At 37.4% G+C, this 114,049-nt stretch overlaps 3 protein-coding genes and 3 long non-coding RNA genes across 24 annotated transcripts; 2 read left to right on the forward strand and 4 right to left on the reverse strand.

Moving 5' to 3' along the window:
• The first annotated feature begins 15,280 nt into the window (after nucleotides 1-15,280).
• Nucleotides 15,281-24,044, forward strand: LOC113330406 (5'-3' exoribonuclease 3-like). Its single transcript, XM_026577221.1, has 23 exons — nucleotides 15,281-15,798; nucleotides 15,907-16,009; nucleotides 16,102-16,178; nucleotides 16,486-16,677; nucleotides 16,833-16,952; nucleotides 17,215-17,277; nucleotides 17,467-17,613; nucleotides 17,722-17,886; nucleotides 18,052-18,129; nucleotides 18,320-18,406; nucleotides 18,544-18,786; nucleotides 18,921-19,016; nucleotides 19,256-19,351; nucleotides 19,535-19,605; nucleotides 20,050-20,178; nucleotides 20,255-20,331; nucleotides 20,421-20,461; nucleotides 20,603-20,677; nucleotides 20,989-21,146; nucleotides 21,495-21,599; nucleotides 21,690-21,765; nucleotides 21,855-21,934; nucleotides 23,099-24,044. The coding sequence occupies exons 1-23, from the start codon at nucleotides 15,595-15,597 to the stop codon at nucleotides 23,751-23,753; spliced, it is 3,138 nt and encodes a 1,045-aa protein (XP_026433006.1). The 5' UTR covers nucleotides 15,281-15,594; the 3' UTR covers nucleotides 23,754-24,044.
• A 25,132-nt stretch (nucleotides 24,045-49,176) lies between these two features.
• Nucleotides 49,177-56,528, reverse strand: LOC113330531 (pentatricopeptide repeat-containing protein MRL1, chloroplastic-like). The gene is made up of 19 exons (XM_026577332.1): nucleotides 56,120-56,528; nucleotides 55,070-55,871; nucleotides 54,706-54,940; nucleotides 54,359-54,422; nucleotides 54,142-54,286; nucleotides 53,914-54,029; nucleotides 53,194-53,322; nucleotides 52,832-53,005; nucleotides 52,542-52,706; nucleotides 52,177-52,317; nucleotides 51,878-51,977; nucleotides 51,598-51,706; nucleotides 51,417-51,508; nucleotides 51,146-51,236; nucleotides 50,540-50,771; nucleotides 50,343-50,435; nucleotides 50,081-50,129; nucleotides 49,887-49,980; nucleotides 49,177-49,743 (listed from the first exon to the last, which is right to left on the reverse strand). Exons 1-19 carry the CDS (start codon nucleotides 56,450-56,452, stop codon nucleotides 49,464-49,466), a joined length of 3,444 nt encoding a protein of 1,147 aa, XP_026433117.1. The 5' UTR covers nucleotides 56,453-56,528; the 3' UTR covers nucleotides 49,177-49,463.
• Nucleotides 56,529-57,069: 541 nt separating this feature from the next.
• Nucleotides 57,070-60,354, reverse strand: LOC113330532. 3 transcript variants are annotated; one of them, XM_026577334.1, is made up of 3 exons: nucleotides 60,183-60,354; nucleotides 58,549-59,437; nucleotides 57,070-57,606 (listed from the first exon to the last, which is right to left on the reverse strand). In XM_026577334.1, exons 2-3 carry the CDS (start codon nucleotides 59,412-59,414, stop codon nucleotides 57,432-57,434), a joined length of 1,041 nt encoding a protein of 346 aa, XP_026433119.1. In that variant the 5' UTR covers nucleotides 59,415-59,437; nucleotides 60,183-60,354; the 3' UTR covers nucleotides 57,070-57,431. The 3 variants fall into 3 exon arrangements, with proteins under 3 accessions (XP_026433119.1, XP_026433121.1, XP_026433120.1); XM_026577336.1 differs by lacking the exon at nucleotides 60,183-60,354 and adding an exon at nucleotides 59,959-60,098; XM_026577335.1 differs by lacking the exon at nucleotides 60,183-60,354 and adding an exon at nucleotides 59,938-60,085.
• A 29,282-nt stretch (nucleotides 60,355-89,636) lies between these two features.
• On the reverse strand, nucleotides 89,637-92,533 carry LOC113330373. 15 transcript variants are annotated; one of them, XR_003350208.1, is made up of 9 exons: nucleotides 92,279-92,452; nucleotides 92,043-92,103; nucleotides 91,786-91,863; nucleotides 91,600-91,612; nucleotides 91,371-91,485; nucleotides 90,907-90,963; nucleotides 90,656-90,811; nucleotides 89,962-90,247; nucleotides 89,637-89,879 (listed from the first exon to the last, which is right to left on the reverse strand). It is a non-coding gene; the product is annotated as an uncharacterized LOC113330373 (long non-coding RNA). The 15 variants fall into 15 exon arrangements; XR_003350213.1 differs by lacking the exon at nucleotides 89,637-89,879 and adding an exon at nucleotides 92,459-92,533 and having other exon boundaries at nucleotides 89,886-90,247; nucleotides 92,279-92,328; XR_003350212.1 differs by lacking the exon at nucleotides 89,637-89,879 and having other exon boundaries at nucleotides 89,886-90,247; nucleotides 92,279-92,328; nucleotides 92,404-92,531.
• A 2,760-nt stretch (nucleotides 92,534-95,293) lies between these two features.
• On the forward strand, nucleotides 95,294-98,764 carry LOC113330368. Of its 3 annotated transcripts, XR_003350204.1 has the most exons (4): nucleotides 95,294-95,519; nucleotides 96,023-96,108; nucleotides 97,149-98,246; nucleotides 98,452-98,764. It is a non-coding gene; the product is annotated as an uncharacterized LOC113330368 (long non-coding RNA). The 3 variants fall into 3 exon arrangements; XR_003350203.1 differs by lacking the exon at nucleotides 98,452-98,764 and having other exon boundaries at nucleotides 97,149-98,360; XR_003350205.1 differs by lacking the exon at nucleotides 98,452-98,764 and having other exon boundaries at nucleotides 96,023-96,062; nucleotides 97,149-98,360.
• A 9,657-nt stretch (nucleotides 98,765-108,421) lies between these two features.
• Nucleotides 108,422-109,039, reverse strand: LOC113330606. Its single transcript, XR_003350354.1, has 3 exons — nucleotides 108,939-109,039; nucleotides 108,601-108,853; nucleotides 108,422-108,504 (listed from the first exon to the last, which is right to left on the reverse strand). It is a non-coding gene; the product is annotated as an uncharacterized LOC113330606 (long non-coding RNA).
• Between the last annotated feature and the right edge of the window lie 5,010 nt (nucleotides 109,040-114,049).

The following is a 114,049-nucleotide window of genomic DNA, read 5'->3' on the forward strand; positions in this document are numbered from 1 at the left end:
CCCCCCCCCCACCCGCACCACCACACACACACACCTAGGAGTGCAATTTAAACATGGGAGATCGTCCAACCATATCTCCACCCCAATCCTTCAGCGCTTAAACCGCAAGGCAAAAAGTTGGATGACTAAATGCCTAAACCAAGATGGCAGATTTGCACTCATAAAATCGTCCCATACCCCTACAACCAATCACCTCATGCAAACACAAACCCTTCCTATACACATCCACAAAAAAATAGATCGTATTACAACAAATTTCTTCTGGGGCCATGACTCTTCCATCAAGAAGATCCACCCACTAGGACGGGACAAGATATAAAAACCCAAATCTCAGAGAGGACTAGGCATCAGAAGCAGCAAGGAGCACACCAAAGTACTTCTCATGAAACAAATCTGGAACATTGACGAAAAACCTACCTCCGTACTAGCCACATTATATAATGCAAATACCTCAAACAGACACCCACTTTCTAAAACATCCCTCCCCTCCCTTTGGATAAGGTTCCACAATTCAATAACAACATTAACCGAGCCCTATGATATCCCATATGTTCGGTTGCTGACATCATCGACCCGTCAACAAGGAACTAGAATCATGATAAGCTGAATCTAATTCCCCAGTCCATAGTTCAACGAATCTTCAGCATTCCCATCCCACGGAAAAACCAACCAGACAAGATCATTTGGCCTCATACCAAAAGCGGAAAATATACGATGGCATCAGGATATAACTGCCTCATCAACTACTCTGTGCAAACCCATCAAAACCCCCTCCCACCAACTATCTTTTTTTGGACACTCCTGTGTCCCCCAAAACTACAGATTTTCTTGTGGAAAGCAATTAATAAGGGTCTACCAACCCTCAACATTCTCAACCGCATCCAACCCACCAACTCCAACCTATGTCCTCAATACAATTCTAGTCCTGAAACGTCTAGTCACATTATGCTTCATTGTAAAATAACCATTGATTCCTGGAACCTCCTAGTACCTCATCTCACAAACAACCAAAACCCTACTCATAACATACACTTCACTTCCTCATCAGACGACAGTTTCCCTACTCCTTAAAACAAAAGCTCCTTCCCCATTCACCACATCTTTTTGCTTCATTTTTTTGGTCCTTATGGATAACTAGGAATGACGCAGTATATCGCCAACAACTCCCAAATCTGACGAATATAATGCAGATGTCCATCAAACTCCAACATGAATATAGATGGGCTCAAAAGCACCTACCGCCAGTACTACCGGGGATGCAACCTTATCCAAACCCATCGCAAACAGCACTAGCAACAACAACTATCTTCGTGGGATGGATCAAACCCCACTTAGATTGGATCAAAATTAACATGGACGGAGCATCAAGGGGGTATCCCGGAATAGGAGGAGTAGGTATTATATGCCGAAACGAGGGGGCGACACAATTTTAGCGATAACACAACCACTGGGTATCACCACTGCACTTGTAGCAAAAAATTTGGGCCATGCTCATCGCTTTTAGAACGGCGACGGAACGAGGATGGCCAAAAGTTCAATTTGAAACAGACTAAGAGAACTTAATGAGATTTCTAACCTCGGACACCGGTGCTCCATGGTATATTTCTAATCAAATTGCATAAATCAAGTATAGGTTTACCCAAATTCATCAATATACTATTAGGCACGTCTTCAGAGAAGGAAATCAAGCAGTGGACAGTCTGGAAAATCGAGCGGCAGATGATTGCTCTATGGGGAAACTCGCAACAACAATGTGGGACAATGTAATTCCCCACCTATCAGTTCTATTGTAATAGCAGATTTTATGGGCATAACATTCCCACGTGTAATCTCAGTTTAACTTAATAAATTGCATGCTTCAAAAAAAATAAAAAAGAAGAAGAAGATAGCCCAAGCATACCAAATGAGTCTAGACTAATTGGACTATGTAATGTAGTTTATAAGGTCATCTCAAAACTAATGGTAGACATACTAAGGCCCTTATTACAATTCATGATTAGTCCATACTATAATGCTTTTTATCCCCAATAGAGCAATACATGACAACATTGCCATTGGAACTGAAATCTTTCATCACATTAGAACATCAACACCTACAAAGAATCCCAAAATTGTGCTGAAGTTAGACATTAAAAAGGCTTATGATAGTATAGATTGGGGCTTTGTGAGACGAAACCTTATATCTTTGGGATTCATGGGAAAAATCATTGAATATGTGATGTTGTGTATAACTACTGTTTCATACTTAGTGAATATAAATGGCACACCAAAGGGACATATCCAACCAAAATGGGGCTAAGGCAGGGAGAACCCCTATCACTATATATTTTCATTTTCCGTGCAGAGATCCTGTCAACAAATCTGGAAAGACTGGAGAACCAAGGGAAATTGAAAGGCTTGAACATATCAACATAGACTCAGCCAATCCTTCATTTAATGTATACAAATGATTTGCTAATTACTTGATGAGCTAATCAACAAACTTTTGATAACCTCAACAACATCCGACACTCCTATTCTATATCAGCTGGCCAGACTATCAACATAATAAATCAATTCTCATACACCATCTAAATACAACTCAAACCAAAAAATACTGGCTAGCAAACACCTTCAACATCCCAACATCCCACAACCCACCTAAAGTTTTGGGAGTGCAGTTTCAATAGGTGAGGAACTCATCACCAATTTTTGCTCAACTTCTACAAAGATTGAAAAGAAAGGCTAAAGGATGGATCACCAAGTGTCTCAATCAAACAGGCATATGGTTACTCATCACTCATCCCTTATACCAACGACAAACCATGTTATGCAAACTTAACTTCTTCCAGCACACGTGGTGGGCCCGGGAAAGCGTATAAAATTGAAGCGAAATGAAAACGGGCCTACAGTAATACCGCAAGTGCACGGTCGTCGGTTGTAGCTCGTGCAAGTACGGGTCGATCCATAGAGACTGGGTGTGTTTGGAGTTTCTAGCTATTTGGGCTCTAAATTGCTATTGGGCTTCTAATTGTGCTTTGGGCTTAGTGGGTTTTTGGATTGACTGTGAATTTATGGGCTTTTGGTCTTTTGAATTGCACTGTGCCTTGGGATCAAACCTGGGCTTTTAGCCTTTGGTTTCAATGAACTGAACTTGGGCTCAGTGTTGAAGTGAGCTTTGGGCTCAGTTGGCTTGTATGAGGATCTGGGCTTGACAGTGACAGGCCTTAGCTTGGAAAGTGAACTGTGAGCTGGGCTTGATAGAGCTATCAGTTTGGTTTTTGAATGAGTCCACAGTGAACTGGACTGGGCTCTTAATGATCAATGCACTTAGGCCACAGTGAGCTTCAATGGACAAATGGGGAGCAAAACAGAGAAACTAGAAGAGCAAAAGATAGCAAAAGAAAGAGAATAAAAGAGAACACAGACAGAGATGAGGAACAGGGAAGAATAGGGAACAATAACTAAGAGATTAACAATGGCAGTGCAACAAACTAACAATGATCATGGGAAAGAAGCAAACATCAGTGGCAAAAGGATGCAAATTTACAATGGCAAAAGCAAACAGCACAAAGTATTATGAGAAGGTGACAGAACAATGAAACTAAACAAAGAACAATGGAACCAAGGCCTAAGCCAAGGGCAGGGGTGTGAAGAAGTAACAAAACAGTTAAGTTGCAAGTGACTGTGAAAACAGAATGTGGGTTAAGCTAAGGCTTTGAATCCACCCTTGTGTCCTAGCCAAACAATGTGATCCTAGGTTGAGTTGAAAATCCTATGCATACATCTAGAATGGGAGGAAAATCAGCTTGCTCACTGATATGCCTCTAGTATTGATAGACGCATTTATGTGTCTATTTTGTTCTCAATATTCTGTATTGTTAGACTCGATTAAGTACTTATTGTGTTATTTTGTGTTTTTGTAGATGTTTTTAGAGAAATAAGCCTTTGCGGCGAAATGAGCTCAAAAAAGTGATGATTTACACCCCGGAGAAAAGTACTAAAGGCACCCCAGAAATGCACCGGAAGCGTCCCAGAAATGTACCGGAGGAACCCAGAAAAATTACTATTTCCACCCCAAAATTACTATTTCCACCCCAATTGCTAAAGGGACACCCGTACAGGATTAGGGGGAGGACACTTTTCTTCTCATAATTCAAATTTCATTTTTGGCGGGAAAATATATTCTCTCTCTGGCAGATTTTCAATCAACAAAATGAAGGTGTTGTGGTGCGATTCAATGGCTAAAAATTGGTAGGAAGATGTGATATAGCTTAAGGAATACAGTATGTGTGTCAGAATCGATCTAATTTGGCTAGAATCGGCTAAACAAGTCATCATCAGAGAACATGGCAGTCACGGGTTTGAGAGGATTTTTTGAGGGATTCGGACGTGTTATGATGATGCATGGAGGACTCTAGCACACTTTTGGACCGTGTAGAAGCTAAATAAGGGAGTATCAGAGGCTGTTTACGCGTGGAGAATCATTTCAGGGAAGAAAATATTCGGAAAATATTTTCTTTAAACACCGAGTAATGAAGATTATATGGAGTAATTGAGGGAGATTAAACGAGATGTAGGTGTATAAATATGTTCCCTGGGAGTACTAGAGAGGCTGTCGAGAGTTTGGGGAGGTTTGGAGGCGAGCAGAGAGGCGCAGGAGGAGTTGCAGAGAAGTTACCTGCTGCTGCTGCTGCCATTAACACGCCTGAAGAACACGAAGAACGGACTCTCAGAAGCAGTCGTTCTTCAACAGCAACATCGACTGTCCAGTGTGGGTCGTAGTTCTTCAACGACAACAGCACCTCATCTCTGTCGTTGATTTTGGACGCCTTCTGTGGGTCGCAGAGTTCTGTTTTTCATCAATTTCTTGTATTTCTCTTCATTGTAAAACACTTTTGAGCATCAATGAAATATTTTGAGAGCATTTTTACTATGATGAGATAAACCCCAACACTGGGACGACGGAGGAGGCCAAACTTCATACTTGGGGTAATTTTATTTAATTCTATATTTACTTTTTGCACCAATTTTAATTGAATTAAGATTTTAATTAATTATTTGTGATTTCATTTGATGGTTTATGCTTAGTCCTAGGGATTTTTGATATGCCATGCTTAAGAAATACAAGTAATATTTTATAAATCTATCTTGGCAATAAACTAGAGTTAATATTTGTTTTGTTTTGAACTATAATCGCCTAGAATTAAATTCTGAACCACTTGAAAATGAAAAATGGCCGAATCTTTAGTCCCAGTATCTCTCGCCCATTGTGACAATTATTGTGTATATATTTATTATTTTAGAAAACTTTAATCTTTACAAGTCCGAGCAACGAACTTTTACTACCACTTTCAAAACAACAACAAAATGGCGCCGCTGCCGGAGAATAGAACGAGACTGATAGGGTAACGAGCTTAATAGGAAACTCGTTCGAAAAATATTGGTTGCTCTTTAAGCACACTCCAAAGTTCATGATGGTTTCTGTGAGTTGAATGCGTGACTGCGCCGCCTTGTGATAGCGGTGAGGCCTTGGGTATCAAAGCTCCACTGAGCTTCCCTCGCCTCGATTCAACTTACATTAGCTCGGATTGATTCCAGAGGGGTGTGCTCAAATTGTAACGAATTCCTTTTCGAAGGAATAAAAGCTGGTCTAGAAAACAATCTAAGTGGAGCCATCATGCTTTTTGTTTGCTAGATTCTATAGGTTTGATTTGGTCGAGTCAGTCTTGTTTGTGATTGTGTAGATTTCCCTTGCAATTAAGAATGTCGAACTGGTATGATAGAAGCCAATACAATGAGTATCGACCTGAATTTGAATATGGACATCATCATTTTTATGACCATGGTGGGAATAGTAGTTGGGAACGCCAACCTTTTCAAGGTTATGGTTCATACCATGGTGAGCCCAATTACTATCCACACATGCATCAGTCTTACGAGCAAGAAGATTATAGTACTAGTTCTTCGTCTCTAGAGGATACAATCAAACTATTGAAAAGTAGTCCTTTTTATGATCCTTCTGATAATTCCTCTTTACTAGAGTCAACACGTAAATTAGCTGAGTCAACACGTAAGTTAGCAGAAATGAATAACTTAGTTTTTGACGAAAGAGAACTTTCTATAGAGGAATCCCTCAAGTTGATGGCTGAGACGAATGAAAGACTTGCTCGAAATAATCTAAATTTCCAAAATAGTGTTTCTAATTTTACCCTTGATATCAATAGTGAATATTTGCCTAATTTAGAGGACGAGGTTAGAATAAAAGACACTACTTATTTAGATAAGGTTCAATCATTTTCGTACTATGATGATGAGGATAGCAGTAATGAAGAATCTGAAATATGTAGGCATAGTGATCAGGAGTCTAGTAATCCAATTGAGTTGTATAATGATTATATTATTTCTAGTTCAAATCCAAATAATTTTTATGATTATTCACCTATTCAAATGGACGAGGATTTGATTAGGGATACCACCGTTTTAGACGACGTAGTATTTCCTGTTTACGAAGCCGATAGTGGTTTAGAGGAACGGGTTCATTTCGAAAATACTGTTTTAGAGTCTAGCGACTTAGAAACAATAGTCTTGGAAGAAGAAGATAGACCCGTAGAGATGAGTAAAGATGCACTACCTGATAATAACTTAGAAGAATATCTTGAATATTTTAAGGACTCTGAAGATACGGAAATTCAAGAAATAATTAGAGATCAATCTAGAGACACTGAAAACTCTAAGTTTGGGGGTGATTATCACTTCCCTAGTGCCTTACCTTTAACTCTCAGAAAGTCCCTACACTTAGGACTTGATATCTGTGCCTCGACCATTTTACAAGATTACCTTCATACTCGTTTTCCCGAGCCTAATGATGTCCATGAAGGAGTTCAGTCGTTAGAAACCCATCCTCTGGTTGATGTGCTTTGTGGTGGGCCCGAAGGTGTGTGAAAATTAAGCGATAAAAACGGGCCTACAGTAATACCGCAAGTGCACGGTCGTCGGTTGTAGCTCGTGCAAGTACGGGTCGATCCACAGAGACTGGGGGTGTTTGGAGTTTCTAGCTATTTGGGCTCTAAATTGCTATTGGGCTTCTAATTGTGCTTTGGGCTTAGTGGGTTTGTTTGTAATGGTGAAGTGCTTTAGGCCTTGGGCCTTTGAATGATGTTGGAATGAACTGTGAACTTGGGCTTAACAGTTCAATTGTGAACTGGGCTTGGTAACAGTAAACTGGGCCTTAGACCTTAACCTGAACTGTGGCTGGGCCTTGAACCTGGGCTTTTATTAAGTCCACAGTGGGCTTTTGTTATGAATCTGGGCTTCAGCAGTAGCAGAAGCAGTGCACAGCAGCAGCAGAAGCAGTGCACAGCAGCAGATGCTCAGCAGGGAAAGGGAGAGCAGCAGCAGTGCAAAGGGCAAGTGCACAGCAGCAGCAACAGCAACAACAAGTAGTAGCAGCAGGGGGAGAACAAGGCAGCAGAGCACTAGGCAGTGAATGCAGTAACAAGAACAGGAGAAACAAAAGAGAAGAAAGAGCAAATAGTGGCAGTGAAACTGTGATATTTACAAAGCAATGAAGATGGTAGTGAAACAAACTAACAATGATCATGGGAAAGAAGCAAAAATCAGTGGCAATGAGGCACAAAGGCAGTTAGCCTAAGGCAAGGGAGCAGCAATGAAACAAATGGTAACAGTGAAGTAAAGTAAACAATCCCACTCCCTGTGAAGTAAATGTGACAGAACAATGAAACTACAAGCAGAGAACAATGGAACCAAGGCTGTTAGCCAAGGGCAGAGAGGAGGTTGCAGTTGTGGCTAAGCTAAGGCTTAGAATCCACCTTGTGTCCTAGCTAAACAATGCAAAAACTTAAGCATCCAACTAGAATGGGAAGAGAATCAGCTTGCTCACTGATTTGCCCCTAGCATTGACTGTCTTTTGAAAGCACAGTCAATCACAGGCATATCAGAGCACCAACTTCTTCCCATTACTCAAGCAAAACAGGCCTTCCTAGCAATTCATCATTCATTAGTGCACTAAGGTTTCATCTGAGCCTCAACAGTGAACTCAGAACATAATTAACACTACAATGGAACTAAACATGATTAACAGGAACAACACACATTTAACAGGAACAACACAACATTTAAACTACTAAACAGTGAATGAAAATTGCAAAACAAGAACCCTAAAAATTAACAGTGAAATTAAATTAACCCAATTAGGGGGTATCTCGGCTAACCAAGAACACCCTTTAACATCCTACATCACTTCCCTTTTATAGCTTACAACAAATTACAAAATTTCACCAAACCCTAAATTGCAAACCCTAACTTTTGGGGAAAATCAAATTCGACATACCCATGTGTGAATTCTGCTCGACCCATGCCCTGTTGATGTTCTACTGCTCCTCCTCTAGCTCTTGTTGCGCTGTTGGCCTAGCCCTAGACGTCTGTGAACCCTAGCTTCTCTCACTGTCGAGTTTGCAGCATCAGGACTCGATGCTACAGACGAGAAAGGGAGAGACAAGGGTGGTGATTGACTCCTGAGTTTGTCGGGGGAAGGTGGTAGTGGTGGTGTTCGAGGTGGAGATGGAAGAGATGGTGGTGATGGATTTGCAGAGCTCTGCAAATTTTTGGGAAGAAGGGGAAGAACTCGATGGAAATGGGATTAGGGTCTGTTTGTTTGGGGTGTAGGTGTTCGGTTGCTAGGGTGTGAAGCAGGTTCAGCGGAGTTTGATGATCTGCGACAAGGAGCGATGGATGGGAAGATGGTAGGTGGATCCAACGGCGATACGGAGGTAAGCGTGGAGCGACCGTCGGATGAAGGGATGTAGCAAAACGGACGACCCAAGATGGAGATGGGCGTTGCGATGTAAAGCGGGGGCTTCGGAGTTTGATGTGCGATGATGGAGCGACCGTAGGATGCTGAAATGCTTCGATCTGACGGCTGAAATACGAGACGGGCTTGGATAGTGGAAATGTGTTTGAGTAAGGGTTTTGGGCCTTGGGTATGCCAAGCCCATATCTTCTTTAAGGACAATTCTTCTTCTTCAAGCCCACTTCTAGCCTTTTGGTCTTGTGCACAACATTCTTCGCGGCTTCCTTGTGTAATTCCTCCCGGCTTTTCACTACTTTTCTGCTCTTTTCCGCTATGCTATTCATCCAAACTTTATTTATTACCTAAAAATGCAAAATTAAGTAAGAAAAATATTTATTCTTGAAAACAATGAAAATACAGAATATGGGATAAAATGTAGAATTAATGCACAAAAGATGAGTTAAATGCCAATAAAAAGGGATAAATATATACATTATTAGGCACTCATCAAATACCCCCAAACCTGAATTTTACTTGTCCTCAAGTAAAACAAAACTAAGGAAATCCTAACTATACCACTGTCGCTGGTCTCTCGAATGCATTTAGCGTATGCACTAAGCCTTTTAAACCACTAAGTGTCCCTAGTGGACGAGTTGAAGTCTCGTGAAGGTTTGCTTAGAACGTACCTACAAAGTTCTAGGTCAAAATATAAGCTCAGATTCCATCAAATGTGACATGTGCAAAACAGTTTAAGCTCACAACAAAATGGAGATGTCAATCTAGCTATCGAAGGCACAATCCTAGCACTGATAACAAAAAAAAGACATGTGATAAGAGTGTAAAGTGTATCTACACATGTGTAAGTTATGACTACTAATCACCAAGAGATAGTTTCTCAGGCTAAGAACTGAGGTCGAAATCTAGCTAGCTGTCCGGACTTTACGAGAATTGTGAATGAGTTGGAGGTATTTCACAATTACTCGCGTTGTACATCAATGGCATACACCCTCCTTGCTTATTACAATGAAACAACAAAATGACTCTTTACATGACTCTTATTTACATTGACTATTCTCTTTTTATTTTTGGAACAAGAGATGATGGAATTGATAAATACTTGATTTTTTTGGAAACACTTTTGATACATGTACAAAAGGAAACAAAAGATTACATGACACTTTGCAAGAGGTAGCCCTTTTTGATGCACCCAGTTAAATTCGATGGTTGTCTTTCTTAATGTAACCTCCACCTTCTATCCCAACCAACCAAAGAACAAGCTAGTCAAGTTTCGTTCAGTATTCTAAAGTGATTGGCAATCGTAACTTCCTATCAAACACCTTGAAGATCGAGGCCATACATGTATTGGTAGATCGTGCGCGTGCAAATTTCTTATCACTATGTGAATTGTGCTAGAATCAGGGTGCCTAAATATCTAGACTAAGACTCCTAATAATTACATATTTGCACAAGAGTCAACATTTCAAGGTAAATGAGCTCCATTTTTATGTTTTTATCATTTTTCTAATTTTTTTGGAATTTTTCAATTTTTTTCAAAAAGATGGAGTTTTGTTTTCAATTATGGCATATTATCGTGGTATCTACTCTATACCCCCAAACCTAAACTAAACATTGTCCTCAATGTTTCAAAATATGGAAAGAATTAAAATGCAACATATGGAAAGGGACATGCTAAGTAGAGTAAAAGGAGAGAGAATACCCGATTTCGGCGAAAGCAGAATTAAAACTCCGTTATTCAAGGCAAAAATCCAACATATTTCAGCCGAGATCATATTGGATTAGCAAAATATATACAAAAGGAACAAAAGTTTTTAAAATTTATCTACTTGATTATATACAAAAAATTCACCATACACTAACAATCTAAAGAGTTGAGGATCAACCCAAAAGACAAAGTGTAGACATTTCAACAGCTTCACACATATATAACAGGAAAGAAACGCAAGTGAAACTGTGAAACAAAATGAGCTACCCCCAAACCTGGATTTTACAGAAGATATAGTTTTGAAAACAAAATCGCGCAGTTTCGGGGGTTCATCATGCAAAAGGTCTAGCTCGAAATGAACTGTGCTAGGGACGGGCAAACATGCTAATTCCAACTGTGGTTCCTCAGATGTATTATACTTAGAAGCAAAATAGTCCAAGAGGACTTGGGAAGCACACAGTTCCAAACCTAGGTTGGGGACTCTCAGAAAAGTCGGTTTGACAATATCGGTACAAACCAAATCTAGGTTGGATGGAAGGCCTTCAGATTGTGACTCATGTAGGAAGATAGGCACATCATTATTAATCACAGTAAAAAATGATCATGGGAAAGAAGCAAACATCAGTGGCAAAAGGATGCAAATTTACAATGGCAAAAGCAAACAGTACAAAGTATTATGAGAAGGTGACAGAACAATGAAACTAAACAAAGAACAATGGAACCAAGGCCTAAGCCAAGGGCAGGGGTGTGAAGAAGTAACAAAACAGTTAAGTTGCAAGTGACTGTGAAAACAGAATGTGGGTTAAGCTAAGGCTTTGAATCCACCCTTGTGTCCTAGCCAAACAATGTGATCCTAGGTTGAGTTGAAAATCCTATGCATACATCTAGAATGGGAGGAAAACTAATTTGCTCACTAGTTTGCCCTAGCATTGACTGTCTTTTGACAGAACAATCAATCACAGGCACTATGAGCATCAATCTCTTCCCATTGCTCAATCAACACACTGCACTAAGGCTCTAACCTAGCATTCCACTATCTAACAGTCCACTAAAGCTTCATCTGAGCCTCAGCAGTGAACTCAGAACATGAGAAAACAGATGGAACAACACATGATTAACAGGAACAACACAACATTTAAACTACTAAACAGTGAATGAAAATTGCAACAGAAGAACCCTAAAAATTAACAGTGAAATTAACAAAGAACAAACATGAACAGAAATTGAAGAACCCTAAATATTAAATTGAAAATTAAAACTAAAATTAAACAGTGATTAACCCAAATTTGGGGGTATCTCGGCTAACCAAGAACACCCTTTAACATCCTACATCACTTCCCTTTTATAGCTTACAACAAATTACAAAATTTCACCAAACCCTAAATTGCAAACCTTAACTTTTGGGGAAAATCAAATTCGACATACCCATGTGTGAATTCTGCTCGACCCATGCCCTGTTGATGTTCTACTTCTCCTCCTCTAGCTCTTGTTGCGTTGTTGGCCTAGCCCTAGACGTCTGTGAACCCTAGCTTCTCTCACTGTCGAGTTTGCAGCATCAGGACTCGATGCTACATACGAGAAAGGGAGAGACAAGGGTGGTGATTGACTCCTGAGTTTGTCGGGGGAAGGTGGTAGTGGTGGTGTTCGAGGTGGAGATGGAAGAGATGGTGGTGATGGAGTTGCAGAGCTCTGCAAATTTTTGGGAAGAAGGGGAAGAACTCGATGGAAATGGGATTAGGGTCTGTTTGTTTGGGGTGTAGGTGTTCGGTTGCTAGGGTGTGAAGCAGGTTCAGCGGAGTTTGATGATCTGCGACAAGGAGCGATGGATGATCCCATATAGATTGAATCGAACGGCTACGATGGAGAGGTATGTGGCGACCGTTGGATTATGAGATACAACAAAATTAACGACACCAGATGGAGTTAGGTGTTGTAGTGTTAAGCGGAAGTATCGAGGTTTGATGCGCAGGCAAAGAAGCGACCGTAGGATCTAAATGTGATCTAATCTGAAGGCTTGGAATTTAGGTACTATGGTGTTTTGCAGGGACTTCAGATTTTGATGAACGATGAAGAAGCGACCATTGGATGATGAGATGGATCCGATCTAACGGCTGAGAATGGAGGCGGGTATGGATATAGAAAATGGGTTTGAGTAAGGGTTTTGGGCCTTGGGTATGCCAAGCCCATATCTTCTTTAAGGACAATTCTTCTTCTTCAAGCCCACTTCTAGCCTTTTGGTCTTGTGCACAACATTCTTCGCGGCTTCCTTGTGTAATTCCTCCCGGCTTTTCACTACTTTTCTGCTCTTTTCCGCTCTGCTATTCATCCAAACTTTATTTATTACCTAAAAATGCAAAATTAAGTAAGAAAAATATTTATTCTTGAAAACCAAGAAAATACAGAATATGGGATAAAATGTAGAATTAATGCACAAAAGATGAGTTAAATGCAAACAAAAAGATATAAAAATATGCACTTTTTAGCACTCATCAACACGTCCACCGCAAAATGGACAAGATTGGCTGAAACATTTTTTTGGGACATGACCAAAATACAAGGAAAATGCATGTGATAGGGAGAGAAAAACTCAATCTACCAATCAGTCAAGGAGGACTAGGGATCCGAGACACAAGGAAACACAACTTTGCTCTTCTTGGTAAGAGGATATGGTAGATACATGCTGATCCTGACACATTTTGTAATAACATGTATCGAGCAAAGTACATGCAACTGAGATCAATTTTACAGGATATACAAAAACTACAGAACTCGGCAAGTAGAAGAATATACATAAGGTGGCTTCTTTTGTGCAGGAAAACTCCGAAATCCATATTGGGGACGGGAATTCAACAAGAATTAAAGAAAACTGGATTCCCATGCATGCAAACACATTGACACCGGGAGACACCGACAATAATTTGGTCAGTACATTATTCGAACCCCACTCTTTTAATTGGATTGTGAATCTACTAAACCAAATATTTGCACCCACAATCACCAACTCGGTTAGATGCATGCACATACCAAACCCAACAATCCCAGACAACCAATTTGGCCCTACTCAAAAAGTGGGCATTCCACGGTTAAAATTGGCTATGAGGTGTTAACAAAAGTCCTAACACCAAATACTGCAAATACCCAAACTTCAAACACATCTACATACAATGTCGAGAGCTACAAAAAAATTTTGCAAGCTAATTGCCCCCAAAAAATCAGAATTTTCATATGGAAGTCAGCCACGGAGGATTACCAACTCTTGAAATCCCACATATCAGGAACATCAGCAACACTAACATCTTCCCAATTTGTAATCAACACCCAGAATCATTCCAACATTGCCCATTTAAACGTGACACGGCGAGAAAAAATTGGACCCTATTGTGTTCACATTTGAGTGGAAGCAAGATATACATAACCCATACTATACAACCAGCTAAATCTATCACCACATCCAATACCAAATGTTATTTGTCAACAACATACACATGATACACATACATCAAATAACCAACAACAACATTGGGGAAGAAGAAGGTACACAACAACAACAAGCCCGTACTTCAATGAATTTATGCATATTTCTGCAAGGAAGGAAGCATTCATAATATGTTGTTTCACGATTTGGAATATATGGCTGGAAAGAAATGCGAGACCCTACAAAAATACAATTCAGACTCCACAACAAACCTTCCAGATAGCCATGCTGCTAAGCTAAGAATACAAATGGGCCACCGATCACAACATCAACATACAGTCGGAAACTCGGCGGCAACAAACTGGCAATATGATTGGAATGAATACAAATAATATATGGTTCAAATGGAATCCACCACAACAAGAATTGCTGAAAATCAACACGGATGGAGCAAGTAAAGGCCAGCCGGGAGGACCACCGGAGATAGCAAGAGCGGGATGGATGCAAGAACTCACTAGGAGGAGTGATGATGGCTATGACAACACCAATTGAGATAAGTACAACGCTGGTAGCAGAAACATGAGCAATCCTATTGGCAACCCGAATGGCGATCCCACAAAGATGGAGCTAAATTTACTTTGAAACGGACTAAAGCATGCTGTTGACACTTCTGAAGAAAGACATCCCACAAGCACCATGGATCATTCATAACATGATAAAGGAGATATAAGACCATCTACAAATCGAACAATTCGTAATCTTACATGCGTATAGAGAGGTGAACCAGTCGGCAGATGGGTTGGCAAACTTTGCGACTCAACAACTACTACAGAGGAGAGAATATACAAACATGTTTCTGAAACAACACCTGCCCAGACTTCCTTAATGTAATTGTAACGAATGGTTTGATTGTGCATTCTACCCCAGATAAGTTTTTATCTAATAATAAGGAACTGATATTTCCAATTCTTTTTTTTTTACACAACACGGCACAAACACTTTCATAAAAAGCACAATATACTTACTGCTGGGCTGAGCTACCTGCACCCGGGTGACCCGGGTTCGATCCCCAGCAAGGGCGATATTTTCTTTTACCCGGGTGTCACAGAAAAAGTATAAACCTACACTTCCACGAGTGCGTATCTGTTTGCGTTGTTTCCCTAAATATAGCAAGCAAGTACCACGAATCGTTTTTAGGTTCTTTTAGCGTGCGGTCTTTTGGCTTAGCGCTAAATTAGTCTGATCCCCGTACAATTTTGCTTTTTTATTCTATTTTGTTGACCGAGTAAAAAAAAAGTACCACGAATCGTTAGATATCCTAGTCATCTCAAGTCACTCAACTCAACACAACCAAATCTATGCCCTAATTTTCCCTGCAGTTACTTTCGAGCACGATATTCTTTAGAATAAAATAGATCCTCGAAGAGGTTCTATTGTTCCGATTTCTTGTCTCTACAATAAAAATCAGGGTTTTGCTTCTGTAACATTAGGGTTTTAGTATTAGGAAATCATCATTCTTTATGTTTCTCGTCTCTTAAATAAAGAAAGATTTAAGTTTTATTTTTTCTCTATCTCTCTCTGTAATATTAGGGTTTTAGTTTATCTGTTCTTGTTCGCCTCTGAAGAACAACTAAAACAAAGAAATCCAAGTTTGGTTGAGTAATCATGGGAGTTCCAGCATTCTACAGATGGTTAGCAGAGAAATATCCAATGATAATACAGGATGTAATCGAAGAAGAACCTGTTGAAATCGAAGGAATTTCAATACCAGTTGATACAAGTAAACCTAATCCTAATAAACTTGAATACGATAATCTTTACCTTGATATGAATGGTATTATTCATCCCTGTTTCCATCCTGAAGACCGGGTATGTAAATTTTAGTGTTTTCTGCTTATAAAGTTCCTACATATTGAGTATAGTTTAGGCTGAGTTTTTACTCGTTTTCTCGCTTTTTTTTTTTTTTTTAAATTACAGCCGGCTCCTACCACATTCGACGAGGTGTTTCAATGCATGTTTGATTATATCGATAGGCTTTTTGTGATGGTTCGCCCACGGAAGCTTATATACATGGCCATTGGTGAGTATTTTGAGATTTAATTTATGTAATCAACATTGATATTTATTATGTATAGAGTAATGATTTTTCTGCTTCATGGAATAATTTTGTAGATGGTGTGGCTCCAAGGGCAAAGATGAATCAGCAACGGTCTAGACGTTTCAGAGCTGCTAGAGATGCACAGGAAGCAGTAAGTGTTTTTATGCTTAGAGAACTTAAAAGGATAAGCACAATGAACCCAGAGTTCTTATATAAAAGCTTGATTTTGAGTTTCCGCATATCCTTCCTGGTTATAATCATAATGAAGAAAACGAATAAGTTTGTGCAGTCTGTTCACATTGTGGAAGTGTCATCACTATGTTTTGTTATGGTCGCACCGTAGCCTACTGAAATCACAAAACTGAAAACATGCTACTATATTATTATGTAAAATGTGTTTATGATTATTGCTTTATGTATGTCATTTGTGAACTGTCTTTATTGCTGTAACCGAGTAGGCAGAAGAAGAAGAGCGGCTGCGAATAGAGTTTGCGGAGGAGGGAAGAAAGCTTCCTCCTAAGGAAAGTTCACAAGTCTGTGATTCAAATGTTATCACCCCTGGAACTGAATTTATGCATGTTTTGTCAGTTGCACTGCAGTACTACATTCATCTCAGACTAAACAATGATCCTGGGTGGAGATCAGTTAAGGTATGTCTTATGTCTATTGTCTACTTTGCTGTTCATCTATCTTACCTGTCAACTCTCTTGTCTTTCTTTCTTTTATTTAAATTTTTGGCACTCTCCTACCTGACGTAGATTATTCAAAATCAAATTATTTTCTCATAATGTATTTCTTTTTGTAGGTTATCCTTTCCGATGCTAATGTTCCTGGTGAAGGGGAACACAAAATTATGTCTTATGTTCGTCTGCAAAGAAACCTTCCTGGTTTCGATCCAAATACCCGTCACTGCCTCTATGGTTTGGTAAGTATTTTTTTTTTCATAGTTGTAAAGATTGCTTCAGTTTTATGGAAACATTTTTATATTTATTTTAAAACTAAAGCATTTTTTGCGAGGCATCTGCTGCTTATAAACAAACACTGGTAAGTATTTTTTTTTTTTTTCATAGTTGTAAAGATTGCTTCAGTTTTATGGAAACATTTTTATATTTATTTTAAAACTAAAGCATTTTTTGTGAGGCATCTGCTGCTTATAAACAAACACTTGCTATGGTGCTATGTTACAGGATGCAGATTTAATTATGCTGGCATTGGCTACACATGAAGTGCATTTCTCTATTCTTAGAGAGGTTAGTATTTCGTCATTGGAATAAAAGGAAAAACATGTTACTGTATTTTTATTAGATAGCATGGATAAAATTCAAGATGGGTAGAGTTTCACTGCTTAAAGCTGATAACATGCATTAGTTCTCAGTTTCTTTGCATGCATTTTTCTCATGCAACTACTAATAGCTGCACTCATACATTACACTGTTTAGATTGTCGTCAATGCACAACAAGACAAATGCTTCATATGCGGTCAGGTGGGTCATTTAGCTGCAAACTGTGAGGGAAAGGCGAAGAGAAAATTTGGGGAGTTAGATGAAAAGCAGGACACTGCCGTAACAGCGAAGAAGCCATACCAGGTCAGTTTTGAATTCAATCTGGTCTAGAAGTCCTTATTGGATGTTATCTTTGCATATTTAATGCCTGCTTTCTACTTGGTATCCTTAATTTGATTTGCCATGTTGCAGTTCGTAAACATCTGGACACTTCGAGAGTACTTGGATTACGAGATGAGAATTCCTAATCCTCCATTTGAGATTGATCTTGAACGTCTTGTGGACGACTTCATCTTTATATGTTTCTTTGTTGGAAATGATTTTCTGCCTCATATGCCCACACTGGAAATTCGAGAGGTATGTTTCGTCACCCTCTTTAAGTTAGGTCGATGATTCCTGGTTTTATTTCAAATGTATGTTGTATTTACTCTAGAGGAACTTGTAAGAAAGCTTTATGAGGCAGGTTTTTGCTGAGACATTATTTTTTTAATGTTCCATGTCATCTGGTTGGTTGATATTCAGGGTGCAATCAACTTGCTGATTGCTGTCTATAAGAAAGAGTTTGGGGCAATGAAGGGGTATTTAACCAACGCTAGCAAGGTATTTTAGCTTTGACAACATTTCTTTCCTCATTATTTACATACGCTCGAATGCCCCCTTCTCATAATGAGAATGTACATAACCCTATTCCGGTGTTATTAGATTTGCCTCATTAAGTATACATACTATATTTAATGTTCTGGAATTAAGTAGTGGACTGATATTATCTTTTGGTTTCGCTGCTCTCTAGCCTGATTTGAGCAAGGTTGAACACTTCATTCAGGCAGTGGGGTCGTATGAGGATGTAATTTTCACCAAAAGAGCTAGACTTCATCAGGTTTTTACTTTTTTTTCTGAACTCTTGAGATAATTCGAATGCTGGACTCTAAAGTCAGGCATTGGCATTTTGATGTGCCAGATAGATAGAAAATAACTTACAATCAACTGAAGAACGACATGCACTTTAATTTTCAGCGGCAGGCGGAAAGAATCAAGCGTGACAAGGCCCAGAAACAAAGGGGTGATAATGTGGAACCTACGGTGAAGCCTGAGTCGCTTGTCCCAGTTGCTCGGTTTCAGGGCTCTCGTCTTGCTTCTGCTCCATTGCCTTCGCCATATGAACGAACAGGATCTGCTCAAAAGGTGGCACGACACACTTCTTCAGGGGCATCTGTTGGTGCAGCCATTGTTGAGGCTGAAAATAGTTTAGAGCTGGAGGTTGGCTTTCCTTTTCCCTTCTACTTCATTCATGTTTTCGTGGAGATTTCTCGATGTATGTGTAATTTCATCGTCCATCTGTATGCATACACTTCTTAAATCTGTTTTTAATAAATTTCACTTTTTTTTGATAGACACGTGACAACAAAGAGGAGCTGAAGGCGAAGCTTAAAGGCTTAATTCGGGAGAAGTCAGACCTTTTCAATGGAGATGACCAAGAAGAAGACAAGGTTCGGATTTTCACTAGTATGACAAGTATTGACATTAATTGTTTTATAATGTTTGTCATATATGGTCCATAAGTATTGCACTCATTCTTAGGAGCTCTTTATTTATTTATTTATTTTATCTAAATAATAGGTAGCCTCTAGGTCATGGTCAATCATTAATATTTTGTCTAAGTTCTCATGCATTGCATTACAGAATGTTACTCCTAGGTCATGGTCAATCATCAATATTTTTGTTTCAGGTGAGATTGGGAGAGCATGGGTGGAAGGAAAGGTACTACAGGGAAAAGTTCTCAGTTGATACCTTGGATGAGATTGAAGCAGTACGAAAAGATGTTGTAAGCTCCTCCGTAAACTTAAACATAGGATGTAATTCAAATGTTCTATTGTTACACGTTGCGATTAATTGTTCTTAAAGTAGTTTGTCTCTATAGATTTATGCTGGTAATTATTTGGGTATAAGCTATGGCATTGTTGATCCTTCAAGGTTAAAGGAAGTTCAAACTTATTTATCCTGCTAGGTTCTAAAATACGTAGAAGGCTTGTGCTGGGTGATGGAATATTATTATGAAGGTGTTCGCTCTTGGCAGTGGTGAGTGTGCTTCTAGCATAGCATTTATCATGCTTTTGCATGTCTTATGTCTACTTACCGTTGATAAATTTGTCATGGTAAACTGTGCCAAATAAACATTTCATTGATTTTTGGAGTCACCATAAACGTGTGTAGCTTTACTATCCTAAGCTTCTCATTGAACTGCTTATGTCTCGACGATATAACTCAACGGAGCTAATTATTAGTACATTTAAAGTTTCTCACATTAGTTTTTGGCATATCTTGTTTGTTCATGATATTGATCATCAGAGACGTCACTTCTAACTCTCCATAAAATTTTATTTTCTTTCGGAAGTATCTTTGTGAGAGAGACTTAGCTAGTATGCATTTTCTTGTGAGATATGAGACGTGTCTATCTTATCATACATCATGATATATCAAGAAAAAGCAACACGTAAATAACGAAACTCTTTTCTTTTACAGGTTTTATCCTTATCATTATGCACCATTTGCCTCCGATCTCAAGGATCTTGGTCAGCTGCAGATAAGCTTTGAATTAGGTTCACCATTCAAACCATTCAATCAGCTGATGGGTGTCTTTCCAGCTGCAAGGTTGTATCAGTGTATTCTTCTTTTGTTCGAGATATTCTTAGATTATAGTTTTTCTGAAAGCCCAGTGTTTGTGCAGTTCCCATGCGCTACCTGAGCATTATAGGAAATTGATGAGCGACCCAACTTCACCGATTATTGATTTTTATCCGACTGGTATGTTCTGTGGTTTTGAAAATACGTAGTGTTAAAGTACATAAGGCTCCATATGTAATCATTCACCTTCCATCGGTTTTCTTGATCAGATTTTGAAGTTGACATGAATGGCAAGCGGTTTGCATGGCAGGTTAGAATTTCTTGTCTAGAGCTGGATATTTGGGTTCTTGATGTCTAGTTTTATGGGAGAGTTGAAAATCTCATTTGTACCAATTACTCGAGATTCTCTTTTGGTAGGGTATCGCTAAATTACCAGATTCTCTTTTTGTAGGGTATCGCTAAATTACCATTCATCGATGAAAGTCGTCTTCTTACCGAGATAAAGAAAGTGGAACATACTTTGACGGTACGAATGATCTACTTGTTTTATGTCTTTGTGATAATACATATATTGTTCATTATATTATGGGGTGTACCATACCGATCGTAGTATATATTGCTCTGTATCTATTACAGGGTTGGGGTAGTTGCTGTTGCCAGGTTCAATAAATTTGAGGAAATGCAGTGATATGTATTTATCTGAAATGAAAGTGATAGTGAGATTAGTATATATACATGCAACGTAAAATAATTGCAGCAATGTTACTGCAAAAGCAGTAATATGCGCATTTAATTGTACATATGTTGGATCTTATTTTCTATCAAATTTTGCTACAGGAGGAGGAAGCAAGAAGAAACAGCTTCATGCAAAATATGCTGTTCATCTCGACATCTAACCCGCTCTCTCCATATATATTTTCCCTTGCTGATCGTTGTAAACAGTTGTCTAACAAAGAGGGGGCTGAAGCCAAAGAAAAAATTGACCCAAAGGCCAGGTTGGTGATGCAAATACTTATATTCACACCTTAAACTAAATTTTTTACTAGGGTTCCTGTTCTTAACAAAAGAAAGCTACATTCTATTCCTTTATTCTAGAAAAAAAACTTCTCCAAGATTTTACAATGCTTGTCTCTGTTCAGGGGTTGTTACTGCTCCACTGAGGCTCAGTAGGTCTTGATTTTAAAAATTGAGTTTATCAGTTAATTTGACTAAGCATTTGGTTCTTACCTCAGTCCTCAAATCCCGTGTCAAATTATCTGAAGCCTATTATTCCAATGATTGTGTTATATATATCTGTTGAAGAATTTCGGATACTGATTTTTTTTCTATGTTTTTAAATGCAGTGGCGGGATGAATGGGTATCTATCTCTTTGTAATGGAGATCCTTGCCCACCGGTCTTTCGATCACCTGTATCCGAAATGGAGGATATTATGAATAATCAAGTCATGTAAGATTTCCTTCGCTGACGTAAATCTTCATTATAACTGGAACCATCTATATGTGTTCTAACTTTTCTCTTTTCGTCTGTGCTTTACAGATGTGCCATTTACAGACTTCCTGATGCACATACTCATGTTGCTCGACCTCCAGCAGGTGTTATATTCCCAAAGAAGGTAATTTGATTTTCTTTTTGTTCTTGATCTTACACATCTTGACTAAATTTGGAATCACTCTTGAACTCATCACGATTTTTTTTTAATAGATGGTCGAAGTAGAAGATTTGAAGCCACCACCTACTCTATGGCATGAAGATAATGGAAGGAAACCATGGGAAAATGGCAGGTACTACCCGTATCTGTTAGATAAATAAACGTAACTTATATTGAGTTAAGACATGATGGCCTGTGAGCTGATATGGGGGATAAATTTAGACGATGTTTTTCCTTTTTGGTGATGTTCCATGTTGATCATCCTTGGATAAACTGAGTCTGTTTTGGAACTCTTTAACCATATTAACCATATAGCGGTTAACTCATGAAATTGTTCTTGGTAACAAAGTTGGCCTTAAGATGATGGTACAGAGTATTCTGTGTTTGATACAATGACCTGTCCAACCCTAACTGGTCATGGACATTACTGATTCATACAAGTTACACATCGCTAGTTTATTGATGGTCTTGGGTTTCAGTTACCAATTATAGGCAGTTCATACCATCTTTCTGGAGACGATTGCTACCTGATCGGGGTAGTTCATATTGTTTGATTAGATTTGGTTGCTGGCTTGCTGCCTTTTATTGGCAGTTCATATCATCTAATTAGAAATGATGGCTACCTCTTGAAGGTTTTTGTATCTTCAAATAAGAGACGGTTGCTGCCAATTATAGGCAGTTCATACCGTTTTTATGGACTGTTGGTGAGTAGTATTTCTTAGCCTATTTGGTGGTATCATAAAAGTCAGTGTTAAACTAGAAATATCTAGTTAGACTTGGGGATGATTGTTGCCTCTCCGAGGCAATTCATATCACCGTAGAATGGATGTTTGCTACCTATAATTGGCAGTTCACACCAGCTATCTAGAGGTGATTGCTATCTTTCCGAGGTAGTTCATATCATCTAATAATAGAGGATGCTGCCCACTGTACACGTTTTGAACCATCTAGTTTGAGATGATTACTGCTGAGTCGAGGTAGTTCATATCATCTAAAAGGAAATGCTGTCACCAACTACAGTAGTTCGAGGTAGTCAATATCATCTAATAAGAGATAGTTGCTGAATGGTAAATGATTCACTTGCTTCATAGTCATTTAAAGATGACGCGGTAACAAAATTTCAAAGTAGCTGATTTTTTGTTGGAACATCCCCACTGAAAAACAAACCCTGGATCATCTCCATGTGACCCATTAGCGCCAGTATGTGATATCTTTGTAAGTATAAGTAGATCTGTTGTCTAAAGAATATTTGCATCTCTGGTCGCTTGCTTCTTATTCACACATTTTGTCATCTCAGGCAAAACAACCACCATGGAAATGGAAGGGGTTCTGGTCGACATCTTGGGGAGGCAGCACATCGATTTGTCAATAACAGTTTACAGTTTAAGACAGACCGTAATGGGGAGCAGATGCATGGACAAACATCTTTCTCAAATGGCAGGCAGCACAATAATAACCATGGAAATTATCCTCCCAGGGGCAACAACTATCAAGCCGGGGGTCGATATAATCATGGTCCACCATATGCTTCTGCTCACAATAGTAATTATCCTAACCGTCCTCGGAATGAAGAAAACTGGCAAGCGGCTCATACCAGAGACCATCATCCCGTGCATGATTACCCCCCACCTCCTGGTGCAATCCCAATAGTTGGTGTCCCACCATTGTATCATCCTGGTAACGTGGCACAAACATATGTGGCAGGTGGACACCACGTAAACCAAAGAGGAGGCGCATACAGCGGCTATGGGAGCCAGCACTCAAGTGCAGGTGCTAATAACCACCATCACAATAACAGAGGGGGCAGGTGGGGGGATTCTGCGGCAAATCAAAGAGGTGGAGGTAGAGGTTATGGGGGTTCTCAGCATTCAGGGAATCGCTATGCAGGTTTAAACAGAGGAGGATCAAGTAGAAGGCCCAATCCACCAAACCCTGGGTATGGGCAGTCTTAAATTGATTCATATGCCAATTTGATCAATTGATCTGCTGTTTGTATATTAGGGTTCTTTATTCAAAGAATCCAGTCTTCCTTATTTAACCTTGTTAGTTTATTTCTAAATTTTCCTTCAGTAGCAGTGCAGCATGCCGTATTTGATTATTTATATTTTCTATTCATAGATAAAGGTGGTTCTGTTGTATTCAACGTTTGTAATTGTATCCTAACATATTAATCGAGACAATAATGTAGCAAGCTCAGTGGGTAGCTTTCTTCATAAGTTCTCTGTTCTGTTTTAACAACTTCAGAAGTTCTCTGTTTTGTTCAATAATTATGCTTTTGTTTAATGGTAGTGTGCATTTTGTTTTATTTTAAATCATTCATGTGGTATATATTCATTTTGTTATCCCCGATACATCAGTGGGTTTACAAGGTAGATCGTAAATCCCCAATGACAGCCTCTCCCCAACTTCCTCGGATATTGCTAATCCTTGTGTTGCGTTGTTGAATAAATTTTAATTTTCCAAACAGTCTATTTTGATTTAGAAGATTTTGGATCACATGAGGTTTTATGTTTAGGCATAAAGAATGTGTCACACATGCAAATGCACCAAGCAATTTTTAGCGCAACTATGACCCGGCAATACAGTGGTTCAAAGAACTCTTATCACCCACTTGTATTTTTGTCTTATAAATTTGCACCCACGCAAACAGCCAACTTCACTAAGTTATGAAACAAAAGATTTCACTTAGATTTTCTCTACCAGCAATGTAGTCCATACTACAAAGGGGTTTCTGCCATGTTTATGCTTCACAAAATTGGGGGAGTAGTTTCGGATCAACAGAATACTAAGGCAAACATATAAGCCAACAAACTCTCTTTTATTAGCTTAAGGGGGAGATTACAAAATCCGTCCAACCAATGGACTTAAAAACTTATTATCTATGACTAACACGAAAACTCTCTCTACTGCAATGTGGTTCCTCAACACTTGAAGACTTGCATTTGCAAAGGTTCTCTGGCTATTTATAATGCCAAGAACCAGGGCCAATCCGTATGCAACTCTGTTGCATGCCCTATGAACATCCATCTGTCCATGGGAAATTCCCTGACCGCCACAACTCCTTTTTAAGTGCTGACTTGCAGAATGGCGCCACACTTGTCCCGAACGGGTAGGCTATGCCAAACTCGGTTATAAAACCACTTTATAACCGTCTCTAACTTGCTCTTTCACTTTGGCATGCGTGTGATGCACACACCCGTAACTGACAACTTGAACACAAATCAGACAATCATTGCGCTGCACTACTTGGCCCATGCCATTGTTCGGCAATGATTGTGCAACACTCAACGTTGGCCTCTGCCAAGTATTCGGCAATGGTCGCGCTTCATTCAACTTGCACTTCTGTCAAATACTCGGTAATGGTTGCGCTACATTCATCCCGGTCATGCACTTATCTCATTTGGATGCCAACACCCAAATATCACACCAATTGAGTCTTGACTTGTTTAGTTCAACCTCATACTTCATATGCATCGCTTGCATTCTTTTTGCTGAGCAATAATCACCAATGACGCATTTGGCAACACCATTGTTGCATATGCATTGTCCAAGCCTTGGCCAATGCTTGGGACGATGCTAAAGTCATTCCATGACTGACATTTCATCCTTTATTCCTTCCTTGAGCTGCGCTAACTCTGAATAAGGATATGCAACACTATCACATAGTATTGCATGTGCTAAGTGGCCTTTCTTATTTCAGCCATGTTGGCGCTACATCGTCAGACTGTGCAGATCCATCATCGAGGCCACAACTTCAGTAATGCGCAATGATTGTGCGCCACTGTCAAGGCATGTTATAGACCTCCCATACCCAATCCATCCAACGTCCTCGTTGAATGCAACATCATTTCAGGATCCTCTAAACTTTCTTGGCCTTGTACGCATCAGAGTCACTCTCAGAAATCAGCAACTTTGTTTGGCCCTTAACCTTTCCAAAACTTTTCTTCCTAGTACTTTACGCCACCACTTAGTTTGTTTGCCTTGCCATTAATCCTATGAATTCGAGTTTCACTGTCGCATGGTCGACTATGCTTCAGTTCTGCTTCATTCACATCTCAACACCCAAAAGCTATTGCGATCTGTTGGTATGCCTCTTGCATCAGCACACAAATCTTTTCTTCAAGCCATCCCGTGCCTAAGTGTACACGCCAAACAACCAACATATCATCCTGTTATGCATAACTTAGCTTACTTCCTTCAATTCCGACTGACATTGCACTCTTGCAATTCAACATGCCTTACTGTAGACTAAGTTTCTTCAATCACTTTGCAACTCTCTTATGCAAATTCGACTGGACTGCATGACATTAGCCATGACTTAGGAAACCCGGTATATCCCACCGTCACTTTGGACAAGGCTCCTCTTCACGCGCCTTTGAAACTAACAAGGCCTCACTTGTTCTTTCAAACTGCTACGCTTTAATGTAGTGGAAAAAAAACATCATGTTCTTCCTAAGTATGAGTTACTTTTAACTCATTTGCTTGATGGACTTATGTCTTCATTCTTTCCGCATTGCTCCATGTTATAGCTTCCAAATACTGTCGCACTTCTACATAACTCTCCCAACAACAAACTCTCATATGCCACCAACTTCAATTATTGCTTGGCCTTGCTTTCAACGTTTCTTATTGTATACCTTGGTTAAGTATACTTGTAGTGCTTCCCCAATGAACTAGATTTACATTAAGCAAAAAGCGACAAGATTTTTGCTTAAACACCACCTTCATTCATTACACTAGCCTTACATAAAAAACATAGGGACTCCTTCCTATTTACACCATTGGCCAACACACGGACTTACTCTGAAAGCAAACTAACAACCAAAGAAAATACATCAACAAAAGTGTGCTATCTTTTAAGACCATAATATCAGCAACACCCAAAACAGAAACAACAAACAGATATGTGCCAAAGCCTCCACATTTCAGCAACCTTGTAGGTTCAGGCACTTGCAATCAATAATTCAAGGCCACTGCTTCATACTTCTATCATTCACGGCGAGCAAGGGATACTAAGATCCATAGGATATCTGAATTCCTCATGAATCTCAGCTAAGCTTTCTTCAAATGACTTTACAGGCGCAAACTCACTTGCCCTGCCTTTATCGCGCCTCATGTCATTCAGACTGACAATCCGTACACCTTTCAAGAAACAAGGTGCACTTGGACTTTGTATGAAAATATCTCCAAGGTGAGGCATTAATGTTGCCTCTGCTGTCTTGAAAAAGTTGTTACCAAGGATCATCTCAAAATCATTAAGATGCATCACCATTATACTGACTTGGATACGCCACTCTCCAACTTTATCATTGGACACAACCATCCTCTTCATTGGTTTGGTTACATCATTCACTGTCTTCATGCAGTGGTCAAACTGATATACTTCCAAACCCAAGTACTCTGCCATCGACAAGCTCATAACAGTGTGCGACGCACCTGTATCGGCCATGCCCCAGAGTCGATGATTGAGAATGCCAACTTTCACATAAACCAGGCGAGCGCCCCTCAACCCATGCTGTGTTGCTGCCTTTTGTGCTACTATGTTACATAGTTGAATAAGATTAATATGCTCCACTTCATCAGTTTCTTCTTTCTCGCCACTACCCTCAGAGACTATCGCGGACAATTTCTCTCTCTTAGGACAATCACGCGCAAGGTGAGAACCCTTGCATAGTAAACAACCACCAGCTTTATTCTTCACGGACTAACTATCATCCCTTTGATAGTTCTTTTTCTTAGCATCAAAACTTTTCCTACTTCCGTCATCCTTCTTCTTCTGGCCTTTCTTATCCTTGCCCCTCCTATTAGCATCAGTTGAGGTATTGACTGAAAATCAACAAGGCTGTCCACGATTGCAATGGCCGAAGGTATGTCTTTGGTACCCCGCCTTCTCACTTCGGCCTGAGCCCATGCTTGCAAACCAGATGTAAAATTAAATAACTTATCTTCCTCATACATGTTGCGAATATCTAGCATCAGAAACGAAAACTCTTTGACGTATTCCCGTGGTGTACTGGTATGCCGCAGCTTGCGAAAGTTCTCTCCGGCTAGCCAAGCAACATTTCTTGGTAAGAATTGACCCTTCAACTCTTCTTTCATGACATCCAATGTCACGATGCCTGGTTGAGCAGCAGTAAGGTCATCAACATTTCTAGTCCTGCACCACAATTTCCCATCACCTTCCAGGTAAATGCTAACGAGAGTGAGATTTTTCTCTTCTGGAGTTTTGGCGGCCTTGAAGTATTGGTCCATGTCCGACATGAAATTCTCCAATGCCTTCACATCTCTTGCGCCAGAAAACGCCTTAGGTTCTGGGACTTTAATCTTCGTGAAGTCACTGCCACTACCACCCGCAATAGCTTGATTCGAACCAATCATACTCACCATTCTCCTTAAGACGCCTAAATCATCAGTTAGCTATTTCAAGGAATCTATAAACATGGTCTTAGCAACAACGATTTGGCCTTCCAAATCAGCATGCTTCTTAGTTGCATTCTGGCTTGCCACAAACATATCAGCAGCATAAGTGTATAATGCTTGAATGCGAGCCATCACCGTAACATCATAATTGGCATCATTAATATGGCGCACCTCATCACCAATCCTGTCTTTCAAGTACACTACCATATCAGTTAAGGTATCTATCGCACTCTCCATACCAGCCATTACGATCTAACAATTTCAGCAACTATACTCAAGTAAAACAGAGAAAATCTTCCAAAAAGAAAGCCAAAGCAGAGCAATCTGTGCTCTGATACCCGAATTGTCACACGTGCAAATGCTCCAAGCAATTTTTCGCGCAACTATGACCCGAAAATACAGTGGTTCAGTGATCTCTTATCACCCACTCGTATTTCAGCCTTATAAGTTTGCACTTATACAAACATCCAACTTCACTGAGTTATGCAACATAATAATTAACTTAGATTTTCTCTACCAGCAATGTAGCCCATACTACAAAAGGGTTTCTGCCATGTTTATGCTTCACAGAATTTGGGGAGTAGTTTCAAATCAACATAATACTAAGGCAAACATATAAGCCAACAAATTCTCTTTTATTAGCTTAAGGGGAAGATTACAAAATCCGTCCAACCAATGTATTTACAAGCTTATTCTCTAAGCCTAACACAAAAACCCTCTCTATTGCAATGTGGTTCCTTAACACTTGAAGAATTGCATTTGCAAAGGTTCTCTGGCTATTTATAATGCGAAGAACCAGGGCCAATCTGTATGCAACTGTGTTGCACGCCCTACGAACAACCATCTGTCCATAGGAAGTTCCCTAACCGTCATAACTCCTTTTTAACTGCTAACTTTAGTGTTGGCTTGCAGATGGCGCCACACTTGTCCCGAACGGTTAGGCTATGCCAAACTCGGTTATAAATCCACTTTATAACCGTCTCTAACTTTCTGTTTCACTTTGGCATGCGTGTGATGCACACACAGTCGTAACTGACAGCTTAAACACAATTCTGAAAGTCATTGCGCTGCACTACTTGACTCATGCCAATGTTCGACAATGATTGTGCAACACTCAAATTTGGCCTCTGCCAAGTATTAGGCAATGATTGCGCTTCATTCAACTTGCACTTCTGTCAAGTATTCTGCAATGGTTGCGTTACATTCATCCCGGTCATATACTTAACTCATTTGGATGCCAACACCCAAATATCACGCCAATTGAGTCTTGACTTGTTTAGTTCAACTTCATACTTCATATGCATCACTTGCATTTTTTTCCGAGCAATAATCACCAATGGCGCATTTGGCAACACCATTGTTGCATATTCATTGTCCAAGCCTTGGCCAATGCTTGAGACGATGCCAAAGTCATTCCATGACTTGCATTTCATCCTTTATTCCTTCCTTGAGATAGGATAACTCTGAATAAGGATATGCAACTCTATCATATAATATTACATGTGCTAAGTATCCTTTCTTGTCTTATCCATGTTGGCGATACATCGTCGGACTTTGCAGCTCCATCAATCAGACCACAACTTCAGTAATGCGCAATGATTGTGCGTTACTGTCGAGGAATGTTATACTAGGATACATCCGTGAGAGAGTCATCTAAAAATAACTTGTTATAAAAAAATAAGTCAAAGTGTATTCCCAGGTAGATAATGTGTACGTTTCTTGCTGGCTGCCGTCGGTATGATTTGTGATTTGCAAGTCTATCTACTGCTTGCTTGATTGCCTTCTTTGTTTGTATAGTTGACGGAGTTGATTGTAGCAAACTAACTATTGATAATTCATGTTAACATTTATGGCAAGTACCAAGGAGGGTGGATATATCTTTTTAATAAAATGTATCAGCGTGATTGGATCAGTTTGAATACAGACTCTCGTCAGTTGGTGATTGTTGATTGTTGCACGTCGATAGTACATATATCCCAAGTTTTTGCTGCAAGGTTGTGACTCCTAATCCTAAAGGATGAGATATTAATGGAAGTATGACGTTTGTAGGTTCCCTTCCTGCTCCGACTGTGATGATATTTTTCTATTCCGAATTTGGGGCCACGAACCCAATAAATATGGTTGTTTTTCTCCGCTGTGTGTGATTGGTATTTATTATTGGTGGCAAGCGTGGTGGTAAGGTAGAACCGATCAAAACTAACCATTGTGACGTGGTATGACCGATCACATAGTATTCTTGGAATTTTGGTAGAACCAATTCTAAACTTGTTTGGAAGTGTGTTAGAACCGATTCCAAGATGCAAATCCGTTTTTCCATGAATTACATATTTCTTCATGAATTTGTGTAGATTCGGAATTATGATTTGCTATGTAAAGATGTCAACATACTTTGAACATGAGTAGTAACTCTTATCATTTATTGTTCAAAGATATTCCTTGGTACTCAAGGTGATCTTGTACCGAAATAAATTAAGAATCTTTTAATTAAGGTTTTTGGTTTTATATGCTTTAATTACCAGCAATTAGTGCATAACTCTAGAGAATAAAAATTAGTAATGTGCATTTACTAATTGGAGATTTTCTATGAGATATTTCGAAAATATTGGACTGCATTTATTGGAATTAGGAAAACTGAATTTGGGCATTTATTGCATATCTTAAGAATATTCGGTTTTGGAAATTCCTTGGTGTCCAAACAACCTTGGTAGATAAATACCTAAGTTTTCATTTCTAGCAAACTATCCTAAGAGCCAAGCAAATTTCATTTGTTGTTGTTTCTAGTGGAGCCGTCTATTCATAGAGGAAAGTATCCTAATTATATGAAATCTCTTACGACCGCTCGTTTAAATACTTCTGTCAGATCAAGAAGCTCTACGAGTACCGTTGGTGGGAAAGAAGTCAGATCAAGAAGATCTACGAGTACTGTTGATGAGAAACTAGATAATTGTAGTGTTATTAGTTTTCAATTATTGATTTGATTGATTAACAGTTGTTAAAACTTTGATTGTACCTAGTTTGTTTATTCTTGAGAATCTTCTCTTATGATATAAGATTTACTCAGATTAGATCAAAGGATCGACGGGATTTGTTGTTAGGTCTAAAGACATCTTGTGAAAATCCATTGTTAACAGACTCCGTTATGTGTGTGATTGATCACAAGAGGATTCAAGTGTTGTTGTGCATGTATTTGAAGGAAATAGAAGATTTGAAGACGACTAAGAAGTCTTATTAGTTTTCGTATCTTGTGGATTTAGTGCACAAACCTTGATCGGCTGGGATCCAAATAGAATCAGTTTATCTTTGATAGATCTGATTGATTATTTGCGTGATATCGACATCACTTTATAGTTTCTATTTGAGATCTATATTGATTGAGTGCGAATCTAAACTTGACTATTGCAGTAGTTATTGGATAGATTGATCTAACCAGGCAAAAGAGTTTATTAGATTAAACATAAAAGCCTTTGTCAACAACTCATCTTATATTTAGAAAGGTTGATTAGAATGGTTACCAGACAAATTCTTCCTTTGCTTTTTGGAACACGATCTAAAGGACTTGATATTCACGTGCGTGACTCTGGAAGTCGAAGGGCAGGGATACTGAGGGAACTAAGTAGTTAGGGGTAGTCTGCTTGGTCTTAACTATACGAAGTTGGCATTTGATTTTGTATAGCGTCTTAATTATGAGAGTATTCAAAACTGGACTAGGTCCCGGGGTTTTTCTGTGTTGAAGGGTGAGTATCATTTTGGTTCTACCCGTCCTAGTCACACCGAATGACAACACTTTTCTAGGAATGGTAAGAGAGAGAGACTTCCTTTCCATTGTACTATGTACCTCCTTTTATAGACTTTCCTAAAAGTCTTTCTTTTTATGATATCATGTCACATGTCCTAAACCTCCTTAATTACCACTAATACCATTCCTTCTCTAATACAACCTTCTCCTTTCCCATTAATCCTCCATTGTCCTTTCTATGTCATGAACACCTTTTAGTGTACTTGGGCCTTAGTCCTCAAGTACCCATATTGCGTGTTAGGATTGCCTCTCCTTTAGGGGCTCCCTAGCCCCGCTAAGGAGTAATAATTTTCAAATATAAACATTAGTCCCCTGACTATTGGGTCAATTGTCAAATGACCCAATAGTCAATTGGTTTCTTCGTGCGTATCTCTCCCTATAGATAGAGAGGAGGAATTAATTTTATTAGCCCCACGTCTCTAAGTGACGGTTGGTCTTCCGCCACGTGTAAGAAACTTTGTAGTTTCTTTTTTCCCTTATAACCGCCACGTTCGAGTCTCGAGATTACCTATATATAAACTTACTGGATTATCCCTTCCCTTTATTTTACCTTGTCATTTTATTTTCACCTCATTCTAAACACATCATACACGCGCCATGTCCAACGACTCTACCAGTAATAGTTCATCAGAGGGGTAAGAGGAGGAGGAGTTCGAGGAAGTGATGAGCGCTGACTCCGAAGAAACTGAATACGCGGCTCAGGAAGAATTGCATATACCATTACCGGCATATGGAGAGTCATATACGATTCGCGAAATCACAAGCAACCCTGATATGAAGTGTGCATTAAAGTTGAGAAGCCTCGGTGGTGGTCAGCGCGTCCTTCCTATGGATGACGTTCTTGTTCCGCCTCTTCTCAATCCTTCTCCATTACCCCATCCTCCTTCTCCCGGATGGCTTATGTATCCTGAAGTGAACACTTTTGACACTTTTTCGTTTAAGAAATTTCCATGTATGGCTGTTCACCATGGAGATTATGATTTCCTTGCTATTGAGATTCGTTCCTCATGCGCGACACCTGTCGTATAGCTGCATTGGATGTCTTACATCTTCTCCAATAAAGATCATGTAGCCTCTCTTCGCTCAGAACGTATTGAGGAGGCCATAAACTTGTCTCTTAAGCGAAAAGTAGTTAGATGTAAGCGTGACATGACGCGTCATTTTCTTTTGTTGGGCGTCTTCCGTCCATTCCCTATTTTTTGCGTGGGGGAATCCACCATAGTCTTAAAGGACGTAGTCGCTCTCACGAGATTTCCTATTCATGGTAGTCACTCATATGATGAGGAAACCTTTTTTGAAGCTCTAAATGACGAGGACACGGAGTTATGGGCTTATCTGCTAAACTGTAAAAACGATTCTCGCAACGAGCAGGTGAGGAAAGATCATTTTCCAGCACAGCGGGAAAGCAAAGGAGAGGCTGCAAGCATTAGTAAGAAGGGGAAGCCGTTGCCTGCCGCCAAAGGCAAGGCTAAAACAGCCGAGGATAAAAGGTCTTCTTCACCGCGCCCCACGGGGGAGTGTTTTCTCGCCAGATATACTCGCATCTATGAAGAAATTCATGGATCACTGATTCCCTCAGCGCGGAAAAGTCCTGAATTGGTTGTCAAATGCAATCGACGCGCCTCATTCCCTATTTAAGTCAAGTATTGGGATTTAAATTGGTTGATAAAAAGGTTATGCCTCCTCGCAGGAAAGAGAAGAATCCTCGCGCCGAGTTGGAAGCTTATACTTTGTTATGGCTTTGTCATGATGTGTTCGAGTACAGTCATCATGATACTATCAGGAGCAAGCTGTACCGATGGTCGTGATGTTGTCTCGGGGTGTTTCTTTTCCTCTCGCGCCAATGTTTTTGGGCGACCTATATCGTCATTTGGACTTGTTTTGCCACGACGTTCGTATAGTTAATGCGGTTCATAAAATCGAGGCTCATATTCGTGCTTCTTTCATGCAAGCGTGGTATTGGGAAAACCTCTCTAAGTATGCTCCTGATCCTCACGTCTTAGCAGTTCATCTTAAGGAGGATGTTGAACATGACGATGGCACCTTTAGTAAGACCGTTATCACCTATGGTTATCCGCGATGGCTCTTTGGAACGGTAAAGGGAAAGTTCCCAAGGGTGATATAGCTAAATTCATGGACGTAGCTAAGAACTTCAATCCTTTTCCTTACCATGATGATCGTTCAGGTCCTGGGCATTACGATTTTACTTCGCTGCTGGAGGGCACGGAATTGGATTCGGTGCAATTCCTGTCAGAGTCAGATTTTGATTCGGTAACGGCGATGTTACCTGGTTATCTTCCTGGTTTTTACGCTGGTAAGTTCATTGCTATGTCCTATAACCCTGACCGTGCATCTCGACAATATAGGATCCTTCTAGTTTCCCGCCTTGGAGTGGCTTCGATATTGCAGATATCATTGCTAGTTTTGATCTTTTCATCTTCAAAGAACCAACACTCCTAAGAGACCGAGGAATTAACTTTTCTTTCCAACAACTTATGCCTGAGCGCCCTATGGTGGTTACCAAGCTGGCTCATGAGTATCAGCTTCTCATTCGTCACTTAACCTTGAATTTTCTCTTGCGTGACCCAGCTCCTCCTCCTGACTTTTCTTTTGCAGATCTTAAGATATTACATGCGTCTGGTCGAGTTAAGCTTGATGAGGTGATAGCCAAGGAAAATGGTTTTAAATCGGGTACTGAACGTCGCCCTCTTGACCCACTGGTGACTTCTTGGGATCCTCTGAGGATCATGAGCCCATAAGGAAGAAGAAAGAGACAAAGCCTTTTTCCAACCGGAAGCCTCCTAGGATCCATATCCCTAGGCCTGCTGCTAGTCTACCGGCGCCACATGTATTTCCTTTGTTTGTCTTTGTTATATTTCCTTTTCTCTCTTTTTTTTTTTTTTATGTAAAATGGTGGATCTTGCACTCTCAGGAAGCTCCTCTATCTAATTCCGTCGGGTGAAAGACGCTCTCTTACTTGATGTAGGAGTATCTCAACATTCCTGAGAATGATTGGTTTGAGAAGAGCCTTGCTAAGAAGTCTATACGGTAAGCAGCTGAGCGGTCCATTCCCCGTCCTTGTTCTTCTACCGATGTTCTGCCTCTGCGTCCCGTACATGCTCGGCAGAGTAGTGCATCACGGTCCCAGCGAGGCGCTGGTGGTTGCCCGACCCTCTCATTCGAGGATCTTGTGCAAAATCTTGGAGTTAAGTTGTCTAAAGGGGTTGGTTGGGTGTCTCCGCGCCTTCACATATCCTATGTTAATCCTTTACGGGCAGAGACCCTTCGTATTAAGGGCAAAGCTTTGGAGTCCCCTAGTGACGGGCTACATTCGGTAAGTCCTTCTGGGTCGAACCAGTCGGTTTTAGGTGGGCCCTCAACCCACGTGGCACCCCGGCCAGATTATCCTGAAGGTGGTTACTCATTCTTTGATGGGCACGTGTACCTCTATTTAATGACATCTTTTTTTTTTTTTTACTTATATATCTGAGTTTCTCTTCGCAATGCTACTTATTCTTTGTTTTGCAGGTTTTCCGAGTGATTCCGGATCTTCTTCTGGCTCCTCAGCGTCTCGTCTGAAGCCTTGTAATCCCCCGCTTGATCTTCTTATTTCCGAGGTTGGTCTCTTCCTTTCCTGGTCTTCTTTTTACTTATTATTATTATTTCTTTTATTCCCTTATAAGTTGCGCCCTCACATGTTTATTAGCGCTTACCCATCATTTTTTTTCCCGTTCATGCATATGTATCCCTTTCCAGGATATGGGTAATAAACGTAAAGAAACTGGAAAATATGAGGTCTCTAATATCGAAGGTGGGAGGCGCGTGAATCCTGGTGGTGATGGTTCTGTAAAATGCGTGCGGTTAGACGGTAGAAATTCTGCATTAGTTGATTATTCGGAGAAGCGCCCCAACACTTCTGACGCGATTTCGATCCCCGAGGATACGAAGTTCTGCTTTTCAAAGGTGGTAGATGCCGCCGAGGCTGGTGTTGATCCTACCGCTTATAAGCTGGTTCATGGTATTTGGGTGCCATCTGACCTGGATGCCACTTATAGGGATATTGTGGAGTGCGGCGGTGGTTATATGGTAAAGGAGGGTCTCCTCGACATGCAGACCTTGTACTATATGAATAAAAATATCCTCGAGGTAGCTGACCAACTCAAGCGGGTGAATGATGTTCCTATTGATGCAAGCGTGTTGCGTGGTTGGGAGACTACCATTAGTTCAGCAATCAACCTCGACTTTCAAGTAGGACGGTTGGACTAGTTACTGACGAAGGTGAAGGATTGTAATGACCCACGCGTGCACCTCCCGGGCAGATTGCTAAGTTGGAGAAGGAGTTGGTTCAGCTTTCTAAGGTAAATTCTGACAAGAAGGTAGCGGTAAACTAGCTTATAGCCAGTGTGGGGTCAACGACTAGTGCGGCCTAACATGCGGAGATTGCAGAGGAGAAGGCTCGTGTAGAGCTTGAGAAGAAAAGACAGGAGTGGTCTATGTTCCAGTCTACTTGATACACTCTATTTTCATTTTCTTTTTCTACCTTTTACTGTTATTTATTTCGTGCATCTTCTTTCCTTTGGACAATTTGTTTTACACTCTATTTTCATTTTCTTTTTCCTCCTTTTACCGGGGTTCATGTATTTCCTGCTGTGTAACCGCGCCTTGTGCTAGTATTTCCTCTTCGATATCTTCATTTTCTTCTTCTATTATTACTTATCGAGATTAGCGGGTCGATTGTCCGATTGATTCTTTAGCACGTCTGAGCTAGTGCTTCCTTGGTATGTCATGGTGGGCTAGGCACGAGCCTCCGGGTGTGCTCGCCAAATGTTGAAGGGTGAATATGATTTTGGTTCTACCCTTCCTAGTCACAACTAATGACAACACTTTTCTAGGAATGGTAAGAGAGAGATCCCCACTTCCCATTGTACTATGTACCTTCTTTTATAGACTTTCCTAAAAGCCCTTCCTTTTATGACATCATGCCACATGTCCTAAACCTCGTTAATTACCACTAATGTCATTCCTTCTCTAATACAGCCTTCTCATTTCCCATTAATTCCTCCCTTGTCCTTTCTATCTCATGAACACTTTCTAGTGGACTTGAGACTTAGTCCCCATGTTTCGTGTTGGGTTTTACTCCCCTTCAGGGGCTCCCTAGCCCCGCTAATGGGTAATAATTTCATGTATCAACATTCTGCATTTGCGGTTTCCTCATTAACAAAATCTTGTTGTGTCTTTTACTTTGTTTTCCGCATTATAATTGTTATTATAATTATGTAAAATACACAAGTATGTTAACCCCGTAACACTTCATATTGATCTTATAGAGTTTCGGTTATTTCCGAACCTATTATCAAGTACACACTTTGTTGTCGTACCGTCTCGATCTTGTATTCATAGTCAATCACACAAGTGATCTTCTTGTTGTATTGTCTCGATCTCGTATCCATAGACGATCACACGAAGTGTGAACCAAATTGTCATATTGTCTTGACTCTGTCCAAACGATCACATTCGGTAGAGGACTTATAAGTTGATAAATAAAATTTTTGGTGTATTTGGGTACCCTCGTCTTTTCACCCAAGCTGCCACATTAATCTCATCAGATTATATATTGAAGATCTGGTAGGGTGAAACAAAGGGCCATAGTAATAGACAACGTCTTGCGTTCTGCCAACTCTATCGTGCTTATACGGATCAAAGATTACATCTTGCATCGTCATGTTGTCCAAATTTTGCCGCATGGATAACAAAACGTCCTTTTGATCCTTATCCTTACACCCAGTGAACTTGTATCGGGTTCCTCTTGGTTCAAGATTGCTCCATGCCGGGTTCACTTTGATGTCTTCATTGTCTTTGAACAATGAAGGAATATGATCATAAATCAACACATATGTTAACATCAAAATAATAAAACAGGCTGATAAATATCAAAAAATTAAAGAGAAAAAAAAATACATACAACAAACAAAATTTTCACCCTAATTACCTGGAGTAGAGCCAAATTCCCGTTAATTTTAGGAGTTTGTTCCTGAGATGCCTTTGATAGCTTCCCATTCAAGTGTGCTACAATGTCAGTCCCCCACGTGTACCTACTCACCTTTTCCAAGGGATTCAGGAGTTGGAAGTAGTTGGGGCCGACCCTATTTCCTTTGTTGTCGGGAAATACAACCGAAGCAAGGACGTACAAAAAATATGCGGCCATCGTTGCACGAACTTCCAAATCAGAGAGGGGATCATTGTCTGCTTTTTTATTCTTGGACCCGGCATATATTTTTCTAAATTTTACAAGTTTGAACTCTTTCTTCGATTATTTCTTTTTAGGGACGAAAAGGCCATTAGTCTTCTCTGCATCCTAACCAAACAACTTATTGGTCAATTCATGAATTTGAGTCCAAGTAAGCTTTTTCTTGAATTTGTCTCCGATGGATTTTCCTTCGACCTAGAACCCTAAAATCTGTTCTGCGTTGTCAGAAGTCAATGCCATCTCACCAAACGAGAATTAGAAGGTATCGACTTCATCATAAAACCTCTCATAAAAACATGATATCGACGAGTTCTCAACGGAAATATACAAACTAGAGTTTTATATGATCTCTTTAAATCTTTGACATTCATTTTCTAGTTTCCATTGGTCCAATTTTACATAAGAAGACTGACGTCTAAAAAGACGAACGAAATTCTTATGATCTTACAAGAGAGATAGAAATAAACATACAATATTAGAAAATCAACAACTAGTACTCAAATAAAAAGTATAGTTTTTAGATACTTACGATGGTTTCAAAGATGGTATGAGCCCACGAGCCGGGATATCCAAATAGAACTTTTCCACCATCTTTAGGTTCTTCTATGGCTTTCCCATTACGAAGACATTTCAGCCACAAATTTCTGGGGGAGTGTGCCTCGCGCTAGGTTGATTTGGGACTTTATCTTACGCATGTACTACATGAGGACGCAAGGAATCCTTCTCTGCATCATCATCCTCCTACTCCACCTCCTCCTCCTCCTCCTCCTCATCATCATCATCATCATCATCACCACCACCACCACCAGAACCACCAGCACCATTACTTTCATCATCACCATCACTATCACCTTCTACCAGAAGTTCTTATTCTTCCGTACCTTCATCTTCATCGCTAGGAGAAGCAGATACAACAGGAGATGATGAAGTCAAGGATTTGGACGAGTCATTACTTTTTTCTCTAGGTTCACGGATAGAACAAGGTACCCCATTCGGCCATTTTCCGCGAAATGGACCGGCCGCCAAATTTTTTGGTTGCGGGGATTGATGCGTGTCGTAACCACAACAAATTAATTAAGATATTTTCCACTAATTAACTGGTAATATAGTGGTAATAAGAGATCGTTCCTACAGAGAGCTATGTAATTGATAGGTTATTTGAATTATCAAAACAAACTAAAAGACAATGGGGGTATTGGTTGTAAGATAAATAAAAAGAAACAAATAAGAAAAGAAAGGGATGATCAAGGAATCCTTCACCGTTACCAAGCGACAACTGGATTAGAATACTTATCTATCTTTCGTTAGAACCATTCATCACCAACCCTAGGAAAACAGCTAGATCAGTGTTATCCCCAAAACTCCTTCTATCACTGGATACAGAAGTTCTCGACTACCAGATTCTATTCAACGAACCACCAAGTAGTAGATCACTCAAGGTGTAATCCAATCGAACTCTTTAAGCTTTGTGAATTTAGGTTGATCCCAGTAGTTGAACTCTTAGATCAAGGTCCACTTTCTGATGTTATCTTCACTTGCAATTGCTCCACAGAATCCCTCTGCAAGGTCTCGCGATGTCTACTTGTGTAGAGAGTCAATCGACGATTACTTATCTCATAACTTCTACTAGCAATAGAACAATCAATAGACTAATCTAGTATGCATTCCAAATCAATCTAAGAATCATTCATAAACCCTAAATATAGAAAATACAAACGATGATGATAAAAACTCCTAACAAACTTGTATAATAATAAAACTTCACGTCTAGAACATTGAATTCATCCTTAATCAATAAAGTTTTAGCAACTCATGATTACACAATTACCCGGTTTCCCCCTAAAGGGGTAAACCCTAAGTTTTTAATGAAGAACGAAAATATAATATGAGATGTGTTATTAATTGTTGTGGAAGTACCCTTATATAGTTTTCATGAGATCTAGGTATTAGAATCCATCCGGGACCGTGTTTCCTTGATTTGGAAGTCAAAATACGTCATAAGGGACCCCATAGGTTTGTCTCAGTTGGTGTTGTCGAGTTCCTCAAAGAAATCCCGAAAGTCGTGCTCAAAAATACACCTTCTCTGCCTGAAATACGACTACTTTCGGTATTGCTAAAGCAATTCCGAAAGTGGTACTGTAGATTGCAGTTTTACGTCCCGACTGTTTTGACCGTAACTTCTTCGTCCGAACTCGGAATGACCTCATTCTTTCACCGTTCTCTTCATAATTGAATTCTCTTCAAGATGGTGATAATAAATCCTTAATTTGGATGATTTAAACTTGGTATTCTTCTCCTTCTTATGATCTTGAGCATTCTTTGCTCATTTTCGTCGCACTTCTTCCTTTTCTTTCAGCTTTAGACACTTGGATCTTTCGAGAACTTCATTTTATAGCTCTTTTGAAGCCCTTTTCACTCTTCTTAGGATGATTCACCTGATATGACACATAAACTAGAAAATAATCATAATAACAAGTAATATGCAAGAATTATAGTTAAAACAAGTATGGAATTGACATTCTAAACATGTAAATTAAGCACTTATCGAATTCCCCCAGACTTAGATTTTGCTAGTCCTCGAGCAAACTACCTAAAGTACAACAACTCCATATCTCTGAGGAGACGGTTGAACTTAGCATGTGCAACAAGCCTTTGAACCCCTAGGTGTCCCTAGTGGACGAGTTATAGTCTCGTGAGGGATTACAAGAGATATACCCACAAAACCTACTCCAAATTCAAAGCATTCCAGCGTCCCAAACATCCAAAGAGCTATCAGGACATAGAGTTTTTGTATGCTAGTAATAAGAAGTTAGAAATACCAAAGAACATATTCTCATTCTTAAATGTTGGGTGAGAAATAACCACACCATAATGAGAGAACGCATGTCTGAGAGCGATCAATAAGCATTTCGCCTCGACTTCTATCTCACTTAAAAGGATTTTATGATAATTGCACTCAAAAAGACGTCTTTTTTATGGGTCTCACATGTGTGCAGGTAGGAATGAAGAGAGAATCCTACACACGTTAAATGGTGGGAAGGAAACCTTCTGAATAATTTCTGGAGACTCCACAAAATTGTGGAAAATAAAGATATTTTTCTGATGATCTCTAAGAAAGGAAATCAACCATTATTATTAAAAATAGAGGATGAGAGTACTTACCACCTTCACATCTGATTGCAATGATGATAAAAACCACTCTCACAACATCCAATAGAAATGTAGTCTTCAGCTCGTCTACTTCATCTTCTTGGTCTTCGTCTTCGGTCTTCAACTATTGATGATAAACTCTTGAACTTCGTAGAACTTTGACAATTGTAACTCTTTTCCTCTATTCCTTGTTGCTTGAAACTTCCTTATAGATTTTTCTTCCTTCCCCACGGACTTATTGAACAAATAACAACCTAAATGCAAATCTTTTTGTATATTTTTTTTTCTTTTTTTCTTTTTTTTTTCTGTTTTTTTTGTATTTTTTTTGTTTTTTTTTTATTTTAACAAAAAGATTGCAACTATAAAAATAATAACGAAATTAAAATAACATGACCATGAAAGAAGTACTTTACCACTTTGATCTTCACAACTTGTATCGTCTTCGTATCATAAACTTCAATAACTCTCATCGTTTGAGTTTCTTCGCTCTTGTAAATAAGTCTTATACTTAGATATAAAATTCCGCTCTTTATGTGTAAGTCTTCAACATATATGTAAAAATCTGCTCGTTGTATGTTGCTTTACTTGGATATAAAATTTGCTCTTACTTGTATTGTTGCTTGTAAACCTCAAACGTCTTCAACTTTCCTTGTAGATTTTGATGTCGCTCCACTTGTTGATGATGATGGTGTTTCTATGGACCTATTGTTGGTGAGAGAGAGAATGGTGCTAACTACAAATCAAACTACAAGAAGGTGATTTTCATCTATAGACGTCACCCTCATGATTGACAAAATTAGCACTCAAGAGATCAAAAATAGTGCTTCTATTGGTGGGAGGTTGGGTAGCTCACCATTCTACCCGGAATTAATGTACGGTGACACACACTCAAAAGAAAGCTCTTTAGTCATATACAAAGAAATCTGGTCTGGTGCCTCAGTTGATATGAAAATAGGTAGTCTCCACTAATGATTGATCAGCAACTCTAATAATGCATTTCTCCTTGCTCCTAATTTGCATCACCGACATGATTAAATCCATTATTTAACACTCTAACAAGCAAGAAATCCAATGTAGTTCCCTAATACTTCTAAGTTCAGTTATTGTCGGTCAGAATTCTCTATGTAAACATACTTAGAAGTATGTTAGTGACTCTAAAATCTCTACAAGTTGGAAGTTTTTTTTATGCAAAATTTTTGAAAAAAATTATATGCAAAATATCCAAATACTCCCCCACACTTAAACTCTACATTGTCCTCAATGTAATTGACTCGTCCTAAGTAAAATCAAGGTGGGAAATTCTAATATGATATGCAAAAGAAGAAAACTAAAAACAAAAAGGATAGAAAATACAAAACCTATGGGTTACCTCCCATTCAACGTTTAGTTTAACGTCCTCATCCTGACCTCCTAGTTAGCGTCCAAACACCAACAATCTGAAAATATGGTAGTCCATCCAAACACTCCTTCACACTTAAACTCTAATATCCAAACACTCCCCCACACTTAAACTCTACATTGTCCTCAATGTAATTGACTCGTCCTAAGTAAAATCAAGATGGGAGATTCTAATATGATATGGAAAAGAAGAAAACTAAAAACAAAAATGATAGAAAATACAAAACCTATGGGTCGCCTCCCATTCAACGCTTAGTTTAAAGTCCTCAGCCTGACCTCCTAGTTAGCGTCCATACACCAACAATTTGAAAATCTGGTAGTCCATCCAGAAAATAATCTGCAATTCTAATAACAGCTTCATGAAAACATTAGTGCAAAATATAAATATTGAAGCTATCACTTTATTGAAGTTTCCCCCGCACTTAGTCCTTTCTACACTCGCATGTGGATAGAGAACATAGAATTCGGGAAATTCAAAAGGTTCCTCTTGGGTAACCTGCACAACGCTAGAATCAAACACATCAATTGGTGGATACTTAGAAGCAAAATAATCCATTAAAACTTTAGAAGCACATAACTCCAATCCTAAGTGAGGTATTTTCCTAAAAGATGGGTTAACAACTCTTTGAGAAGCTAGTTCAATTGGATGGAAATGATCAATAGATATAGAAGTACGCAAAGGATTAGACAAATCTTGTTCGCGATCCTCATCTTTAATTAACTTTATTGAATTATTTACCTCAAGTATATCATGGTCCTCTATCGAACTCTTAATTTCTGCTTCAATTAAAATCTCAACATCATTATATTCCTTGATAAGCTGAACTGGGTCTTCCACAACTTCAATCAATTTGGTTTCATTATCAATCCCAATCTCTTCAACAATCTCATCATCACAATCAGAATCCTCTTCAAAATCGTCAATAGCGAAACGACGTTCGAATTCCATATCTATGGCCTGGTTAATTTTATCAAGAATCTTTTGTGATGCACCGGCTTCCTCCAGTTGGTTGTATCGCACATATAGTTTTCTGACGTTAACACGCTTTCCACCGTTATGTACAATCTCCTCTTTTGGAAAGGGTGAAGGAAAAACACGATGAAGAGAAGTAGGTTTTGATTCATTATCGTAACTTTTTAGTTTCAAACTCTCTGTCATCTGCACATTACTAGAAAACAATTGATCAGAAGCATAACTATCCTCTCGTCCTTTTGATTGCTCACTTACATACCCGTCATAAGGTTGTTGATATGTATGAGAGTATCCATAAGGCTCCGTAGGGTATGGTTGGTAGTTGTTATATGAATGAGATTGAAAACCATATTGCTTACCACTATAATATGATGATTGTTCTTGTGCTCCGTACATGTTATTTCCATAAGGAAACATGACGACTCACAAGAAATAGAAAATCAAAACAAAAAATAAAAACAAGCTAAAACAAATAACAAATCAATTAGCAACTGCTCTCCAGCAGGGGCGCCAAAATTTGATGCGTGTTGTAACCACAACAAATTAATTAAGATATTTCCCACTAATTAACTGGTAATATAGCGGTAATAAGAGATCGTTCCTACATAGAGCTGTGTAATTGATAGGTTATTTGAATTAGCAAAACAAAGTAAAATACAATGGGGGATTGGTTGTAAGATAAATAAAAAGAAACAAATAAGAAAAGAAAGGGATGATCAAGGAATCCTTCGCCGTTACCAAGAGACAACTGGATTAGAATACTTATCTATCTTTCGTTAGAACCATTCATCACCAACCGTAGGAAAACAGCTAGATCAGTGTTATCCCCAAAACTCCTTCTATCGCTGGATACAGAAGTTCTCGACTACCAGATTTTATTCAACGAACCACCAAGTAGTAGATCACTCAAGGTGTAATCCAATCGAACGCTTTAAGCTTTGTGATTTTAGGTTGATCCCAGTAGTTGAACTCTTATATCAAGGTCCACTTTCTGATGTTATCTTCACTCGCAATTGCTCCACAGAATCCCTCTGCAAGGTCTCGCGATGTCTACTTGTGTAGAGAGTCAATCGAAAATTACTTATCTCATAACTTCTACTAGCAATAGAACAATCAATAGACTAATCTAGTATGCATCCAAAACCAATCTAAGAATCATTCATAAACCCTAAATATAGAAAAGACAAACGATGATGATAAAAACTCCTAACAAACTTGTATAATAATAAAGCTTCGCGTCTAGAACATTGAATTCATCCTTAATCAACAAAGGCTTAGCAACTCATGATTACACAATTACCCGGTTTCCCCCTAAAGGGGTACACCCTAGGTTTTTAGTGAAGAACGAAAATATAATAAGAGATGTATTATTAATTGTTGTGGAAGTACCCTTATATAGTTTTCATGAGATCTAGGTATTAGAATCCATCCGAGACCGTGTTTCCTTGATTTGGAAGTCAAAATACGTCATAAGGGACCCCATAGGTTTGTCTCAGTTGGTGTTGTCGAGTTCCTCAAAGCAATACCGAAAGTTGTGCTCAAAAATACACCTTCTCTGCCTGAAATACGACAACTTTCGGTATTGCTAAAGCAATGCCGAAAGTGGTGTTGTAGATTGCAGTTTTACGTCCCGACTGTTTTGGCCGTAACTTCTTCGTCCGAACTCGGAATGACCTCATTCTTTCACCGTTCTCTTCATAATTGAATTTTATTCAAGATAGTGATAAGAAATCCTTAATTTGGATGATTTGAACTTGGTATTCTTCTCCTTATTATGATCTTGAGCATTCTTTGCTCCTTTTCGTCGCACTTCTTCCTTTTCTTTCGGCTTTAGACATTTGGATCTTTCGAGAACTTCACTTTATAGCTCTTTGCAGCCATTTTCACTCTTCTTAGGATGATTCACCTGATATGACACATAAACTAAAAAATAATCATAATAACAAGTAATATGCAAGAATTATAGCTAAAACAAGTATGGAATTGACATTCTAAACATGTAAATTAAGCACTTATCAGGGAGGTTTGGAAAGAGGAGTGGGCAAGTATTTATTTCCTTACTTGATTTCTTTCATCTTAGACATACACAAAAAGGAATAAATAATACCTCAATTTCATATTCTCAGAAGAAGGGTCGTCATCGGGAAATGTTATACAATGACGATCCTAAATAGAAAATGACGACTCAATAGTAATGGGGTGACGACTCTCAAATTTTCCATGATGATCCAATAGAAATAAGGTGACGGCCATATCATTTTCTGGGACATAGAGCTAGTTTTTAATCATAAAGAGTCGTCAGTGTTTACAAAAGGTTCGTCACCCTGCAAGTTAAAAGTCGTCATCATTTTCGAAATTACACTAACAACTCTAACTTAGGTCAAAAAATTCAAAAAAAAAAAGTTACAGTGTCGTTTATCTTCTACAACATATGGGATGACAACTTTTCATAGTTTCAACATGCACATGAAAAGTCAACATATTACGATAAGGTGACCACCCTCTTTCTGTAACATCAATTTTACGTTTACGAATCTAATTTTCCATTCATCACACCACAGAAAACGCAAATAGTAAATACAGAAGTGGGTTTAAGTTCACTTACTTTCTAATTGGGGCCATAGCTTCTTTCAATTATTCCGGATTTGATTGTTGTTTGCTTCTCGCACAAACCTTTCCTTTGAGTTTCTCTATGATATTTGTGTTCTCAACCTTTCGCTGGTGTTCTTTCGTACGGGCCATGTTTGTAGAAGAAGTTAATCGTCGATTAAAGTTTTTGAATCGATGATTACGACGATCAATTAAGATGAATAAATTATTATTTTTTCAAAGTGTCCTTAGGTTAGGTTAGAGAGAAGAGGAGAGACTGTATGTTTTGTCGAAGAATGAATTAGGGGATAACGTCTAAGTGTTACTAGGATTTTAATTTTAATGATTGGTGAAGGGAAAAGTAGTATTTTCACCTCCTTTTGGCACCCCCTTATAATTTTTGGAGTGTGAATAAATTTATTGTATACCCTAATTAAACAAATTGGGTCTTTAAAGGCCCTAGAAGTAATCATCATAAACAAGGATTTTCTACAATACGAACAAAATGTTCCAGAAGTTATACATGATTATTAAGGATGGGATGCATTTTAGTTTAGGCAGAAGGAAAAACCAATCAGCTTTAGATGCATTTTTTGAAAAGAAAATGATTTCTCGTAAAAATATTGTTGATTGGATAAGTATTTTGGATCGTGACTATATATTTTTTTAATGAAATTTAGTGATTATTCGTTTATACTTATATAGGGCCTTTAAAGACTCAATTTGTTTTTTTATTCATTGATGCATTTAGCGACGTTATTCATTTATCCCTTTTATCCAAGCAAGGACCGAAGAAGTTTATCCATTTGGCCAGGTTATTGACTACATTTTCCGAACACGCATGATGCGATTGAGATTCCCACATGTGTTGTGTACACCAGTGCCTACACACTTTGTAACGAGTATAAAAGATGATGCCTATTTTTATTGGGATTTTTCCAGGTGGAGACTAAAATGATGTTACTACTCTCATTTTTCTGACTAATATAAGAAACCTGTTTTGAGGCATACTCAGTTTTTTTGAGGCATACTCATTCATTATACCATCTAGGTTGGGTTTATAAGGGGTGTCTAAATGTAGTGCAATTACCTATATATCCTTAAAGAATTTAAATTATTAGAGTGCCCTCATCCTCAAAAACCTAAAATCAAAATAAACTTTAAACTTAAACATCTTGGACTCCAATTCAATCACGAAATTGATCAAGCAACGCAAACACGAATCAAAATCAGCGATGTTGGAGTGCGAAATCCAAATCTCAATTGCTCTTAGATGTATTTTAGAATGCATGTGTAACAAACTCATCTTGTTTTTGATTGATTTTATTTTGTTTGATCCATAGAATATGATTTCAAAGATGAAATTAGGGTTTTCATAAGATCAGTTCGGCTGATCTTGGAGTATCAATTTTGAGCCGAACCTAATGTATGATTTAGAGAAACACTATCTTCGGCTAATGCGACTTTGCTAGATTTTGTTCGAATCAACAGAACTTAAATAAAATAAAAATAAGAAGAAATAACCTTCTCCTGGATACTTTGTTCAAAACTCATTTGTGGGTTCGGCTTAGGTCATTGGATCATCTTATAGCCGAACGTTTCTCCTTAAAATCTTCCGAAAACTTGATTTTTATGTTACAGGTTCTGTAACTTCAAGTATCAACCTTGTTTTGCCCATAACTTCTTCGTCCGATGTCAGAATGACCTCATTCTTTTTGCGTTCTTTTCAAAATTGAATTCTCTTCAATATGGTGATAAGAAATCCTTAATTTGGATAAGTTGAACCTGACCTTCCAGTCCTTCTTATGTTTAGACGTTCTTCGCTCCTTTTCGTCGCACTTCTTCCACTTCTTTTGGCTCTAGACACTTGGATCTTTGGAGAACTTCACTTTATAGCTATTTTTCATCCACTTCCATCGATTTTAAATGATTCACCCAAGTAAACAAGTAAAATAGAAAGCAAGAGTAATACAATTTTTTTTTACAGAGTGAAGTTCGGCTGCTAACTTTTAAGCCGAACCTCAGTTTTTTGAAAATATACGTAGCTTCGGCTGATAACTTGTCAGCCGAACTGTTCATTGGGTCAGTAGATCTGGGTTTTAAAAATTCAATTTTTTGACAGATTCAACTTATAAAAAGAAATTAAACCTCGTATAGAAGTCTATCTCTGATTTGAATCACACATTTTGGTCATTTCTAATCACTAAAATCTCAAAATTGAAAACGCAAGTTTTTTTTCACTTCTTCTTCTTCTTCTTCCTCTCAAAAATCTCAACTCTCTCACATAAATTTGATTTATCTACTAATTCACCACTAATAATTTAAATTTTAATCAATCCTTAAAATTCCTAGCTAATCAAATTTATACATAATCATTAACACTAATTATAATAGGGTAGTTATGCCATTATCAAAAAGGATGGATAAAGGATGATCTTGTTTTTTATTTAGTGACCCTATTTTGGCATTATTTAGTATGCCTCAAAAAAATTCAGTATGCCTCAAAATAAGTTTCTAATATAATCCACATAAAAATCTCTTCAGCATTGGGCCTGTTGGTTGTTTATATATCATTTGAATTTTTTGAAGTGTAATATCTGAGTATCATTTGTATCATGGAATGGAATACAGAATGAGTACCACATTGTTATTGTGTTTGTGGAACCTAACCTTCGCAAGTATGGAGACACTAGCATCTACTGTTATGTTTGATGAGATGTAACTTTTAGCATCCATTGTTGGTGGTGAATAATAAGTGATGCACCTAACACATTTAGTCAAATGCAAAGTGAAAGCTTAGTGTAACTATTAAGCATCGAGTGTTTGGAAAAAATATAAAGCTACAAAATTAACATGTGTTTATGAACATGAATGTTCTTTTAAAGTTAGACGGGTGGCAGGTTGACAGCGCTAGGTTCCGGCGGCAGGCGCATAGCGCGTGCCATTTTACTAGTAGTTCTTAAAAATACAGCGCATTCATTATTTATTCTTGTGAGTTATCTCAGTACATCAGTGGTGTAACAAAGCCGTGTTGTTAAAGGGTAGACAGGATTATAAATTATATCCCAAAAATGTACCTCTTTTCCAACTTATTCTGAAGATAAATTGCAATTCCTTATGTTGCGTTGTTGATCTACGATTCCTTTACCCAACCTCGTCTGCGAGGATGACAAGCTAAACTCTGTTTGTTTTCCACTAAAACCTGAGAAGCTAAACTCTGCTGGTTTTCCACTAAAAGCTGGTGAATCAAGCTTAGGCTGAAACCATCGTTTTATGAATAACCCATTAATTCTAATTTTTCCAAATGATTCATTCCCTTGATACCGTAAACCCAGTCTCCTCAACATGGCTCCAAGTGCCTGACCAACCCTGGTAATTCCACACACGCAAAAGTACACACAGCGGTTTACATTCCGGAGTGGTACTATCAATGACCAGAAGTGAAACCCGGCAAAGGTACATCATGGTCATGGAACTATGTACATACAAGATAAATTTAAAACTGTTTTTACCTGCCTACGAGGACTATTGTTTTCTCTCCCTTGAGTGTCACAGCTTGTGTCTTTTCCACGGGAAGTAAGATGGTCACGTTTGGTAACTTTGCACCTGCACAGAGAATTTGAAGGAGAACAAGAACAATTAGAAGATAATGCGAAAGACATGACATATAAACCATAAATAATGCCACTTCTAAAGGTAGGCTTACCAGCAGCATGCCGATGTTTGAGACCCTTCAAAATTGTTAGAAGGTATACCTGGTCATTCAAAAATGAAAAATCAGTGTAACCAGAATATCGATTGTATTACATCAGAATTTATCTAATTTGATAGATACACAAAGAGGGACGACTCAAAAGTGATAAATGAGCACAGTAGTCAGGAGGAAGATTTTTAGCAGACATGAATATAAGCCAGATATAATAGCAGCAGTTATTACGTTATTAGTTCCAGAGTTGAACAAAGCTAACCTCAGCAGTATGAAGTTGCAAATTTCTTGCATCAAATACAATAGGATTTCGATTGAAGGACATAATTGGTAGCACACCAAGGGAAGCAGCCTCCTAGTAAATCATAGAACGTGGGTTGATCACTTAGCTTCCCATGAATGAATAACAATGATAACTCAAAATTCATAAAATTGGTGTATATTAAGTTGCAAACTGACCTCGAGTAAAGAAAAGGAACGAGGATCATATTCTCCAAATCCATCTATCAAGGAATACAAGTTTGGGCATTTTGAAGCATCAGCGCTGACTCCTAGATTTTCAACAAGTCTTGCTCTTAGAGAAGTTTCATGAGGAAACTGCAGGCATCCCAAGACTTCTGAAAGAACTTCAATATGAGGAACACTGCCAGATGTAATACTATCCCGATATACGCTTACGGCCATTGAAGACCTGCAGATCGATTTAGAGGCTCTAGTTACAAATTGCAAAACAAGTTTATCCAGGTACTCGAAAGATGAGATTTATGACTCTGTAGTGTTTTACCACAACATACAAAATGCAATTTCCAAAAACCTCCCAACAGTTCTAGGAAAGGGAAGCCCGGATGCTTTTATTTCATTCTTTCAATATCCTTTCTATTATGCAGTGTACAGAATATGGCTAAGCATGAAAAGTTGGGTATCCAAAAAGGACTGAATACATGAACCAGAGAGTATTTATGCTCAAGTGGTAACAAGAATGTACAGAACAAAGCCAAGTACTGAAAATCAGAGAAGCAAGGAAAAGAACACCCCATTAGAAATATCTGATAAACAACTAAATACCATTTGTTTTCTATTTGTGGGTTTCCTGAGTTGAAGGATAGAATTTGCTCGCCAAGTGAGTAAGCCTTCTCAAACCTCCGTAAGCACAAACCTTCAAAGATATATTGTTTAATCAGTAACCAAAATAAGTAGAAACTACAAAAGCGAAGATAAATAAAAAGGTGGTTAACAATACAGAGGAACTTCGGAGGCATAAAAGTAGCCAAAACTTAATAGTTAGTTGTTTTTTTTGCGAGAAACTTAATAGTTAGTTAAAACCCATGAAGCTTACCAATGATGCATCTGAACATAACAGGGTTAGGAACAACGCCATCCCTTTTGGCTTGAGCATAGAGCATTGAAGCTAGTTCCAGATTATCTTTCCTAATTGTTCATAAGGTGAGAATGAGCCAAAGGAAAATACCACGTTTTAATGATCACTAAGGTGCAAAAGAGAAGTATATGGCAATTACTTTTCACTGGCTACTAGAAGAACGGAGTATGTGATAATATTTGGGCTCACACAAACTTTCTTCAGTTCATCGAGAACTTCCACAGCCATGTCAAGCTGATCACCGTCACCTGTTACCATATCCCACATTATCATTCTGGAACATAATGTTGACTAAAGCTCTTAAGAAACCTCTGATAGTACTATGGCATCAAGACCACATGATAAGTTTGATATTTGATTGGAGAGTACAATTTTAGAAATCTAAGTCAAGAAAGGTCAATCCTAAGACAAAAACGTACATAGTGCAGTAATCAGAGCATTTAGTGCTGAAACTGTTGGGCGCACTTTAGTGGCTTTCATATCCTCGTACAGCTCCAGTGCCTTCTTCCAATCTTTTGCCTGACACCGAAAAGAGCAGTTTTGTAAGCATCCATTTGTTAGAGTATAAATTGATCCTAGTCTTTCCAGCCAAAATCTTTTGGCAAATGGGTGTGATTACAGCCATCTAGTCGCAGTCTACGAGGAGGGAACCCGATTCCCATGCAAGTTCAATTTTGTTTTATTTATTTCTTTAACGATACCACTACCTCTGACTTACATTCCTACAAGCCCCCATCAGCGAACTGTAAGACATATTTCCAAGCTTTGCTCCTTGAATTCTAGCTTCATGTAAAATTTGAAACGCAATGTCTATCTTCCCAGCACGCCCTGCAACAGTTACTAGTGCACTGAGGAACATCTGCATAGCATAAAAGGCTAATGAATCTGGTGATTCGGTGAAGTTGCTGATACTTAACACAGACACGAAGAAGGAGAAAAAAAATGTAGACAAAATGAATAGATATATTGCCATGGCATATCCTATTGGAGTGTCGGAAGAAATTGTCATGGAACGAAACTTTAACGAAATACACGAAGCTCTACTTCAAAAAGATATTTAAGAATCTAGAAGTGAACAAGTACCTCATCAGGGTTCACTCCGTTTTTCTTCATGTCATCATACACAGTAAGAGCAAAGTGTATATCACCTATCTGGCTGCAACTATTAACAGCAATTGTATACACCTCTGGCGTGCCCTTGATTTTATACTTATGGATCATCTTGTATACTTCGTGGGCTCGCTCAAACTAAAAGAAATCCGTTTCTTAAGTGTCAAAACAGGTTAACTGGTAAAGAGATAGACCTGAAGAATGTCAAAACTGACATTCCCGTATAATCCAGAAAAAAAAAGGATTACAATAAATGGTGTTACCTGACCGGCTTGTGCACATGTCTTTATCAGAGCACCAACCGTGACATGATCAGGATCAATAGGTGTTGCTTCAGCTTTCATATCTGCTAAGACATCAAAAGCACGATCAACAGCTCCTGATTGACCACATGCGGTGATAAGCGCATTGAATACAACTCGGTCTGGCTTTACATTCTACTGCATGTAAAACCTTGTTTAGTTTGAAAAGGTTACGATGCAATGATGCATATACAGACTCAGTAAAAGAGAACAACAAAAGAAAATAAGTGAGATAATTTTATTGAAATCTAACTAACAAAATAAACTTAGAAACATAATAGGATCAAGAAGTATAACTTCTGCTAAATCACCCCTAATAATACCTTAGATCTTAAAATTCCGTAAGCACCAAAAGCCTTTGCCACTTGACCAGCTCTTGCAGAACCATCAATTAGTGCACCATATGTATTAACATTTGGTTCTATTCCAGCATTAACCATCTCGTGGAATACCTGGGAAGCAAAACCCAACCTTGTTCAATCAGTATGAATTGCGCATACGAAAAATGCTATGCAGTTATATGAGAACTGCATAAGTTCGACTATAGTAAAGAGGCACTGAATATATATGTTTTTTTTTTTTGGATCGGGGTCAATAGGTATATGGTGCTGACGAGCTTCGAACTCATGATATCATCACCCAACAACCTTACCACTACTGCTTCAAAAAGAAAAAAAGAAAAAGCTTACCACTACTGAACCTAGAATTGTACATCAGTGAAGAAAGGGATTTTCCAACAGAGTTATATGAAAAACCTATAAGCTTAAGTTCAGGAATGAGGCAATGGAATTTAAAGTATACATCACTAACTTTAGGGGGGGGGGGGAATCCCAAGAAGTTGTATGATACTCCTATGAGTTCAGTTTAGCAAATAAGGGATTGAATTTTAATAATAGATCAATGATAGGAAGATGCACATGGGTTTGATACATGCAAGCTAGAAGTGAACAAAAGTTGCCGAGATTAAACTAGCTTGCAAGTTAAGACAAGTTATGACGAAGTTCATATTTAGCTAAAACCCCAAGGCAGAAAAGGCAGCTTACTTCAAACATGGCATCGACTTTTCCGCTTTTACCACAAGTGGATATTAAAGTAGTGTAAAGTTTGCAATCAGCTTTCATTCCAGCTTCTTTAACAAGTTTTAAAACTTGAAAAGCTCCTAAAAATGCAAACAACAAGAGGCATTAATAAAATAAGATAAAACCAGCAGAATAGTAATCACTACAAGAGTGTAATCCACGAGAATTATAATAATTTTGAAAAGAATTTACCTTCTGAATTTTGTGCACTTGCACAAACAGACATGAGCATATTGAAAGTACTCAGGGTGGGGTTCTGTATCAAATTAGTAAAGCGAAATGCCTGTTTGACAGCCTTTTGAGTTTTACAGCAGCTGAAAAACCTGGCATGATAAACCTAACAGCAGTGCAAAATTAATTTTGTGAACATTTAAAAGAGTTAGGGTAAGCTAAAGAAGAAGAGACTAACCTTGTTCATATCAAGTAAACCCCTTTGTTCCATGGATTCTAGCAATTCTATACAGCTACTTAACCTGAAAACCCAAGAAAGACATATTAGGATAAGCTGCTACAATAATCAGAAGAAAAAAAATGCTACAATAATCAGAACAGTCTGAACAAGTGCAGAGGTTACTCAAAATCACTGTCCCAGGAAACCTAAAGCAGTAAGGCAGGTCATTGGATACAAGTTAGGATTGGTGTTAAGCCAATTCTTCCTATCAGAGCCTCGGGAATAATTAGATATCAATCCAAATATAAAGCATCCTACATCATTTATGAAAATGACTTTGCAGCTTAATAAAGGAAGAGTGGTACCTTCCCCCTCTCAACAAGCGGTTGTAGGCGCTTGAGTAGTCCGATAAATCACAGGTACCCGTACCGTTGATTTGTACTCCATTAAGTGGAGAACTTGCCTCCTTTTGACCATTAAGAGCTGCAAGTCCGTTTCCAATATCTCCCAAATTTCCACCGTCCTTGCCAGAATTCTTTCTTTTACGTGAAGGACCTCTTCCTTTAGTACTCGAAATAGGCACCTCCCCTCGTAGGAATCCTGAAATTTAAGCTTAGGTTTAAAGAAAGCTACCATAGCCACAATATTTGGGAGTCTCCACCGAGACAAAAAAGAAAATGACAAATGCAAATTGAGATCAAAGCAGAGTACATTCATGTAGAGTATAACCTGTTTTCGCATGAGAATCATTTAATGACAATTCTTCTCTGCTTAATGTAGTAGTAGGCTCGAGCAGGGATGAAGCATTATTGATATGTGCTTTGGAGATACGCGGAAATATTGCCTTAAATTCCTTCAAGCTCGGCATTGACTTCATCTCAGACTGGCTTTCCTCATAAAATGTGTGGAGTCCTTCTCGAACGGATTCTCTAAGGAATGCAGTATAGCTGGGAACTTGAAATTCACTGGCTTCTTCCACTTCATTCTCTAACTTCTCTTCTTTATGTATGTGTCCGTTTACATCCGTTCCAGATATTGTAGTCTCTGCACTAGAAATTGATTCAACCATTACTTGAGAAACTGATTCAACCATTACTTGAGAAACTGATTCAACCATTACTTGAGACAACTCCTCCGGTTCCATCACAAATTCCCCTTCATGTACTTGAGATGGAAATTCTTGCCTCTCCACTACAAAATTTAATGGCTCCAAGCTTAATTCCTTGAGGAGTGGGGGTTCTGCAGTAGAATTTGACTCAATTTCTTTCGTGGATACAACACTATCGACTCTAGTAGCAACAACAACAGAACCATTCGACTCAAATTCTTTCTGATATTCCACCAATCCTTCCTTGTAAATGCTTCCATTCTCATTCCCACTCTTATTTTTACTTTCCTCCTCCACGTGTATCTCTACTTTAGCTTCCTTGATTTCAAGAATCTCACTCCTGATACTCTGATTCACAACTTCTTCCCCTTTTTCGGATAACTTATGGTTGCGTACGGCATTACCACCTTTGGGACCTGAAAGCTACACCATGAATTCACAAAAATCATTAGAAAGGGGATTCAATTTGAGATTCTTACGGGACATGCAGCACTTCTTTTCAACAGTAAATAATCGTGTAGAAACAGTTTTTCATGAACTTTTTGCTCAATCAACAGAAACATTTTGCCAGGGGCTTCCTCACTGAGGTTAGCCTTCCAAAATATCTGAATGGAAAAAGAAAAAAGTTTCATTACGAGAATTTGAAATTTATAAGAATTGCGGCAGCTTACCTTTCTCAAAATTTTCTTTTTTCTAAGATAATTAGTATAATTCAAGTAGACAACGGTAAGAGCTGAGATAGTAGCAACAGCAACAATGACAATAACAGGTGGTGAATATAACGAAGCTCTTAAGGTAAAGCCAGTTGATTGAATTTGATACTCTAATTTCTTCCATTTTCTTTTTCTATGTTCAAGTCTTAATCCCCGAAGATTACTACAACCAAGAAATTCTTTACGAAGAAGGTTATAAAAACGAGGTGAAGAAGGTGATGATGATGTTGATAAAGAGAAAGATGTTAATGAAGTTAAGGTTTGAGATTTTGACGAGAAGCTTACTTCCATTGAAGCTAACAAAGAGAGAGAGAGAGAGTGTCTGTGTGTGTGGACAGTGGAGGGAAGTAAGAGGGTGAGGAGGAGGAGGTTATTATTGTCTGACGATTGACGGAAGAAACATTGGTTGTTAGTTATTACTTCACTCATCCATTTCCTTGCTTACGTGGCAAAACTGTTTTTCATCTTTTCATGCACACTATGCTTTTCTGTGTTACCCACGTCAAACCAATCGTTTCCTAACTGTTAGGCCTTGTATCGTGTAAGAAGAACGTCTCAAAAATATAAGAGATAAGATGCATACGGGGAACTGAGACAGGACCTTGACATGGGTTTTCTTTACTTACTCTTTAATTACTCCCTAGCCACTGCTACTAACCACAGCTGAGAGGATGATTGTTTTGGGTGCCAGATTTTGAGTTCTGTGCCGCATTTAGTTTCCTAGGTTACCAGTTATCTCCGTCGGAAGAAATTGAGACACTCCAAAAGTTAAGTTCAGATTCCAGAACATGTCTGTTTGCTCATTCTTTCCAGCAAAGGTATGCATATTCAGAGATTCTATCAGTAACTACTAATATTCATTGGAAAATACTATCATTAGTTAAACTTATTTCGAAACCAAAACAGTCTTGAGGAGCACATAACATTTTTTTTTTATGTCATCAACTAAAAGCTTTTACAAGTCAGACAACTATGAGAATGTCACAAGGAGCCCATACAATTTTTTGTTATTTAACAAAAACTCTAATGACACAGCTAACGCTCTACAGCAGTACCAAGTTTCGGATCCCTGGCTGATCGATCAATTAAGCATTAATACAACAGAAGATCAACACCAGGACCTCCCAAATGTATCAATTAAGAACACCCCACAATGTGCTCGAAAACCTGCTCAATCCTGTTCTTGTCTAGAAAGTCGGACGGCAGAGTAGGTTGATTGATGATGAACCCCAAAGAACAGGGAATGTATTCTGATCACATAGACGAGAGACTACATACCCGATGCATTCAGAGCCCTGAACTTGCACTGTTCGTTCATGGCCATCAATTGGGCATCTTTCTTGTCTAACATAGATGTCAGCTTGATATTCTCTTCCATGAGCTTCTGTACTTCAGCCTCTTTTTGCATCTTCTCAGTTTCCAATTGACTGGTCTTGGCAACTAGCCTGTTATATCAGAAAAGAAAATACAATACATAAACTTCCACAGTTATTGAGTATATTTTCGAAGTACGGTTGTTCATTTACAGTTATACATACACTAGAAAGGGGTTACAACTAAATGCTTCTTTCACACCCCAAATAATTCATCACTCACAGAAGGAAACACATAGACTTCCATGGTTATTTGGTATATTTTCATAGTACTCTTGTTCGTTTGTACATACACTATAAACGAGCTTCAATTAAATGCTTCTTTCAAGCCCCAAATCATCACGTATTAGGAAAGCCAAGCTAAGAGCACAGTTGACCACTAGTTCAAAGGCACAGTGAAGCTGCTCTGATGAAAAAAATAATAGACTAGGCAATGCAAACCAAAGAATTGTGCCACCAGATTTGGATCAAAGTAGATATCACAATGTTGTGAACTCTTACATATAACGGTAAAAAATATTTGAGAGTTTAAATGTATCAATTGCTGTAACGTAAACTACTGAGAGTTCTCCACAAGTTCAGTAACATAAACTGACAAGCAAACTGAACTTGCTGGAATTGTCTGCTCAATTACTAACTAGTTCTGAACGAAATGGATCATGATTCATGTGACTATGAACACTTTAATCATGTGACTATGAACAGCATGGGAGTACATTTTACTGCGAATGATAGGGGTAGAAAGAAGATCCATGTGTTAAAGCACTATTTACACATAGAAGCATGAAGAAGAGATGAGTCAGTGTCACTTACTTTCGCAAAGCGCAAGCACCACAATGAAAAGAAGACAACAGAAAATTGCAAGATGTGTGGGTATATATATATGCATAAAGAATGTGTTAAAATGATGTATCGATGATGAATGTGCATAGAAGAAGCATAAGATCCTGTGAAGCAACAACAACTGCAGTTAGGAAGTCCTATGAAACAAGCAAGGGAGAAGAATAAGCACACCTATCGAAGAGCCTCTCAATTGTCTGAAATTGCTTCTCTGATGAAAGAAGTGTTTCTCTAACACTAATTAGACTACTAACGTAGGATCTCAATGACTCAAAATCCTGCTTCACACGACAAAGCTCTTGCTCATTTTCTGCAGCTCGTTGTCTTTGCCTAGATGTTTCTTCTACCATATCTTCTACTTTCTGCCGCATTTCATTCAGGATGCAATTTGTACCTAGAGCAAACCTTTCCATTTCCTCTACCTTTGTCGACATGTTCTCAATCTGTAGAGCCTTCTTTTTAATTTCTTTCTGACCCAAATCTACCTTTTCTTTCTCAATAGTGGTTTCAGTTTCTGCCATAATTACCCTCTTAACAAGAACCTCCATGACATCTGTTACCATCTGCACAGACTTAAGGATTTCACCAATATAGGCTCCATCATGCTCATCAAATGAACAACTCCCATTAATATTAATTTTCATGCATTCATCTTCATCCACATGGTCCAATGAAGAAAGACTTACATCCTTCGACCAACCAGACAACGGTGTACCATCTTTATCAACAAACCCCGACCCTTCCTGCTGTTTGATCCCACACGATACATGTGCTAGATGCGGAACTGCCATAATTCTTGCCTTTGATTTCAAGTAGGACAACATTGTCGAGGTAGCTTTGACCCTTCGCCAGAGTACCTTTAGTTCTTTTTTTGAATCTGCATCAGAGCCTTGAATACACGCTTCAACTTCTATAAGCTTTTCTTGCAACTTATCCACTTGGCAAGGACCATGATCCATCAACTTCCATGAAGTGTTGGTCTGACTTAGATGAGATTCAAGTAATGAGAGGGATGAATCTCCCTCAACTTCCTTTGCCATTGCCTTTGAATTTATAAAACTAACTGTCAAGTTTAAAAGTTACGAACTTTAGTGGTCGATTAGAGAAGCTGCCTACTAACCAAGCAACAATAGGATAATTCAAAACAGGAAATTACACATGATCATTTCAAGAGTATCCTTTCTAATTAGAAACTGTAAAGAAGTAAACAAACAAAATGTGACATTTTTCTAGAATAACTCCAAATTAGTTAGTCAAAAAAAAAAAAAAACTTTGCTTTAAGAATAGACTATATTTCCAACAAATGTTCGATGCAATTCAAATCAACCAAGGGAAACCAAGAATAAGTTAAAATGTTTGTACATTTATGGATTGCGAAGTAGACATATCATTCAAGGCTAAGATAACTGAGCAATTTCTTTAAATCTTAAGCAATTACTCTAAGGTTAATAGCTAATTCAGTACTAAAAATCAATTGACAAAAAAACACACTTCAAAAACTCCGAAATTATCATTTCCTTCATGATCAATATTGAGTATCAACTGATATCAGAATTCACATACCATTCAAAGAAACAAACTTACTAAAATATTCAAGTAACAAATGAGAGTATAATTACTCAAAGCTCTCATTTCTATGAAAACAGAAAGAAGAAGTAAGAACTCGTCCCAATAAGGATTAAACCCTAACCCTAATATAAAAAGAAAAATCGTCAATTTTACGATGGAAGGAAAAAACCCAGAATAATCTGGTCGGCGAAGAGAAGGATGATACATACAGGAATTAAATCAACGAGTTTTATTATTACCTTATTCAAGAGATCTTTAGAGGAAAAAACTCATACGGAAAAAAACGAAAAAGGGATGGATTTTTATTTCTGCTTTGTTTATTAACACGCGTTGGGATAATACAGGATGAAGAAAGAAATAAAATGGAAGAAGGAGAGAGAGTGAAAGATGAATGGTCCTTTTTTTTTCTCTTCTTTCTATTCACTTTAGCAGGTGATGTTTCTTTCTACTTTAACAAGGGACCACTAATTATCCGAACCGTTGCTTAATCTTAAAGTCTGATCCAGATTCCAGTTGTAGAAATTAGTTCAGAAATTAATGTTTAATCCATTTTAGTGGGCTTCTACCCCTCCAAAGCCCAGAATCTCATGGTCCAAATAATCCGAGGTTTTATAGTTGGGAAACTTAGGGGAGACCCAAAAAAAAAAAATATTCTCATTGTCAAGCCCATAATTAATTTTAGGTATTGTGACACCCATAATTATTTCCGTGACACCCATAATTATAAGAAATTGTTAAAAATGTACGCATCAGGGATTATGCATCCGCATGACAGGTTATGCATCAGGGGTATAATTGGCAACACAACTTGGATATAACATATCTAAAAATCCGCACCTTGGAATTTTACAAATTTTATATCGTTTGAAATCTTTTTAAGAGATTTACCCAACGAGTACAAATAAGAATATCAAAAAAAAAAATCACGAAAAAATCAGAGGTGATCATCATTTTAGGCAAAATTTTCGAAAACTTGATACATAACCATTATGCAGCCACCAAAAAAGATGCATAACACATTCTGCAGATGCATAACGAATTATGCAACCATTTTCTCCATTGCATAACAAATTATGCATTTGGATAACAAAGTTATGCATTGTTTTGGTTGATTTTAGTGCGTACATAAAAAAAAATTGATGCATAATGCAGATTTATGGATGCATATAAGATTATGCATTTATTTTCTCGATGCATAAAAGATTGTGCAACAATTTTATCGATGCATAATGCATTATGCAGTCATATTTTCGGATGCATAACAGGTTATGCATCTATTTTCACGACTGCATAACATGTTATGTAGATATTATTGTAGGTGCATGACAAGTTATGCAACCTTATTTTTTGTTGGTTTCAATACTAAGAAAAAGGTAGCTGCATAACGTGTTATGCAACCGTTTTCTGGACTGCATAACAAGTTATGCAACAACTTTTGTAGATGCATAACAGGTTATGCAACCATTTTCATAGCTGCATAACAAATTATTCAACCATTATGACCAAACATCAACACCAATATGACCAAATACATATGTGGCTTCCCAACCAACAACACCAACACCTCTCAAAAACGACTAAAACTATAAAGTACCATAACAATTCTGAAAAAAGCAACAAAACAAAAGCATCCACAACAACTATTTTCCACTGCCCCTTGAAAAACAACCAATGAACCTATTGAAACCGGCAGCAAACCTTTGTTACAGGGTCAAGAAAATATGGCAAACTGACCCACCTTTCTTCCTTCTTTTCTCGTCAAATACCAGAGCCAAATACTCATGTATTCATAAGCAACTTGTTCTTGAATCCAGCTCAACTGGTAATCTTCTAAACGGACTCAGACACCACTTTAAATCCTCTCCAAAACATGTGCAAAGACTCACCACTCTATAGTTAAAAGGTGGCAACAAGAACTGGCCGGTCATTCAGGCATTTAGCCAAGCACCTTGTGTGCAGTTTTGAGTTGGTGACGGATTGTGTAATGGATGCATCTTGGAAACTACCAGAATCAATTTCTTACCAGAAAAAGTGGATTAGAGACAAACCCACTGTCCTAAACATTCACATAAACCTCAGACATTATCAAAATGCACTTTATTCACTGAAGTTAACAACAACAACAACTTGTCTCTCTTCCCTGGCTGATATAACTTCTGAAACTGTTCACTATCAATCCTTGTTGTGAAGCCAAATTCGATAAAAACACATCTTCATTTTCTTCTCCGCTTCACATTCCTTGTCTTAACCTCCTCCATTACTCACCCAAATCGATGGCAGCAACTCGTTTTCTTCCTTATCTCCATCGGCCAAAACTTCCATCTCTTATACCTTCTATTGATACCTTCACATACGACGACGGAACCACTGTCAAACTTCTGAATCGACCAACCAATTTCTGCATCTTCCTGTGTTGAACTCACATCACAATTTCGAGACCATCTGCTGCCATCTTGGAATCAAAGACAAACCCAAGTTCTTAAATCTTCTCAACATCACAGACCCGCCTTCGAATTCCTCTTCCTTTCCAAGCAACACACAGACTACAACCCATTTTTCGCAATTCAAAATCAGTAATTTCTTCTCATCTGCTTTGATTTCAAAATCTCACAGATCCCCTTTCCTCTTCTTGAACAACAACCTTCCATCTGATTGAAAAAAACCCAATCTCAGTTTCTTCTTTGATTCAACCAAAATCATAGTAGCAAACTCTCCCTCGAATCTTCGTTGTCTAAATTCTTCGATTTCCTTATCTGAGTTAAGAAGAATTGAAGATGATGAAGAAGAAAAAAGAACGACAACCGAATTTTATAAATTATGGGTCTGAGAATAATTTTCTTCCAGAAAATGGGCGCGCGCCTTTATTTTTGGGAGCGTGGGTTTCACAGTAAAAAGATCTGGGAGAATGGGTTCCCCTGTAGTTTTCACTTTATAGTTTTATCCAAATTCTAGACGAGTTAGTCCAGAGTCTAAACAATTCAGTGATTCCCATTAATTTAGTAATAATAATAATATGATGATTTCAGGTGAATTTCTTCTGCTGTGGTTGAAAGTTGAACAAAGTTTTTTTCTTAGAATTTCTGGCCCCACCGGAATTTATTTCGACCGATTGGATCATCCTGTTTATTCGCACCACTAATATTTCATATTTTCCGCACCACCGCACCACTTGAAACCTAAATTAATGAAACTTGCGCCAGAAGCTACTTTCCCTCACGGCTTTCTTAATCTCAATTTTATCAAATCATAATTTCCTTCCTCAATTTATTTTATAGGTCAACGATGATTAGAATAAAGAAATCATAGATACCGAGACCATGAAGCAAGTAGTGTATATCACGGAAGAGCACAGGCAGTCGACATTAAGTAAACAAAACTCTCCCTCACGCTCATGAAACATTTTCGGATTACATCCTTTAACAAGGACTGACCTATTTTTTTAGGTTTAACTATATGTCGGCTCCTTCTATAAAGTTTTAATCATCAGTTGATGTAAACCAGGGTTGATTGATTTTGAAAATTAGGGTTGATTTTGATGGTAGTGCTTTTGAAAACTAGGGGGTTAGTCAGTGGGTGAAAGATTTTCCCTTTGTAGATAAATATTACATTACAGTAAATAAAAAAATCAAGATATCATCACCTTTATATTTTCTGCACTTAAAGCGATCATATTTCTAAAATTATGGTTTGTTTGAGAAAGGATACTGTTTGATTAACTGATCTTTAATTTGAATAATTGATGTTGCATTTCTTGATCCATCTAATCAGTCTTTTTTGAACCTGATGAGGACTGTTCTGTCACCCTTTGACTTATTAGCAGTTAGTAGGATTGAAGTGATTTTAGGAGTTGTTTGGTTTTCCGTATCCTCTGTATATTCGTAGAAAATAAACTATAGCGCATGCAATACAATAGTAAAACTATTCAAAACTAAATTAGTACTACAAACGGAAAGCCAATAAGATCAATCTTGATTCAGAAAATAAAATAAAATAATAAGATCAATTTTTTACAGCTTAAATGTAAAAACTCTTTTCCTGATTTTTATTTCTTTAAGTTCGTATTAGAAATAATTAAACCCAACTTAAATTTAAGAATGATAACAAAAAGAAAAACATATTCTGAAACTTCAGACGTTTTCTTAGTGCAACTAAACTTCTACGGTGAATCTGAGCCCGTGCTCTAGAAATAACTATCTAGCAATTCCATATGTAAACTAGGTCTTTGAATTGAGTTTATTTTTTATATGAGATTTGAATTCAGAAAAGATTGAGAGAAAGAGCGAGGCAGAGAGAATTTTTGGAGGCGATTAAACAGATAAAGAGAGATTTTGGAGGATTAAATTGGTTCTTCAACAAATTTCAATCTCAAGTTAGTTTTCCATCTTTAATTGCTTGTTCTCCTTTGGTTAGTCGTTCGATTTCTTTATGAATTTGAGTTTTTTTGAATAGATAATATGAATATGATGTGTAACATATTATTTGATTATTGATCTTGATTTGATTTTGTTATTTTTTAGGTTTTAATTCTCGTGAAACGATTTTGATTATTGATTGTTGATTTTGAGTTTTTTTTTTGATACATGATATGAAATCGAACCGATATTTGATTGTAGAATCTTGATTTATTCATCTATGTGTTCTAAATAAGACTCTGAATCTTTGATCTTCGATTAATTGATTCTATTTATTTTTTATTATATAGAATATGTACTTTCTTGTACACTGTATACGTTTTAGTTTATTCAAATCTACAAATTTGATTTGAAGCTTCAAATATTATTATCTCTCTCATGTATTAAAATGTTATTCAAATATTTTTTTATTTTAAATCTCTTTGCTAGTTGATTCATAATTTTTTTTTATTTAAATCTCTTTGTGTTGGTGATTTTTAGATCTTTTTCAGATGTAATGATTTTTAGATGTCTTCATATATATATATATATATATATATATATATATATATATGTGTGTGTGTGTGTGTGTGTGTGTGTTTGCATAACGCTTTGTGTGTTTTCATAAGGCTTTGAATTTTGTTCATGATGATTAATTGATAGAGTAACTGATATCTTTTTATAGCATGTGTATTTTTCAGTTTTATACATATGTTTTTTGTATGTACGGGTATCAACCATGTCTAAGAAGGTTGTTTATGCTATTTTAAATCATGGTGAGCACTCGACGCCTTTTCATGTTAGTACACAGAACACCTTAGATGACTTGAAGCATTTTGAATTTAAACAATGGAGGTCTTTATATCCTGATACTATAAGTTTGAGCTATATGGACAATGATCGCAAAGTTTTTGTACTTGGTGATATACAACTGCAAGGTCTAGTTGCTCTTACGGTTTTTATTAACAATGATGATTTTTATTTGAATGTCGACGTTGAAAACGAGGGGGTACCAAAATACACCACCAACTTTTTCTTAGGTAACCTGTATGGACTAAACTTAATTACGGTCCCGAGAGTTACAACTTAATGAATCTCCATCAGGAATTATAAGATGAGCTTATATCTCTATACATCACAATCAGAATGTAAACAAAGGCAAGTCTGTGAACCTGATTATTATGTGAGAGTACTTGGACGATTCCAAAGATCAATATCCAAGATCAATCAAGTCGTATCCAACATTTGTGATGGACTTATCTACTTTAATTTATTTTAGCGTACAACCTGTGATATTTTAATTATAAAGATAAACAATATAATGCGGGAAATAAACAATATAAACACCAGAAATTTTGTTAACGAGGATACCACAAATGCAGAAAAACCCCGGGACCTAGTCCAGATTTGAATACCAAACCGTATTAAGCCGCTACGGACTTTAGACTACCATCAGAACTTCGAACTAGAATTTATTTGAGACTGAATCTACCATCACATTGATTCAGTTATAGTCACGCTTCTTACGCCTTTTGAATCTCAGTAGGACTCCACGCAATTGATTCCCTTATATGACGTCCTTTACAGCCTAAGAGTTGCTTCATCTCAATTGAATACTTAAAACCCATCTGCCTCCCACAGACAAGCCTATATATGATTTCCATTCTGATCAAAGATCAAGATGAGGTAGGAAATAGATTGCAATAGACAAAGTCTATCAAACCTCAAAATCCGGTCTTATGACTCCCGAAGAGCACTCTAGATTATTATTCACCTCACAAGTATAAACTTGTGGAATCACAAAGTTTTAGACGAAGACGTTATGACTTTTATCTATCTTGTTCGTTAGAGCTAAAGGCTCAACAATCAAAACAAGATCAGGATACACGAACTATCAAGATAAAGATAGTTTGGACCTGGCTTCACGAATCCCTAGGTGAAGTCTTTTTAGTCGCTAAACCCTAAAAGGGTTTGGAGGAGAATATGACTCTAGTTTACAAGTAGGACACACAAAAATAGTGTCAGGGGTTCAATGATCCCAGTTGTTTGAGATTCTCCTTATATAAACTTTCAAGATCAAGGTTGCTTTAGATTTAAGCTAAGGTTGCTTTAGATTTAAGCTAAGGTAGCTTTACAATCAACCAATCAATAATCAACGTTAGATGAAAAACTTGACTTGAGATTAATATAAAAAAATATAAACTTTGGTTAGGGTAAACCGTAACTGAACCGTGCATGATGACTTGTTCATAAACAGTTAGCCGAAACTAGCCAATTGAATGATAAGCTTAACCATTTTCATATAATGCTTTAAGACTTTAATCTTGAGTCACAAATGTGATCAATTATGTCTAGATAGTATTTTTAAAGATTTATTCAAATGTCGATTATCTCATAGATATAATTCTAATGTATCTGAAAATATTCGACAGGGTAAGTACGTGTACTACACCTGTTCGTGAATATATTTGTCATAGTACGTGTACTGGGTATACTCTTAAGACAAAAACAGGTTCAGAAACATACAGATCTTTTATGGTTTTCATACTAGGTATGCATACCTTTTCGGTTTTGAAGCCAACAGATTTTTTCGGTTTGTATACTAGGTATGCATACCTTCCTGTTTCACGAGTCAACATACTTTTTATGGTATGGATACCAGGTATGCGTACCAAAAAGTCGTTATCGAGCTATAGCTACGCCGGTATGTGTACTGGGTACATGTATTGCGGCTCCAGACTTATAACAGTTCTCCCAGTATGTGAACTGGTATGCATATTATCATGTATCCAAATTTTATAATAGTTCTACATCTATCTAATAATCGATTTGAAACATTCCCAGAAAACATCAATGACATATATTCACTGTTCCATGCTATTTTTTAAATGATTAAATCTTGAATCATAATTTAGGTCATAAACAATAAATTATCCTTAACCAAATTCATCAAGTATGAACAAATGTTCTTAAGCTTGGCATATTTCGAGAACGATTAATCAAGATAAACTTGACTTGAAATTTCTATTATGCATGTAATGTTTAATTTAGTCATGCGACATGTCTCATAGATAGAGAGGTGAAAACTTGAGAAATAGGTGGTTCAGTCTTCACTTACCTTTTGTTGAAGAATTTATCTAGAGCTCATGTTGATCTCCGACTTCAAACGGTAGAACGCAGTGATTTCCGATACTCAACTACACACTTATATCCTAATCCGGGACTTGACTAAATGTAGACTAGAAATCAAGATATGGTTTTGATCAACTAAATTTGACAACAAGCTTGAGATAACAACACTTGTGAGTTCGACCGAGCAATGCTCTAACAATCTCCCCCTTTGTCAATTTTAATGACAAAACTATCAATACTTGTGGGTTAAAAAATAAAGCTTCAAAACTCCAGAATCTATCATGCTTGATTTCCCTGGTTCTCCAATTCCTTGAATTCTTCGTTACTTCAAGTTGCAATGATTATGAACGTGTTCAACTCAGCATCGTTGTTGCTGAAGATCCTCTTGATAACAACTTTAAACGTAAGAGCCTTTGCATATGACTTGAGATATCTTTATCTTAAAGAATCAATAGAGTTGTTACCAAACAGATTTGTTGTTCCTTTATTGTTTGGAATACGATCCAAAGGAATTGTTCCAGTGCGTGCACTCATTGAAAGTCAGAAGCGTAGGGATAGTGAAGAAACTAAGTGAATTAGGGTTAGTTGTTTGGTCTCAACTATACGAAGTTGGTTTATATTTTGTATAACGGCTTAAATCTGAGAGTATTCAATTTTAGACTAGGTCCCGGGGTTTTTATACATTTGCGGTTTCCTCGTTAACAAAATCTTGTTGTGTCATTTACTTTCCTTTTCCGCAATTATAATTGTTGTTATTATAATTTAAAGTAAATTACACAAACGTTAACTCCGCTTTACTTGATAGTGATCCTATAGAGTTTGGTTAAGTCTGAACCTATTATCAAGTAATCACACTTTGAGTGTTGTATTGTCTCGATCTCATATTTATGCAGGCGATCACACAAAGTGTGAATACCGATTTGTCGTATTGTCTCGACTTTGTCCATAGACAACCACTTTCGGTAAGAGGACTTATAGGTGGATAATTTAAAGATTATGGTGTATTTGGGTACCCTTGTCTTTTCACAAGTCTTCAAAAATGTCAGTTAAGCCACTAAGTTTTGTTCTCAGTTCAAACAGGGTAGCTTTTGACTGAGCCAATATGTGTTCATAGTGAGTTATTTATCCAAGGAGAGATTTCTTTGAGATTTTAAATCATTCGTCTTAGACACAAAGTTTTTCACTACAGCCTTGAAATCATTATCCTGATGATATATAGATAAAAGACAAGTTGAGGTATAACCTTTTTCTTTTCCGGGCGATTTTTCATTTCTGATCCGTGATGATTTGATTCCTTCACAAGGGTGAACATTAACGGATTTTGCTGCATCCTTTTTGGTCATACCTCTAATTACAGGAGCCATTGATCATATTTCCTCAAGAAAAACAAAATATGGAAGTAACCCTAAATAAGAGAAATGACCATCCTTAAGAGGGTCCGAGAACCGGTGCGACTTTAGTATAAACTTGTCGTCCGTGAGCCATGAAATACACAAATTGTGACAACCTTTTATATCTTAAATATACTAACTATTAGTTACTTATCCTCACGAAAATCATACTTGTGTCAACATAATATTGAACATATTCTTAGCTCAAATAAACAGAGTTTAGAGCGCAAGAGTTAATGGTTCAAAAATTACGGACTAGATACGAACGAAAATATACATTCTAGATTTTGGAGCTGGCTCAACAAAATCACATACACGATATCTCTATGAGATTATCATGAGGTGTTTGACGTATGGAATTAATGCTAGATAGGTGTTGTTTGAAGAATCAAATTCAAGCATATACATCACACATGCGGTATCACTAGTTGGATAATAAAAGAAGCACCGCATTTACTTCATCGATAAATATACTTATGTTTTGTGATGATACTCGAGGAAAAGTTTTTTTAAGAATGGGGGACTGATGTAGGACATCTTTCTTAGTTTACAAGTTATTATTATTTCCTTAATTAGTATTTTCTTTATTTAGAATGCTAGTATTTTAGGTACCTAGTAGAAGCCTATATAAACAGACATATGGATTCTCTCTAGATATAATCTTTTATTAATCAAATTATTAAAAATCTTATTACTCGTTTAACACGAATTCTCTTTTATCTTTTCTTAATCTCTTGTTGATTATCGTCTATTTCGCGTCTCTTTCTTCCTTCGTATCTCCAGCAATCTCCGTATTGTGTTCTTCCACCTATCGTTCTACATAAACCTCATCCAACTTTGGAGGGTCACATGGAATTACAATTTCCCAATTAGTTGTCTCATATATCTCTCAGCCAAGTATGCAGATACTCTTGTTCCATGTTCAACATCCTTAAAAACAATTATCTCTTTTTGGATAATTCTAAAGCAGTTTAAGAATCCAATGGATCAATGTGCTCATCATCTAGCTTCCACGGTGCTAAATTATCGCATCATAGGTTCTCATATCAATCTGAGCTCAAGAATCAATGATTAAATGTTTGTGAATATCTCTATGGAACCTAGCATCTATGTTCGATTCACATGGTGGCAATCAAAGTCATCATTAATTCCCTAAGGTATCCTTCAAAGCTGGTTGACATTTACGAAAGTAATAATATTACTAGTATTCTAAAATCATCCACATCCCACCTGAAAAGGTGGGGGTCTAACAACCTCACCCAGTAATTCGCTTAGCAATCTGTATGGACTAACTCCAATATACTTTTAACAGAATCAACTAGACAGTCAGACTCAATCTCAATAAAAAGTATATCAAGGAGTTATATCTCAATTTCTCAATTCAATACTTACTCAAGCAAATAGAAATCTGCGAGTCTAATTGAATATAAGAGAAATTAACTTGAACGGTACCAAAGACCAATGTTCAAGTATCAATCAATTTAAATCAACAACCAAAGGTTGGATTTACCAATTGATCTATTCAACGCACAACGTGTGATATTTCAATTATATAACAAAATATAACGCGGAAAAGAAATAACACAGACACCAGAAGTTTTGTTAACGAGGAAACCACAAATGCAGAAAAACCCCGGGAACTAGTCCAGATTGAACACACATTGTATTAAGCCGCTACAGACACTAGCCTACTACAAACTAAGTTCGCTCTGGACTGTAGTTGAACCCAAATCAATCACATTGATCCAAGGTACAGTTGCGATCCTTACGTCTCTGATCCCAGCAGGATACTACGCACTAGATTCTCTTAGATGATCTCACCCACAACTAAGAGTTGTTACGACCCAAAGTCGAAGACTTTAATAAACAAATCCGTATCGCACAGAAAAGTCTACATGAATAGGTAAATCTGTCTCCCATAGAAATACATACGAGTTTTGTTTCGGCTTTTAATAAATCAAGGTGAACAAGAACCAATTGATATACCACACTTATATTCCCGATGAATAGCCTAGAAATATCAATCACCTCACAATAATCTTAATCGACTAGTGAAACACGATATAGTGGAATCACAAACGATGATACGAAGATCTTTGTGACAACTTCTCTATCTTGCCTATCCGAGAAATTAATCTCGAGCCAATTTTACAATTGTACTCAATACGATAGAAACAGCAAGATCAGATCACGTAACTACAGGGAAAATAGTTGGGTCTGGCTTCACAATCCCAATGAAGTCTTCAAGTCGTTAACTACAGGGTCTGGATAGAAACCTAAGGTTCAAGTCGTTATACAACTAGTTTCACACAGGAGGTGTGGGGATTAGGTTTCCCAGTTGCTAGAGTTCTCCTTTATATAGTCTTCAAATCAGGATTTGCAATCAATGCTACCTTGGTAACAAAGCATTCAATATTCACCGTTAGATGAAAACCTGATTAGATTCAAGCTAATATATTTCAACCGTTATATCGAATATTAACTTGTTATACACAAATGAAATGCACGTTCATTTAGGTTTGTGTAACCGTACCTAAACGTGTACACCTAGTTGGTTTAGTAATTAACCAAATGGTTAGCCATATGAGCAATTTCATATTAACCATATTATTCTTCACCATAACTAGTTCAAATGACTCAAAAGAACTAGTTAGAGAGTTGCTCAATTGCTTAGATCTAATAGAAGTATACAAGACGCAATCGAAGCAAAATCGGTTTTGATTCACTCGAATCGATTCATGAACATTATAGCCACGGTTTGAAAATTGCATTCCTTATTATATAAATGTTTTAGTTCATGAACAAACCAATTTAGAAAGTAACACACTTAAGTATGCATACGGTTATTCGTACTTAAGTAACCGTATTTGAGTTTGTTTTGGTTTTCAAACTCAAAAGAAATTCACGGACGTAAACTTTCTACCAGTATGCGTACGTGTACGCATACTTTGGTAACCATATTGAGTTGGTTTTGAATTCCGAACTCAGCAGAAATTCACGGTCGTGAACTTCCTCCCGTACGCATACTTACCCAGTCTCCATCAACCATTTAGTACACACACAAGTATGCATACATTTTGTTCCCGCTTTTGGACTTATACACTAATGTGCGAACACACTATATTCTTATATCCAAAGGTGGTTACATATTCTAAACTCTCATTTCAATCATTGAAACACTCTTAGAGGATGTTATATAGAGGTTATTCACACTCCATTTTTCATCAAAGCGATTTTCAAGAGATTGAAACAATCAACATGACTTTCGTCACTTGTAAAGATGAACTTGGACAAAGCGAAAGCTTACCGACACATGTTTCTAGAAATAGATAAGCGAGATAAACTCGGTTCGAAATAGCAAATGTGCATAATCGAAGTCTATATAGCAAATTACGACTTTTGTATCAACATAGGAGATAGAGTAGATAGACTTTTGAGTGATAGATAAATTTGAGTCTCCACATACCTTTTAGTCGATGAAGTTCTACCAGTTCCTTGAGTAGTTCTTCGTCTTTGCATGATGAACGTCGTGGAGTCTAGAGCTCAAATACACTTTCTATCCTAGTCCGAAACTTAGCTATAAGTAGACTAGAAATCAAGACTTATAGTTTTGGAAACTAAACTTCAAAAACAGACTTGAGATAGAAACGCTTGCGAGTTCGACCGAGCAGTGCTCAAACAATCTTCCCCTTTGTCAATTTTCGTGAAAAACTATCAATACATATGGAATACAAAATAAATAAACTTTGCAGCTTCTCTTCCACATGCATGATCTCCTTGGTTCTTCAACGTTACTCGAAATCTTCGTCACTTCCAAGTACTCCAATGATTCCAAAGATTCTCAATGCAACATCATCGTTGTTGAAGATCCTTAGCCATAACAATGAGAAAACAAAATCTCCCAATCATTGGTACACAATATCATAGTATCATTACACATCATCAAAGTTCAATTGTATCACAACTTAGACAACAATACTATGGTGATATGTATCTCTCCCCCTTAGTCAATACTCCACCTCACATGGAAACCACTCCTCCTTACATAATGATCTGAAAACCATATGTATTTGTAGTGTGAACTACACATTAATTCTCCCCCTTTTTGTCAATAAAATTGGCAAATGTACGAAAACTAGTGGGATCCTAACGAAATTTCCATAGAGAAATTTCATGACCAAAAGAAAGCACATATCAACTTTTTAGATGCAATCATATAGCCGAAACTAAATGCTTCATCAAGGAGTTTACAAAAATACAAGATAACCCCTACAATATTCCACAGCCGCACTCCCCATAAAGATTTGGGAATTAAGCACAAGTTCAATTAAGAACTCTCCCCATAAAATGTCATTCCCGAAAGAACAATAAGAACGAACTTACTTTCATAAGAAAAGAAGGATTTCTTTGGACAACAACAAATCACATAAGAATATGAATTTGTATCAAAATAAAAAACTCAATTAAATTAACCACAAGAGAAACCATGATTAGTTTAATCGGAAATGCTCAACATAAGAGAACTTACAGAGCCGCACAGTATATACATAAAATATGGATCAGGGAAGATCAATACTGCGGAATAAACAAAGATTCATTCTATTTTCCATCACTATTTGCACAATGACATACAATAGACATAATCCTTGTAAACAAAAGTTCATCCTTTCTTCCATCAATATTTGCATAATGACATAAAAGGCTTTAACTTTTGTAAGTCAAAAGTTAATTTTATCTTTATCAATACTTGCATGTCGACATATGACAGACTTCACTTTTGACCAAGTATGGGACAATCATAGTTCACGGACGCAAACACACATATCGCATAACAATTTGCAATATATAAAATCATAAAGATTAATACTGCAAAAATCATCTTCCAAGCAAACTTTATAATTTAAACAAATAAATTTAAAAACATTGAAGATGAAAAACGTTAGACGTAGCTATGTGTAAATCACAATAATGGCTATTCCAAACTCTAGTTATTCTTCCTAAAACACAAGAATAAAATTCTCATAAGAAGATTTCCTAGACATTGAGACCTCTGAATAATTCTTTATCATCCCCGAACTCATTGTCGTCAACATCCATGAGAACATATGGTTCGTCAAGAAAGGAGTCAATTACAACAAACCTTCTAGGCTGAAGATGTCGAACCATGGCCTTCTGAATTTCAAGAGTTCTCAAAACACAAGCCTTTATTTGTTGAATCTCCTTTCTTGTCTCCTTCAACTCTTCAAGAACATCAGAAAACTTCTGAGAATTTGAAGGAACGGCTCTTGGCTTCCTCACATTCCTTATTTTTCTTTTCAAAGTTGTAGGTAACAGAGATATTTCTTTTTCCTTCGTGATTGATGGATTAACAATCATATTAACATCTTTTCCATCAGAAGACATGATGCTTGGGGTATCCATAAGCGCATGGATTTGTGAGAAGAAATCACACTTCAACAAGCAGTCTTAAGTGAAATGAGTTTCAGGGAAGGAAAAATAATGTAGGGTTACGGAACCTTTATACACTTCAAAGGATTCACGTACGCACAACTCATACCCTATAAAAGGTTGAATTGTCAATTTTAACCCTCTTTTTATTGATTAACCAGGGAAAACCTTTCCAATATCAATTAGATATGGAAAAATTCCAATCTTGCAAAACAGGCAAAGCTCAAGAAGAAAAGAAAACAAATTTAAAACCATTTTTATTTTTCAAAAAGACTGAGATGTGCAGAATCTTGTCTCTTTTAATCAGGTACATGAGACAAGATGCACTAACCAACACAATTTAAGTTGTGCTGGGATGAACAATAATTTGTCCATCACATCTTTTTTTATCAGAATTCATAACCCTATTTCTCATAGTTTTTAGACCATAGCTTTCTTTCCAATGGTTTTTTATTATTCTTGGAAACTAACTTCTTTGACGAAGATAAAATCTTACATACCTATGCGGTCTTTTGAACAAGTTTAAGCTTGTTTGCTAATCGATTTGCTCTTCGTTGAAGTTTGTTGACATGTCTCAATTTGTGTTTGTACTTGTAACACTTTTATAGTTCATGAACCTTGAGTGAACAATATGAGCATGTCAACCTGAAATAAGATTCAGGTATCCGAGATGTGCAAGCTGCTAGACACACAGTAGAACCTGAAAAATTAGACAGAGAGTTTCCAACGGAAGGGTCAATTTTTTATTCCAGACTGGTTGAGTTCTCTTCTGAAAGAATATCAAGATTGATGTATGTATTGCTACAATTATCAAAATCAATATTTTCACACAGAAGTGCAACACTTGATTTTTCGTCTTCATTAGAATCATAGTTGTCAGACATGTCATCAAGAGTTGCAGCAAGACCTTTGTTCCCAGTGTATTTGTTTCGATTTGGACATTCATTTGCAAAATGACCAAAACCTTTACACGTGAAGCACCGAGGCATATCCTCGTCATCAGTCTCATCATTATCCCTTTTTTTAGGAGGAACATGACTATGGGGCTTAACTGATGACCTGGATTTATCTCTAGAGAACCGTTTACTTCTCTTCAAAAGAAGATCCCTAAACTGTCTAGTGATCAACGAGACTGACTTATCAAGATCCTCACCTGATGAATCAGCCTCTGAAAGATCATCTTCAGAGATGCAAACACTTTTACTTTTATCAAGTAATGTAGTGTTATTTTGTGCTTTGAAAGCAACATCCTTCCCAGATTTGGATGTATACTCATGATCAAAGATCCTTAGCTTCCCAACCAGAGTATTTATGGAAAGATTTGCGAGATTATTTCCTTCAACGATGGAATGCTTCTTAGAATCGTATCTGGATGGCAGCGATCTGAGAATTTTCATCACAATATACTTTCAGGAATAGTCTTATCCAATGCAAAAGATGCATTAATAATTTCAGACACTCTGTGATTAAACTCATCAAATGAATCTTCAGCTTCCATACGAAGGTTTTCCCAATCAGAATTTAGGTTTTGAAGCCTAGCTTCTTTTTCACAGGTATTCCCTACAAATACGGTTTCTAAGATATCCCAGGCTTCGTTAGACTTTTTGCACGTAGTCACATGATGCTGAAAATCTGGGATAATGGCATGTATGATAGCATTTAAGCCGTCATAATTTTGCTTTGCAGCAAGGATTTCTTCTGGACTATATCTACCAATATCCTTAGGTATAGATACATCGCCTTTTGTATTAATCGGAGGATCATAGCCATTAACAACACGTACCCATGTTTGAAAATCACGAGCTTGAAGAAAAGCAGGCATATAGATTTTCCACCTATGTAGTTTGAGCCATCGAAGACTGGTGGTACGTTTATTGGGATATAATTTCAGTCCATAGAGTTAGATCGCTACAAACACAGACTTATAAGGTATTTAAACGTGTTTGCCTGCTCTGATACCAATTGAAAAAGTGGGGGTCTAAAAACCTCACCCAATAATTCGCTTAGCAATCTGTATGGACTAACTCCAATATACTTTTAAGAGAATCAACTAGACAGTCAGACTCAATCTTAATAAAAAGTATATCAAGAAGTTATATCTCAGTTTCTCAATTCAATACTTACTCAAGCAAATAGAAATCTGAGAGTCTAATTAACTTGAACGATACCAAAGACCAATGTTCAAGTATCAATCAATTTCAATAAACAACCAAAGGTTGGATTTACCAATTGATCGATTCAACGCACAAACTGTGATATTTCAATTATCTAACAAATTATAATGCGGAAAAGAAATAACACAGACACCAGAAATTTTGTTAACGAGGAAACCGCAAATGCAGAAAAACCTCGGCATCTAGTCCAGATTGAACACTCACTATATTAAGCCGCTACAGACACTAGCATACTACAAACTAACTTCAGTCTGGACTGTAGTTGAACCCCAATCAATCTCACATTGATCCAAGGTACAGTTGCGCTCCTTACGTGGATGATCCCAACAGGATACTACGTACTTGATTCCCTTAGATGATCACACCCAAAACTAAGAGTTGCTACGACCCAAAGTCAAAGAATTTAATAAACAGATCTGTATCACATAGAAAAATCTACAGGAATAGATAAATCTGTCTCCCACAGAAATACATACGAGTCTTGTTCCGTCTTTCGATAAATCAAGGTAAACAGGAACCAATTGATATACCTGACTTATATTCCCGCAGAACAACCTATACATATCAATCACCTCACAATAACCTTAATCGACTAGCGAAACAAGATATTGCGGAATCACAAACGATGAGACAAAGGTGCTTGTGACTACTTTTCTATCTTGCCTATCGGAGAAATTAATCTCGAGCCAATTTTACAATTGTGCTCAATACGATATAAACAACAAGATCAGATCACGCAACTACAGAGAAAATAGTTCGTTTCTGGCTTCACAATCCCAATGAAGTCTTCAAGTCGTTAACCTACATGGTCTCGATAAAAACCTAAGGTTAAAGGAGAATCGACTCTAGCTTATACAACTAGTATCACACAGGAGGTGTGGGGATTAGGTTTCCTAGTTGCTAGAGTTCTCCTTTATATAGTCTTCAAATCAGGGTTTGCAATCAGTGCTACCTTGATAACAAAGTATTCATTATTCACCGTTAGATGAAAACCTGATTAGATACTAATATCTTTCAATCTTTATATCGAATCTTATCTTGTTATACACAAATGAAATAATCGTACCTAAACGTGTACACCTAGTTGGTCCAACAGTAGTTAACCAAATAGTTAGCCATATGAGCACTTTCGTATCAATCATATTCATCTTAACCATAACTAGTACAAATGACTCAAAAGAACTAGTTAGAGAGTTATTCAATTTCTTAGATCTTATAGAAGTATACAAGACACAATCGAAGCAAAATCGGTTTTGATTCAGTCGAATCTATTCATGAACATTATAGCCACAGTTTGCAAATTGCATTCCTTATTATATAAATGTTTTAGTTCATGAAAAAACCAATTTTAGAAAGTAACACACTTAAGTATGCGTACGGGTATGCGTACTTAAGTAACCGGATTTGAGTTTGTTTTGGTTTCAAACTCAACAGAAGTTCACGGACGTGAACTTTCCGCCAGTATGCGTACGGTTACACATACTTTGGTAACCGGATTGAGTTGGTTTTTAATTCCAAATTCAGCAGAAATTCACGGTCGTGAACGTCCGCGGGTACGCATACTTAAACCAGTCTCCATCAACCCTTTAGTACACAGACAAGTATGCATACATTTGGTTCCTGGTTTTGGACTTATACACTAATATGAGAACACACTATATGCTTATATCCAAAGATGGTTACATATTCTAAACTCTCATTTCAATCATTGAAATATTCTTAGAGGATGTTATATAGAGGTTATTCACACTCCATTTTTCATCAAAGTGATTTTCAAGAGACTGGAACAATCAACATGACTTTCGTCACTTGTAAAGATGAACTTGGTCAAAGCGAAAGCTTACCGACATATATTTCAAAGAAATAGATAAGCGAGATAAACTCGGCTCGAAATAGTAAATGTGCATAATCGAAGTCTATATAACAATACGACTTTTTTCCAAAGATAAGAGATAAAGTAGATAGACTTTTGAGTGATAGATAAGTTCAAGTCTCCATATACCTTTTAGTCGATGAAGTTCCATCAGTTACTTGAGCAGTTCTTCATCTTTGCATGATGAACGACGTGGAGTCTAGAGCTCAACTACACTTTCTATCTTAGTCCGAGACTTAGTGTCATGTTCCCATGACTGTGAACCGAGTCACTTGAATGAGCCAGGAATTATGACTCACCGAGCTAGCTAGAGTGGACACGAGTTTCAGCTATGTAATAATTTTGTTTCCTCGAGTATCGTTTTATTTCTCTTTTTCTTCATTGATGTAATCAGAGCCGTTGATTTCTTCTTCTCAGATTGGTGAGTTAAATACCCAATCATTGTAAGACCCTAATTTCATTAATGAAAAACCAATTTTCTTTCAATTTTGAAGGTTAGGCTCTGCTTGTAGAGAGAAAGCAGCTTGCTGCTGGTTCTAGTTGATCAATTACCTGTTGTTGTACATCATTACAGTACGGTACACTTAGCTATAAGTAGACTAGAAATCAAGACTTATAGTTTTGGCAACTAAACTTGACAAACAAGCTTGAGATAGCAACGCTTGACCGAGCAGTGCTCTAACACCACCCATATCTTTTTTCTCGCAAGTACTCCAAATATCAAGCCATTTATACAAATTACCCAAAGCAGGAGTACCCCAATCATAAGTCTCAACAATCACTACACGAAATCAGGGAATTTGTAACGTTGAAAAAACAATCTATATATTGTAACATTGAAAAAACGTTGGAAGGGTGCCGTTATTATTAGTGTTACTATATTTTATCAACGTTTAATTTCGTTACAATAAATTTTTATTAAATAACGGTTTCATTCGTTGGAATAAATATACCAGTGATTATCTAGTCAGCACAAGATTTATCTGATGTCACTTTGCTGTAACGGATGGTCGTTATTGTGCAGATCGTAACGGTTGGTCTGTAACAGTTCGGTGTAACAGATACTGTAACGGCGACTTTGTGTGTAACGGTTGACTTATTGCCACCTGTCCTTCCTTGTAACAGATACAACAACGGTTTTAGTCGTCGTTTGGTTGATTGTAACCGATTGGGTTTAACAGTTATTATAACGATTCACAACCGTGGTAGCTCAGTGTAACGGCTGCCTACGACACGTGTCAATATATTCTAACGCTTAAAGTAACGGCTTCAAACGTTGATGATTGACTGTAACATTTTGGATATAACAGCTTGCTGTAACGATTCGTTTCGTAAAAGTTGACTGTAAAGTTTGCCGTCTGCCACGTGTCTATCGCTTGTAACATATAGACTAACGGCTTTAAACGTTGACAATTCATTGTAACAGTAATGAATTTTCCAGGTGTGCTAATTACTAACAGATTTTATAACGTTTTTTACTGTTATAAATAAGCTCTCATAATTGGACCCTACAATGCAATGCCCATTTCTGGAGCTGCAATACAATTAGTTTCTGAAGCTTCATTTCAATTCATTTATGAACCTGCAATATTGAATTTGAAACCCATAATTCACTTCTCATTCCACAATATATACATTATCATTCTAGCAGCACAAGAAATTCATTCATTCACAAATCCATACAACAACCAATTGAACCAAGGTTAATTTGTCTCCTAATTAATTCACATACACAAGTATATACAATTGACATACTTATATTGAAAGAACTGCTTAAGCCTAAAAAAAATACATGGTTCCCTATATGGTTATAATCAAATGACCAGGGTTGTGTTTTTCAGCAGTTTCTAAACATAAAATTGTTGTTCTGCATTATACCTTAGCTGGAAAAAAGTTGTTCATGATCAGCCAAAAGAAGTCGTCCTTTGACATCATAGTAGCCTTAACCAGCTCATGGCATCAGCTATTGCCATCGACTCCAGTATCCTGACAAAACAACAAAAATGAAACAGAAACTCAAATTAGAATCAACTCTCGTAGGAGAGAAAGATTCATTCAGTAATTTCGGCAATTCACTTACATGTTCATTGTCATTTTGCAATACATACATTCTCATTATAGACCAACCAATTGAACCAAGATTTGTCTCATCATTCATTCAGATACCTAAGTATATGTGAGTGAAACAACTGCTTGAGGCAAAAAAACATACATGGTTCCCGATGTTATAAGAAAATGACAAGGTTGTGTGTCTCAGCAGTTTCTAATATAAGAAAGTTTCTAATGCATACATTCTCACTGTTTTTATATGAACATGGCAACCTAAGCAACAAAAGTGTATATTATTTGACAGACTTGTCACTGGGAATTTATATACATGGTTTCATATGTTAAATTAAGATGGCATCAAACAATGCACTGATATAGCAAGACTTTACTCACCAATTAATAGAAGTAGAGAAAAGAATGTTTCGCTTGGTACAAGTTCTTTCCCTCGCTTGGTACAGCTTTGCAAGGCCAACACTGTCTCGCTTGTTTAACCAGCTTCATTATTGACCCCCACACAGTGGGACTGATCCGCTTCAGGTGTTCGCATCAATGAATTCTCAAAAAAACAAAGATAAAGGTAGCATCAGTCAACCAAATTTTCAGTAAGTAATGCAAGAAACTCTAATGTGTCAAGATTTTACCCACCAACTGTAATTACGGTGGTAAGTTGTACCTTTTGGCAGAAATTATGTGAAACACATACTCAAAGGGATCACAATAGGTAAAGCAAACAAACCTGAGATTACAATGACTTGTCAACTCTCTGCAATAGGTATTCTCCAGCTTCAGGTGTTAGCATCAGTGAAACCTCACAAAACAAAAAGAGAATTGTAGCATGTAAGTGTATCAGCCGGAGGTAGCGAATGTTAACAAGGAAACTAATAATTATAGTAGTTCAGTCACCAGTAAAATTAGAGAGGAGAATTTTTTGCTCGTCAGGTTAGCTGCATTAATCTCCTTCAATTACAGCAAACCTAACCACCAAAACATCTCCACTCCGAAAACTCGATGGTAGTAAGTTGTACCTTTTGGCAGAAATCATGTAACACACATACTTGAAAAGAATGAATAGATGTAGCTTGAATAGATCATAATAGGTAATGGAACAAACCTGATATTAATATAACTTGCCAACTTTCTCCATAGTAGGTAATCTCCAGCTTCGGGTGTTAGAATCCATGAAACCTTGCAAAACAAATAATTATCGGTCAGATGCATGGCAGCTGAATAAGCAAATGACATATTTTAAGATATCATAAAAGGTATGGGTAATAAACCTGAGATTAAAAAGGAGACATGCGGTATCCCATGCTCATGGGATTTGCATATATGAAAGAAACACAACTGATAAACTTCTGTATCGCCATTCTTGTCCACACCAAAGTTCCTGAAAACAGAAAAAAAAAAACGATATGAAATATCAGAAGAGGATACCAAAGTTGCACCTCTTCCCTCCTCCTTTACCCGGGATAGGGACCGACATTTAAAATGACGGAGTTAAAAAGATGGGGAGGGGGAAAATAAAAGCAAGTAAATAAAGGACATCCATATATAGATATACACAAAGGATTACAACCTGATATACTCGAAGAAGTGTATTTTTAAGAAATGTTTAAAGTGACAGAAAATTGAAAGGAACTTTTCTGAGGTACACTCTAGCTAGAGAGTGACAAAAGACTCCACAAAATATAAGTAGAAGTTTGTATATATTAGTGTATGGAAAGCTGCACAAAAAACTATGTTTCAAACTGCTTAGTCTAGATCTTGCAGGACCAACTAGTTTGCAGGCAAGACTAAGAAGCTTTCAGAGTTACACTCTAACTAAAGAGTGACTAAATCAAAAGAACACAACAAAATATAAGCAACAACATATGTATAAAAAGTAAGGAAAGTTGAACCAAAAGATAAGTTCCAAACTGCTTAATCTACCGTTTGCAAGACCAACCGGTTTGCAGGCCAGATTAAAAATCCACCCATAACATAATCAGCTAATGTGAAGCATTTTACCGGGCCTTGAGGAGCATCGGGTACATGATAGTGCACATCAAGAACACCCTCAATGCATACCTTACTCTCATCATGATTAACAATCAACCCGTGACAGATTTCTCCACTCGAGCCGGTAACCACATAACCTGTTGCGACCGACTGCCTTTTTCTGTTAACAAGACGAACTTGAGGCTCTGCTTCAACATGTATAGTATTAGCAGCAGCGCCAGGTTGAATGACGGGAGAATGGATATCAGGATCTTGTGCTCTGCTTTGACAATTGGCATTGTTCTGTTGGCTTGCCATGAAACTGAAAACATCCTATAACCAAAACCAACCCATTCAATTCAATAGTTGATTGAAAAATTATAATCTCTAACTATAAAAATTAAGGACGTAAATGAATTACATATTGAAGCTCACCTTTGAGAGAACACTTAACTCCTCTTGGATCCTGTCCATCCTGCCTTCATTACCAGATGGAGTAAATGAATTGGCTTTTGCACTCGCGACTATTGAAGAACCAAATTTTCCTTGTATTGCTTGCTTCTTGGTAACGGTCGATAAATTCGATTAGATTCATCACCAAAACCTCAGTAGCTGGATCATTGGTAATATCTACAACAGCCTCAAAACCAGCTTCAGATTCAGCCTTTCTCTTTTCTACGGCAGCCTTCAATTTTTCCTGAAATCCAAAAGAACCAAACTGTAAACAATTAAATTTATTTGAAATCTGAACAACATATGATGGTCCAATACTCACATATGCTTCAACTGCACGTGGATGTACAACTCCATTTTCCTTACATGAGCCAGCATCCAGCTCTCACCATGGCACTCGATAACCCTACCTTCTTTTTTGGCATGTACAATCAATATGGTCAGTAAGGGTTGTCCAAATAAAATAGTTTGAGAATTTAATGTTAAGATCACTAGGTTAGAAAGTACTTACAACTATGTATGATTTGTTGGCATGGGAGAGTCTACCTAAATAATGTCGAATCCTTCTCTTTCGATGGTTCTCAACATATCTAGCATACTTTTCCTGCATGCCAGGCTGGTACTCATTATGCACAAATCATTTCCAAACATCATCATTAACACCATAAGGGAATGATGCATCCATCTCTTCCCTAGTCTCAAGCTTTTTCAAAATGTTAAGGCGTAACTCCCATTTGAATGAACGAAACTTCCGGGGAAATATTTTTTGGACAAATGGCCTGACAAGAGACTCATCATATGCGAAACATTTTCCCTGAAACGACGAAGTATTTTTGTCAGCCATAAACAATAACTAGGTAGTTGGTCTATAAACACTGATATGTATAAGTGGAGCAAACCATAGAATGAAATTTATAAGAGATAATAAGTTACCAGGAGTGTGTTCCATACTTGGTCCTTGAAGGGTACAAGAATGATCCTCCAGTCTTTGTAGTCAATTGGATAGTGAACTCGAATGAGTTCCCCTACACGAGTTGCAAACCTTGATGCATTTCGCCAAATAGTCTTCCACATTCATCTATTTCCACCAAGAATCTGGGTGGAAGTTGTGTCTCCTCCAAGTCAGAATCAGATTGAGTTTCATCATGAGATAGAGAAGCTTCATGAGATAAAGAACCATTTTCATAACCACCATGAGATGGAGTACTACGAACATTAGATGCAGAACCAGTTTCATTGGTAGACACAACATGATGAAGAGTGAGAATCTTGACTTGACAACATCTTCATACCAAACAAACCAAACAACAAACAACATATTAGGTGTTTGAACTAAAATGAGAGCAAACCTAGCAGTGAACGAAAATACAAAACCCCAAATTCTGGTTGAAATCTATGGAAGGAGATTACAACCAACAAAGGTATAATTTTAAAGTAATAAGAAAAACCTATGAAGAAAAACTTCATAACCATGTAGAAACCCTGAGTTTGGTTGTAATCTATGGAAAGAGATAACAATCAAATACCAAGAATTTCAAAGCAGTAAATAACAACATACAAGTAAATATATGAAGGAGATACCAACCAACAAAAAGAAACCCTAATTTGAAACATACATTCCAAAGTAAAAGCTACATAGATTACCTCTGGAGAATGAACGAGGTACAGAGATGTATGCGAGGTAATAAGTATGGAAGAAGAAAGGGGTATAAGTGAGAATCGCGAAGGAGGATGGTGAGAATGAAGGGAAAGAAATTAAGATCTTCATCTCCCTCTGTTTATAGAGAAGGATTAGATTTGAAATCATTCTGAAAATTTGAGAAGGAGGGAAATGAAATTTGAGAGGGAATAAGAAAGGGTTTCTCAAATTTGAGAGGGAATTAGAAAAGGTTTCTCAAATTTGAGAGGGGATTGAAATATAAAAGATGTATCAGAGTGGGGATTTGAGAGGGAACGAAATTTGAGACCCAAAATTGAAACCTTACTTTTTCGGACAAGAGAGAAAAGTACAATAATAGAGGAGAGATTTGCTTTTCTCTCAAAATATCTAGGTCAAAGGCGTCCGGATCGAGGTAAAGTTGTTCAAAATTGTGGTCAAGTTGAACAAATTTTTGGCAAGTTGGTCAAATTTTCGGTCAAGTTGGTCAAATTTGTGGTCAAGTTGATCAAATTTGTGGTCAAGTTGGTCAAACTGCGGTCAAACACATAATCAGAAACAAAACAAGGCATACTAAGTTTGCAAGATTACCATATAAAGATTAAAGACCCGATGCTCTCGTCCAGGTGAGGTTTGATGTGTCAAATATGTCAGATTGGATGAAACTGCAACCTATTATTGAACTCAAGTTGCCAGATTACCATATACAGACCCGATGTTCTCGTCCAGGGGAGGTTTGAGGTGTCAAATATATCAGATTGGATGAAACTGCAACCTATTATTGAACTCAGGTTGCAAGATTACCATATACAGACCCGATGTTCTCGTCCAGGTGAGGTTTGAGGTGTCAAATATATCAGATTGGATGAAACTACAACCTATTATTGAACTCAGGTTGCAAGATTACCATATACAGACCCGATGTTCTCGTCCAGGTGAGGTTTTAAGTGTCAAATATATCAGATTGGATGAAACTGCAACCTATTATTGAATTCAGGTTGTAAGATTACCATACACAGACCCGATGTTCTCGTACAGGTGAGGTTTGAGGTGACAAATATATCAGATTGGATGAAACTGCAACCTATTACTGAACTCAGGTTGCAAGATTACCATATACAAACCCGATGTTTTCGTCCAAGTGGGATTTGAGGTGTTAAATATACCAGATTGGATGAGACTGCAATCTATTATTGAACTCATGTTGCAAGATTACCATATACAGACCCGAAGATCTCGTCCAGGTGAGGTTTGAGGTATCAAATATATCAGATTGGATGAAACTGCAACCTATTATTGAAATCAGGTTGCAAGATTACCATATACAGACCCGATGTTCTCATCCAGGTGAGGTTTGAGGTATGAAATATATTGATTGGATGAAACTGCAACCTATTACTGAACTCAGGTTGCAAGATTACCATACACAAACCCGATGTTCTCGTCCAGGTGAGGTTTGAGGTGGCAAACCTATCAGATTGGATGAAACTACAACCTATTATTGAACTCAGGTTGCAAGATTACCATACACAGACCCGATGTTCTCGTCCAGGTGAGGTTGGAGGTGTCAAATATATCAGATTAGATGAAACTGCAACCTATTACTGAACTCAGGTTGCAAGATTACAATATACAAACCCGATGTTCTCGTCCAAGTGGGATTTGAGGTGTTAAATATACCAGATTGGATGAAACTGCAACCTATTATTGAACTCAGGTTGCAAGATTACCATATACAGACCCGAAGTTCTCGTCCAGGTGAGGTTTGAGGTGTCAAATGTATCAGATTGGATGAAACTGCAACTTATTATTGAAATCAGGTTGCAACCTATTATTGGATGAAACTGCAACCCGATGTTCTCGTCCAAGTGGGATTTGAGGTGTTTAATATATATCAGATTGGATGAAAGTGCAACCTATTATTGAACTCAGGTTGCAAGATTACCATATACAGACCCGAAGTTCTCGTCCAGGTGAGGTTTGAGGTGTGAAATATATCAAATTGGATGAAACTGCAACCTATTACTGAACTCAGGTTGCCAGATTACCATATACAGACCCGATGTTCTCGTCCAGGCGAGGTTTGAGATGTGAAATATATTAGATTGGATGAAACTGCAACCTGTTACCGAACTCAGGTTGCAAGATTATCATATACAGACCCGATGTTCTCGTCCAAGTGGGATTTGAGGTGTCAAATATATCATATTGGATGAAACTGCAACCTATTATTGAACTCAAGTTGCAAGATTACCATATACAAACCCAATGTTCTCGTCTAGGTGAGATTTGAGGTGTCAAATATATCAGATTGGATGAAACTGCAACCTGTTATTGAACTCGGGTTGCAAGATTACCATATACCGACCAGATGTTCTCGTCCAAGTGGGATTTGAGGTGTCAAATATATCAGATTGGATGAAACTGCAACCTATTATTGAACTCAGGTTGCAAGATTACCATATACAGACTCGATGTTCTCGTCTAGGTGAGGTTTGAGGTGTCAAATATATCAGATTGGATGAAACTGCAACCTATTATTGAACACAAGTTGCAAAATTACCATATACAGATCGATGTTCACGTCTAGGTGATATTTGAGGTGTCAAATATATCAGATTGGATGAAACTGCAACCTATTATTGAACTCAGGTTGCAAGATTACCATATACAGACCCGATGTTCTTGTCCAGGTGAGATTTGAGGTGTGAAATATATCAGATTGGATGAAAATGCAACCTATTACTGAACTCAGGTTGCAGGATTACCATATACAGACCCGATGTTCTCGTCCAAGTGAAATTTGAGGTGACAAATATATCAGATTGGATGAAACTGCAACCTATTATCGAACTCAGGTTGCAAGATTACCATATACAGGCCCGATGTTCTCGTTCAGGTGAGGTTTGAGGTTTCAAAAATATCAGATTGGATGAAACTGTAACCTATTATTGAACTTAGGTTGCATGATTACCATATACAGACCCGATGTTCTCGTCCAGGTGAGGTTTGAGGTGTGAAATATATCAGATTGGATGAAACTACAACCTATTATTGAACTCAGGTTGCAAGATTACCATATGCAGACCCGATGTTCTCGTCCAAATGAGGTTTGAGGTGTGAAATATATCAGTTTGGATGAAACTGCAACCTATTACTGAACTCAGTTTGCAAGATATATACAGACCCGATGTTCTCGTCCAGGTGGGATTTGAGGTGTCAAATATATCAGATTGGATGAATCTGCAACCTATTACCAAATTCAGGTTGCAAGATTACCATATACAGACCCGATGTTCTCGTCCAGGTGAGGTTTGAGGTGTCAAATATATCAGATTGGATGAAATTGCAACCTATTATTGAACTCAGGCTGTTATTGACACCAAAATTACAAAAATACCCCTGACGGAACATGAGCATAAAAATTTCCTTGATTTCAAATTTACGAAAATACCCTTAATGGAACAGGTGAATCAAATTTTCGGTGCTTTCAAAAATTACGAAAATACCCCTGGCGGAACAGGTGCATCAAATTTTTCGGTGATTTCAAAATTACGAAATACCCCTGGCGGAACAGGAGCATAAAATTTTGCTTGATTTCAAATTTATGAAAATACCCCTGGTGGAACAGGCGCATAATTTTTTCCTTGATTTCAAAATTATGAAAATACCCCTGCCGGAACAAGAGCATAAATTTTCCTTGATTTCAAATTTACGAAAATACCCTGGCAGAACAGGCGCATAAAATTTTCCTTTATTTTAAAAAATCATAAAATACCCATGCCGTAACAGTCCATTCCATTTTTAACAATCACAATCACACACATGTATATAATAATAAACTAGGTATCACCCCGACCGCCGAGGCTCAACCTCTCTTATCGCTTTTTGTTACTTGGTTTATTTTTTGCTTAAAACGATTAGTATACAGATAACAAAATTTTATAAATTTACTTGAACCAAAGTTGGGGCTATAGATCAGTCGGTCCATGCAGTCCCACTGTATTGTTGGTCGGACCAAATTAATCGGGGCCGATAGTCCCGGCCGTGGCCATTTAAGTAGTTTCTAGTGTTTTGTTAGTCGGGTCAAACTAGCCGTGGCCACTTAAGTAGTTCCCAGTGTTTTGTTAGTCGGGTCAAATTAGCCGGGGTTTATTTCCAGTGTTTTGTTAGTCGGGTCAAATTAGCCGGGGTTTATGCCCCGGACGTGGCCACTTAAGTAGTTCTTAGTGTTTTGTTAGTCGGGTCAAATTAGCCGTGGCTTACTCCCTCCGGTTGTGGCCACTTAAGCAGTTCCTATAATTTTGTTAGTGTGGTCAAATTAGTCGGAGCCGTAACCGCTTAAACAATTCACAATATTTAGTTAGTCGGGTCAAATTAGCCGTGACATACAGCCCCTACTGTGACCACTTAAGCAATTCTCAGTGTATTGTTTGTCAGACCTAAATTCTTTCGGATTAACGGTTTTAAATTACGAAATTAAGTTAGAATAGGAAATATAACTATATTTGGAAACTTGCCCACGATAAAATTAGGATTGGCCGGATCCTGCAACCTCGTGTTTCATTAGTGAGTCAAATAAGCCGGGCCTACATCCTCGGCTGTGGTTCCTTAATTCTTTCGGATTAACGGTTTTAAATTACGAAATTAAGTTAGAATAGGAAATATAACTATATTTGTATACTTACCCACGATAAAATTAGGATTGGCCGGATCCTGCAACCTCGTGTTTTATTAGTCGAGTCAAATAAGCCGGGCCTACATCCTCGGCTGTGATTCCTTAATTTGTTTTTTTGAAACTCGCTAGTTTATTCTTTCGGTATTTTGTCGGTCGAGTCAAATTTGCTGGTTTATTATCTCGACTTTCCTTTATTGTTTAGTCGGTTGGTTCATATCTGCCCGCAATCTTTTTAATCAGCCTGTAAGGCCTACATCCCCGATCATGGCCACTTAAGCATGCCCTAGTGTTTCGTTAGTCGGATAAAACTAGCCGAGATTTACGTCCGTATTTAGGATTAACCGCTAGGTTAAAGTTCGTGCAAATGGAAGATTAAGGGGAAATTTCCTTTGGGTGCTTATTGTACACGTTGGCTGTTGCCGTTGATTGACCGTTTTTTTAGAATAACGGTCCATATTGATGGTAATTCTTTTATGCACATCTTTATTTATTTGTGATAAAATGGCATATACTTGCATAAGCAAAGCATCTTCACTTATCTCTATCGACCCCAATTCCCCAGCCGTAACTTCAAAATCCCAGAAGTCGAACAAAATGCTTATGAAAAATAAGCTTATTGGATAAGTAAAAACTTATTTATCCATTGAGATAGAATCGTATGTACTTTCATAAGCAAACCATTTTCACTTCTCTCTCTTGACGCCAATTGTAACCTTTTTATCAGCATTTCACGAATAAAATCAGAAATAGAAAAAGAAGAATAAACATGAAATCTGCGAATTTCGTAATCATTACCGAAAAGCAGCTCCTACACTCTCAACTGGTCTTGTTCACTACTGTATTTGGAAAAGCAAAACTCATTTTTACTATACAGCTTTAACTCTTCCGGATTTCAACAAAAAATGCTACCAAAGCTCCCCAACCATGACCAACACCGAACATTTTTAAAACCAAAAATTTAATTAAAATCTACTATGATCCAGAAAAGTCCCATACCTAAATGAAATTTCCTTAACTCACCTGGCACTTGATCGTCAATGAATTCTTGCATACAAATGATAGCTAAAATATTAGCACCACCCTGCAATTAAAAGAAAAGAAAGAAAAAAACATGATTGTAGTGTTTTCTCGTACTTTTTTTTATTCCAGAGCAACTGACATTTATGTAGTCTAATTCTAAGACAACTACCATCATATCATGGATTATCTGCCACAGGTATATGGGAAATTCCCACAAAATGATGTGGCTAAATTTGTTGAGGCCATGTAACAACCTAGAAAGATGAAATGCTGGAGAACTTAAATTCTATATATAAGGACATATAACTTTAAGAACATATGATGCATGGGTACCATTTTTTCTTTAATTTCGACAGAATTTTCTTTATTTGGAGTATATAACTCCATGCCATCGTTGTCAGCACTGGGAAAAAGAACCCGAGAAACTATTTCCTCCGCTAAAGTCAAGCCAAACAGAAGTAGGACTTACTTAAATTCCAGGAGGCCTTGATTTGGGAAAAGGATGGAATAGTGGTCGGTTCTTCTTTGGCACTGGTGTCAACAATAGCAACTAAGGGTGAACATATCTTTTCAATACCTATTCTTTCCTCTTGAGGTACATATATAAATGCAATCGACTGATGAGCTGTATAAATTATCAGATTAAATAAATTGGTCAGATAAGCTCTTGTTAAAAACAATGCAAACCAAAAATACACAATTCCAAAAGGTTTTACTCACCATGGGCACCAAGCATGCATCCACCTGAAGCAGGTTGTACCACTTCATAGCCAATACCTTCAAGAGGAAGTACAATGCCAGTGAATTAACCAAAAACCCTAATCAATCCCAGAAAATAAATAATCAAAAACGAATACAAATTTGAGACACAAACCACTACAGAACATGTTGGAATTGAGACTAAAGCTTGAATTTTATAAATAAGGGTTTCAGCGATCTCTTTGCTGAAATAACCTGCTAGATAAGATGAACAATAAATCTCTTCATCTTGTTTTTTAAATCTCTTACGTTTACATAATCCCAAAAAGCAAACAATGAATCCAGAACATATGCTAAAACCATGGATTTTTAACACAACGGGTACCATCAAAATACTGTTCTGAAATCCAGAACATATGCTACCTTTAATAAATTGGATATACAAACCGAATGAAAAACTCGAATTAAGAAGTTAAAAAGCTTACCCAGCGTAACTTCGATCTATGGCGACAATTCTGATGAACAATATTGCTGGATGATCAACAACAACACAACAAAGAAAATACAGTTGGTAATGAAGACAGAACCTCTCATCAATTCCTGCGACGAATAAGTAAAGTAGAAATCAATTATCAAACCCTATACAAAGCAAAAATCGAGGCGTTTTCAGCATGAGAAGAATTCTGGGTCAGGAGGAAAGACTTCAATTCATACCATCTAAGAAAACCTGTAAATACCAACTAAGAAAGTAAGAACCCCTGATAAAAATCAAACCAACAATCCAAATATTGAAGAATCGTATAAACTTGGTCCACACAACCATAATCATAAACTCGGTCCAACGTTAGTTACACAATGAGTAACTAATGAATAGTTAGATAGATCTGCTTTAGGGTTTACCTTCTTCTCTGTGGCAGCAGAAACTCCAAATCTTCATAAACCTTTGAAACCAAGTTACAGAAAATCATAATCAATCTTCTGTAACAATTCATATACGCAAAACACAAATTAGATTTACCTTTGAAAGAGATAGTATACCAATATAGAGAAATCTTTTTAAGGCTACACAGTATAGAGATAATCAAGTTTATGAATAAGGTGAACAGAGATCAAATTTTACTGGAATGATAAAATCCAAAAATTGAGAATTAGTATACCTATTTGAGACCGTAAACTCCACATCTTAAGCTTTTGATAATGAAGTTCCTGATCAAGGTACTGCAACAATACAATCACAAACCAATCACACCCCAGAACCAAAACCAAAACCAGTCAAATTCAAGTAAAATAACGATCCGCCGATGAAGATAAACAATTACCTGAGTCAATTATTAATCTGAAAAGAATTAAACCCAATTAATTAAATCATGAATTAAACCGAATTAAATCACACCTGCATGATCAATCTCGAGTGCCAGAGTTTCAAGAGAGTCGAGCATCAACCTAAAAATTCAATCAGGCAACGCAATCAGGACAAAATTAAGAAGAAAATTCCTAGGGCTAGAATTCTGAGAGAACCAGAAGCAGAAGCAGGAAACCGAGAGAGATTCCCAATTCAGAACCAACCGCTCACCAACGCTCTTTTTATGCACCAAACCAAGCGGAGAGCATTAGGAAACCAATGTATTAACGGGATCCTAGTAAAATCAGGAAACTCAACATCTCACGGACAGCTACATGTTTTTATATACGATCCTACGGACGGCTATATGTTTTTATATATAAAACATAACCGATTGATCCGAGCCGTGGGATGACGAAATCAATGATTGGATTTAACATGCTACACAGACAACACTTCTTTTTTTAGAATACATAGTACAGTTTGGATAACTTTATCTATGTAAAGAGTGGTCAGGATTTGTTTAGAGAAAAGATAAATCTATGGTCATGATTTGTTCAACTTAAATGTTATTATTAATATTTTATTAATTGGTATTTCGTTAATTGCTCGTGATGAATGATTTATTAAATTTCCCCTTAATCAATCTAATAAATACATAATTTTATTAATAAATAATATTACTACTAAAACTTTATCAATAAAAACTATTAATGGCTTTTTCTCACAATTGATGGTTATGATTGGGATTAGAAATGCATCTAATCCCAATCTTTTAAGTCTCTCTCTAAGCGTATCAATCCAGATCAACTAGAAATGGTCTTCCACTGAAGCCTACTGTGAAAAATAAAAAAGGCTTGAACATATGTGATGTACATGTAACCAAAATTTATAAACATTAACATGGTTATATAGTTTCCATGATTGCTAAATGAATTACTCTATTAATAATAATTATATAAATATATTTCAATTAGCTAATGCTTAGATTTACTAACAATTACATAAGTGGTGTGGTGGATTGCTGAGTAGTGTAGATGGAAAAAACGTTATGGCATTAAGGACACTGGTGGCGGAAGCTGTTTCACTGGCAAGAGTGGTGGTAGTAACTATTGTTGAAAAACGGTGGATGGTGAAAAATAAAATGTACTCATATCCTTCAACCATAATAATAGGCATTTGATTAATCTTTTTATGTTTCTCCAAATCGAATTAGTTGCATAGTCTTAAATCGTTATCACTTTTTTGCTTGCTTTAAGGTCATGTTATATTTACTTTTCTTATTTTTATATGACTTTGAATCTCAATTACAGATCGACTAAAAACGAAAATTATGGTTATTTCGTCGAATATGGTATGATTTGGATGGTTTAATAGTTCAATTTTGCAAATCATCCATTTTATTTGTGCTCTGTAAATGTTCTCGCGTTCCTAAAGGCGTTCAACGTTGGAAAAGCAGCAGAGAGCACAATAGCTCTTTCAAATGCTTTATTCTTTTGTCCTACCAATCAGATAAGGGAATCATCATCTTCGAGTAATTAATTTGTCGGTGCTACTGTCTGTTTCATCCTTGGTATTAATCATATGATGTTAATTTAAGTCGTTGCAAAAAAAAAAAACTTCCAATATTCCCGTTTTTTTAGAAACGTCTCTTTCTTCATTCGACTATATATAGTTTATATGCTTTAATAGTTCAGTTTTATATTCACATGCTAAGTTACATGGCTTGTTCAAGCAACCACCCTGCTATAATCTATGGCTCATAATTTTTCTTTCTATTTGGTTTCATTTAACCGCACAAATCACAAGCTAACGTTCTTAATCTTAGTCTCTATCCTATTACTAATTGTTATCCTTAAATGAGTTATGCTTTATTCGTTATATTCATAAACTTTGATCACACTGCTAAATATTTTATCTCAACTTTGTTGTCATTGATGTTTAGAATTTTTGTCATTTGTAGATAAGTGACAACAATATATTGGTCTTAAAACAGTATTGTTATAAATAAAACATAGATCTCTTTTGCGCGCATGTTTACTACTATAAGATAGTGCAAAGAAGATATTGATAAAGTATACATGTGTACCGCTATAATTTTGTCATCAGGACTGTTTTCCTACCTTACTAAGAGTCTTTCTTGGGCATGCTTACATGATTTTAAATTTTCAGGTAACAAACGCCAAAATAATTCCAATTGATGAGTCATAATATTATAGTCAACAAAAGTTAAGAGCTAACAAAATTTGATTGTAAGAATTATTGCATCCAGGAGATTCTGTAAGGCATTTCACTCAAAAATATTCCTTACTAAATGTTTTAACATCATTTTCATTCAATGCTGGATAACTGAGTCTAATGTTATCTGGTTAAATGGTTAACCATTTGACTGACTAGCTCACCATGGTTTCATCATTTTTATGCAGCGAATAACCACACGTTTGGAGGGTCAATATTGTAGAATATGTAGGAGTTTTGAAGTACTAAAGATTTGTAGCTATTAAATTCGTAAGAACATATAATGTGATACTTATTGTTGAGTCCACACTTGGTTTTAATCCTTTTGGACTATTCTTAAAGATAAAAGTTAACAAGGATCTTGACATTTTAAGGCCAACCCAACTATCCAGAACTAATGAACTCAGATGACGTGATTTTTTTTATAACTAACATAGTTTAATATTTTGTTTTTACACGGTTACTAAAATAAAGGAAATTCAGAAGTGCAGTTCAAATGAACCATAAGATATCTTTGTAAACTATAAAACATTATACCGATTTTATTTATTTATTTATTTATTTTGGAAAGAGAGTGTGAAAAATAATTATGATAAATTCGTGGCTTGAGGATACAACTCTATCATGATTAGGAAGATATGAAAGTTTCAAACATGCTAGAAAAAAATCATATATCAAGAATACATGACACAGTTTGGATAACTTTGCCTATGTAAAGAGTGGTCCAGATTCAGTCTCCCATTAGATAAATCTACGACTAATAGTGTTATACATGGTTTAATTATTTGGGCTTATACGGTTTAATTGTCGACTCATTTTTCTCTTCATATTCCCTTCTCTTCATATTCCCCTCTTTCTCACTTTTTTCTCTCTCTTGCTCGAAGTTGAACAAGGTTTAGGATTAGTTTAAAATGGTCCAATGTAAAACTAACCGAAGAAAAGTTGCTTAATGTGATTTGGTGAGAATCGATGGAAGGCATGATTTGAGATCCCGATTGAGAAAATGATTGCAGAAAAATTATCTACTTTTCTGCAAGGAGAGTTTAGATATCGGGTAAGAATAAAAAATTTAATATGCAATTTTTCTTCAATCCAGCGTTTCATGGTTCTCTGATTGGATATCAATCTAGGTTTTATTATTTAGATGGTTCAATTCGACGATGAATCTTATGAATCGTTGATTTAATTTAAAGTTATTCGTGAAATGTTTGTAGAAATGCCTGAGAGGTCAAGCGTCTTATTTTGGACATGATTAACTAGGAATAAGTAGCATAAAATGTCTACTTACGAAATTTTCTTCATTTTTCAGTTAAATTTGAGTTGTGAATTTTGTTAGTTTTCTCTGGGTTGGATTATAGTAAAACAACGAAATCAATAGAAGAACACATAGCATAAAGTGGCTTCAGGCACCAGTGACTGAAGCGCCAAAGTCAATCAATTCCAAAACCTTTGTTTATGTTTTACAAGTTGGGTATGCGTAAGAATAAAATTGATTTAGAATCGCCTCATGGTTGCTTTCGGTGATGCTAATATATTATGAGTGTGGTGATTTTGCAGGGACGTCGTGGACTAATAGAAATCTATTTCGTGCTCCTGGGTATGTGAATTATGAAAATCAACAGCAATTTATTTCGTGCTCCTGGGTATGTGAATTATGAAAATCAACATGGATGGAATGTTGAATTCTACACTATGCTTCGGTCATGTCTTACCTGGAAATGATAATTTTTATGTCATTAATGTATCTAATATTTTATTTGAATTTTAGGGTTTGGGTTTTAGTTGTTTGAAATCACTCTATGAAATTGGAGAACTAAAGAAGAATGAGAATGATAAGATAGTCGCATATAAGATACATTGTTAGTAACTCAGCTGTTAGAGACACCGAAGCTTCAGTATATTGTGGAAGAGTTAGGAATGTTTGGCCTAGAAATGTTTTTGTTTTTTTAGGATGTGTGCCGTTGTTTGCTCACTACTTGGAGTGTTAGAAGGTTATGAATCATTAAAATGATTAGACGAACATTGCAGCTAGGTAGTTTTGTATATGACTTTTTATTTGAGGTTTGTAATCATCTTTGGGCTTAGAAGTAAGGACCAAAGTATTGAGTTAATGAACGTAGTCATTTCCATCATTTTCAAATATTGTGAGATACAATGTTTTGTTTAATGCTAACAGAGATTCAAGGTTCGTCGCCAGAAACCAGAAGTCTCTCAAAAATTCATAAGAGATACTTAAGAGATGTGTGAGATTTTAAGTTTGAAATATATGGAGCAGTCGATCACACGATTTATTTTTAGTCTTCTGTAATCCGTTTTTGACTTCTTTTGTGATGCTTATAGCAAGGGCTCAACCTCTTAATTCGATAATGCCTACAATAAGTGCTCTCTTAAGTTAATTGAAGGTTTATTTGAGTTATTGGGGTTTGAAGGTGTTATGGTTTGTATTTTTTGGTTGGTCTATTTTGTTAGAGTTAATCTATTATTGCTTCCATCAAAATTAAGTACTGATTAGTTACACCAACAAGTTTATCTATTTTCTTAACTTCAGCTGGTTACACAATGATTACTCGACTTTCGATGGGGTTTAGACATAATTTTTCTGTTGTGCGTGCTAATAATAAACTTTTCAATCACAAATTTAACGTTTTAGTAACTGAAGTATGTTTGTTTTCATTCATTGCAGGTGAACCAAATGGCCCAGCTAGCCCAAAATTATCAAAGCTATGTTGCAAGTTCATAGGATTCTATAATGGGGACCCCCCCCCTGTCCCATAGAATGATGAAGGGCCAGTTGTTACAACACCGTTGAATCCTCCACAAATTTCATCACCTCCACCTATGTTGCCGATGCAAAGATCCAACACACACACGCCCATCCCGACAACGTCGTCACCAGTACAAAATTCAGTACCTCCTCAGAATTTCCTAATGAAAAATTCATCACGACCCTTGGTATTACTGATACAAAATTCACCAGTGCCTTGACCGATGTTTCTGGTAAAAAATTCAGCGTCTCCACCAATGTTTATGATACAAAGCTTAGCATCTCAGTTCAGCGCCTCTACCATTGCCACCTATACAAAATTAATCACCGCCATTAACGTTTCCAGCATGCATTCATGCACCACCCCCAATGCCCCGTTAAGTTCTTTCACCCTTTGAAGAAGCAGTACCACTTAGTATCATACACTAACACTGTATGTTTTCTCCTCCTGCCATTTTATAAAGGTACATTTGTGCTCGATTGTTTTTATATATACTCTTGCAGTTCAAGGTCGAGTTACTCAGCAAGTTGCACACTTTGTAACGCAAATACCTTTGTTGTTTGGTACAGTGGTAGGCATTCCTGTTGTTACTCCAGTATCAACAACACTTTTCAGAGTCAGTTAGGGTTATAGCTCAAACATGAATTTATGGGACATAATAATGTCACTGCATCAATCAAAGAGTTTTCTTTGAATTCCTTCCAGTGGCCAAGGTCTAGAGTTTTCTTTGAATTTCTTTACTGATCATTTACTGATCAATTAAAGATTTTTCCTAAGGATTGATTGTTATTATAAAAAAAGCTCAGTTTATTTTGCATCTTTAATATACCGACTAAAGAAAAAGTTTATCTTACTTTGAAGCCTCTCTTATTCCTACTACATTTTGGCAACTTTCAAGTTCCAACTGCACTCCCAAGAAAATAAAGGAACCATCTTCGTGTATGGACCCAAGAAGAAGAGTAAATGATTGTCCAAAGGAGTAATATTAATCTGCTCATCAGATTGTGCATCTCACGGTGAGCGCTAAAGATGCAAACTATTTTTGGTTGGATCATTTAAACGCCAATTATAGATGTAAAATTGGTTTACAAGGAGAAACTATATATACTGATGAAAATGCAAATATTAAGTGATGGTTTTATTTCATGAATTTACTTATTGTTGGTCGTATCGTTTTGATTTTGATGGTTGTGGTGATACGCTTTTCTTCTGTTAACACAGATGTAGGCCAAGCCTAGACGGGCCATTCATCTACAGTGATGGTACAAAACCATATACGGTATGCCAAAACGATTCCAAGTGATGGTACAAAACCATATACGTTCCGCCAAAACGAGGCCAAACTTTGGAGTTTCTTAAATCAACAAAATTTGAAAGCTTTTACTGAAAACACCTATCCAAAGAACCAAAATTCTGAAGTTACAAATTATATCACAAAGGTCATTCAAATTATTGAAATTGAAGAGGTGGGGTCGACCGGAAGATTGGCCGAAATTGAAGAAATTTTAGGAAATCTGAGTTACAAATTCTGCAAACAAACCCACCAATAGTGAGTTCTTAGTGAAATTGGAATTGGCGATATTTTTCAATTTCTTTTAATTCATTGGCTACTTAAAGAAATTATAGTGAAGTTTGAATTAATTACAGTAAGTTTACAATGCAGATAGAAGATGTTGGAAAAAAATGTGAAGAAATTTGAGTTAGATTTGGAAGAATTAACAAATATTAAAAATCAATAAGAATTGGTAGTCGTTTAAAGAAACTACAGTGAAATGTAAGGAAATTGCATCGAGTTTGTAGGTCAATTGTAGAAGTTTGATGAAATTTTGAAGAAAATTTAGCTTAGTTTTCAAGCTCTTTTTTTTTTCAACATTTTCGAATGATCCTCTTTTATAATTTCTTTGTAGTGCAACTGCATCTTTTAGGAATTTTTTTTTTAAATATGCTTAACCAAAATTTGAACGAATCATATGAAAAGATCAACATAAAATGTTGCTAGAAGGGTTGTGCAATGTGGCATCACTTGGCCACTTTTTTATGTTGTTAATAGAATAAAACGGAAATAAAATTAAGTTGACCCAGCTCATTTCAGATAAGCCTCGGACATGAAAGCCATATGCCAGTAGGCAGTATGTTCCCATCCAAGGAACTCAGAACCTTATGATAATAATGCAAACAAGTCCGCCACTATGTGGGAATTGTCGACTCCTAAGAAGAAAAATCATCTGAGGCAGGTGACACACCCCGATGTTTTCATTCGTTTTGCTTGAGTAGTGCTGGATTAAGTAGTGAAGACATGGCGGTGGTGCTTATATAATGTCAATTTATCATAGTTGGGCGTATGGGGGAGTCCAGGTACTGATCTATTATGTTGTGTTCAACGGAAGTGGAAGATACAACAGGTATGGTGATGCATCGTGTGCTTAGTTCAATTGTTTGTAATTTCAGGGTGGAGCAAAGGGATGTTCAAACTAAATCTGAGTGTTTCCTTTAGAAGATATGAATCTCTTCCTTTAGAAGGAAAAAAAGAGAGGAAGTTTCTCTTAAATTAATTGACACAAAAAATCGGTTGAGTGAAATAACTTATATGTACATTGTTTTATTTTACTGGACAATATAGTCCCTAGAAAAATTCACCAATCTTCTGACGTATGGAAAACGGGGGACTTCAATCTATTTTTGACGTATGCCTGCAATAACATATTAATCTATACTTCATATGCAGTACATAGGCGAAACAGCGGCCAAACAGGGTAACAATTATGGAACTGACAAGGCTACTTATTGTCGGGTGGTAGCGATTATAGGGCATATAGACTTACGAAAACCAGAAATGCTCATAGTAGTCTTCCCTTGACACCATTAAATAGGTTGATTGTAGAGTATATGGTCCCAAGAGAAGTGAGATTTGCGCCATCCAGAGTCGAGGAAAAAATATTTCTCTCTTATAGCATTTGAGAGAGAATTAAATCTAAAACACGGGGAAAAATAAAATAAGAAAATTTCGTATGAGTTCTATGAACTCAATGTGGATCAACATATATAAAATACAAAACCCAATATAATTTGGGAATGTGAATCAACATATATAATGGCTAATATCATATTTAAAATACAAAACCCAATACAATTTGGGGAGCAATACAGAAAGTATTGGCATCAGAAGGAGTTGATAAGTTTTTGGGACTCAATTGGTACGATTTTCAAAATTAACCAACGCCAAGGCCCGTGCCGTAACGGCACGGGTTAAGATCTAGTCTTTTTTATAATATATATCTGTTTTCCACATCATACACAAAATATCTTCAAAGGGTGTGCTACAGGAAAACAAAAAAACAGAGATCACATCCACATAACAATCTCTGAACAAAAAATATATCGTCGTAGTATCATCCACATAGCAATTGTTTTGTCCTGTTAACCATGTACCAAAAAGTAAACCAAAAAATATACCCCTAGGTATCACCACTAAGTATATATATGCCAAAACATACCCGCAAGAAGTTAGTTCATCCATCAGCAGTTAGAACAATCTCCTCATTCATCATCATCTGTAGAATCTTCCTCATACAAGTCATATCCATTATGTTCCTCAGATTCATCTTCTTCATCTTCCTCTTCTTCCACATTTTCATCCTCTTCTTCCTCATCTTCATCTTCGTCGATGACTTCACTTGTCTCATCTTCCTCATAGTCTTCATCATCATCGTCGTTATCTTCAGCATCCACTAGTGCTTGAGCATACTCCTCCTCTTCTAGATCAAAAGGCCCCATGAGAAAGTCATTCCAACTGTCTGCTTATATTTTTCCCTCCAAATCAGCATGTGTGAGCTGCTCTACCTCCTCATCTAGTGAGTATGGCTCAGGCACATGCTGAAAAGGTTCCCAATCTGGTTCAGCCTCTGATTCAGCATCAGAGGCCAGCAAATCTACTTGTGGAGGATATCGCGGCATACTTGCTGCAAGTAATGCCTGTGCACGACGAAACTGTTCGTCTCTGAACTTTTCATACTCCTCTTTCAAAACAGCTTCTTCAACAGCCTTCCTCTGGCGTGCCGCGTCATCCTCTTTAACTTTGATCCCTATTTCATGACATGCGAAGAAGTTGTTCACACGCTTCTGGAGCTGTTTCAACTGTTCAGGGGTCATGAGCTCAATCAGTTTATAAGACTGAGCAAGAGGATCCTTAGAGCTGCCTGTCTCTGGTTCATCATCTGAATAAGACCTTAGGATTCTTTTCTTTTTTCTCTCTCCCTCTCATGTGACGAATCAGGACTGTGGCTCCTCCTTGACGCCATACAACAGTGTATAAAAAGTATTGCTGCAAAACAATTACTTTGGTGTTAAACATAACCAAATACATTTCAAGATAGAAAACAATTTGCATTTTCATTCAAAAACAGATCAAAATCCTAGAAACAACAACATAAACAATCTGCATTTTCACTCAAAAAACAGATCAAACCCTAGAAGAAAAAAAGTTAACAACCACCACAAAACTTAAATCAAATACATCTGCATAGTAGAATAATGTTATTCAAACAAAACCCATATCATGATTACACTTAATTCTTAAATCAATCACACACCACCAACACAAACAAATTGTTCCCACTAGATAGTCTACCACAAAACAGAGTAACAAAAATAAAATAAAATAAAATAATACATTAAGTGCTATTACACTTCTCTGCATTCTCTTTGCAACAAAGAAAAATGGATCATTATGCAATCATGCAGAGGAAGATGAAGAAAAACAGCACTTAAAAGAATACAAACCCATACCTGTGTAGATGATGATTGAAGAGTATGGTTTATTCAAAGATTCCGAAGCAGCTAAAATTGAAGATGATTTTGCTGTTGTTTTCCCACTTACTTCAGCTTCTGAACTATTGAAGAGCAATTAATAACTGCTGGCTTTTTGTCTCTGAGTAGAAAACATAAACTACTTTCCCAAAGAAGATGCTTTTGTTGGGAAAGGGAGTGTTTTTTTGGTAGCGATAAAAGGAGATATTGGGTGGAAACAACATCTTCTAACTTAAGGGAGCTAAAAAGTGGGGCGGAAACAATAAAGTAACTTACACAGGGATCTGTAAGCAAATATGTGTAAAAATGGGGGGGGGGGGTGAAAAAACAACAAATTGTTATTCAAGACCAGCATTAATCTGATCAAATGCAAAGTATCTTGCAATTGGAATCTGCATACATTCAAGACCAGCATTATAAAGGAAACTTACTGATCGCACATATATTGGAGATTTTTCATTTTTTTGATCTAGGTAGACACTTTTGCTCCAGCAATTTACGTAGATGTGGTTCCTCTTCTAAAATATCTTTGAAAACTGTCGCGACCTGGTATCTCTGCTTTGTCTACATCTGCAGTCATTCCTCTCGGCGTATGAATAACAACCCACCAATCTGGATGTTTCACGTCTCTGGAGTAGAAAACTTGGGTAGCCTCTTCAGCGAGAATCATGGGCTCATCGGAAATATTGGTATGACTTTTCAATCTTGAAAGATTTACTAAAGGAAAATCTGAATCCTGACAGATCTTTGTTCCATTCTCTACCTTCACCCAATCACAGTAGAAGACGGTTTCTTTAAATGTATCATAGTTCAACTCTAGGATTTGTCTGATCACCCCATACCACCGGATTAGGTTAGTAACAGGTCTTTTGTTCCTTTTCGAGCTCCTAAAAGTGGTCGATGCAACCACAGTGACACCATTGTCCTAGGTCTTAGCGTTTTCCTGGTTTGATTGGGAACAAAAACTAAATCCATTCATACGGTATCTTTTGTACTCTTTCTGAGACACTGGACCTCTAACGTAACGCCACAAATCTGTATCCATTTTGTCTTCTGATCTAAGCTATGAAAGCGAAAATAAAATCAACACATCAGCATACTACATCGACTACCCTAACAAACATGAGCGCTAATACAAACCTTTTCATACAGCCAACTAAGGAACTTGGTTTGCATCTCGACTTCCTCCATTGCAACCCCATAGCTTCACAATTCTCGCAATAATCCCTACATTTAGCGTACGTAGTATTAAAATCTAAATAGAATAACCCATTGTCCACATACAAACAAAACACGACAAACCAATACATGTAATAAACATCGAGACCTTCTGGATTATTCCGAAAAATTACCCACCGACTGATCGCTGTCGTATGCGTCAAAAATAAATTACTTTCTCACTATTCAAAATATAAATATAGCAAGGGCAAGAAAGAATCGTTCCCACAGAGAGGCCTTGGATTGTCAATTTGTTTTGTTTTCCTATATAAAACAAAGGGGGGATTTTCTGATTTTTTATGTAGCTAAAATAAATGAAAAGCAAACAAGAAAATAAAGCACGCAAAACAAGGATGTGAAAATATTGAATGTATGATTAGAATTCGTATTTAATCTCGCTATCATCAAAAGCCTTAGAATACCTTATTGCAAGACTACTCCATTAATTTCCTAAAATCATCACACTTCCATGTAAAACGATGCAAATATGAATACTACCTAAAAAATAATCCGGCGCCTTGCGCTAATCAAGTTCAATTCCCAAAGGTCAATTTCTACGTATGATTACAAGGATGTATCACTACAAACCATAACCTTATCATGCTACTCGGATTCAAGGTTATCGCTCGATGATGAACCCTAAATTAGCTATAGATATGGATGTGAGTTCGATCAATTCTAGACTTAATTAAACAAACATTCAATCATATTGCAATACATCAATCATGCAATTGTTATAAGCAGCAGAAATCAAACGATAAGAAAACTAATTCATAAAACCCATAACTTGTTTTCAAAATCCAACTACATCTTTAACCAATAAAAATTAATCAACTACTTGTGTTTTTGGAAATCAAGTTTTAAAGAATCTATTATGTGAAACCCTAGAAAGCAAGTAGAAGACTCCCTAATGGAGATATGTAGGTTTAGAGAAAGAGTTTTCTATTTATATGCTTCTCCCATTCCAAAAGGATACTCTTTCCAAATTTAGGTCTTCTCAAAACCCATCTCCAAGTGGTCCACCGATCCCATGAGTTAAAACATCTCCTCTGAAAATTCTGGGTGCAAAATCGGGCCGTCGGATTGCTGACGTTCATTGCCGGTTTCCGGTCACTGTCTTCGCAATCCGGCACCGTGGAACTGTCTCCGGCTACCTGAACTTGTCTCCGGCTGCTGAAACTGTCACAAGGGAATCATATACTTCCAGCAACTCAACTCTCCTTCTCTGCAGTCCATACATTCACAGAAATCATCTAAGCCAATTCCTTGTTCTTGCGGAAACGTGCTTAAAAGCGCGATTGGTAGCTCATATGTCCAGTGACCAACTTCCGCATCCGACTCATTCCACCTTTATGATTGAGTGAGAATCCACACTTCAAGTTCCGAAGTCCAGCAACCGAAACTTCCGCATCCGACTCATTCCACCTTTATGATTGAGTGAGAATCCACACTTCAAGTTCCAAAGTCCAGCAACCGAAACTACTGCCACCGGCTCGCCATTCTCGCTGCGTTTCTGCACAGTTTCTTCCTTGATCACTACCAATGCCTTCACTGCTTACTGGTAGCTGCAACAACCATTAATCCTTCCTTCTCAGTCAAGCCTATCCTGCACCACAACTTATTCATTTACCTGCAAAGCCATCTTCAATGCATCACCATCAGCCCAGCCTTCACAACTCAGTTCCTGCTCATTTTCTATTATCTCTCTCAGTTCTAAGTTCTCTTGCAAGTTCACCATGCTTTCAATCTTATCAGCTCCCCTGTTGCTTCAATAGCAGCTAAATAACATGACAGCAACAGAATCTTCCACTTCTGCTTAGCCTTCAGCATCACCACCTGAGCCATCTATTCTCTGCACCATGGCCACATTGTAATCAGATTAAACAGTTCCACCAACACCACCAGTGCCTTATTGCAGCTGCAACCCTTCACCTGCAATTCATACACGGACCAATTTCATCTTCTCGTCTCGACCGCACTGTCACAACAAACTTAAGCTCCCTGCGACAGCTGCAACTCAGCCCTACATAGCAGCAGCTTCATTGTCTCAGCATCCTACAAACCCTGTAACTCTCACTGCTACCACCTGCAATCTCTTTGTCAATCCATACATTCCTGCAATCTCCCATCCATCTCCTTTATGAGCTCAATACCACTACTGCATCACTGGCAACAGCTTACAGCACCACGGCGTCCACTGCCGCCAGACTCTTTACATAACTCCACAGACCCTGTACAACCACAGCAACTTCACCAACATCTCAGATTCAAGCTTCTGCCACCAGTTGCCATTTACCCTTAATTCTTGTTATACTGGCTCATCTCAGATGTACTATCTTCAATTGACTACCAACTCCACCATTTCAACCACCCTTAATCAGATTGAAGAAATTAACAACACCCATCTTTTAAATCCATCAACAACAGACTCGAGTTCGACGAGCTAATCCATCAATCCTCTTCCCTGTTTCTTACAGCTCACCTGAAACAGCATCATCACCAAAACCCTCTCTTCCTGTATCTCCATTATCTTCCGTATCAGCTCAACCTGCACTGCAACCAACACCAATATCCATTGGCATCTCCTCCTTTAGCTCAAAGCATCGACAACATCACCACTGCTTCAACCAACTACAGCATCACCAGTTAGCAGCCTCAACTCCGCTCTGCCACACACTGTCACAGACAATAACCAGAACCACAGCTCAACTCCATAGTCAAGCAGCAGACAACATTCAAGAATTCGAACTGAGTTTCATCGCCATCTCTACTGTCACTCCTCCAATCTCAGTAAACCCTTAAAACCGAGTCAGTTGAGCACAACCATAATCAACTGTTCTTCTTGATGCTCTTCAGTTGATATTCCATTTCCTTCTTGTATTCTCAGTTGAACAAACCCCAAATTCCATTTCAATTCAGACCTCTAGTAAGAAACCCCAAATCAAACCTAACCAATAATTCCTCCATTTTCATGTCTGCTTGCAACACAGATTTGAAACCCCATCTGATCTCGACTTCAACAGCAATACAAACCCATTCTCATCCTTGTACTTCTTCAATTCATCATCTCAAACCCTACCTCCATTGCAGTAGCCACCATCTTCTATTTCCTTCAGTTCAGCCATGATTACAGGCACAACCCAACTTCCTTGTTCAGATCGAGCCCTCAATTCTTCAGGAACAACACCACCAGCAGACAACCCTCTTGGCTGATTTCTTGACTTCAATCTCTGTGAATGCCATACAAAAATACGAATTTAAGGCCAACCCACTCATTCCTGCTCAATTCAACGCAGATACATCAACAGCTTCACTGATTTCCCCATCTCAATTACTTCCCGGTCTGAACCTCGATATCAGTTGAAACTTTGCCCAGTTCGAACTCTGAATTCTTCAATCGCCATCACTCCTCACCTCCTGTAACAACATCATCTCTTCCTTCTCCTCATTAAATATTCTTCCTGATTTCTTTCAATCTCACAGGTTTGTAGATTCATCTGCAGCTGGAGAGAGGAATGAAATGTGTTGTCTGAAACAATGCAGTTAATATCGGATATCGGTTCATCTCGGCCGGGACCGATACACTGGTACGATTTTATATCGGGGATATTATCGTTGCAATATCGGTCATAGATTTAGAGCATCCACAGTGGGCGATCAAACCCATTTCTTTGGTCGAGGAACGAGACACAGTGGTACGGACTAAAGACTAAAATCTGGACCAAAACCCAAATTTCAGACTATATTTGGTCTGGGACCAAGACCAAAACCAAATTTGGTCGAGCGGAGATTAAAAGTTCGTCGGGAGTGGGACGTAAGTATAAAATGCGCCTGACGAAAGTTTTTGAATTAAAAAAAGAAAAAAAAATGAGGCGGACATTATATGTCCGCTCTTTGAAAATTGTTTTTTTTTAAAAAATAGAGAAAATGGGGCGGACATACTAGAGCCCGCCCCTTGAAAAGTTGTTTTCAAAATTTTTTTAAAAAGAATTGGGCGGACATATAATGTTCGTCCCATGAAAAAATGTTTTATAAAAAAAAGAGGGACGAACATATAGTGTTCGCCTGATGAAAGTTATGTGGGACGGATATTTGAGTTACGCTCGACCAAATTTTAGTCGGGTACCGTTGCTTGTTGCCACGGACTAAACCTAAAATTCGATCTTTTTTTTGGTATTTGGTCTTTGATTTTGATCGCACCATTGCAGTTGCCCTTAGAGACTATAATTTTATATTAAACATTTCTCCACACATTTTCGGATAAGATATAATAAATAACATCAATTTTATCAAAAAAACAAAAGAGTAACTTTAGTAGACTTGCTTCGAGAGCTACATGCACCTCTACTACCACCCGGAAGACTTTCTTCGCCAAAATTACCATTAAACTTTATAGAAAACGACTAATACCGTCTCATATCAGGAAATGTAGGAAAATTTCGTATCGACCGATACGGCCGATATCATCGGTCGAATATCGTATCCCCGATATCCTTCTTATCGTATCGTTTTGGGCCGATATCCGAAATATCCCCGATATATCGGCCGATACGGACGATATTGACTACATTGGTCTGAAACAAGGTAGTTAATTTCGGATTCCGGTTTATCTCGGTCCCGAGCGAGACACTGGTACAACGTTGTCTCGGGGAGATTACGTTTTCAAATTTCGGTGTAATTTCGGTTCCAACTTTTATAATAAGAAGTGTTTGTTGCCAGGTTCAATTAATTCCAATCCTAGTTTGAGTCAGACTAGAAGATTGAGGGAGTATTGACCCACTTAAAAGAAACATAGTATTAGTAAATCTGGTTGTTCACCTTCCTCATCATCAACACCAAATGATAATTTTAGGTCAAGAAATTCAAACACAACAACAAGCAATAATACTAGTGAGTGAATTAATCTGTTTAATTTTTGTACTTGAGATTAATCCACTCAATTTAAAAAAAATTTATATATATATATATATATATTCCGGCCGAAATTCCAACCGAAAAACGCGTTTCCGGCCGAAATTTTCGCAAAGATTTCGTCCGGCAGAAATTAACAAAATCTCGTCTTCTTGGACCGAAATCCAGAATTTCGCCGAAATTTCGGCCGAGATGGCCGAAATCGACTACATAGGTCTGAAAACACATGAGTTCGACCTAACTCGGCCTATTATGGGTCGATTGCATAATGACCAAATTGCACTTCTTGCTCAAAAAGGAGGCTTTCTTCTTCGTTCGCTCCAAATGACTCCTTTGCACCTATTAATCTCAAATTCACACATAAGATACATAATTCACAAGAAAAATAGCAAAGAAAGCATAACCAATAGATAAATATCAAGGTGTTTATGATACCTATCACCGACGTATCTGCATCCACTGAATAGGGCCCACCTGAACTGGCTTTTCATCAATCACAAAACCCACATCGTTGAATTCATGTTCATCCTTTAAGAAGGGCTCCAAATTTGCTTTGTGACCTCCTTGATCCGCATTTTTCATGTGCTCCATGGCAAATCTAACACAGTCATCCATTTCAGTCGACTTCGTAATTGACCCTTCAATGTATCTGATGTTATTTGGGATGTTTTTGCACTCCTTCATTGCCCTGATTCAGTATGTACGTGAAATTTCAGTACAAAAACAACAAAAATAAATAAAAATAAAGGACAAATGGTAAAATAGCAATTCACCTTTCGAATTGGTAATCCATCGATACCTAACAGATCCACAAACTAAGGCCTCATCAGCCAAATGAACCATGTTGTGCACGCTTATATAAAAAAATCCAGCTAGGAAATACTTTTCGAGCACACACATGGCCTCTGCAATCATCCACTTAGCCTGGTTTAGATACTCTATCCTAACCACCTTTGAGCACAAAATTCTAAAATACAAACTGACTTGTTGAAGCAAAATATGCAAGTCTTTCTCTCCCGGAAAGGCATGTTGAAGCAGAATAGGTAATAAGTACCCCATAATCACGTGGTAGTCACGTGACTTCAAGCTTCTCAAGCTCAATTGCTCCATATTTACATTGTTACTTATATTCGACGATAATCTTGTGGGAACTTTCAGATCTTTAAGAATCTGACAAAAATCGGTTTTCTCTTTTTTTGCTCAAAACAAACAGCGGAACCATCTCTACTCCTTTCTTTGTTTTCTTCTCTTTTCACTCTCCACATTGTAGTTTATTCTCCTTACATTTGTCACGATTATTCCATGCAACAATAGCCTTATTATCCTTATCAAAGGTAGTGTATATAATGTGTTCCATGACGTTCTTTTTCGTGTGCATCACGTCAACACAATGTCGTATAGTCAAGGCACAATACGATTCAAGTTCCCAAAGAATACACTTCTTGAAGAAAGTACATGTGACAAGCTCAGAATCACCTTCCTCTTCATCAGACTGATATCTCTTTTGTTTACCTGTCTTGCGGATCACTAACTTACCAGGTTCGTATTGAACATCGACCAACTTCTCAAGCGACTGCGCTCCTGTTAATCTTAGCGGTGCACTTTTATGCTCCCGTGTCTCTAATCCCAAAAGAGTCCCATACCTAAATGAGTGTCTTTACTTAAGGAATATACGATAGTTAGTGTACACAATCTTGCTGCCGTAACCTAGATGAGTACTTCGAGTTTCGTCCGCGCATCAAACACACGCACAATAGCCATGTGTGGTACATCCACTTAAAACACCTTGAGCAGGCAAGTCATGAATGCCAAACATCAGAGTTGCTTTCAGAGTAAAATACTCCCTTTTCAAAGAATCAAAAGCTTGTACACCTTGATGCCAAATTTTTTTTAGCGTGTTGACCAGTGGCCGCAAAAAAACATCAATGTCTTGACCCGGTGACTTACGCCCAGGTATAAACATAGTCATCATTTGGAATTCAGACTTCATACACATAAAAGGCGGAAGATTATAAACCACAAGGATCACCTGCCAACAACTCCAACTCAAAGTATGTACACCATGAGGATTAAACCCATCTGTTGATATTCCAAGCCAAACATTTCTTCCTTCCGCTGCAAACAACGGAAACTTCATTTTCATCTACGCCCACTTAGATGAATCGATTGGATGACGCATATATTCAGATGAAACTTGCGCTCAGTCGTGCCACAATATTGCGTCTGATATCCAAGGTAGAGAATACATTTTCTTTAGTTTTTCGTCTACAGGAAAGTATCTCAGCACTTTGCAAGGTTCATTTGTTATCACAGGACCATCTTTGGTAGCTTTCAACTTAAACCTCGCAGTTTTGCATACCAGACACTATATTAAATACTCATTCTCCTCGTAATACATAATACAATGATTCTCACAAGCATGAATAGCCTTCGGTTTCATCCCCAGATCCTTAAGCATTGACCTCATAGCATCATAGTTTTTGGGCAACTTGTTAGGTTTTGGAAGCCACTCTCTTAACAAATCCAACAAACTGCTGACACAGTTACCCGAAATTTTATAAGTTTTCTTCACATTATGCAGCTCCACCATAGCAGAGAGGATTGCGAGATTGTCTTCACATGAAGGGTATAAATTCTCTTTCGCTAACGATTTGTACCTATTATAACGCTTCTCGACATCTGGATCTTCTAAGGGTGATTCTCCAAGTTGTGTTCCATCATGGTCATGATGAATACCAAAGAAGGAGTCAATAAAATCATTCATATTCAAACAATCTGATTGCTTATCAGGCGTTTCTTCGACCACGACCTTCCCCTTAGAACGACTTTTTGAAGCACCATCCTTTCTCTCACCATGTAAGCTCCAAGTGGTGTATGTATTGTCGACCCCATGCTCATACAGATGGGTCCTAACAATCGAGAATCCACGTCGATGTCTATTTTCACACTTCCTACAAGGGCAAGCGCACGTTTTTGCACAAGTACCATTTTCCATTGCAAAATCAATGAATTTTCTAACCCTTTCTCTGTATTATGGGCTATAATCGTCTGTTATACACATCCAAGATTTATCCACAAAATTTGACATCCTACAAAAAAGTAAAGTACTATGTCTTAGTAACCTAAGTTTATCAACTAAACCTAAAAATGTCACAGATTTATCAACATACTACAGTAGAATACAATTCACAACAACATCTATATTCCTCAATTTTTAAAACTAATAAACCCCAGATGTTGAAAAACTGTCGATTAAGAAAACAATAAAAGAAATACCTTAATAATTAGCTGAAGATAACCCAGGAGAATCGATAGATTCATAAATCTTAATCAAACTCAATCCTTCTATGATAACTCGATTAAGCTTAAATCTTTAATGAAATCGACGAGTCACAGAAGAATCGGTTGAATCAATTTTGTTGATGAAGTTTCCTGCAACTGAATCTCAAATTGAATCTGATGAATTTTATGGTGAAATCGATGGCGGCTGCAGGGATATACCAAGAAGTCGGTGAGATGTGAAATAAATGTAGGTGAAAGATAAGATGTAGTAATGTCTCAACCGTTTTTCTATCAACACGTTAAGTTATTTATCTACCAATTTTCAGACATATTAAATGAAAAACTAATTTCAAATGATTTTAATTTTGTTTTCTGATTTTCGGTAATAAATATGAAGAGTTATAATGGGAAAAAATGTTGGAGAAAAAATCCAGAATCATTGGGAGGCTAGGTAGCCCTTGTGTGTGAGATGAAATTGGGAGATGATAGTAGTAATAGAGGCGCTAATAGTAGTAACAGAGGGTAACAATGTAACTTGGCAATTTAAGTTGAGGATATGAAGGTAATTACTCACAACCCTCCCGAAACTCTGTAACAAATACCAATTATTGCAACGATTATCCAACGTTACAAAGTTACCAACGTCGATACGTTACTTAAAAAAAAAACCGTTACAAAATCGGGCGTTACAAATTCCCTGATTTCGTGTAGTGAATTTCCAAATTATCTAACACACCACACCAACATTTATCAACTCTTATATTAAGGTCTGCAAATAAGAAGAACCCGATACACCAAAGCAAAAACATTTTAGTCAATTCTTCGGCAATCCCAGTATTATCAACTATATTCTCTCTCGTCGACTGTCTACTTTTAATGTAACTAGCCAAGTGAGATAATTATACTTGACTTTTCTTTGATTCCCAAATTGCAGGATCATCGTTAGTTGTCTTTCAAAATTCATAATAGTCTAACACACCTCGGTAATATTTGTCATCCATTTCTTCATATCCTTTTGCCAATAATATTTCACTTGGAAGCTTTAAAATTGTCTTATTTCCTCCAATTATAATATCGTCAATCAATAGAAGTCCAAAGGAGTCAATCCTACCTCAAACTAGGGAAATAAAAAGTTCTTGTCTTCTTCCACCACCTCTGGATAGTTTCAGTTAATTATTGATCCGCATTCTTGAAAGAAAATTGAAATTCCGAATAAAAATCATAGGTGTCACAAAACAAACGTGTTAAGGGGTTATTTGCAACCACTATTTCGCAAAATCCATTCACACGGCTCCAACTGCTTTTAAATTTGAACTTTGGACGTTTATCAATGATATCACTATCACTTCTATGTCTTGTTGGGCTATTTCTTCTAGATAATAATATAACAAGCTTATCCAAATCAATGTCCTCCTCCATGATCTAATCAAAGAAAACATAAAATCATGCACAACAAACATATGTAATTAGTGCTCTGCCCTCTCTCCTCATGTGGTTAATGTGCTCTGCCCTCTCTCCTCACCCGAGCCCACCTCCTCCACCAGCACTAACCACCATCTAGAAACCTTTCTACCCTAACCTCCGTAATCATGCCTCCCTCACCGCCAGTGTACTCTTCCCCACTCCCTACTCCACCTCCAATATCATTCCAGATAGATCACAAAAACTTCACCTTGAAGCTAAAAATTAATGGCGGCCTGAAAAGAAACACATCTTCTCATATTATTCTATCTGAAAATGGATCCAAAGCTGAAGCTTATGGAGCCATAACAATGAATCTTGCGTTTAAATTGGAGTCTGCCATGATTGAAGCCATAAAAGATGGAGAAAATGATGATGCTAACTGGCACTTTACTGATAATCCAGCGTGGTTGACAATGCAAAAAACTTCAAATAAAAAAGGCTTTTTCCTTCGCCTCACTCTATCTAGGCTCGACGGCAAAGGAATTCTTAGATCATTTTACATTCCTGCTGGTGAGTTTTGCTCAGGATGGTCATCTATGGCATCTGCACTGCAATCTTTACTTCATCCATCTTCATCCAATTTGAATACATAAAAGACTAATATCTCATATCCAACTAATAAAATCCCAACACCAAAACCTAAAACCACATATCAAATTTGTGCTCCAATTTTTCTTCAAACTCCAATCCGTTCTCCCCAAATTGGAGCACAAATTTGATATGTGGTTTTAGGTTTTGGTGTTGGGATTTTATTAGTTGGATATGAGATATTAGTCTTTTATGTATTCAAATTGGATGAAGATGGATGAAGTAAAGATTGCAGTGCAGATGCCATAGATGACCATCCTGAGCAAAACTCACCAGCAGGAATGTAAAATGATCTAAGAATTCCTTTGCCGTCGAGCCTAGATAGAGTGAGGCGAAGGAAAAAGCCTTTTTTATTTGAAGTTTTTTGCATTGTCAACCACGCTGGATTATCAGTAAAGTGCCAGTTAGCATCATCATTTTCTCCATCTTTTATGGCTTCAATCATGGCAGACTCCAATTTAAACGCAAGATTCATTGTTATGGCTCCATAAGCTTCAGCTTTGGATCCATTTTCAGATAGAATAATATGAGAAGATGTGTTTCTTTTCAG

Source organism: Papaver somniferum, unplaced genomic scaffold (assembly GCF_003573695.1).
Source record: "Papaver somniferum cultivar HN1 unplaced genomic scaffold, ASM357369v1 unplaced-scaffold_118, whole genome shotgun sequence".
In the NCBI taxonomy this organism is placed as follows: domain Eukaryota; kingdom Viridiplantae; phylum Streptophyta; class Magnoliopsida; order Ranunculales; family Papaveraceae; genus Papaver; species Papaver somniferum.

Coding starts and splice junctions, on each gene's coding strand:
- LOC113330532 (XM_026577334.1), bottom strand. CDS start 59,414: ATGGCAAAGGAAGTTGAGGGAGATTCATCCCTCTCATTACTTGAATCT. Junction 57,607..58,548: donor ATTGAGAGGCTCTTCGATAG/GTGTGCTTATTC, acceptor CTGATATAACAG/GCTAGTTGCCAAGACCAGTC.
- LOC113330531 (XM_026577332.1), bottom strand. CDS start 56,452: ATGGAAGTAAGCTTCTCGTCAAAATCTCAAACCTTAACTTCATTAACA. Junction 54,423..54,705: donor CGCTTGTTGAGAGGGGGAAG/GTACCACTCTTC, acceptor TTGGGTTTTCAG/GTTAAGTAGCTGTATAGAAT. Junction 52,318..52,541: donor ACGGAGTGAACCCTGATGAG/GTACTTGTTCAC, acceptor TATGCTATGCAG/ATGTTCCTCAGTGCACTAGT.
- LOC113330406 (XM_026577221.1), top strand. CDS start 15,595: ATGGGAGTTCCAGCATTCTACAGATGGTTAGCAGAGAAATATCCAATG. Junction 15,799..15,906: donor GTTTCCATCCTGAAGACCGG/GTATGTAAATTT, acceptor TTTAAATTACAG/CCGGCTCCTACCACATTCGA. Junction 16,953..17,214: donor GTCACTGCCTCTATGGTTTG/GTAAGTATTTTT, acceptor GCTATGTTACAG/GATGCAGATTTAATTATGCT.